This window comes from Simochromis diagramma, unplaced genomic scaffold (assembly GCF_900408965.1).
Source record: "Simochromis diagramma unplaced genomic scaffold, fSimDia1.1 OVJJ01000753.1, whole genome shotgun sequence".
Lineage (NCBI taxonomy): Eukaryota > Metazoa > Chordata > Actinopteri > Cichliformes > Cichlidae > Simochromis > Simochromis diagramma.
In genome coordinates this window covers 4474922-4619100 of record NW_024387523.1, presented here as the reverse complement: position 1 = coordinate 4619100, position 144179 = coordinate 4474922, and the positions used below count along the sequence as shown (strand labels likewise).

At 40.3% G+C, this 144179-nt stretch overlaps 6 protein-coding genes and 2 long non-coding RNA genes across 20 annotated transcripts in view; 3 read left to right on the top strand and 5 right to left on the bottom strand.

The window, feature by feature from the left end:
- sdc2 (syndecan 2) overlaps window positions 1-15384 on the bottom strand; it is a 43904-nt gene extending 28520 nt beyond the window's left edge. Inside the window, exon 1 of the mRNA XM_040020981.1 lies at window positions 14974-15384. Within this exon, the coding sequence (XP_039876915.1) occupies window positions 14974-15033 (60 nt within the window). The 5' untranslated portion in view covers window positions 15034-15384. The remainder of the gene's footprint in view (window positions 1-14973) is intronic.
- Window positions 15385-17840: 2456 nt separating this feature from the next.
- On the bottom strand, window positions 17841-27946 carry LOC120726927 (protein phosphatase 1 regulatory subunit 36). Of its 2 annotated transcripts, XM_040020969.1 has the most exons (11): window positions 27412-27946; window positions 27161-27225; window positions 26982-27062; window positions 26717-26853; window positions 25097-25166; window positions 24900-24998; window positions 24628-24753; window positions 23057-23099; window positions 22230-22447; window positions 20096-20296; window positions 17841-18452 (listed from the first exon to the last, which is right to left on the bottom strand). In XM_040020969.1, exons 1-11 carry the CDS (start codon window positions 27439-27441, stop codon window positions 18350-18352), a joined length of 1173 nt encoding a protein of 390 aa, XP_039876903.1. In that variant the 5' UTR covers window positions 27442-27946; the 3' UTR covers window positions 17841-18349. The 2 variants fall into 2 exon arrangements, with proteins under 2 accessions (XP_039876903.1, XP_039876902.1); XM_040020968.1 differs by having other exon boundaries at window positions 17842-18452; window positions 27161-27945.
- Window positions 20213-30466, top strand: LOC120726934. The gene is made up of 3 exons (XR_005694406.1): window positions 20213-20323; window positions 24660-24802; window positions 30282-30466. It is a non-coding gene; the product is annotated as an uncharacterized LOC120726934 (long non-coding RNA).
- Window positions 30339-42457, bottom strand: LOC120726933. Of its 2 annotated transcripts, XR_005694405.1 has the most exons (4): window positions 41818-42457; window positions 39864-39918; window positions 30623-30668; window positions 30339-30455 (listed from the first exon to the last, which is right to left on the bottom strand). It is a non-coding gene; the product is annotated as an uncharacterized LOC120726933 (long non-coding RNA). The 2 variants fall into 2 exon arrangements; XR_005694404.1 differs by lacking the exons at window positions 39864-39918; window positions 41818-42457 and adding an exon at window positions 37251-37639.
- On the top strand, window positions 35173-38226 carry LOC120726930 (probable thiopurine S-methyltransferase). Of its 4 annotated transcripts, XM_040020976.1 has the most exons (10): window positions 35173-35231; window positions 35470-35557; window positions 36140-36280; window positions 36551-36643; window positions 36736-36868; window positions 37144-37196; window positions 37282-37356; window positions 37516-37601; window positions 37765-37809; window positions 37975-38226. In XM_040020976.1, exons 1-10 carry the CDS (start codon window positions 35189-35191, stop codon window positions 38088-38090), a joined length of 873 nt encoding a protein of 290 aa, XP_039876910.1. In that variant the 5' UTR covers window positions 35173-35188; the 3' UTR covers window positions 38091-38226. The 4 variants fall into 4 exon arrangements, with proteins under 4 accessions (XP_039876910.1, XP_039876913.1, XP_039876914.1 ...); XM_040020979.1 differs by lacking the exons at window positions 35173-35231; window positions 35470-35557 and adding an exon at window positions 35624-35740; XM_040020980.1 differs by lacking the exons at window positions 35173-35231; window positions 35470-35557 and adding an exon at window positions 35772-35984.
- Window positions 42458-46180: 3723 nt separating the features above from the next.
- On the bottom strand, window positions 46181-50490 carry LOC120726928 (probable thiopurine S-methyltransferase). 6 transcript variants are annotated; one of them, XM_040020972.1, is made up of 10 exons: window positions 49485-49594; window positions 49159-49246; window positions 48440-48580; window positions 48078-48170; window positions 47853-47985; window positions 47538-47590; window positions 47378-47452; window positions 46823-46908; window positions 46634-46678; window positions 46181-46465 (listed from the first exon to the last, which is right to left on the bottom strand). In XM_040020972.1, exons 1-10 carry the CDS (start codon window positions 49564-49566, stop codon window positions 46347-46349), a joined length of 915 nt encoding a protein of 304 aa, XP_039876906.1. In that variant the 5' UTR covers window positions 49567-49594; the 3' UTR covers window positions 46181-46346. The 6 variants fall into 6 exon arrangements, with proteins under 6 accessions (XP_039876906.1, XP_039876904.1, XP_039876905.1 ...); XM_040020970.1 differs by lacking the exons at window positions 49159-49246; window positions 49485-49594 and adding exons at window positions 48693-48861; window positions 48974-49144; XM_040020971.1 differs by lacking the exons at window positions 49159-49246; window positions 49485-49594 and adding exons at window positions 48693-48842; window positions 48974-49144.
- A 134-nt stretch (window positions 50491-50624) lies between these two features.
- Window positions 50625-135838, top strand: LOC120726926 (exostosin-1c). Of its 3 annotated transcripts, none has more exons than XM_040020965.1 (12): window positions 50625-50818; window positions 61727-63118; window positions 120205-120298; window positions 124631-124738; window positions 126279-126398; window positions 128771-128903; window positions 129328-129446; window positions 131198-131293; window positions 131694-131780; window positions 131905-132065; window positions 134719-134890; window positions 134994-135724. In XM_040020965.1, the coding sequence occupies exons 2-12, from the start codon at window positions 62172-62174 to the stop codon at window positions 135177-135179; spliced, it is 2223 nt and encodes a 740-aa protein (XP_039876899.1). In that variant the 5' UTR covers window positions 50625-50818; window positions 61727-62171; the 3' UTR covers window positions 135180-135724. The 3 variants fall into 3 exon arrangements, with proteins under 3 accessions (XP_039876899.1, XP_039876900.1, XP_039876901.1); XM_040020966.1 differs by lacking the exon at window positions 50625-50818 and adding an exon at window positions 50848-51812 and having other exon boundaries at window positions 134994-135838; XM_040020967.1 differs by lacking the exon at window positions 50625-50818 and adding an exon at window positions 50848-51816 and having other exon boundaries at window positions 134994-135838.
- A 241-nt stretch (window positions 135839-136079) lies between these two features.
- On the bottom strand, window positions 136080-142787 carry zgc:114119 (uncharacterized protein LOC619273 homolog). The gene is made up of 5 exons (XM_040020982.1): window positions 142608-142787; window positions 142090-142341; window positions 139763-139921; window positions 139490-139579; window positions 136080-138445 (listed from the first exon to the last, which is right to left on the bottom strand). The coding sequence occupies exons 2-5, from the start codon at window positions 142327-142329 to the stop codon at window positions 138350-138352; spliced, it is 585 nt and encodes a 194-aa protein (XP_039876916.1). The 5' UTR covers window positions 142330-142341; window positions 142608-142787; the 3' UTR covers window positions 136080-138349.
- Between the last annotated feature and the right edge of the window lie 1392 nt (window positions 142788-144179).

Sequence of the window (144179 nt, the reverse complement as noted above, 5' to 3'; positions counted from 1 at the left end):
GTGAAAACTCTCTCGAGAACTACGGGGGTCAAAGTTTGACCCATTTCTTCCAGACCACACAAACTAAATCAGACTGACAGTTCAGACAACCAAAGTTTAGAATAAAATAACATATTTCCCATTCCTTTTGATACGTATGGCTATTTTTGCAGGCAGCGGAAAAAATCAGCCTCCACACTCCTGCCAGAAAGACAATCCTGTAACTGCTGTCAGCACCGACAAATAGGCCTTTATCACCTAAGATTATAGCCAGAGGAAGAAAAAAAAAAAAAAAAAAAAAGAGCGAGAGATGAGGCAGAGGCATGCAAGGAAGGGGAAGAGAAAGGAGAATGGTTTTGTCGCTTTGTTGGCTGATCTGGTTCAATCCTTGTGGTGCAGCAATTGAATTCCCATCCAAGCCTTTTCCTTAAGAGGATTTGGACTCAAGGGAGTCAGCAAGCCACAGGACTACAGGGCAAGGGGGAGGAAACCCCTGATCAAATGATTGGAGTGATAAAGGAGAGGCATGGGTGCATGGGTGCATGGGTGCGAGGAGAATAGATTGGAAAATTGCGTAGAGGTAAAAAAGAATTGATAACGATAAATCCTTCATACTATCACTTCTAGCAGGAATAATGTGGCAGCTATTTAAAGACTGGTAGGAAGCACAGATGGTTAGGAAGGTTAATGAAAGATGTCACCACATTAAAACCATCAGAAAGCAAATGTGAAAGAGAAAGGGGGCAGTAACGATTAAAGTGATGGATAAACAGTGGACGAGCAGAGGCAGGATGAAATGACGGGAGAGGAGTGGCAGGTGGTGATCTCTGATCCCATTATACAGGGCTAATCCTGAGCAGCAGTGAGTGTGTTTGGATGTGTAATGGTGTGTGCACACATTGTTACTGTTGGTATGCAGGAACACAAGTTTTGAGTCTGTCGGTCAAGTTGTAGACGGGTATTAAGAAAAAAAATAGAGCGAAATGTATGAAAATTTCACTGCAACGCTAGTGGAAAGGTTAATTAAGAAAATGTTATTAAAGGTGTGAAAAAGAAAAATTGTATATACTTGTAAACTTTCACTTAACACTTTAAATCTTTGCTAAAGTATACATTTCATGAGAAATAAGCTATTTTGTTCCACTACTATGGTGAATCTCGACTGAAGTCTGGTTCTCAATGTTGCACAGAATCACTTCTCTAAAGTTTTAACAAGACATTTCTCTGTCGCTTCCCAATTCATTTTCTCTTGTGTCTGCCTGCTCTCCATCTTGCCCTCGCTAAAAAAGCAACAAACATCTGACAGCTCGATGCCTGTCAGATCTCTGCCAGCTTCCGCAAAAATAATAAAACTCAGGTGTAAACTTTTCAGAGCCTGAGAAACAGCAGGTACGGCGTGATGACTGATGCTCGGTGCATGCAACCAGGCAGCTCTCATGTCTCAGTGTTCAAAGTGCCATCGCCTACAGTGCAGTCATTCGGCCAGTTTGTCTGGACGTGAGTCATCATCGATTAAATTGCATTTTATGTTTTCAGGATACTCAGGATTTAACCTACATACACAAACACACACATAATGCCAAAAGGGTTTTATCTTTTGGTCCTAATCAAGTCTGGGTCACCAGGTCATATGATGATGCAAATGTACTCAAGCAGGTTAATGTAAGCTTTATAAAACTGTTTGTTCAGAAACGGAAATCCTCCTCTTATGTTCCGGATAAAAGAAAAGTGTGATTCAGCAAATTAGCAGCACATATTATCAAAACCTTTATGGTTTCTTGAATTCATTTTTACAGTTTGTGTGTTTTCTCCATATGTTATTTGACGTGTTGAGCTTTCTTCTAGTCGAGCGATACGGTAACACTAAAGCCAAGTTGGGTTGTAATGTGTTGGCACGGGCTAGAATAAATGATAAATTATGGCCACAAAATTCTTCCCTTTAGTTCACTTGATGAAAAAAAAAAAAAAAAAAAAAAGAAAAAAAAAAAGGAGACACATCCAGATCTGAAGACACAGGCTTCAATTAATGTACTGGAAGGGATTCTGAGCCATGTCAGTTTGAAGAAATGTAGGCTCTGATAAGAGTTCTGAAGTCAAGAGTTGCGGGGGATATAATAGCACATTTAAGCCTTCATTAAAAGACACCCTGAAAGTAGGTCAACAGAAGAAGACATCTGAAAAGTGTTTTCTTGGCAGGACATCTCTCGACAAAGACGGGCAAGATGGCAATCACAGATGGAACCAAAAAAGAAGGTGGCACAAAGTGGGCTCCAGCACAACAGAGACGAGCTCCAGCGTGGACTACGCATGACTCATGTAATTGCACATTAATGACACTGTCTAATTATGGGTGGGTGAGCTGAACAGCTTTCCAGGCTCAGCTTATGGTCCGATACCACAATCTTCTTTTTCTACTCTCCATCAATATAAAACCTTTAAATATTTCCAAATATGCCATATTCAATATTTTTAGCAAACCTCGGTACAATTGTTTAGCAATACTATAGGTGACTTAATTAGGTGGTACATGTATTGCTACATATATCTATACTCAGGTGTCCCGTGTTGGTAAGAAACACTGTTTACTTCACCACCATCACACAGTTACCTGTATGGATAAGCAGTGTTAGAAAGTCACCCAAGGTTCAAGAAGCACAGGCTAAAGATTAGGGACCTTTTAACTGTGTTGAACACTTGCACTTGGCATGCAAGCACCACCACACTCACAACTACTTAGAGTCACATTAAACTGGCGTTAACACCAGTTTAATTTGCTCTCAAGTCAGAGTAAAGCCAAACAACTCTCATGTAAAGCTAAAACAATTAGTTTATATTTAATTAGTTCTTCGAAATGTTTAATTATCCTATCACTTTGAAAAATTGGTTTATTGGACTCACTAATAAGCAAAAAACCTTAAACTTTAAGTGGTTCCAACTTCCTCAGGATTTAGATTTCATGTTTTCTTTCCTCTATACATCTCATACTACATTATGATAGAAAAAATAAGAAGTCCTCAAAATTTCCCTTTTCTTTTTACTTTTGTGGACTAATCCATTCATTCAAAATGCTGTAAATAGATAACAAACAAATGCTAGTTGCTTAAAGCTTTACAGGAAGAGGTAAGCCTCCAGTTAAATATTATGGCATATGCTGTGTTACGAAAAAAACAAAATCATGCTAATCTCTCAAAGAGGAAGTCATTTATAATGTACGTCTGTGTGCATTCGAGTGAAGTTTGACAGAGACGGCACATTGCCATTCGCTCAGTTCCTGTGCAAGTTGAAACAAACTGATCCACAACAAAAGGAAAAATGCTTCCATGTTTTACATATGTCGGCCAGCTGCTGTATGTGTGATGCATTTTTCTCTTATCAGCCAAACAACAAAGAGAGAGCTTAGAAATATGAAAGAGTGACTCGAGTCATTCTGCATCCTGCGAGGTGGGTTACACTTCAGTTTTGATTAGCCTCTCACTGGAAAGTCTTTTAGGTGAGGACTGTGCGATTTTTATATTATGTTGAATAAAAAGAAGTTCCTACTCACGGGTGGGCTGTCTATATCAAATGCTGTTTTTCTTTGGTATATTTTTGTGACATATTTTTTAAAGTTTCTGGCCTTGCTTGTCATTGGAAATGAAATTCTTATTCATGTTCCTGTCCTATGTAAATAATTGAATTCTGGCACCCAAAATAGGCCCAGTTCTGCCGCCACCGCAGCTAAGCTGCATTTTTCAATATTTAATGAGTATGTGAAAGAATAAGCTGAGACTTTGAAAGAGTGCCAATTTATCAAGATGGGAAACACACTTTTGTCTGAAAGAACACACAATTACAAAGCCAAATAACAGAAGACAGAGATTTTTGTTCTCCTTCTTTTGGATGCAGGACAGAAATCACAACCAAAATTCCTGTAGCTAAAAATGGCTTTCGATGTGTCTGCCAAACCTTTGCTCTTGTGCTTTTCCCCCCAAATTCATTCTCCGTGCTGTAATTCTTCAAGAATGAGTGGTTTCTTAAAACTACGGCTCGGGAAATGATCCTGGAAGGTCCCGAGATGACTGGCCAACTGGCTCTCCACCCTGTGCTCCAGGTTCAACTTCCTTATTGATGGCTGGCTACTAGGGTCTCAAAAGAATCATTATGTGGTTAAGAAAAGTCAAAAGATGAGTTTAAAGACAGCTTTTCTCCCAAGTCTTAGGGGAGTCAGGAAAAACAATGCAATAAGATGAAGCCATAAGCTCGAATAAATCGTACGGCATGAGAAACTTTAAAGATTGATCAAATAAAAACAAAGATATGCCATGAAAGCTGGGAGAGGTTGTGGTGGCACACTAAAAAGCTTCCATTATCAAAAAACCCCACCACAAGGCAACAGATGTGTTGCACAGTTTTAGCACTGTAGCTCTAAAAAAGAAAAAAGTCATAAGGCGTTTTGTGGTTACCGAGTCACACATGAAGTGCAACCACACTAAACAAAAGCAGAAGCTGCTAATCATCTTCAAACGGCTATCTTCAATAGCTTCTTCAGAGCTGATGCAGTAAATGTGGAGGCAGCTCTGTCTGCCATATACACATGTGGCAAGACCACTCGAGTTAATCAAAAAAAGCATGATGCTCCACAGTTAATGCTATAAAAGATGAAGGAAAGAGCTGATGCAGCCACGATTAGTCACATAAAATTACAGCAACTTGTCATTTGCTCTTTTTATATGATAGAGGTGATAATTAATCCTTATTAAGCATTGGCCACAAGTGTAAAAGAGACTTTTCATCTCACTAACAATGAAACTGTTTTGAGGTAAGGTATTATTCTAGTAATACTAATAAGACACAGATTTTGCCTCAACTTAGAAAGTTTAAAGTCAACCCTACTGATGCTGAGCCTAGATAATCAGAGTTTTCTTCTCACGGTGCAATTCAACAGAGATGTTTTGTTAGATCTTCCTCTCCACTCCCGTAGCTTGTAACATAGGCTTGCCGAGCTCAAGCTGAGAGATTCTTAAACCCGAGAAAAATCCCTATGGAGCCAAAGCTGACATTATACTGTACTTATTTTCACAGCCTCTGTAATCATCTTCTTGACTAACAAGCTAATTTTCTCAATAGCATAAGTACTGGTCCAAAATCACACAAGCTAGCCAAAGAGTTATGAGTTTTGGAGCTGCATGGTTTGCCAGTAAAAAACTGTCTCCTCAGATCCACTATTTCATTTATTGTGGTGAATCTGAAACCCCCTACAGTGAAAGCACAGTAAAACTGGGAGGCTCCGGCATTTCCTGCGGAGAGTGGAGGGTAGCGGTCATGCAGCCATTCCACTCAGCCACCCAATCACTTGATTAAACAAATTATCATCATCAAAGTAATCAAGCTTTGCACCCTGCCGGCCTTCATTACACCATGAAAATGGGTTTAACCATAGCATGAAAATCATATGGATTACCTTGGCTGGTGTCACTGTCAAAAACGGTTTTAGTTTTTTGGGGGGTGGCGTTTGAAAATAGAAAGCCAAATAGGCAAAGAGGATGGGTGAAAGAAGAAGACAGAATGAGGACATTGAAAACAAGACAAAAAACAAACAGACATGATTTGTTTTGAGATTAATATTAATTTGCGGAGCATTCACTTTTGTTTTTCAAAAGTATGGCAATGTCTCCGATCTAAACGTAGTCAGCAGTGCACATGTAGATTTCCAGTAAACGGGTCAAAGAGTCAGCTGTGTACCCAACTGCCGACATGACACATTCTGACTGCCAGGCTCTGTTTATCTAGATACCTCTTCCTGAAAATTTCCACCCATCAAAAGGGTCACCCTGCAAAAAAACCTAACAAAAAAACCCCCACACGCCGGCAGTCAGTGATACTTGCATTTCAAAATCAAAAATGGTTTCCATATGACATGGCTTCCCAGGTCTGAAACCTCTCTGGCCTGAATAATGAACCCAATCCCTCAGCATAATGTAGGACTGACTGCCGGGGAGCTGAACGCTGCTGATAGGGTTTACAGTTGGTGCCGAGAACACAGATGGCTGTTAACAGAATGAATTAGAAAAGATTAACTCGCCTGGTAGATTTGCCACATTAGTTCCCTTTGATCATGTTAACAAACATGGCAGAGAGATGGTCTGTGGCGTGATAAGGCTCGGGCTGCACAGTTATTGTGTGGGCAAATCTTACTTTTATTTAAATAACACTGACAGTATCAAAATGCAAAACAATGTGGAAAATTCCAATGTGGAGTTCAAAACAGCAGGCAAGATGTTGATCAAGATGCCAACTGTGCAGGCAAGTCAATTTCTTCTATGCAACTGTAATAGTTTGCACATGTTTTGCCTCATTAAGTCATGCCTGCTATAAGTTATTCATTTTCCATTTCTGTTGAAAAACTAGAGACCATCTTGCGGGACTGGAATCACACCAGTCACAACGACAATGAGTTCTCACACATGCTTATACATCAGACAGAGATGCTTTTGTAAGGGAAGCTACAAACACATTAAAAGCTTAAGTGGCTCCTCCACTTCAATTACCATTTCACACCATTAAAGTTTTGTGACTGTCTCTTCATACACCACTTCTCATTTACACTCACATGTGATAAAACCACATCTATTCTTTCTTTCCCATTTCTGCAATTCTGACAACACATTTTAAAATCAGCTACCATCCTGTTATGGCCATTTGTAGTCCGAGGGTTGCAGAAAGGAAAAAGCAATCTTGCTTGGTATATATATCTAGCTGCTATTCATATTATGCTTCTGAAACTCAAGCATTGTCAGAGAAGCTAAATATTTAACTGTTTTACTGCAGGATTTTGCATGAGAAGTAGGACAGTGAGTTTAGAACTCATTGCAGAACTCCCCTGACTTTTAAATTTACCCTAATTCTTCTGAAACATTTTGCTTCTGAATTGGTGTAAATATACTTCTCAGTAACTACTATCCTAAGAGATGCTGCTTTTTATTGCAGTACACTAACAAAAAACCCCCAAAAAAACCCCAAAAGAAATTAAGAACAAAATTAAGTATGGTGTTCCTAATAAAGTGACTAGTAAGTGTACACTGTATACGTGTTTGTGTGTGACTGTGTCTAAAAACTACTATTTATATATTTTATTAGTAGATAGCAATGTCCCTTTACATATTTTCCCTCTTTTGAACCACTGTTAGCTCATGCAGTCTTACAATATGAGTCACTGTCTCAACTGGATGGCTAATGTGGTCAGAGTTTAGACTTTCATGGGATGTCTGCCACGGTTCCAAGAGCAACTCAGGATACAGATCTGGGGTGTTGACATCAGAATTCCTTCAAATCAAAATAATGAAACTTCAGCAAAATCATCAGTAACCATTACCTTTGAAATTAAGCTGGAATTATTTGAAAACCACTTCTGAAAACTAAAATGTTTTTCTATTGCCAAAAATATGAAATACTGGAGACATTTTTAAGCCATAGCCCTATGGAAAAAAGCCCTAACATTAAATTACAGGTTATGTGCTCATAAGGAAATTATTGAAAGCTGGAAGCATTCAGCAGTTTACTTAGACTACCCACACAGAGACAAGAAGGAAGATTTCCTTTTTTTTTGTTGACACGTTATAATGGCAAACTCATCTCAGTTATGAATATTCATGAGCACTTAATTGGAGCCTTTAAAGTCACTGCTTTTCACTAAATTGAGCTTGGATAACACACTGGCCTGCATTTAAAGGAAGGAAGTGTTGTGTGCTGTGTGGGGAGTTCACTAATGAATTCCCTTCCCCAGCTCATCAACTTCCCCAAATACTCTTTGGAATCTCACCGTTTTCGCATGAAAACAGCTCTAAATTAAGTGATTGCATGGTGTTTAATTTGTGGTGGGTAATACACCCTGCATAGAAAGCATAATTTACACGCTTTAGCTCATTCAGAGCTCTTTTGACTCAAGAGGAGGGAAATAATGGAAACACCAGACATTAAAGCAGAAATGTTTCTGTTTGGAAAAATGCCAGTGCAGATATCAATTTGGAGTCTTTTTGAAACGATAAAGCGCGCTCGTAAATATGAGTGAGCACAGATGTGTTAAATGTGCCGTGCTGTTTTCCATAGCAATCTTCGGAGTTAGATGGAAAAAATCTAGCTGACGTCATGGCTTCGTATATCCACCATATTTGGATAGTGTACACATGGAACACATTTGTCCATATACCAGAACAAAGTGAGGCAAGACAGCGTCACAAGCTGCATTTCATTTCATTTCATCATTTAACGAGCCAGCCACCAAAACCTGAACTGACCACAATCTAAACTAATGATATTTAATACAACTTAAAAGGCAAAGCCTTTATTTTAGTTAAAGTCAAAGGGTAGGCTGTCTAATGTCAGAATTCCCAAATTATAGTAACAGGAACAGCATAATGTATCAATCCTGTTCATTTTTCTATGCTTTGTCCTCTATGAACACTCTTGATTTCAACAGATACTTATGTTTAACAACCGCCTGAATATCATTGCAATCTCAAAATATCACCTAAGGCCTCAATTACACAAACACAGACACCCGTCTGCCACCATCTGGCAACCACCAGCTGTAGGGAAAAGACTAACCCCTAACCTAACCAGTTGGCAAGTGGTTGCTGGAGGTCAGTGACAGTTGCTAATATGAAACTGGTTGCAAAAAGCATATGGTACTGCAACAAAAACCTACTTACAATTGTCTTGCTCACTAGTAATTTCCTGCAGTCAATTGCAGTTTACATGGAAGACCCTGACTTTGCAAACTACTCACCAAATTTTCATTTCCCAGTTTATGTCACTATTTTTCATGCAGCACTACAGCTCAGACAGTAAATGATGAGTTTCTGCAGATAAGATGGCATCATCCATGCAAACTATGGGTAACTGGGGCAATCTGCTTACTATCAAAACAATTACTTTTGGTACAAAACTTCCTCTTGCAACCTATAAAAGCATGTATTCAATTCAGTTCTATTCTGTTTATATAGCGCCAAATCGCAATAACAGTCGCTTTATATAGCACAGTAGATCGTACAACAATAGATAGAGAGAAAAACCCAACAATCATATGACCCGCTATGAGCAAGCACTTTAAAATCATCTCTGATAGGTTAGTAGCTTGAACCTATTCGCTGGAACGTTGAAGACAATATAATTACACAGCAAGCAAGACACGAAGTAGGCAAAGTTCTTCATGTTTCTCGTGCACGGGAGAGAACCGGACAAACGCCGTTCCTTCGCTTGACCCCAGTTGCTCTCGTCCGCTCCCCCGTAACACTGCTCTTTTATTGAGGTTACATGAATATGCATAGGTTCATTAACATATGACGTCTACATACAAACAAAGAGTACCTTGCCTGTGCGTTGTGTAAGTGTGTGTGTGTGTGGGGTCAGAGTGTGGCCCCATAAACGACTTCCCTTAACCTGCTGGTCTGGAAAATCCAACAGTTCATCTATATGTAAAAAAGCATTTAGACTAAAACTGACATAGCTACGTTAATCCTACCGTAAAACAATAAAACAAGGTACGACCTCTTCCCACACTCCCAGGATGTAGGTGTGCAAGCCTTTGCAGCCTGCTAAAGATCACACATCCTATCACTACACAATTGATTATACACCTCTAAGCATATATGGTTAAATATTTCTAAGCATAAATGACAATCAACAATATAAAACCTAACAATCTCCTTATAGCAAAAGAAAAAATTACAAGCAGAAATTGTATTTTATGGAAGTAGGCAAAAAATAAACAGTATGGGCAAATTCCTAAAACAAGCCGTGCATTCACCAAACAAAACCTATCAAATTAGAAGCACACTGTTGCACCACATGGTTCAAGCCCCGCACAAGACACTTTTCACACCTCACATGGCTGGCTATCTTGGCGGAAAACGACAGAGAGAGATGGTTTAAACTCCTTTTCTTTGATCTCTCTTTGTTTTTCCTTCTACTGACTTAAACTGTAAAGCAACAGGCAGTTAAAAAAAAGAAAGGAAGAAAACAGACGTCCTGACAGGGTTTTCCCCCCCATTTCTCTTCGTCAGAGCCACAATCCCCTCAACCACGGTCCTGCCAAGGAAGTTTCCATTTGCTAAGCTAATTAAACTGAAGAAAAATGGGAAGAAAAAGGGTGGGAACACGGGTGGTGGTGAGGAGAGGGGGGTTATGTTCCTGATTTGCTGTGTCTAAATATTTTCAAAAAAGATCGCGACATGTGCGTGCAAAAGGTTTTGTTCAGTGCTGTGGCTCCAGATAGGCTGTGTCCCAACACAAACTAGCACTACTGTCACTGATTTCTGCAGTAGCCGTGTCACCTTAATGTGTTTTCCCCATGCTCTGGTGGCTGGGATGACTGTGTATTTTAAACGTGTGGTTATAAACTTGCATACACACGCACACACACAGGGATGTAAAAAGGCAAAAACAGGGTCATACAAACATGCCCATTAAACACAGTTTGACTATTTGTGAGTCTCTACTAGTATGCACAAGGCGCTGCCAAAGCAAAGGCCTCTTCCAACTCATCAACAAGGGAGAGGAGGGGAGGAGAGAGGAGGGAGGGAGGCAGCTTCCTTCAAACACATACGTTCTGCAGATGTTAGCAAATTCAATACAAGCTCTCACACCTTAAGGAAAGGGAAAGAAGGGGGGGAAAAATGAGTCCATCTTTGATGACAAAAAAAGAATATATATTATTTTCCTTCATTTCTCTCCATCTGCCTGAGAGGGAATATGCTGACAGTGTTCTCAGCCCACTCTGAGACACAGTGGTAATGACATACAGCATCTTGACCGCGCAGGCAGAGATGTGGCAAGAGGGGAGCAATGTGGAAGAGGGACCCAAAGAAACAACAAGGGGGAGGCAAGAGACCATGTGTGTTTATCTACTCGTGCTTGTGCGCCAGCATGGTGACAAAACAACAGTTCATGCATGGACACAGATGGATTCAGGGAAAAGGGTGGTGGGGGGTGGGGGTGGCGTTGTGCTTTCAGTGGTCTTGCAGCCCCTGCCTCCTGTGGAGTCCATTAGCGATTGCATAATGCTTGGCAGACAGGGACTGAGTGAATGCGCCCCCTGAAGGGTCAGACACTAGCGAGGACGTAGGATGTTCTGCAGCGCTCAGAAACTCTGCGCTCCCATGTGTGTCAATGGCAGATTAATGAGAAAAATAAGAAGTCCATGCCCCCCACCCCGCTTTTTAAAAAAAAACCTGCTGGACAAAACGCAAGCAGTTCCCTGTGAGCTGGTTATTATTTAAGACTGAGGAATTCTACACTGATGCAAAATAAAAGAGCATCATTAAATATACAGCAGGATAAGCTGCAGCAGCAGCACAGCATCTGGCTCCTGCTTGTACGTGTTCATTTTTATTCTCAATACTGGCTTTATCTACCTTTTAATGCCCTCCTTATTTGGACATTTCTGTTCTCGCATATATTTCCCTGCTGGTCCTCTCCTTTAATAGTATTCTCCTCTGGATTGAGTAGCGATTGAATAAGAGAAATATTTTGCCCATGCATTGCAGACAGGCATTTTACTTATTCATCATGAAGACTATTGGAAATGAAGTGCTTAAAAAAAAAGCTTGTTGCTGTTAACAATGGTGAATGGAGAGAAATTTCGAGTGTACACACCTCATTCAGGCCCTGAAAGCCTTGTGCTTTGCAAAAAAAGAAGAAGAAAAAAAGAAAAGCAACACATTCAGTTCAGTTGAATTGGATATAACTAAAAAAAAAAAGAAAACATTAAGAGCGAAGAGAATTAAATATGAAAGAAATGTGTTTTCAAGATTAACATAAGCTTCATATCAATCTAATCACAAGGTAATAACAGTGTCAGTTATTTGCTCTTGGTCGAGGAAAGAATAATGTGTGTGAGTGTATTTGTATCTTTCTGGTAGTTTGAGGTTGTCTGGAAAAAAAAAAGCTTAAGTTGAGAGGAAGGTCAGTTAACATTTGTGTTTTTGCTTTAATTACCACCAAAGCAGCAGATACAAAACAGTCATTTTAGTCATTTAATGAATCTTGAATACAGCTGCGGGACCTAGATGACATATCCTTTTCAGTACAGAGTCAGCACCTTCTCCCCTCCCTGAAAAAGCCATCAAAGGCTTCATCTTTAGTTTTGTATTTGTTGCATTGCCCTTCTCAACCTTGAAATATTCTTAAGGCTCAGGCTTGGTGTGTCTTTTTGTCTGTTTGAGGATAGGATCCAGCCTCACTTGCCCTTTTGAGACGATACAGCTTTCACCCCAGATCATCTTCATGAATGGGGCAAGTCTACAACAAATGTCCAGGAAAAAAATAAAAACTGTCAAATCTTCCATTCAATGGCTACAAAATACTGTGAATTTGAACCGGACCATTCACTGTAGCTCTGTCTCCTTAATCCTTCAATTTTCTTTCCCATCACACTCCAGTTTTTCCTCGACTGTCCTTGGAAGAGAGGCTCACACAATATCCAGCCCTCCTCTGAAGTCATTCCTTCTGAGAACGAGACAGTACTCAGAAGCCCCCCCACCCCACCACCCGTAAATCACAGATGTAAAGGGAGGTGAACAACACCCCCGCTTCCCACCAAAACATGACACAAATTACAGACCACAACATCTGGTGAGTGGTGTGCACCAAAACACAGCAGGGTGGGCTGAGGATATATAGCCTAGCTTCACTCAAACTCATCCTCCTTGTTCACAGAAGTACTTGGAAGCAGAGGCGTGACAAAGGGTAAGGTTGTAGTGGTCGTCAGCCGATAAAGACAATCCTGGCTGACTGAAATTGAGCTTTCTCTAGTTGTAAGGGAACCAAAAAACCTAAACAAAAAAACAATTGCATGTTAACTCTAGATGAGCTAAATCTAAAAGAGAGACAGAGGGTTTACATCCACCTTCTACTGGCATATGGTAGTGCCCTGAAGCTGTTGCAGGATGTGCCCGCTGTTACGAGACTATTTTTAGACCAAACTTATTGAAATACGCCAATTCTGGCATGCTCACACTCAAAGGTTACTCAAGCATGTAACACAGAACACCTGAAAGCAAACAAGTTAACATGCAAACTCGCCACTAATCAGCTCTGTTACGATCATGCCTCTTACACTTTGATTGACTTGAAGTAAATGTTTAGGTCATGTTAAAAGGTACAAACACCCTGTTTCCACAGGTAGCCTGCTCTAAAGATAATGGGTTAATCCTGGAAGGCTATTGATGTAGAGCTTTTCTCCTTATCAAAGTAACCCCAGGGATTGTCTGACCAATTTGTTCGGATGAGAGCGTATTGACCAACCGATCGACATGACAACTCAAAGATTTCAGACCTTGAAAAATGACAGGGGAAACAATCAGACCGCTGCAGCTCCACACTAAGTACATCATCTTTGAGAGATATGACGACCGCACGCAAGCACGGTTTAGCAAAACCCGTCTTTTCATTAGCATGTGCAAAGACCTCACATGTGAGATTGCTGTAAAAGAATTACTCAGCAAGCAAGCTGGTGAGCAGGAAAGCAAACCAAAACACGATAAGTAAAAGAGGCACTAGTGGCGCCTAGAACTGCAGGGTAACAAAGAGTCCTGTCTCTTGCTCTGTGGTGATATAATTCCTTCTCTGAAGCCAGGAGCAGTTAGTTTTATCATTAAAATTTCAAAAGCCTCTAAGTGTTACAACATACCTCTGTGATGTAGTGGGGTAATTAACACACAGACAGATGTGCCTGAAGCAGGTTATCAACCACTTGTCAACATCGGTGCCAATACTGAGAATCAATGTCACGTGTCAATTTCCATCAAGGCCTTTAGGGGACACTGATAAAGGGAGGCCAGTAATGATCAGGTTAAAGTCTGCGTGTGCCTGCGTGTATGAATAGTTGATGAAGATTTAAAAGCATGCAACTATGTGACAAGTTTTGCCAGATATTATATTTTATTCATATGAATCTAAAATGTAGCAAAAATTTCATTATAGGTCTATAATAGAAACCTCTGAGTATAATTGTCTCTTGTACTGAAATTTTGAGGACCTTTACAAAACTTAGCACCCTATAGTCAAAGTACAGTGAAGACTCAAACGGTTTCTTGCAGACACAGAGAAAACATTAAAATAAAAAAAAAATGTGAAAAAAAAGTACTCTGGGGGTGACATCATGTAAAACAATGAGTCATTAAAACAACAGTGACTGAATCAGCTAATTGGACAAGTGGTTCTAACAGTGGAGGAGGCACTGTGCCAGGCGACAAGTCACAACCCACAGAGAAACAACAGGAGGGGACAATAATGACAGAGGCTGCACATAAAAGTGCCAAAATCTGTCATTCCAACAACCCAGCCAATTTACAGGGCGATGCCCACTCAGTTAGGAGACTTACTCTAGCCTGAAACTGGGAAGAGATAAGGGAAACTTCAGATTTTAAGCATCATTAAGATGATTCTTGTCATCAAAATGAAGGGAGAGGGGGGGTAACAGAATTCTCCAGTCATGATGACATTTGCACTACTACTAATGTGGGCATGAATCTGCACAGTTGTCTCCATGGGGATTAAGAGATTCTCGTGAAATCACTGCAATACAGCTGCACAGAGCACCTCGTAGCCAGTTTAGTGACCCCTCGTTCCAGCCTAACTTTGCTCGTATAACGGCATTTAAAGTATGGAAGACTAAAGCCGAGCACCTCTGGGTAAATAAGAACGAAGGCAGGTTTAAATCTAAAAGAAGTGAATACTTGAGCACAGGGGCAGCAGTACCTTTATTGTAGCTGGGTAGATTAGCTGACAACGATTTATCATTCTAGACAACCCTTCTCGTTATTTGCCGTGAAATTAAAGACTTTTTTTTTTGCTTGGAAAAAAAAATAATGCTTTGACGGGATTTCTCTAACAGCTACAAACAGCAGCGAGTTGTCTCTACGTGGACCCAAGTCGCCTTCCTCGCCCCCCTTCACAGCCCAACTCAATGCTCAGTAGTTTAAGTTTGCTTTCCAAAAACCCCCCCAAAAAACTTACCGTTTCCCCGGCGAGGAAAACAACCAGCCCGAGGGTCAAAATTATCCAAACGTTCCTCATAATTCCTCTTTGAGAGTTAAAAACGCGTTGTGGCAAACGAAATGTCAAATGTTTCCCCACTCTTCTTCTTTCTCCCTCTCGTTTTCCTTGCACCCAACTCCTGCCGCTTCTCTCTCTCTCTCAGGAGTGGGATCCCACCGAATACGTGTTGCGTTTTGATTATTCCTCCTCCCCTCACCCCGGGCACTTCTTTTTTTTCTTTCTCTCTTTTTTCTGCTGTGTAAAATCTGACTAAATGTATGTAACCGTACAAATGCGCACGGTTTAACAGCGAGGTCCTCCGCGCTCCGGTGTGTGTCAATGGAATCTGCACGAGACACCTCGCTCGCTCTCGCTCTCCCTCCGCGCGAGCGCTCGCTCAGAATAAGAAAGGGGCAAAGTGTAGAAGCGCGAGCACGTCGCTACCGGCGCTCCGGTGAGTGCGTGCGCTCCTTTCGACCGAGTCACCGCGAGACGCAGAGAGAACTTGCGAGCGAGCGACCAAAAACAAGGCAGTAACGACACTCACAACAAATCGCTCGTGTAGTTTTATTGGTGTACAGTAAGTCTTTATTTTAATTAGTTTACTATTGTCTATTATTTGCAACTCGGGAGGTCGGATAACAATTCTGCACGAGGATAAAAGGCTCGGCTAAATGAGCCATTTATCTCCTTGTCTGCGTAACAATCCTTAATTGCACCGTAATGAGGATTACACAGTTTAATTCAGCAACTGCGCCAATTTACAATCAAGCCTCGAGTTTGTCGTGCAGCATTTCTACCAACGCATTGATTAGCTTCTGCAGCTGTATTTTTGTATCAGTAAACAGGCTTTATGTGAATAAAGCGCAAAGCACCCCGTTAGAAACACGCTCACAACATGGGTGGAAATAATGCTATGGGCAAAGTCTCCCCCTGTTGGTATAAGTTGACAACTTTCTCTAGAGGCTTAAATCTCCAATTCTGCAGTTTGTGATGAAAACCAAAGCTGAACATTTAATTTCTGATTCAGAAAAACTACGTTTGCTTTCACCTTCTTTGCACCTTTTTTTCTTCTTTGTTCGCAGATTTATTAAGTATGTCGAGTGGTTCCTGGTTCTGGTAAGTCTTTAAGTGTTAGGTAGCTCTTGGTAGAGTATTGCACCATCACTGGTTGTGTTATTTCTAGTGAATTCTTCATGTTTGCAAATCATCAGCTCAAGCCTCTGAGGCAACACACACACATCCTGACATCTTCAGATTCACAAGTGCTTTTTCCTCCCTCATCGAACCGTATTAAAACAAAATAAAATACTGAAATAAAATGCCATTTGACTCAGAAAGCATGGGCACAAAACTAAATTCCAAGGAAACCTTTTTTTGAAAGATTCCCTGAGCGTTATTGAAAGGCTATTAGACAAATGTGGTATGTTTTAATTACATTTCAATCAGTGGCAGACACTTTTGTACAAAGGGTGGTAAAAATCAGAGCCGGAGCGTATCAGAGAGAAGCCTTTGAGATGGAGAGCTTCAACACGCTGTTCCACTTTCCACCTGACACAAGTGGCACTCTGCTTGTTGGTGCATGAAAAAAAGTTGCAAGCAATCACCCCTCCTTTTTTTGAGGGGTTGGGAGAAGTTGCTGAAGGAAAATCAAGGTAAACAGCATTACTGAAAGAAGATGGTTTTGTACTTTTGCAGTAACATAAGCACCATATACTCCAAATTGCTCACTAACATAAATAATTCACCAGAATATTTTGTGGAAGGAAGTGTCATTTAAAACCAAACTATTTCCAGCTGTTTGCATGGAATTAAAATTAATTTCACTACCCTGTGCTGAGTTGAGAGTGTACAGTCAGTAGATTAATTATTCTTTTTTTCCTTGTGTTTTGTAAAATTGGCTTTAGGTTTCAGGGGCACAATTAAATTCTAGGAATGGTCATGTGATGGTTTACATGAACTAAATTAGGCTTTATTATGCTTTTCTAAAGAGAAAAGCATCATGAAGCATACTGGGATTTAATTCTTTATATCAGAAATGTTAATGAAAAACCTTTACTTGTTTTATCTCCAAATAGTTTGACTGTCATTAAACAGCAAATTTGACACACAAAGTAAGTAAAAATATTCCTCAGATTACATTTTGATGAACAGCCTTTTTAGTTTAACTTAAGTTGTTGTCAGTACTCCCGAGCCAGTTTAACACCTCTGATTATTAATCCAGGCCAGTGAGCGAGAAGCATTAACAGACAAGACAGGTTTCACTCTGTCAAGTATCTGTCAGTTTGCCTGTTATTAGCCACACCGATCTAGAGGAGGAGGAAGGCAAAAGGAACAAGGGAGGAGACAGAGAGGGAAAGTGATATTAATCATCAGGGGGGAAAGACGGTAGCCAAAGAAGAACAAGAGTAGCATGTGACCTTTACAGTTTTCCCTGTGCCTGTCTTTAGATCATTCATCCTCTGTGACCTGAATAAAAACAAGCAAGAAAACTGAATTGTGTCAAAGGCACTTGGGCAGAAATCAAATACACTTCAAAATTTTTGAAATTAAAACTATATCCTGCGACCCATCCCCCGTCCTAATGCTTCCCAGGCTCTCTTTCCTATCCTCACAGGGCTTAAGTCTACTCCTGGTGTCCCAGATTACACAGCCAATTAGGGCAAAGGCAAAGCCCCTTCTGCTTCCAAGCCTGGCTAGGGTGGTGTGTGAGTGTGTGTGTGGCACTAGTTCACATGATTGTGAGTCTTGTTTCCAACAGCACAAGGACCCATAAATGACAAAGTCAACTGAAGGAAAGCCTTCAAAGACCTAAAATAAATAAAAAAAATCTTGGTGTGGAGCATGCATAATTTTACATATCACCCAGTTTGAATTATGAACACGCTGAGGTCGACTTGCTTTATTTTTCTATGTGAACTGAATATATTTCATATTCTATAGAAAGGAGACCTTCAAAAGTGTTATGGATTTCATTATATTTTATTCAACAGCACCACCAGCTGGAAGCACTAAACAGATTTATATTCAGAGGCATATCCCAACAAATAGCATGTATGATAACAGTCCAGGAATATGATTTTTGAAAATGAGCCCCACATGAAAGACTGAAATCTCAGCTTCTACCTCATTCTTTGCCTATTCTTTACCTGTGTGATGTGCAAATAGATGTTAGGCCACTGAGAGTACACACATTCACATGCAAGTCATTCAATATGCAACGTTTACAGTGTGCAGTTTTTAATCTTTATGTGGATGGCGCTTCCATGTCTGAAAAGGCCGCCACTTGTGTCCTACGAAGGACAACTCGGTACCTTGAGCACAGATTCCAGAATGATCTGCACTGTTATTACCATCACTGTCTACTTGTCCTTATCCTCATGAAATGTTTCTGTTGTCCATAGGGTATCAGCGTACTGTGGCTGAATCGATCCAAAGACTTCCCAAGAATCCCAAACCTGATTAAATGAAAGAAAGATTTAAAATAAAAATAAAAACAATAGTGATATCTTGGAGGAAATATTATCTATAACCTATAACAAAAAAGGAACATCATTTGTATAATTAAAATCTATGAATTATTCCACATTTTAGATCAAATACAAAACATAATTAGATGGCCCTAAAGATTACAGGTTTCCTTTTCACATTTTTAAAAAATATTTCCATCCTGCATTTCAGTCAGTCAGTTACAGTCGAAAAAAGAAAGTCTTCACAGGACTGTAAGCAGCCCTATGAAAAACTAAGAACATCCTCACTGCTTACATTAGAATTACGAGGGTCAGAAGCAGCCAGGTGGTGCTAATCTAATAGACTTGATTAACTGATCAAGTGCGACCCTCTGTAAAAGCAGACGTTTTGTTAGTTTAAGACAATCCTTAGGAGGAAGGCATCAGCAATAATCTTAGATAAACCACTGTTTTTCTAAGCTCATTGTCCAAACAATCTGGAGTCCATCATTATACAGTGAGAAAGATTACTCACTACATCCCAGCAACTTTACGCCAAGGTCAGACTGTAATGCTCAGAGAAACAAGAGCTACATCTCAGACTCTACATACCTCTGTTGGCATGTTAAATGTTAAAGATCATAACTGTGCAATTGTTTGCTTGTTTGGAAAGGTTGCTAGGAAAAAAACAACTATTTTCTCTAAAAGGAACAGCAGCAAAGCTTAGGTTGTCCTGCTCAAACCATTGGAGTTCTGGAACAATATCCTTTGGACAGACAAGACCAAAGTGGAGATGTGTGGCCATAGTCAGTTGCACCACATTTGATGAAAGCATATCAGCACAAGCACTTCACACCAACTGTCAAGCACAGTGGTGGAGGGTTGTTGATCTGGACTTGTTTTGCACCCATCCTGGAGGGTGGCCAGGACCTGGACACCATCCAGTCATTGAGTCAACCGTGAACCCCTCTGTATGCCAAAGTATTCTGGAGTCAAATGTGAGGCCGACAGCTGTCTGACTGAAACTGGGTCATGCAACAGGACAATAATCTCAAGCAATAATCTACAACAAGACGGCTGAAAAAGACAATAATGAAGGCGTTGCAATGGCCTATTAAAAGTCAAGACCTGAACCTGCTGTGCCAGGGCCATTAGAGAGCAGTGCATAAACAAGAAAGAAGAAGAATGGGCCAGAATTCCTCAACAATGATGTGAAAGAATGGTAAAATTAAAATTATAAGTTATTGCTTGTTGTTACTGTTAAAGTTACTGAATCATGGAGTGTACTTAATTTTTAACTAAGTACACTTAATTTAACCAGATCAGACTCAAAATGCAGAACACAGTCATCATCTCCCTACTATTTATACAACCAAAGGCAGTTTTTTTTGCAGTAGGTAAGCTCCTGCTAATAGGTAAGGAGGAGAAGTAGGTATCAGATAAGCTGGATCAAAACAGAGCTTAAACTTAAGAAACACTGACAGAAGCACTCGTCTCTTTGTCTTCTGGGTGACTTTTAACAAGCTTGCCATAAGCCTCATTCATGTTCTGTCACACAGCCTTGACCATTGTTTGTGATACGCCTGTAGTCAAACCAACCCATCTTGCCCCTCATCATAGTAAAACACAAAGGACATGAAGTTCTACATCACCTGACAGAGGCCAGCTGCTGGTCGAGCTGCTCCATGAGGGCTTTGGTGTCACAGTACTCGGCCTTCAGAGGGATCTGATTCCTGGCTCGGCTGCCCAGGAACAGATGGGGTGACTGTTCTTTGGGCGAGGGCAGCAGAGACACCATCAGAGGGGATCGCTGATTTACTATGCTGCTGAGGAGTGGGTGCCTTTGGGATGTGCTGATAAAAAGCCAAATCACAGAACAGGTGAGCATTTTAAATAAATGAATAAATAAACATTCTATATTTAAACAACCAAGGGAAATATGCAAGTGTAAAAAGGGTATATTTAAGGAGAAGGATTGTGTGTGTCATACAGCAGTGTGGACACATTTCTCTCAAATACATTTTAATTACACAGCTTACAGCAGAAAGGCAAACTCTGGAGCTGTTTACATATTTTACAACACTAAAGCCATAATGAATATTTGTCTATATGAAAGCTCATCCAAGCAACATAATTTACACAACAGCTGTGTAAATTATGGAAAAGGACACATTTCGTACTAATTTGTCATACATATATATGCCTATGATCTTTATGGTGGAAACTTAAATACATATCCTGACGTGGTTAATCAGAAAAGCTGTTATGGTAGTAAGACTTTCCAGATCCAGATGCTGGTACTAAAGAAAAAAAAAATACAACAAATACATAGCCTAACACAGCGGTCTCCAGTCGTTTGGTACCGGGCCGCGAGAGTTGAGGCTCAGGTGTGAAATGTGTGGTTTTCAGGGTTTTTATCGGTTTTCAGCGTTATTTTGTTATCGTTTTTATCGTTTACTCGGTTTTCCTGGGTCTTTTCACGTGTGTTATGAATAAATCTTCTTTTTTTCGGTACCGGTACTAGTTTTATTTTGTTGTATTTATCCGCGACACCTTAAAGGCCGGTCCGTGAAAATATTGTCGGGCATAAACCGGTCCGTGGCGCAAAAAAGGTTGGAGACCGCTGGCCTAACAGATGTTTTAGAGCATTTTCTGTGGGTGATGAAGGCATTTCAAATTGTGTACATCCACCCTCAGGAGGAGAGCAAGCTTCAAGCCTGGCTTTTGATTGTTTGCTTTCAACCTGACAGCAGGAAAGAGCTCCAGGCCTCTGACAGCTTACAAAACTACCCATCTCATGTCCAACAGAACTGAGCTACACAAAGCAGGCTGTCAGATGGTCCCCTCCTATTGGACAAAGCCGTGAATCTGTCTACATCAATCATTTTTCAGTTAGACGTCACACATGGCATCCATCAAACTCAAATTTATTGTCCAAGCTATTAGCTTGTTTGCAGTGTAATGTGGTGATCCAGGTTAAGACTGGTTACACATACTAATGGTTAAACTAAAAATCAATAAGTGTTTAGGCGCTAATTTCCAAATAGCAAATCTGGAAACTGATTTCATGGGATGCACTATATTGCCAAAAGTATTCTCTCATCTGCTTCACACACATATGAACTTGAGTGACGCCTCATTCTTAACTCATAGGGTTTAATATGAGGTCGACCCTTTGCAGCTATAACAGCTTCAAATCTCTGGGAATGCTTTCCACAAGGTTCAGGAGTGTGTCTGGGAATTTTTGACCATCCTTCCATTTCTAATTCATCCCTGTTCACTCAGGTGGTCTGAGTGAATACACCAATTTCTTTTCTGCAATGTAGATGAACAGAAATGGTAACCTGGATGCTTGGTCTGTTTCTAAGCATCCACTGGAATAAACTTTAAAAGAGTGAATTTAGGAACAAGCTAAAGCAGAATAACGATCTCCTTTTACCTACAATTTCTTTCCGCCTTACCCTCTAGTCATGATTGCTTTTCACCAGTTGTAAATATTTAAAGAATTGCTTGTAAAAATGCCGGCACTCAATGGGAAAACCTCAGCAATGCTGTAATTATAAACCAAGGCCATTGCATGTGCTGCTTTATAACCTTTTCTGACTGGCATGTGGGTGAAAACAATAAATATGGAATGGTAACGTCACAGTAGTAGGACTGTGATCAGGAGCATAACTTTACCACACTTTTGTCTACTCAAAGGCATTTTAAATACCTGTTAAATAAAAATATGCAAAGGGGTCTGTAGTAACACCTCAAAACAACCTTTACTTCACATTTATATACCTTTGTTTTAGTGGACTATTATGTCTCATCTTGGAGTGAGCTGCTCCTGTCTCCACTGAACCATTACTGGTAGTTCCCGAGTCGCCATCAGTCATATTCTTCACTGCCATGTTGAACGAGTCAGAGTACAAAAGACGTCCAACCTCCTCTTGGATGTCCTTCAGGTCCCTCCTGCCAAACGTCACCCAGGCCACGTAGCAGAAGAAGCTGTACAAGCACTAGAAAAAGGGAGACCGAATCAGTCCTTTATCAAGCGGACATTCATACATTTTGTCCATGTATTCACAGATCAAACATTTAGTAACCCTACTCGCAGAGCAAAGCCCCAGGTGGCACCTTAGTCATCTGTGTTTTTGAAAAGGTCACAATAGCTATTTCTGTTCAAAAGGTCACACACTGAGCAGTCAATAGGCTGCTGCTGTTAGCGTGGCATTGCTCTCCTTGTCAAGCCACCTGGCTAAATACCAGTGAGGACCTGTCAAAGCAAAGCACCTGTGTTGAATCAACATCCCCTACCAGTAACTAATTCATTAAGGACACCAGCTAAAACACCACTCAGTGTGGTTCTGCTCTGCTCCCCGCTGCCTGCATTCACAGATGGTGAACTGGCCTCGACCCTGACCAGCTGAAGGACCCATTTTTGTCTACAGGTGTGACAATACAGTTCTGAATCTTTCAAGAACATCCAGCCAAATTCATCAGATTTCAACAAGTTAGACAACTGACATAGGGAACAGTTCCTAACACTCATTAAAAATATATCAATCTGGGTGATCCGTAAGCTTTGAATGAGAAACGTGCAGCACATTGTCATGATTGCACCTTACCGCATGAAGAAGCCACTCTGTTCTATTTGACGATATCTGCCTCCTAGAAATAAACACAGGATATTTGTATTAACAACACACTGGTATTGACTGACTATGAATGACATAATGATTTCAGCATAGAGCCTAACTTTTTGGTTTAGGATTTGTGAGCTGTCTGGCCACATTTAAAAAACTATTATTTGCTGTACTTAAACAGCAGGTAACATTTTGCTGATTAAACCCTTTTAAAGACATGACCACAAAGAACAGTATTCAACACCATGCCAATCTGTGATAAAATGTAAGCATAAAAACTGGAAAAGAAATCCAAAGAAACCTTTTTCAACTCCTTCCTCCCAAACCCAATTCCAAAAAGCGAGACGGTGTGTAAAATGTAAATAAAAATTTACGAGATTCATTACATTCTGATTTCATTTATGCTTTATAAAGTGTCTCACTTTTTCTGTATTGTGGTTGTAATGCTAACATGCATGTTTAAAGACTCTTTACTCCTGTGTCTTCCAAGCACAATATATGTACAATGGAAAATTCAAATGGCTAAATGACTTCCTCAACATGTCCTGAAGTTCTCCTGAGGCTTGGTAACGAACTAATCATGTGATTGACCTGTGTTGACCCAGGGTAACATCTAAAACCTGCAGGACAACAGCCCTCGAGCCCTGGAGTTGACCACCCCTGGTCTAATATGTAGCTCTTGGGTTTCTGACAGTTTCTCTGAGAATTGCACAGTCTGCGCTTGAGGTGAATTTTCTGAAACATCCAAAAATGGAAAGATTGGCAGCTGTGTTGGATGTTATCTCCTTGTGAATAATCTTTCTCATTGTAGAATGATGTACATTAAATGGTTTGGAAATGGCTTAACTCTTTTCCTCTAAGATCATGACTGATGTCTTTCATCACTGGCATTGTGTTACTTCAGATTAGCAAACTGCCAAAATGTGGGCTTTTAACAAGGTGGTCACACTTGCTGATGATCAAGTAATCAAGCGATTAGCAGCACTTGACTGCTACTTACCCTCTTAATTCCTTTGGAAGCACTAATGTTGTACTTCCTTTTTTACACATTGCTTCTGCATTTTGGGTTTAGTTTATGTAAAGTAAATAATGACACTGTGTAATATGACACATGTTGTTATAAACCTGAGATTGAATTTACCTAATTTTAAGGTCTGCAAAGGACCAGCTAACTTTAAAAAAAAGTATATAATCTGACATCTAAGCCCTTAGAATTAAAAGAGGCTACAATTTCTTTTTCATTACTGAGGCTTCAGCAATCTTGATCAGCCACACTGCTGATAACAAACGACAAGAAAAATGGAACAGCAAAAAATAAAAACATTTTTAAATGCTGCACTTAGTGATGCAAATATAATATAATATAAATAATATTCAGTGGCTTCCTTAGACCTCTTTAAGAAAGTCTCACTATTGCTACTCAGTAAGTATTTTTGTTCAAGTATCATAAGTAATACATCTGTATACATAACAAGTATACAACATCGGAGTGAAAATATTACAGAGAAAAGGGGACATTCTCTGCCTACCAGCTGTTCAGTGAGTTTGCTCACTTGTGATATGGGCAATGCTGTTCTCTTTTCAGATCCATCATCAGGCGGAAGTAGCAGACAGCAAACTTCTTTTGAGCCATCTCCTTTTTGGCCCAAGCCTCCACCATCATCTGGTGCTCTGACAGGCTATCACCATTAATGGCATTAAGGAGCCGAAGAGGAAAAAAAGACAGCGGTAAGAGACATGAAATGGAATTAAACACAGGTGCATGTAAGTAAAATACAACAGGATTCAAACAAAGGTAGAATTTACCAGCTTGTACTCTACTTACACTGCTGTAGGCACAGATTTATTCTTCAGGGTCTTATGTATGAAAAAGCAAGACAGGTAAAGAAGAAGTGTAATGAGGACTTCATCGAGCTCGTCACTCCTGCATCAAGACAAGGGCACAGAAATATGAGATCTTTTTTATATGATACCTAGAAAAAAAGTTATGAATGGATAAGGTCATATTATGTAATTCATTACTTCAATAACTCCAGAAAGCGGAGAGGAACGGGAAGCAAATAATTCTCCTGTAGCAAACCGACAGCCACCTCTACAACACAGAAAGTGTAATCACAAACAGCCATCTAATGTCAGTAGATGTAAAAATATCAACATCTAACTAAATGAATCATTGTTTGACATTTTATGTGAAGACTGGTCTGAGTTTTAAAAGCAATTGGTAGAAAAATGTGCACATACAGTTAGGCCAATAAATATTTGGACAGAGACAATTTTTTTTGGTTAACAATTCTGGTTAAATGAAACAACTCAGATTCAGTTGAAGTGCAGACTTTTAGATTGCATAGAATTGTGAGAAACTAGAGAAACTAAAGCATTTTAACGCAATCTCTTCATTTCAGGGTCTCAAAAGTAATTTGACAAATGAAATAACTCAAAATAAAATGTTCATTTCTAATACTTGGTTGAAAATCCGAACTCATGGACATCACCAGATGCTGGGTTTCCTCATTTTCGGGCCTTTACTGCAGCAGCTTTCAGTTGCTGTTTGTTTGTGGGCCTTTCAGTTCAAAGATTAGTCTTCAACAAGTGAAATGCATGCTCAGTCGGGTTAAGATCAGGTGACTGAACTGGCCATTCAAGAATATTCCACTTCTTTGCTTTAATAAACTCCTGGGTTGCTTTGGTTGTATGTTTTGGGCCATTGTCCATCTGTATTATGAAATGCCACCCTATCAATTTCTCAATTTATTTGGATTTGAGCAGACAATGTCTCTAAACACCTCAAAATTCATTCAGCTGCTTCTGTCCTGTGTCACATCATCAACAAACACTAGTGTCCCGGTGCCACGGGTAGCCATGCACGCCCAAGCCATCACACTGCCTTCGCCATGTTTTACAGATAATGTGATAGACTTTAGACCATGAGCTGTTTCGCGCCTGCTCCATACTTTTTTCTTGCCATCATTCTGGTAGAGGTTGATCTTGGTTTCATCTGTCTAAAGAATGTTTTTCCAGAACTTTGCTGGTGGTTTTAAATGGTTTTTTAGCAAAGTGCAATCTAGCCTTTCTATTCTTGAGGCTTATGAGTGGTTTGCACTTTGCAGTGAACCCTCTGTATCTACTTTCATGCAGTCTTCTCTTTATGGTAAACTTGGATATTGATACGCCTACCTCCTACAGAGTGTTGTTCACTTGGTTGGCTGTTGTGAAGGGGTTTCTCATCACCATGGAAATAATTCTGTGATCATCCACCACTGTTGTCTTCTGTGGACGTCCAGCTCTTTTTGCGTTGCACCAGTTCACCAGTGCTTTTGTTCTTTCTCATGATATACCAAACTGTAAATTTTGCCACTCCTAATATTGTAGCAATTTCTCTGATGGATTTTTTTCCTGCAGCTTAAAGGTTGTGTCAAGCATTAGCACACAGCAACTAAAATATCTCAGGAAAAGGGTAGCTCTGATTCCTTAGCTTCACAAACGGTTTATTATTTGTTTTTCTTAAAAACATAACACAAAAATATTTGTAAAAGTTTTTTTTTTTAATGTAAGTTTTGAACCCTTAATTGTCCTCCAATTGTATAATGACCCTCAAATCACACAATATAAGTGTTGTTAGTTCAGCATCATAGTGGGACTTGCGTTTAACATCCTCAATGGTGACCCGGTCCCCTTGTCTCTTCAGCACTGAGGACCTGTACGCATTGAAATGAGCAGGGCTCAGTCTGCTCCTAATCCTTTGGCGCCCTCTGTGGTTCATTGTAAATATGTCAGCCAACCTGAGGACACAGCAGAGATGAACATGTGCAGGTTAGTTCCCTAAACATCACGAATTACTTAAAAATAAATAAATAAATGAAGAGTATTTTTATTTTCAAGTTTAAGGTACTGTTTGACCCACACATACCACTCTGCTCGCTCCTGAAGCTCTTTAATGTTGTTATTGGTTTGACTCGCCGTCAAAACATTCTCTTCTCTTGGGTAAGAACTAGAAACGGAAGAGAAAAGCTTACCATTGTGATATTTAACAGTTTCTCCTGCTCGCAGGTGATGTATACTAGTGGCTTATTGCCTTGCTTTCCTCACCTGATAAACTCCAGCTTTTTAGATTTATCATTCCAAACCCAGCGGCCTAAAGGGGGAATGTTCACCTGAAAAGTACACACGGCGAGTTTCGAGTCTGGCATTTCAAGGTTAACGACGAAAAGGGAGCAGCCCAGACACCGCGCGGTAATATTTACTGGCAGAAAAATAAAATTTGATATCCCCCCCCCACTTTTTTGTTACAAAAATGTCCAAAAGTTTAAGAATTCTCCCATTTATTTGTCGTAACTTACATTTTTGGAATCCTTTAAATATTTTGTCATTTTTATAACACAAATTTCCCAGAAAGCGTTCACTCCGTTATGCTCCTTCCTGTTTGTTGTTTGCTAATGTTAGCCACGGTATCCAGGCAACAGCCAATGGCGAAAAAGCTGGTCAGAGGCAGTCAGAGCCTTCAGATGCGGATTTCAATTAGCTGACCGGAGTGCGGTAAAAGCACAAAAACAAACAAACTTGGATTAATACGCGCGCAGAAGCATTTTAATCGTACAACATAACCCCATAAGGCCATCAGTAGATTATATCCTTGTGCTAATGGTGTTCATAGTGTTTTACACATCACTTTTTCTCCCCGATGATGCTGTTAGGATTTATGTTACTACAACGTTATTTGGCCCCCAAAATAAACCGCATTACCCCCATTAAATCCCCGATAGTCCCAGTTTATTGCAATTAAAAAAGGGGTCAAAACATATTTAAAATGAACATACAAGTTGCTGTTGTGTTTAGATATACTGCAGGGGTCTAAAGAGTCAGTACATTTTTTGACATCTTTCAAAAGTCAAGCATTAATGTGTGTACTATAGTATATAGTGCAAAAAGTTAAAAAAAAAAGAGAGAGAGAGAGAGAAGGATATGTGGAGTGTTTTGTAATCATTCTGGAATATCCATTTTCTATTTTAATTCTTTTTTCTGGCTAAGCGCTTGTGTGTTTACCCAGTATCTGCTTTCCTGAGCACTCGAATCTCATAAGCTTGAATCACTCTTTGGAGTGTCCAAGAAGTCCAACCCCAGTCTTGCTTTTTGTTGGGTCATCCACTGATGTATGTATCACAGCTACTTGAATGTAAGATTAAAATCTCTCCTAATGTTTTGTTTCTGGTTGCTTTACAGAATTTAGCATTAAGTAAATTTTGCTTATGCATATTCTGATTGCACGTGTTTTGCTATTTCACCTCATATAGTATAGTATCAGGTTAAATAAGGGTTTACTGAGAAAAACCATTGTACTGAGAGCGGGTAAAAACCCAAAAAACAATTTTTGTATATGAATAAAAAAGGTCATTTCAGGTCTGAGAAAGTGTTTAATGCCTTTCAGCAAAGCACGAACAGCAGCGGTTATTACTTGTGGTTTTTTCTTTATGATATGACATGACTGGCGAGCATTTTCTCATATCTTTAGCTGATAATTCCTATCACTTTGTTAGGAAAGTTCATGCAAAGTTGTCTACTTCTCGTGTATGCTATCAAAATTCATCGGTAGTCCGTCTGATAAATGAGGCTCCAGGTGGGGCAAAGCATACCGACATGGCTACAGTCATTCCTATGACCCCTCTTTGCATACAAAAGGCAGTTTGAACTAAGACCAATGATATAATGAGAACTTTAGCGAGAAACTTTAACATTCATATCTGGAGACAGGGCTGAGAACACATGATGTTACAAAACCAGACCTAGCTGCAGCTATCTAAGGGTGAGTGATCACACACAAAAGAATCAGTAGTTAGTCAGAGCTGATTAGGTTAGATTACTGCAGATGCAGTAATCTGCATCTTCTATTGTGCAAATCCACTGCAAGAAAAGATAGTCAAAGCTTCTAGCTCACATGCCTTTGATAACTGGTCCAACTTCTTGAGACAAAGAATTTCTCTTTTGTCACGTGAGAAACCAAACTGTGATGTCTGAAACTTGCCAAATGACTTGCATAAAATGAGAAGCTTTTTAAGGTAAATAATCAGATTTGTCTTTTTTAGTGATGTAAATAAACTTGGAAATATATTGATATCATGGCTAGAAGCAATTTATTCACCCAAAAAATATGGAAAAGTTTCACAATGTAAGTTACCCTTTATTAGTCCCACATTCACATCCTTCTTTATGTTGTTGTGTACCAATGATTCATAAAACAAACCAGTGAGGCAAATAACACCAAAACAGTGACGCTGTGTAGCCAAAAACCAGCTGCGGTTTGAGGGTAAATATTTTCTTATCAGATGGGGACATTATTTCCAAGAACACCTTTGCTTACAAATCTGGAAGTATTAATCATACAGTGCATAACAAAAAGCAAATGTCTTTCTTCTTTTTTTATGGTTCCATAGAAGAAGGCCCCTCCTCTGTGGAACTAACTCCCAGTTTGGATTTGGGAGACACTCACCCTCTGTACTTTTAACATTCGAGTTAAAAACGTCCCTTTTGTTTTTTTCAGCTTGTAGAAGAGCTGGATCAGGTGAGCTTGAACCCTCTGTTCGTTTCACTGCAATAGACTGTTGGGGACCTCTCACAATGCACTGAGAGTTTCTTCTTCACTCACCTTTTCTTTTCAAATCAGTTATATTAAAAAGGATGAATCACAGTTGCACCAGGTTATTAGATTAATGCACATGGACAGAGCCAGGAAAGGGTCCAGTATCATTTATATTGTTGACTCCTGAAAACTGGCCATTGGCTCATAATTAAATTCGAAAGCGTCAGATGCTGTAGATGTGGACTGGTCGTAATTAGCACTACTTATAAATCCAACAGGACTCTTGGGATTTAAGCTTTTGACTTGTGGCAGTACACCAGATCTGTATCACTGTATTCTAAAACCACTTGATTGGTTGTCATAACATTAAAGGCCCCTAAATTCTATATATGGTTTTATTTTTAGTATGTCCTAAAAGAATGCGATTAATAAAAAAAATACAACAAAAACAGCTATCAAACTCGTAAAAAAAAAACCCTCACACATTTTGTAAATGTTTTATAAGTAATTTATTAACTATTTAAAGTGTATAATAACTGAGGTATTATAAACATTTTGTTCTATTTTAAAAGTATTATTTTTAAAAGCTTTCAGGAACTGAAAAAAACTCATTTAGCACTTTACTTTTCTCCCTAGGATTTCCTTCACCAAGATCGGCTTTCTTAAGCTCTTTAAACTGGGATCCTAGTCTTTAGCTGCTCTTCGGAGTGATGAGGTACGCATTTTGAGTACATTTATCCAGCCACCACTGTCGCTGTAGGTCTGTCATGACATCCACTGACTGCAGCAACTCTATGTCACAGCTGCTTCCTGAAATTAAATTTTTTTTTTATAAAAATCAAGAAATTTCTGGAAAAAAGACCCACAAATTTAACAAATTCTGCACATATCTATTTTGTATTTTGGTTAATTTCTAGGCAGTGGTTGTATGATTATGTGCAAAACTGCTCAGCCATAATTATTTTCATAGTACTCACCAAACAGACTGTGTAACTGCTCATCAGGTACAAAAAAGAGGAGGACCTAAGAGATGAACAGATTCAAAAATAACTTTAAACCTCCCTAATGGAACTTTCACACCAAATGCAAAGCAAAGCATAAGGTTTCACCTCACATTACTTGTTTAAACACAAATATTTGCAGCCAATGGGAAGACTGCAGATCGTTGGAATCAAGCTACAGTAACACATTTCCATAACCTGCCAGCAGGTCCTTCAATATTCACTCACTTTTCTCCAAGCCTGCTCCTTTATTCCTGCCTTTTTCCAAAAACCAAAATTGAACCAAATAGCTCCAGCTGACCTCAAACTGTATCAATAAGCTTGCCTTCCTTTTCTGATTGTTGGGAGCATCAGCATCAGTTTAAAATGAGGCCTTAATCTCTGCTGGGTTGGCGTCCAACTTGTTTGGACTAGTTTTCTGAAAGTATTTCAGGACACAGTTTTTACTTTCTTACGCCACTGAGGTAGATAAAAGTGGGGTCTTTACTTGTGCACTTGGGGCTGATGGAAACCAATTTCGTTCCGTTGCCAGTATTCTTCCCATTCACAGAGGGCCATGACCCGATCTGCCTGCTGGCCAAGCATGCTGGTTCTGTTTGCCTTACCCCCACCACAAGTGGATAAAGAAGAGCACTTAGACAAAGAGAAAAAGAATTGTTTGTGAAAAGCGTTCATGTAGCTGGATACGAGATGAGAATGGATGATCCGCACAGGATTACATATACACATGTGCCTTTAGAGAGTATTTACAATGCATGCAAGGTTAAAAAGCCCAACCAAAGACTATTTGATCCTACTGGTAAGTAATCAGCTAAAGCCAGAGCAGTCACAGTTAGCCAAAAAGCTGTATGTAGAGTACACAGTTTTGTGCCAAAAAGTGGTCATCTGCCAAAAACTAAGCAAATAAATAAAAAAATGATTGTACTATCAAAACTGTAAATGAGTTCTTAGTCCTAAATCTGTCGAACATGTCGCTCATGAATGATGAATAAATATAATAAATAATAATAAAATAAATATCAAGGCAGTTTTTGGTAAAATGAATTTTTATATATCCTTCATTTATCAAAAAAAAAAAATGCCACTAATAGTAAAACTGTCTTTTTCAAGAGACATCTGACCAAGAGGTCAAATATAAGATGACACAATAAATTATTTCAAAACAAAAAAAAGTACACCCTTAAACAAATTCAGAGCATTCAGACTTCTTTGGTAGAAGTCTATCAGCATGACGTATTGTGACTCTGCAATATTTGCCCACTCTTCCTTGCAAATGTGTTCCAATTTTGTCAGATTGTGAGGTCTGGGCTCTGCCTGGGGAACTGCAAAAGTTTAATTTCCTTCCAGTGAAGCAATTCTTTTGTTGATTTGGATGCATGCTTGAAGTTAATGTTGTGAAATTCCTCTTCATCTTCAACTTTCTAGCAGGCACCTTTGGGGCCAAAAGTGACCGGGATTTGGAACTGTTCATTACTCACTTTACCTTGACTAAAGCCTCACTTCCAGCTAAAGAAAAGCAACCCCTAAACATTATACTGAAAACCACCATGATTCACCATGGGTATGGTGTTTGTTTGGGGTTTTTTTTTTGGTGATGTAAAGTGTTATTTTTGTGCCAAATCTGCCTTTTGGAATCATGTCCACAAAGTTTAACCTCGATTTCATCAGACCATAACACATTTTCCTACATGCTTTTGGGAAACTACGGAGCCCCTCTGATGACATGGTCCAAAAAAATAAATAAATTGTGGCCACAAAATACTACTTCGTGGGCATGAAATGGGTATAACGTGCGAACGAAATGCTAATTTGTGGGCACGAAACACTTGACCAATAACTGTGATCCTTCCCAGGCCCTTGCAGTTGGTTGACAATAAAATCTATCCCGGCGTCCATGTTGTACTTACGTTACGCACACGTTATACCTATTTCGTATATACTGTAGACTCACCCCCTTGCTCACCCCCTCCCTCCTGTGCTGAATCATAGAGCAAACGAATCACTCAGGACTCACTAACCCCCTCCCTCCTGTGCTGAATCATAGAGCAAACGAATCACTCAGGACTCACTAACCCCCTCCCTCCTGTGCTGAATCATAGAGCAAACGAATCACTCAGGACTCACTAACCCCCTCCCTCCTGTGCTGAATCAGCAGCTGTGTCCCAAAACGTTGGCTGCATCCTCCGGAGGCCGCATTTGAAGGCCGATTACGTCACAGCCAGGCGACGAAGGCTATCCCAATTCGTCGACTCCTTCAAATGCGGCTGACAAATGTGTCCTTCATTTCCCCAAATTTGAAGGATGGGTCGGGTGTGTCCTTCGTGCCCCACCATACCCCAGAATTCATAGCACGGCCCAGCCGAATTGCAGTTGCCAACAATGGCGGCCGCTACTAAGTTTTCAAATTAGTCTTATTAATCTTTCTGGGTCGCAAAATAAACTTTTAACACATTTTCAGACGAGAAAGTAGCTGTGTAAATCTGCTTGGTTTATCAAGACATCGTATATTTGCAAAAATGTGCCTACGTTTTCGGAGACGTCTGTTACCCACCCGCTCGATAGCTAGCCGGGGGGTTCAATGGTCACTCCAGCCGGCGAGAGCAACGGACTCCCGGCTTCATCGTTTTCAGACCTCTGCTCTTTCGCTACTCAGGTTAAACATGATATATAAGTCACTCGGATACCATAAAAATGTAATTGTTTGCCTTTTTTCGGTGTTTTATTTGTTCCGGAGTAAATCAGTTTGGCTGAGATCAAAGTTATTAGATTATTAGATTAAATAAAACTTTATTAATCCATCGGGTTGGTTCCTCCGGGATTTTTACACAGCTGAATAAACGTTAAACAGAAAACTGATTAAACAGAAGTGTGAGACGGTCGAGAATTTACGCCAGTGTCCTGTTATATTTTAGATAGATATGTTTTAGACAAGGAAAAGCTTGAAAAGGGACCTTGAAAGTGCTTAAAAAGTGCTTGAATTTGACCCTGAAAAAGGCGTATGAACCCTGATTTATGTTTTTTTTTACACATACGAGGCGGGCAGCCTGTAGGTTACAAGCAGATAGAAAGTTCTTCTTTTCATTACAAGCGCTGGTGTAGCTTGCCTCCACCCACCACTATATAAATGCATTCCGTTACTGGTCGGATAATCTTAAAGGTTTTTATTTTATTGCGCCTGTAATATAACAAAGTAAAATAAAGCCGCTATTGGAAAAAGATTGTAGCTCTTTACTGAGAAAATAGTTATCAAGATCACATTGTCATAATATTTAAGACAGAATTCAAACTATGAGTTTGTCTGTGAAAAACTAACTGCCGCAATCATTCTGTCTCTCTATACAGCATGCGCTCCGATCTCCGCCGACTCATCAGAAATCTGCTGCGTCACCCCCCTAAACTCTCCATGCCCCTGGAACCCTCCCTCTCTGACCCCCCCAGGAACCACCCCTCCTTGCGATTAGTCACACATATGAAATCGATTAGACACTTCCCCCCTCCCATCACTGGATGCAATTCGTCGTGCTTATGGATCATATTACACACGTCAGGATTCGATTAGTCACTTCCGGAGTACTTCCGGTAGGGTCAAAAGCTCAAGGCTAGGGTCATCAATCAAATTTTGACACAAGCAGGGTACCTATTTTTTTGAAGTGTGTGTATTTTTTATTTATTTATTTTTTTAAATGAAGTAGAAACTACGGAAAAAAGACCTATACCAGAGCGCCTCAGTGTAAAACTGGGATTTCTTAAACACTTGCGCCGCTGTGCGTCCGGAAAACACCTTTCCCTTCCGTCCTTCCTTATGACAGGCAAACGTGGCTCATGGGGTTGGGAAGCGCATCTGTAACCGGAAGGTCACCGGTTCGATCTGGTTGTTGTGTCCTTGGGCAAGACACTTTACCCTACCGCCTACTGGTGTTGGCCAGAGGGGCCGATGGCGCGATATGGCAGCCTCGCTTCTGTCAGTCTACCCCAGGGCAGCTGTGGCTACAACTGTAGCTGCCTCCACAAGTGTGTGAATGCGAGAGTGAATAGAGCGCTTTGGGTGCCTTGAAAAGAGCTATATAAATCCAATCCATTATTATTATTATGAATTCTTATTGTCTTGCTGACAACATCGTATCACTGGAGCCGTACCAACCCAAGCGTGGAGAGAGGCAGGCTGGGCAAGCGAGACCAATCACTGTGCAACAGTCCAGAGACTTTCTGAGAATTAGTGACAGCTGCCACAGTTTGAATCGTGATTGCAGCAAGCGTTTACAGAAAGGAGAAAGAAACAGAGGGGTCCATGATGGAAATAGTGCATTATTTATATCGCAAAGGAATACATGGGCAATTTGAAAAGCAAATTCTGGTATGCATATAACTCATAACTCAAGATAGAGTTTATATAGCATTTTAACATAAGGTTATTTAATTAAAAACGAGAATAATAAAATTTCAAAATACAAGGAGGTAAAATGTATATTCTCATATGAAAAAAGAGTGTAATGTTTACTGCAGTCTGAAAATAAAATCTAATATTTTACGAGACGAGCCTTTATGAAAAAAAAACCCTGCGTACCCAGAGACATCTGCATAAAAGGTACCATCAAATTAGCCAAGAGTTCTAATCACACACACACAACATTCACATTATCTTTTATCTTTTGTTGTATTCCTTTGCTTAATCTTGAGCAATGATTTAAGAACTCGAGATACTGTTACTCAGAATGCTGAGTAACATTTTTCTGACGTACCATGAATGCATCATCAGGCTCCTCCAAAACCAGAAATAAAACCCGCTTGATCTTTATTTTCAAAACCTCGTTTCATTCTCCCAGGCAAAGCATTCCTTCTCGCACTTTTTACAGTGAGAGACAGCCGACCGAGAGCTCAACGGAACGCCTCGCCTTGCAGACAGAACTCGGGGTAAGAATTCAGCAGAGCCTCGCTGCGTTTATTGATCTGAGAGCTTGCCCGGTCAGCTGTGTTGCTGAACAAATATTAGCAGTCTTCATTCAGGAGAGACACGCTTTGAGTTTACGGGAAAACGTGCGGTTCTAATGTCTTTTCACGAGTACTGTGGTTGTTTTTATGCCGCGCTATTGCAAGGCAAGCGAGGATCTGACATTGTTATTGTTATTGTTATAAACTATTACATAATTATTCATTTCTGCTTAAGAATGACGCTTTAACGACGCTGTTATTCAAACCATTTGTTTGGTTATAGTTTCCCCTTTACGCCATAGTTTCGTTTATAACGGGACAACAAGCTCGTGCAGATCCACGATTAATGCAGATGATTTTCTACCAGAAGATTCAAATGACCCATCGGTTGGGTTTTGTAACCCTGCAGGTGACAGCTCATGGACCACACGTGCTTACATTTTGCGGTTGCTGTAGGTGTCTTTATGTGCAAGACCATAATCCTGTGCGGATTATGCATTCTCTTCCTGTCTCCAGCGACATGAAGTGGTTTTTTTCACAAACAATTCTTTTTCTCATGTCTAGCTGCTCTCCTTTAACCGCTGATCGTCAGGCAAACATAACCAGCATGCTGGAACAGCAGGCAGATCGGGTCATGGCCCTCGGTGAATGGGAGGAACGTTGGCAACAGAACAAAATCGGCTTCCATCAGCCTGAAGTGCACAAGTAATGACCCCACTTTTTTATGTAGTTCAGTGGAGTGAGGGTGCAAAAGTAGCCCAAATGCATGTAAGACTTGTGAAGATTACATCAACTATAAAGGTGCATCACCACCTAAAGCTGTGTCCTGTTAAAAGCTTTAGAAAGTGAGCTTAGATTATCTAGTTTTAAGAAAAGTACCATCAATATGGCTGATCCAGACATCACCAGACATCACCTCAACATGAGATTGCAGCAGGAATGTGTATTTTGCTGTTAATACTGTTTTTTTAACAGGATGCTGAAGAAAAACATTGATAAAGTTCTCAATGGACGAACAGGAGTTCGCTTCTTCTTCCCTCTGTGTGGGAAAGCAGTAGACATGAAGTGGTATGAAAACATCTTACTAAATTAAATTAAGTTGATCAATATTAGTGTCAGTTGTCATCTTTGCTAACCTTTTGTTTTTTCGTGATTCTCAGGCTAGCAGACATGGGCCATTCAGTGGTTGGAGTGGAGATTTGTGAAAAGGCTATTCGTCAGTTTTTTGAGGAGAACAATATGACGTACACCGAGGAGCCTGTGCCTGCTATACCTGGAGCAAAGGTTTACAAGGTTGGTGAACTTCATGTGTGCAAACACGACCACTAAATGATCTAAGCTGAGGTAGTCAGTGTTATTGCTTCTCAGCAATTCAGTGTCTTTACGCTGAATATAGTTTTTTATGGTGACGCCTGAGTTTATTATGTGCATGTGAGCAGCTCTTTCTTCTGAAAACCGTTTTGATCTCAGTGAGATTTTGGGCAGAATGGCTGCAAGCTACAAGAAAGTTATATTGCTTACTTTAAAACAGACACAAGTTGTTCATCCGTGCTGTCTTTTGTTTTTAGAACTCAGAGAAAAACATCTCCCTGTATCAGTGTAACCTGTACAACTTCTCCAAGTGAGTAAACTACATATTGTTTTATGCTTTTTAAAATTAAATAATTAAAATTACTGTTAAATTGAGTTCCTTTCTAACTTCACAGTTCCATCGAGGGTCGGTTTGGAGCAATTTGGGACAGGGGCTCTCTCGTGGCCATCAACCCAGGAGACAGAGAAAAGTAAGATGAGATCAAGACCCTCATTTTAAACCCTTAGAATGACATTTATTTCAAACTAAATAAACTCCAAAACATTATGTTCTACACAGTTTGATACTGTATTATATAATGTACCCATACACGGATGTCCCATGCCAATGCTATTCTTTTATTTTGTAGGTATGCAGCTCTCATTATTTCTTTGATGGCGAATGACTGCAGATACCTCCTGGACACTTTACTGTACAATCATGATTTATATCAAGGTATTCTATATATCATTTCTATATTGTGTGTGTGTGTGTGTGTGTGTGTGTGTGTGTGTGTGGTGTGTGTGTGTGTGTGTGTGTGTGTGTGTGTGTGTGTGTGTGAGTGAGTGAGAGAGAATAAACATAAAATACCATATTTTAAAATCTGTTGATCTCTTAGGGCCTCCCTTTTTCGTGCCTGATGAGCAGGTGCATAGCCTGTTTGGTGAGTACTATGAAAAATAATGATGGCTGAGCATTTTATATATTAACCAAAATACAAGTGATAACTGACAGATTTGTGTATAACTCTACAAAATATGGGGTCTTGAAGGATAATTAGAAACGTTTTTAATTGTGTATTATTTTGTTTTGCTTTCTTTAAATTCAGGGAGCAGCTGTGGTATAGAGTTGCTGCAGTCAGAGGATGCTCTCGTGGACAAACGAAATTGGGGACTAGATAAATTTCTTGAAAATGTGCACCTCATCACACCAAAGAGCAACTAAAGGCTCAGAGTTTAGAGAAAGAAGAAGAAAATCCTGGAAAGGAAAAATAAAGCGGAAAGTGAAAGTGCCTGAAATTCAAGAGAATTTATAATTCTCCTTTTTATTTGTTGTTGTTGTTGTTATGGATCAAATAACATGATAATAAAAAAACACAATGATAAGACAAGATGTCTGGTGTTTTTAATGAGTTTTGTAGCTGTTTAATTTTATTTATGACTTTTTCACTAAAAACAAAACAAAACATAGAATTCAGAAAATATTAATTCTATGATAAACAATCCACTGAATTTAGAATATGTCGAAAGGCTAAACTGTGGGAGTCACCCCTGCGTAAACCTTTTATTCAGTCGTGGCTTTGCGCATTAAGCATCCAAGTTCTCTAACACATTTCAAACAGAACTCCAGAATTCATAGAAGCGTATGTATTATTAAAGATAGAATTAGTAAGATGAACAAGATAAGATTAAACAAGATTGTATACCCTCATATACTGGTCATGTATTTGCACGCACACCTTCACAGATGCTATACACTCGAGTGTAAGCACAGAAATACACCAGCACAAGCCTGCTTAGAGGCAACCACCCTCATCCCCGCTTTCCTGCACTGGTTTATGATTGTTGGTGTCGTTAGTTATTGTGCTGTTTACTTGTAGTTAATGTGTATATGCATAAATACACTCACCTTGCACATTAGCAGTACCAGGTTGGACCCCCTTTTTGCATTCAGAAGTGCCTCAATCGTTCATAGCATAGATTCAATAAAGTGCTGGAAACATTCCTTAAAGACTTTGGCCCATATTGACATGACAGCGTCACACAGTTACTGCAGATTTGTCAGCCACTGTCATCTCACAGAATCTCACTGTCATGCTCATGAAAATAATTTGAGATGATTGGAGCTCTGTGGCATTAAGGTGTCCACCTGGAAGCAGCCATCAGAAGATGGGTACATGGTCGTCATTATGGTTTTGACATGGTCATCAACAATACGCAGGTAGCTGTGGCATTTAAACATTGCTCAGTTGATGCTAAGAGGCCCAGAGTATCAGAATCTTTGTTGTCCCCCACACCAGTACACCAGCAGCAGCAGCCTGAACCACTGATACAAGATTACTTTCTTACATTACTCAGTAGAGAGCACAGATTATTTATCTCCATGCAACTTTTAACCTTCTCTGTTCTAGCTGATTCTTCTGCGATTGCCTGTCCCTCAAGTCGGGTCAAGTTGTGCAACATCATGGATTTCCACTCCTCTCTCCACGCATAGATATTTAGTGTATTCACTCCAGTGTTATTGCTCTCTGTTATCCCCTACTAGTTAAAGGCAGGCAAGAAAACCAGCTTTCTGGTACCACAGGTGGATCAGATCAAGGCCCAGAGAGTGCAAGGAACACTGACAAACAGTCAAAACTGGCTTCTGTCGGTCTCAAGTGCATAAGTGAAGACTTCATTTTATCTATCGTCCTATTAGAAAACAAAAGTAATTTAAATATGTGTCTAATGTGTGTGACATGGCAAGAATACTTCAACTAGAAATTTACTTTAACCTCTCCACCAATCACCCAAAGAAGTGTCCCCCAGAAAAATGTATTTCCCACCTAAATTCCGCTAATCACTGCACCCCTCTCACAGTGGTACATCCCATCTGTAGTCATTCATTTAAAAGTCAATGATTTTTTTTACTTAAATCATGGCTTATGGTTGACCAGGGAATGACTCTTTGGCAGATGACATTAGTACTGCACCCCAGAGATCTCCTGTATTCACTTACTTTCTGTCATGTGTAGGCTGTGTGCAGGCAGGATAGCAGGACCCAAAGTCCAGACCTATGGAGGCAAATGTGAACAACATAGCCAAAAAAACTAAACTCAAAACTACAAAAACCAAACAGGCTGACAGGCAAAACACACAGCATGGGATAATGGAGATCACGACACAGACAAAGGAAAACACAGGGCTTAAACACACAGAGGGATAGTGATGGTAAATTTGATTCTTTTTACTGAATCGAGTTTTAATGAGTCACTCACCAAAGTGAATCGGTTTTTTTGAGTCATTTGATTCACTGAGTCAGTTGACCAGTGAGTGCAAAAAATGTACATTTTCACTCAAACTTAATTTGTTTCTCTTTTCATGTATATCCTACTGCTAAGATGAGTGATTCTAAAATAAAACAACTATTTTATAGAGCAAAAAAGAGCAAAAACATTTCTAAAATTAAGCAATTTCCTATCAAAATTGCTTCAAGTATGAAATATTCATATACAAATACACATAAATGTGTGTACTGTCTCAGTGTGAAACAAGTGGCTATTCTTTGTGACCATATGCATCAGTCCCTCATATTACCATTGAGGGACCAAGGCACCAAGCTAATACTTTAAAAAAGCTGCAGCAATACACACAAACATAAACAGTACTTGGTGACAACTTTGCTTTTAGCCTTTAACCCTCTGGGGTCCAGGGTATAATTGGCCGTTTTTGACTACTTTTGATTTGGCCTCTATAGTTCACCTTTAAAAACAGTTTATCTTGCCAATGTGTTATTTTCTTATTTTGACAAACTGTATCAGCACAATTTATCTAAATTCAGACAAAATTTTAAATACAGTAGAAAGTGATATTTTTGACTGTAAAAACCACAAGCATGTTTAACGAATCATTTTCATAACTTGAAATGCAAAAAGAAATTGTACATTTTTAAAAAATATGCACAAGTTTTTCAAACAAAGTTATATGGTACTATTTACCTAAAAATGCAGCCAAGGCTCAGACGTTTTTTAAATATCCATTTAAAACTATTTACAGGAAAATCAGGTGTTCTGCATCAAAGAAGAAAACACACAAATTATTTATGCAACTCCAAAAAAATAGTTTGTGTCCACTATAACACAAATGAGAACAGCACAGGGATAAACCTGCAGGTGTGTCACTCAGCGTTTACACTGCAATCTGCCTTTGGTGGCTTTTTTGCAGCAACTGTGACATTCAGAGCTGACACACAAAACAAAACAACGACTACACTACACACTAACTACAATAGACAACACACTAACCTGAGACTCCAAACACGGTAAACGTCACAAATCTCTCGTGTATCAAAACTCTCTCTCTCTTTAGCTCACTCGCTCTCTCTCACTCCTAAAACTTCCCCCTCTTCCCAAAAAAACAAATGCCACATGTTGCCATATCATTTTTTGATTGGTCGACATGGTACATTTTTCCACCAATAGAGAAGGAGTGTTTTTTCTTTCTCTTTTTTCACTCACAAGCAAAGCGTGTTTGCTAGCACTCTCCTTAGAAAACACCGTTTTTACCGTTTCTTTCCGGAGTAAACGCCACTGTTATATTCAGAAAAAAAAACCCATCGGTTTTACGTGGCCTATCAACACAATTTAAAAACTGGTATATAGTTTGAAGTCCGCATGTTCGACCCAAGTTGAAATGGAGACTGGGTCCGTCGACCCCAGAGGGTTAATCAGTAAAGCCTTAAGTTGGCTAGTTATGTATCGGGCTAATGTTTAAAGCTTTCACTTGAGCAAAGTAACTCATATTACTGCTAAGTAATGTTAGCTAAGTTCACAACATATTCCATAATAGCGCTGCCATACTGCATCACACTCAGTGCATTTCAATCATTGCTCCAGCGAGTTTGACAGCTAGCAAAATAATCATAATAGCATGTGTAACGTACACGTACTGGAAAATTATTTACTAGGACTCACCTATCATGCGACTGTCTTTTTCCATCAAACACTCATTAAAACGGCAACCTACGGGTATGTTAGCGCACTCATCCCCGACTGTCCGAAGGAGGGGCGGGGTCACACGTTGAAACAGAGGCGCAAGGAAGCCCAGGCCGGGAAATTTTGCTTTTACATTTTGCGACTCATTTTATTTTTATATCTGATAAGAAAACTATTCAATCAGATACTTATTTGTGGTGAATGAAATACAGTTACACTTTCAAGCACTTATAAGCACAACATCTGAAATTCAAGCACTTCTCAAACCTTGAAAAGACAACATTAAAATTCAAGCATTTAAGGATTTCAAGCACCCGTACGAACCCTGATAAATAACCCTTAGTGAAAAAAGCACCGCGCCCGTACTCAGAAAATAATTTTATTAAAACACCCTCGGATGTGGTATTGTGCGGGAAAGACTTTTCTTTTTTTCTCACTAGCAGAAAACTCTCGACAGACAGAAACTCTAAAAGAAAACGGTCTTGTTTTACGCACATCAAGGAGGAGTCAACAACCCCTCTAATCATTTCTTAATGCCTCCAGCCAAGCAAAGAATTTCATAAAGGCCCCAACTCCTTGTACGTGCAAAATTCCCCGAGTAAAAAAAAAAAAAAATTTAAAAAGCCATTCACCGAGTCCCCGTCAAGATGCCATTCATTTAAGAGACTAATAATTTTTTCAATTTAAATTGTGCTAACTTCAACGCAGTAACATTAAAAATAAAACATATTAGAACTCATTTTTGTCGGACACAAGAACAACTCGAGCATATTTTTCGGGAGCTGAACTAGGCTTACAAGTTTGCTAGGCCCCTGGGGACCAGTGCGAGGTTGTGCGGCAGATCCTGGCGTGGAGGGTCCAGACACTCCCACAGCGCAGACTTTACTATCCGCACAGAGCGTTTCTGGTGTGGCTTATGCAAAAGAGACAATACAGCTCCCGGTAAGCATGTCTGTTGTAGCCTGCCCTTTATAAATATCTCTTTGATTATTCAAACAGTGTTTAAAATGTGACTCGTTTGTTATCCAAAAACACTTCATCTATGTTACTGATTTAAATATATATATTTCAAGTTTTTAGCTCAAACAGACTCTTGAGCATATTCATATAGCAAATCCACATAACCAGTGTGCACCCTAATGTACATCTTTGAACTGTATGTTAATCAGTACATGAAGCGTACCTCTGAAAAGAGTCCATCATTTGTGAATTTACTGATTTGTTTTTTAACTGCAGTTTTCACAAACTGCGGATGATGAAATCCTCTGTATTGTAGAAAATGTCTTTAAACTACCGCTGTTCCTACTTACTGAGTTCCCGAGCTACTTCTTTACTATGTGAATAAACAATTTGAACAAGAAAGGATTTAAAGACACATTGAAGCAAAGGCAAAAAAAAAAATTGTAATGAAATTTATGTGACGGTTCTTCTGAAATCCGACAGAGTGAAAATCCAAGAGCTGCTGCAATCCTCTGCATTAATGATCTTACTGTTTCTCTCCTTCTGCGTGTGCGTGTGTGCGTGTGTGTGTGTGCTCACAGAGAGGAGGTCACGACAGGAGTTCCCTGAGTTGACACGTATGAACCATAAAGTCAGTTTGGACTGAGGAGCAGTTGGTAAACTACATTCAGTCTTGACAGAATTACTTTTTTATCCAAAGCACGCACAAGAAATCAAATCTCTGTATCACAATGATTTCAATAAAGCCTTATTATTTTATGGGGGCAATATCACAAATTACCGTAGATCATTAATAGGGAACAAAAAAGGAGGATCACATCAGCAATGCGAGACAGAAGTCTTGACACATGCTTAAAAAAAAAACCCAGTTACAGCTGGTAAGATTTCTGGTATAAACCAGACTTTCACAGACTGCATCTTTACAGGGTTTTTTGCTTCTTTTGTTCACTCCTAGTGTCATTAACAAACAACAACCACAAACACAGAGCCCACTAACTATTAGCTGCTTTTCCCCCTAAACAGTCAGTTGACTGAGAGAAATGCAATCCATTATTGTGAACGCCGAAGGAGATGTGCTCCATAGTCAGACTTATATTTCCTTAACTTACATCCTATGTTCTGTTTAATTCTGGCATCCCTTTGATGGAAAATTGGTTAAACTATTGCTCAACTTATGTCTGAATGACGGCAGATAATTCTGATGAAACTGACCCCGTAAGCACTTTGCAGCTGAGTCAAGGGCTGAGGGCGTGAGTGTGCGTGCGGCCTGACATTCAATTTGGGACATCTGACAGACACATTAGTGCAACTCAGAGTGTGAGCAGCAACTACTGTATACTAAACATAAGAAAAGTAATGTGTAGTGCTTCTTTTTTTTTTTTCTTTCTTTTTTTTTTTACAACCGAGATTCCAGGGCACATGCTTATATGGTTTTCTTTTATTCAAAAGCAGATTAGTTTAGCGATCGTGTAACTGTGTCCTTGACATTTGTTAGGGAGGAGTGTAAGTACAGAGAGGAGGAATTCCTACTTCCCATTCATGTACTCTGCAATGTGCATTGTGTCCTTGTAAGGTGTTTACTTTTTTTCTAAATAAATAGCTGTGAAAAAACCCATCAAAGTTGAGGTAAGTATTCACCACAGTATCGTGTTTTTTTTTATTAGGGTCAAATTTCTCTTTGGGTAAAAATGAAGCCAACATCCAAGTGTCAAAGGTCGGTTCTAAAAAACAAGTAGGTCCCTGAAGCTTATTTGTGCCACAGATGCTAATTCAGTGACTGCGGGGGTGTGTAAGGAATGTTTTGGGACCTGTCTGATCTTAAAAAACTAACTTTGTTGTTACATTACAGCAATATTGAGGAAAGATTTAACGGCTGATCATGGAGCAGGATGAAGGTCAAAGGGAAAGTCCCTGCCACGCTTCCGGTTACGCTTCCATCCGGCGTAGTCATCCGTGCTATATCGCCCCTCCTGACCCGGAGTGGTATAACGTTTTGTAGAAAAGCTTGATCGATTCTCTCTCTCTCTCTCTCTCTCTCTCTCTCTCTCTCTCTCTCACTCTTACCAAAATAATAAATTCTCTGGGGTTTTTTTTTTTTCTCATACGTTTATGGTATCCTACGGAGGAAGCATCCCGAGCTCTCGGAGGTAATTGACCAGGATGAACCGACGGTCATCTGACTCCTTCTTGATGTGCGTAAAACAAGGCCGTTTTCTTTTAGGGTTTCTGTTTTTCAGTCTATTGAGAAAAGCTGTTGTAAAAGTAGCTTAAAAAAATGAAGAAAAACTCTTTACTTTGATCTGAGAAGGAGTGGCTGCACAAACCCAAAATACCTCATCGAGGTGTTTTAATAAAAATATTTGGGATAGAGTAATGAATATGTGCTTTTTTTTCTTTCTTTTTTTTACTCTGGGTTATTTTGCACGTACAAGGAGTTGGGACCTTTATGAAATTCTTTGCTTGGCTGGAGGCATTAAGAAATACTAATAACGATTTTGATACTCTGGGCCTCTTAGCATCAACTGAGCAGTGTTTAAATGCCACAGCTACCTGCGTATTGTTGATGACCATGTCAAAACCATAATGACGACCATGTACCCATCTTCTGATGGCTGCTTCCAGGTGGACACCTTAATGCCACAGAGCTCCAATCATCTCAAATTATTTTCATGAGCATGACAGTGAGATTCTGTGAGATGACAGTGGCTGACAAATCTGCAGTAACTGTGTGACGCTGTCATGTCAATATGGGCCAAAGTCTTTAAGGAATGTTTCCAGCACTTTATTGAATCTATGCTATGAACGATTGAGGCACTTCTGAATGCAAAAAGGGGGTCCAACCTGGTACTGCTAATGTGCAAGGTGAGTGTATTTATGCATATACACATTAACTACAAGTAAACAGCACAATAACTAACGACACCAACAATCATAAACCAGTGCAGGAAAGCGGGGATGAGGGTGGTTGCCTCTAAGCAGGCTTGTGCTGGTGTATTTCTGTGCTTACACTCGAGTGTATAGCATCTGTGAAGGTGTGCGTGCAAATACATGACCAGTATATGAGGGTATACAATCTTATTAATCTTATCTTGTTCATCTTACTAATTCTATCTTTAATAATACATACGCTTCTATGAATTCTGGAGTTCTGTTTGAAATGTGTTAGAGAACTTGGATGCTTAATGCTCAAAGCCACGACTGAATAAAAGGTTTACGCAGGGGTGACTCCCACAGTTTAGCCTTTCGACATATTCTAAATTCAGTGGATTGTTTATCATAGAATTAATATTTTCTGAATTCTATGTTTTGTTTTGTTTTTAGTGAAAAAGTCATAAATAAAATTAAACAGCTACAAAACTCATTAAAAACACCAGACATCTTGTCTTATGATCGTGTTTTTTTATTATCATGTTATTTGATCCATAACAACAACAACAACAACAAATAAAAAGGAGAATTATAAATTCTCTTGAATTTCAGGCACTTTCACTTTCCACTTTATTTTTCCTTTCCAGGATTTTCTTCTTCTTTCTCTAAACTCTGAGCCTTTAGTTGCTCTTTGGCGTAATGAGGTGCACATTTTCAAGAAATTTATCTAGTCCCCAATTTCGTTGTTTGTCCGTGAGAGCATCCTCTGACTGCAGCAACTCTATACCACAGCTGCTCCCTGAATTTAAAGAAAGTAAAACAAAATAATACACAATTAAAAACGTTTCTAATTATCTGGAAAAAAGACCCCATATTTTGTAGAGTTATACACAAATCTGTCAGTTATCACTTGTATTTTGGTTAATATATAAAATGCTCAGCCATCATTATTTTTCATAGTACTCACCAAACAGGCTATGCACTTGCTCATCAGGCACGAAAAAGGGAGGCCCTAAGAGATCAACAGATTTTAAAATATGGTATTTTATGTTTATTCTCTCTCACTCTCTCACACACACAGACACACACACACACACACACACACACACACACACACACACACACACACACACTATAGAAATGATATATAGAATACCTTGATATAAATCAGGATTGTACAGTAAAGTGTCCAGGAGGTATCTGCAGTCATTCGCCATCAAAGAAATAATGAGAGCTGCATACCTACAAAATAAAAGAATAGCATTGGCATGGGACATCCGTGTATGGGTACATTATATCAGCAGTCTCCAACCTTTTTTGCGCCACGGACCGGTTTATGCCCGACAATATTTTCACGGACTGGCCTTTAAAGTGTCGCGGATAAATCCAACAAAATAAAACTAGTACCGGTACCGAAAAAGAAGAAGATTTATTCACAACACACGCGAAAAGACCTAGGAAAACAGAGTTAATGATAAAAACGATAACAAAATAACGCTAAAAACCCTGAAAACCATACATTTCACACCCGAGCCTCAACTCTCGCGGCCCGGTACCAAACGTTTCACGGACCGTGGCCCGGGGGTTGGGGACCGCTGCATTAATATTAATACAGTATCAAACTGTGTAGAACATAATGTTTTGGAGTTTATTTAGTTTGAAATAAATGTCATTCTAAGGGTTTAAAATGAGGGTCTTGATCTCATCTTACTTTTCTCTGTCTCCTGGGTTGATGGCCACGAGAGAGCCCCTGTCCCAAATTGCTCCAAACTGACCCTCGATGGAACTGTGAAGTTAGAAAGGAACTCAATTTAACAGTAATTTTAATTATTTTATTCTAAAAAGCATAAAACAATATGTAGTTTACTCACTTGGAGAAGTTGTACAGGTTACACTGATACAGGGAGATGTTTTTCTCTGAGTTCTAAAAACAAAAGACAGCACGGATGAACAACTTGTGTCTGTTTTAAAGTAAGCAATATAACTTTCTTGTAGCTTGCAGCCATTCTGCCCAAAATCTCACTGAGATCAAAACGGTTTTCAGAAGAAAGAGCTTAATAAACTCAGGCGTCACCATAAAAAACTATATTCAGCGTAAAGACACTTAATTGCTGAGAAGCAATAACACTGACTACCTCAGCTTAGATCATTTAGTGGTCGTGTTTGCACACATGAAGTTCACCAACCTTGTAAACCTTTGCTCCAGGTATAGCAGGCACAGGCTCCTCGGTGTACGTCATATTGTTCTCCTCAAAAAACTGACGAATAGCCTTTTCAGAAATCTCCACTCCAACCACTGAATGGCCCATGTCTGCTAGCCTGAGAATCACGAAAAAACAAAAGGTTAGCAAAGATGACAACTGACACTAATACTGATCAACTTAATTTAATTTAGTAAGATGTTTTCATACCACTTCATGTCTACTGCTTTCCCACACAGAGGGAAGAAGAAGCGAACTCCTGTTCGTCCATTGAGAACTTTATCAATGTTTTTCTTCAGCATTCTGTTCGAAAAACAGTATTAACAGCAAAATACACATTCCTGCTGCAATCTCATGTTGAGGTGATGTCTGGTGATGTCTGGATCAGCCGTATTGATGGCACTTGTCTTAAAAATAGATAATCTAAGCTCACTTTCTAAAGCTTTTAACAGGACACAGCTTTAGGTGGTGATGCACCTTTATAGTTGATGTAATCTTCACAAGTCTTACATGCATTTGGGCTACTTTTGCACCTCACTCCACTGAACTACATAAAAAAGTGGGGTCATTACTTGTGCACTTCAGGCTGATGGAAGCCGATTTTGTTCTGTTGCCAGCGTTCCTCCCATTCACCGAGGGCCATGACCCGATCTGCCTGCTGTCCCAGCATGCTGGTTATGTTTGCCTGCCGATCAGCGGTTAAAGGAGAGCAGCTAGACATGAGAAAAAGAATTGTTTGTGAAAAAAACCACTTCATGTCGCTGGAGACAGGAAGAGAATGCATAATCCGCACAGGATTATGGTCTTGCACATAAAGACACCTACAGCAACCGCAAAATGTAAGCACGTGTGGTCCATGAGCTGTCACCTGCAGGGTTACAAAACCCAACCGATGGGTCATTTGAATCTTCTGGTAGAAAATCATCTGCATTAATCGTGGATCTGCACGAGCTTGTTGTCCCGTTATAAACTAAACTATGGCGTAAAGGGGAAACTATAACCAAACAAACGGTTTGAATAACAGCGTCGTTAAAGCGTCATTCTTAAGCAGAAATGAATAATTATGTAATAGTTTATAACAATAACAATGTCAGATCCTCGCTTACCTTGCAATAGCGCAGCATAAAAACAACCACAGTACTCGTGAAAAGACATTAGAACCGCACATGTTTTCCCGTAAACTCAAAGCGTGTCTCTCCTGAATGAAGACTGCTAATATTTGTTCAGCAACACAGCTGACCGGGCAAGCTCTCAGATCAATAAACGCAGCGAGGCTCTGCTGAATTCTTACCCCAAGTTCTGTCTGCAAGGCGAGGCGTTCCGTTGAGCTCTCGGTCGGCTGTCTCTCAGAGTAAAAAGTGCGAGAAGGAATGCTTTGCCTGGGAGAATGAAACGAGGTTTTGAAAATAAAGATCAAGCGGGTTTTATTTCTGGTTTGGGAGGAGCCTGATGATGCATTCATGGTACGTCAGAAAAATGTTACTCAGCATTCTTAGTAACAGTATCTCGAGTTCTTAAATCATTGCTCAAGATTAAGCAAAGGAATACAACAAAAGATAAAATATAATGTGAATGTTGTGTGTGTGTGATTAGAACTCTTGGCTAATTTGATGGTACCTTTTATGCAGATGTCTCTGGGTACGCAGGGGTTTTTGGGTTTTTTTGCTATATAAACTCTATCTTGATTTGCAATATGCATACCAGAATTTGCTTTTTAAATTGCCCATGTATTCCTTTGCGATATAAATAATGCACTATTTCCATCATGGACCCCTCTGTTTCTTTCTCTTTTCTGTAAACGCTTGCTGCAATCACGATTCAAACTGTGGCAGCTGTCACTAATCCTCAGAAAGCCTCTGGACTGTTGCACAGTGATTGGTCTCGCTTGCCCAGCCTGCCTCTCTCCACGCTTGGGTTGGTACGGCTCCAGTGATACGATGTTGTCAGCAAGACAATAAGAATTCATAAGGAAGGACGGAAGGGAAATGTGTTTTCTGGACGCACAGCGGCGCAAGTGTTTAAGAAATCCCGGTTTTACACAGAGGCGCTCTGGCATAGGTCTTTTTTCCGTAGTTTCTACTTCATTAAAAAAATAAAAAAAATACACACACTTCCCTCATGAAAAATAAAATGTTGTAGCTCGTCAAACATGCAAAGATGTGTAAATTTAACCATGTAACATTGAACGACATTACTTCATACAAACATAGGCTACTAGAACACAGCGGCAGTCCATAGGAGAATTCAGATACTATTGGTGTTTGCAAGAAGGAAAAACGGATATTATAAATCTGTAGAATCTGCCCGTTATATGGATATAAGTCTTTGTTGCCAAAAATAAAAAAGAGGCATCTTGCTGCACTCTAATTTAATGTAGAGTAATAATGTGTTGTTGCCTATTCTCAACTTGGCCATCAACGAAAAGCTATTTTTAAACAGCTGATAGAACTGCTGAAGCAAGGTTATTCTTCTATACTGGTCTCCCTTATAAAGAACTGTTACCTGCTTATGCTCTGTTTACGCTGGTGTACTGGAAACAATGCTTCCCACCAAGATTGCTATCTTTAGCCAAAATAAACAACGTACTACATTCAACACTCATAGTGAACCACGAGAAAATATGACGTTTCTCTGTGTCGGTTCAATTCCTGTGCGTAATTCGGGGTTTCCGAAGCGCTCCAGCTGTGCAGGGTCGCGTCCAGATGTGTGTGTTTTTCTTTACGGGGCGACGAAGACGGCGAGGAGCTTCTGACCAATCACCGCCGCCCGGGGGCGGGTCGAGCGTGAACTGTTGTGGATATGGAAAAATGGACAATTTATCACGCATATTCATCATTCATATCCCAACGGGGAAAGCTTTGGTTGCACGCTGATTTGATTGGCAAATGCCTGGCCGTGGTGTGAAACGGAAAATCACCAGTTGGGAGGAGAAGAGCGTGGTTCGCTACCCGGTAAGGGCGAGCTCTCTGTTGGGGAGAAGTCGGGGCGCAGTGGGGATTGTACTGGGTAATTGCTGCTATGTTTAGAGGCTGTGATTACTGAGAATGCATTTGAGCAGTAAGATTAAAGCAGGTGGATCTGTTGAGATCTAAGAAATAATTTCTGTAGCAATATGTATTTCATATTTTTTCTTTCATCTTGCCCTCTGTCCTGAAGGCGTAAATCACCGCTGCAAGCTCACGCTCTTTAAAAATTCAAGCAAAACGCTTTCAGATTCGCTTTCCACCCGCTTATGATCACGGCACTTGCACTGATAGCCGGGATAATAGCCGGTAAAGTGCGTTTATCTGCTCGAAAGCGGCACCTGACTGCTATTAGCCACTGATGTATTGTTTGCATAGCGCTCAGCGCACCTTTGTTACTCGCTGCTCACTGACACGGGAATCTCAAGTGCTCGTAGCAGCCCTCACCATCCTACTGAACAGTAAATCTCAAAGACTTGTTAGACCGACTCTTGCATGCGATAAGGTCACTGATGCTTAAAGTCATTCTAAGAGCAACAGGGGCACTTCAGTCCACCCCTGGATTACACGAGACTACCAAGCTGCCTGTATTTGGCAGCATGTAAAACCAGGTTGCTGTCGGAGTAGCAGTGCGTGATGGGGAGGCTGTCCATGGTGCTCTGACGGAGAGAGGTGCATGCTGGATAATAATAAAGGAGAACACGCTGTGAGGGATTTGGGAAATTCGGAGGACACGGGGGGGCGGCGGGACATTCCGCTTTGGCATTGTGAATATTATGTTTTTTATTTTTGGAAGCGCCTGGACTGTGCGTACAGTGTGCGCTATGCCAGAAGGTGGGAACTTAATCATATTGTAAGGCTCCGGATTTGCAAGGCTCCAGAGGAGAAGTTGGTGTCTTGAGCCTCCAGAGCTCCTGTCATCCGAAAAAAGGGGCTACGGCAGAGCCGCAAGACAACACGATCAACAGTTCAAAGCGCAACTGTAGGTATGATTCTGGTTCGGGGGGCACAGAGCAGATTTTCTGTGGCATGTTTTGACAGTGAGATTTGCACACCTTGCTGTGTCACACTATGACAGGTGCCTTTATTGACTCCGGTGTAATTTGATACAATAGGATCGTATATAGCTGTGTTTTGTAATTATATCTACATCTCTGGGATATGGGGGGAAGTCAGCACAGGCTTCTCCCCCTGGACAGATGGGCTGCGGGTTGCTCTGCCACCATCCAAGAATATTAAGCTAAGTAATGTAGTTCAGCTGTCCTACTGTTTCCGCTTGCAAAGTCGTTGGCAGTAATATCAAAACAAGAATCTTTTTACTCCAGTATGAAGTCTTTCCAGACATCTTTTCTAATTTGATGGAGATTGTGAACAGACCACAGGCACACTGATTATACAAGGCATGTGTGCACCAGTGGAGTGTGCATATCACTGACTGTATTATGACTTCTTCCTGCTCATCTTCTGATGCAGTCTAAATGGCATTGTTTTGTTCTGATGCCCAGTTGTCTTAGCTAATGCCCATCTCGCATTAGCTAATAGCTCAGGAAAGACTGGAAAGATTGCCTGCTTTCACATCCCACTAAGTGCTCCACGTATTAATGAATCCCAAAGAAACAAACAAGGCTGGCAGAGTTCATTGCAGCATTTAATTACAAGTCTCTAGTTATTTTGTTCTTTCTTTATTTATTTTTGATGAAAAATGATGGTGCTTCCAAACAAAATGCTGTCATTATCACTGAGGTTCCACCCCAAAAGGCTCTCAGGGGAGGCTGTATCTTGACAATAAGCTGTACATGAATTTCATTTGATTTATGAAATGACATTTAATGGCAACCTCCTCATCGTAATGGGATTTCTCATTCATGATGGTTCTGTAATACCTTCCCTCGTGAATAAGACACAAATCTTGTCATGTCAAGCTAGACGGAATGCATATTCCACGGACAGCAGGAATTTCCAGTCACATGTTCCTTAAGTGAGCTGAGTTTGGAGTTTGCATTGTGCAACCTTTGGACTGTCTGTTGTAGTATTCTATTGTTGGTCATTCTCCTTGTGTAAGTGTGTGTAATGTCTTAAAGAATGGTTTTTGTTACTCTTGTGAAAGCTGCAGTCAGTTGAACAAAAAGACTGTTTAAAAAAAAAAGTATTTTGAGCACAAGATTTTAAGAAATTCGGAGACGCAGGGCTAATTGAACTCTGCCTGGAATGTTGTTCGTCTTTCTTATCCTAGGGTCAGATCGTATATCTAATCAGGTGTTGTCAAGGTCAGATTGTTTATTCCCATCTGATTAGAGTTCTGTGAGACTGCCTCTAGGCCGAAGCTGCAGAGATAAGATGCGCCGTCGGTAAGATGCGTTGTTAGCAGGACCGGTTAATAAGGCAGATGGATTCGGCTGCATGCTGTTTCTGCTGTGTGCGCTGTCAGGTGCACAGCCAGCCACTGTGCTGTATCAGTGTCCTCCGAAGGCTCTTTTACTCTACATGCTTGGACTGGTGTGCTATTGTTAGTCTCCGCCTGTGCGATATCCGCACATATTCTGTCCCCGTGTTTTAGGACTGTAAACAGCATTGCCAAATTCAGAGAGTGAGCTTGAACTTCCTAATAAGTGTTCCTGCCCATCTTGTTCATTTTGTTAATTAGCCCTTGTGGCGTTGGAGTGCAGCATATTGTTGAGACATAATTAATCAACCGAGCTTGTAATTACGCCGGGTTTGGAATGTGAGCGTGGTTTGGAGGCTGGTTCCGTTGCAGGGCGTTCAGCTTGAGGTAAACATCTTATTAACCGTGTCGGAGTACCTTGGCCAAGGCGGAGCAATGCGGTTTTATTTAGCTGGAGACGAATGTGCTGTTATCCATATTATGAAAATGGCCTCATAAAAGAACCGGTGCTTGATTAAGTTTATGGCCATTAAGGTTCTGAGGTGGTCGAGCTAATGGAAAAAGACTTCAGTAGCTGCGTGGAGACAGCAAGAGAGATGATTTTTTTATAAAGTAAAAAGCCATTTGTTCAGCAAAGACCAAAGTGTGTGTGTGTACCTGCTTATATATGCATACAGTGTGTGGGAGTGTAAAGAGCACCTCAATTTCAAAGGGCAACTAGTACGTAAGGACAGAAAATGGAACATGGATCACATCCCAAGCCTTTAATGCAGGTCTGTCAAAGGAGGAAGCCCTTCACAGACTGAGTGATGTGACTACAGACAGGCAAACCCCTCATACTCAGTGACTCCTAATCAGGTTTTACGTTTTGAAAAAGCTATAGAAATGCTTTTGTTTTCCAGGTACTCCGATTTATTATGCCACAGAAAAACACCAAGAACATAAAGTACAAAGAAACATACACAAAAGCCATTTTCACCAATGCTCCATAGCCCTTCTATACACATTTCCTGATAAAAGTGCAACTGAGAAGGCATTGTGTTTACTTTTATTGCACAAAAGGACGAGAGCACAATGGTAAACAGATAAACAGATTCATCCGCATTATACTCCTGACTCAACTTCAGGTCTTTACAAATGAGCACAGACAGCATGCTACTACAAAGTTAGTGAGGTACCCAGAGTCACGTTAAGGCCAAGTAGACCCCAACCCAACAGCCAGAGCGAAAATTGAACAACTAACAAAAGCTGTAATGAGCAGTCAAGCTTGTAACATTGTAGCCTCCATCTCTACTTGAGGAACCTTAAACTGTGCTCCCCTGTTCTTTATAGAGAGTACCCTTCCCCACAAGCCACTCTTGTTCACTCTCTTTCTAATTGTACTGTCAGGAACTTCTAACTGGGGCCTTTAGAGTGTGAGATGTTGCTCTGAGCGTTCCACAGTCTGACCTTGAAGTGAATATCCTGGGATAACCTCTGCTGGGAAGATTGTGCCATTTTGTTAATACACATTTGAATGCTGTAGACCAGCAAGATGCCCAAACTACTGCTTATATAGATGTTCTCACACTGACTGATCATTTAATATAGGTAATGATCAGCATTATCAGGCTGCTACTCACCTTCTTCAATACTATGAAAGCAGTACTTGGTGTTAAGGGTGTACTTAGTTTTTCACATAACTGTATAGAGTCCTCTAAAAACTCTTTTTTTTTATATGAAGTGAAAGCATCCTGACCAAAACAAACATTGTATAGATACACACTTACTCTACTGCTGCGTGTTACATTTAAAAACGGTCATCCTCAGAAAAAGCTCTAACCTGCTTCTGCTGACACTGTCAACTTAACTCAGCGCTTTCCAGCCTAGGGGGCTTTATAACCCTACACAGTCTACATGCAAAGCACCCTAAGGAGCTAATATGACTCATTCCTTGAATTGGCCTCCATAGTCTGTGAAATATGCAAGTATTAAGGGATCACAAGTAGAAACTAGTTTCATTTCAAGGATCACACACGAAAAACAGGCAGTAACCACTGTAATAACACAAACAACGCAGTGCAATGATCCTCTAGTCCTCGGTCACGCTGTCACATCTCTCGGGCCTGTAATAACAGGGTCCAGCGTTTAATTTTAGCTCGACTGAGCCTTTCACCTCACCACAAGATTTGTGTTTTCTTCAGAACACTTTATTTTGCTGAACTAATATATCGCCAGCAGCAGGCCAGCAACAACATGCGCGCCAGATGTGCATTTAAGTATAGTCTTGACATATGCTTACATACAACCACAAAAACTCGCTGAAATCACTTGTATTTGTGAAGGGCAATCCCCCAGGATGCGTCTCAGGCTGTGGTGAGCTTTCATCATTCAGGTGGACTGTCTAACTGTATCATCTGGGAAGGGATGGAGATCTCATTTTACCCAGAATTTTGCCCATCTAGTGTCAATTTTCAAGCTGCACTATGTCTGCCCAAATCATTTCAGACATAATAATGCTGCTTTTGCTTCTTTGACAGTGGCAATGACTCTGCCATACAGAGAATGACTGTAACGGTAGTGGATTTCATTTCGAGCATTTACAATGTCAGTTGTGCTCAGCACTGGTGATGTGGCCAGAAAACATCAAATTGAACAAATAAGGAAAAAGCCAATCTGTCACAGAATGACAGAAACCTCTTTTATAAAAATATCCCTTCTGGTGGGAGAGAAACGCAAATTGACAAATGCTGAATTTCTAGCAGAAGGCCATCATCGGCAACATCCATTTCAGAACAAGTCAGTTTTCATTTTCTATCAAAGCCCGTATAACCACAGTTGAATAAGCTGCTGTGCAAACACAATTCATAGGAGACATGGGATGACAAATTTCAATTCCATTTCCTGAATGACTTAATCGTGTTGTTCTCTGAAAAACTGCAGCAGGTAGAGGCAGTTTAGGGACACCCATAAGGCCATCAGGGAGAGAGATTGAGGGCAGGAAGAATAGGGACTGGGTCCAGCCATCGCCCATAGAATATCGATCTCAGAGCTGAACTCTCCATCTTGTTGTTTTCTCCTTCCTCTGTTATTATCTACTATTCATTTGCAGATTTCGACTAAATATTTCCACGTCCTCCAAATATTATTGCATTTATCAGGCAGGTTTGCTTCCAAATTAAATTACCGTCAATAGATTGTTAAATCGTTTGAAGCTTTAATCCTTAGGAGTACTTCACAGTGGCTGCTATTTCTAATTCCATTAATTCCCTTTAAAAACTGCCAAAAAACTGACACTTCTCTCATTTTGTACCAGCACTTTGATTACCTGAAATGGTCTTTTCTAACCTTTGTGATTATTATGTTTTGTTTTTATGGTGTAAAATGAAACAGCAGTAAACAGTGAAGCTAATATTAATGGGATGAAAATATATGGAGTAATCCTACATGGGAGTGTCATGGGTGCATTGTGCCGTAAATCTTTGGTGCTTATAAAGGAATGTTCAGGGCAGGGTTAGGAGTGGTGGACTCCCTCACTTACAATGTGATAATTATGTACAGGGTAATAAAACAGAAGGACTATTAATGGAAAATAATAAACTTTAACTGGTATCAAAATTGGGGGTTGGATTGTACAAACACGAGACACTTGATTAAATGCAGAATTGCTATTATTGGCCCCTGATTCTCTGTAGCATAAATTCAACAGGGTTCCAGAAACCTTGACATCACACAGTTGCAGATTTGTTAGCTGAACATTTATGATGCCACTGTCCTGATCCATCATATTCCAATGGTACTCTACTAGATTGCAATCAAGTGACTGTGGAAGCCATTTGAGTACAGTGAACTCTTCTTCAATGTTGAACCAGTTTGAGATTATTTGAGTTTTGTGACATTGGTGTGTTATCCTGCTGGAAACAGCCATCAGAGGATGGCCACACTAGCAGTTTGGCCAATCTTGTCTGGCATCAACAAGGCATTTTCACCATGAGAGCTGTTGCTCACTGGATATTTTCTCTGGATTTTTTGGACAATTCTTTGTAAACTGTGGAGATGGTTGTGTGGGGAAAATCCCAGTAGATCAGCTGTTTCTGAAATACTCGCACCTACCCATCTGACTCCAAAAGTCTCTATTCTGATGCTCAGTTTGAACTTCAGCAGGTCGTTTTGATCATATCTGCCTAAATGCATTGAGTTGGTGCCATGTGACTGGCTAATTAGATATTTGTGTTAATAACAGATGTACCCAAGAAAGCTGTCAGTGAGTGTTAGATTCAGTCAGAGTATGCTAGAAGCGTGTTTAGAAAGGCAAAGTAAGGCGAACTTACTTGGTATCAAACTGGTTTGCCTTGTTCTTCGTACATGAACCATAACCTTCATATTTCATTGTTCCAGTCCTGTTTTTTTCACCTCACTGTAACACAATTTCATTGTTTGCTCAGGACATTGTAATGAACCTGCCTAGAAATGTCTTTGCACTTAAGGCAAGCGGATGATCAAAGAACCGTTGGCCTTACTGAGTGTATTCCTCGTTTCTGTGATTCCGAGTTTTTCATGCCTGTCGTCATCCCTCTTTAGAGAATGAATAATTGCACATTTAAAAAGGAGCAAAAAACATGTATTGTTTAAGTGAAACCCTCCAGTGAATTTGGGTAAAGTGGGAAAAAGAGAGGACAGGGAAAGTAAAAAAGAAAAACAGACTTGATGAATAAACTGAGGTAAGGAGGTGTAGATGGAAAATAAATCACCAAGGGTTGAATTGTAGAGCTCAGAATTCTGCTTTCACCTTTTCTTGAACCCTATCTTTCCACGTTAAGGTCCCTCTATTCAATGAGCCTTGTGGCTTTTTTTTTTCCAGTGCTAGTCACCCAACCACAATGATCCATCACCAATCCATGACAGAGGGACTGTCACCACTTAAAGCCACTTACTTGTGTTTATGTGTGCAGCTTTATGTCTGCATCCTCCAGCTTATTTGCAGTAGAAAGCTGCTATGAGAGCTGGTCAGGCCCAGGCATGCATGCATTCATCATTATTGCTTATTGTTAATAGCCGCTCTTTGACATTGTACAGTTTGTCCTTGGATACAAAAGTGCACAGCAGAGCTCAAGAGGCTTCCACATACTTGGATATCTTGTAACAATAAATTCTTTGACTGTTCAATTCGCTTATTATCCTCCACCAGTCTGATACCTGAAACCTAACCGTCTCAGATATTCGCCTGATATTTCTCCTTGTATTGTAATTTTGAAATCAATTCAAATTCGAGATGGTGTCTTGGTGTCTTATTGTGAAATTTATTTTGTTCATCCAGCACAAATGCAGAGAGACTTGGTGCACTAAAATCAATATCCTTATGGGACTGTTATTTTTGTAAGACTCCTGCAGAGGTTGGGCAAAAGCAATGGCGTCCTTATGCGAAGTGGCTTGGCATTAGATTAGATAAGGCAACGGAATCAATTTTTCATGCCCATCATCATTACCATCATTATAACGATACCTTCCATCACTTTTCTATTACACCTTCCCGCCATCACTATCAATTATCCCTGCAACCACAAATCACCAGGACAGAGCTCATTTCTCACCAAAGTGTATCCTGAATAAAACTGAGGCCTAATTGCGCTCGTTGGTGGCAGGGGACATAAAGCGTGGAAAAAATAAAGAAAGGAAAATCAATGCCTTAACTAAAGAAGCCAGTGAATTATTGATGAGGAGCATGTAATGGGATCCCAAGTGTCTGTTTCTCCTTAGCTTGGACTGCTTGCATTTCAGTTGTGGCCAAAGTAGAAACACGGGAGGTGACATAAACCACCCACTAACATCTCCACAGGCAGATTAGCTGACCCGAATTACCTGGGAGTGCTGTGGCTCACACTCATGGCAGTGGTGCACACACACAAGTCCTATACGCAAGTCTTATGCGCACAGATGTAACAGTTAACCTGCATACACGCTTTCAAGCATTTAAAGTTACTTTAATCAAAGTCAGACTTTCAAGAATTTGTTGCCTCTGCTGTTTAATTTTGACAAGCACAACAATAAAGTCGTATTTTATGGTGGTACTAAACTGAAAATGTTTTCTCAGACCACTGCTTAGATGTTTTTAGTATTGCGCTGTTTAGCATTCCACACCATGTTGTAGCAAAGAGAACCACAGCTTAGTGTACTGATTGGGCAACTGACCATATAAAGAATCTTAGTTAACATTATTAATATACTGCACTGTGCAAAAGTCTTGAGTCACTCCCCATTTCTTAATTTTTTTGGACAAGTGGAGGACAATAGAAGGAGCCGCACCGCTAAAAACCAGAAACAACAACAAAATATTTACAGCAGATGAAAAACTGAAAGCATTGTCCTTAAGAAATAAGAAAAAAATCCACCAAATACCTGACACGTGACATCTGGTTGATTCATTTCACCGACGCCTCGTCTGAAAGGGTTTCAGGATGGAGGTACAGCCGTCTGTAAAACACGGTGGAGGCGATGTCATGGGTTGGGCATCTTGTCAAAATTGATGTTATTATGAACACAGAAAAGTACCATTAAATTTTAACCCACCATTCACTACCATCTGGAAAGCAACATGTTTTTCAGCAATAGAGTGATCCCAAATACACTGCCCAGTTAGTAATAATAATGCTGCTGTCCAGAGCCCAGACATGAATATTGCTGCTGCTTGCATTTAAATAAATGCTTTGAATGTCCTTCAAGGAGCCCGTAGTACTATTCCTAAAGACTACTTAAAGAAATTATAGGAGAATAAAGGTGGTCATAACAAATACTGACTGTTTCCTTGCAAATTATAAAGAAATGAAGCTTAAATTAAGACTTTTCCTCTCTAAATCTGAACATTTGGGGGATTTTTAATAGAAAGTGACACCGGAATCTAGTGCATGTTTATTTGACTGCAATGAGGGCTTTAACCTCGATTGTTTCGTAATAATTGGGAACAAAAGATGTCGATGATGAAAATTGCAGTGACATTTCAAATTGATGCTTTTGTTTGCCCAAAAGCTATTACATTAGCAAAAAATACACAAGCAGTAACATCGAGTGCTCGCTTTCGCAAAGTGAAAACAGCAAATGCTGAACATTTTTGCTTAATGAAAGACTCGAGCTATCAGTTGATTAATTTTCTGTCATCTGAACTTCTCATTCAGCAAAAACAATATACCAAATAACTTTAGTTGTGACATTCAAAGCTCTTCTTAACACAGAGGTCTGTGTGATCTGTCGCGCAGACACATATTTCTCTCACAGCAGAGCGCAAATTTCAGTTTATCGTTGAATAAACTGCAGAAGCCTTGAATTTATTGAAGCCTTGAGATATTTAGTAAAAGCTGGAACCAAAGGAACAATTACTGCCAAAATGTTTGATTTCTTTCACACTTTTCACCCAGTAACATACATACTAATTAGAATTTTAACTATGCGCAGCAATTCACATGCAAAACTCCATTCCCGCTGTATTTCAGTTTGAGGAATGAAAACCTGCATTGTTTACCCACACCGTCATTGTGCTGCTTGTTTTTGCTGCAAGAGGAGAAGGCAGGCTAGCTTCTCCTTAGCTGGAGAAGAGGCAGAAAGGAGGAATGTGAATGAGAGGTAGAGAGAGGGTGGCCAGGTGAGGCCTGAAAGCTGCCTTTGTGTGGCAGCTGGCAGAAAGAACACTGACCTTCACTGTGAGGTGTGTTCTCCACACAGACACACACTGTAGGTACTGTACAAGTTTGGAGGAGTTATGAGGGGATGTTTGGCAAAAAAAAAAAAAAAATACCGTTGCAAATTTACAAAAAGCCTTCGCTCAGTCCGTCCGCGGTGAATGGACGTCTCAGAGCCATAAAGCGGTTATGTTTTCCTGCTGTGTTTCCACATCTCAGTTTTAGATGCTAAACGCCGTCTTATTTTCTCCTTCACTGCACCTCAACTGTATCTGCTTCAGTTCAACTGGAGCTTGAAGAGCTCGATAGCATCAAGCCCAGTCAGCTGCTCCCAGTTTCTCATGCTATCACAGAAAGACTATTCCAGAAGTGAGTGCACATCATAGTACAAATGAGCCTGTAAATAGCCATCCCTTTTTATAGGAGTGTGGGAGCCGGAGAGGGATGAAGGTAGACTTGACGAAAAGATGATTTTGATGTGTGGCTGATCTCGGTTGGATGCCTTTTTGAAAGTGCGCTGAGTTAACTTTTCCCAATTTTCTCCTTATGAGCTCCAGCCGAAGAAGGATTTTGACAGCTTAAAACCCTCCGCTGCCCGTGAAACATTACCCAGCTGTGGTACTTGAGTGCTATTTGATTATATGTGTGTTTGTGTGTATTAAATGCGATCGGGGGGTTGCAGATTACATATGACTAACCGAAATGAAAAGCTATACCCACTGGGCTATGAAAAGTGTTAGTTACGGCATCTGCTGAGACAGCAGTTAAACAACTATAACCCAGTGTGTTTCTCAGTGCTGGTTGCAGAGCTGTGATGCTGCTCTGTGTACTGATGTGTATTCTTGTTTGTTTACTTCTCCCCAGGAGGGCCCCTGCAGACAGCAGTTGTGCCAGGCACTATGAGGCAGCAAGCTTGGCCTGCGAGAGCGGAGAAATCACCCTTCATCACTCTCGGCCAGGCTGGACAGCGGAAGAAATGTACAAAGCAGCAGCGCGTGCTACAGCAGAGGCGGGCTAATACACACATCTGAGCGTACAGTTGAAAGCAAATGGGAAGGCCAGAAAGAGACTGAAAGAGGGGAGTCAGTAACTTAGACTGTGTCCTTTCTAAATGGCAAAGTGGACTGGGCCACATTCAGAGGCAGCGATGTCCTTGTTAACACATTGTCCTCCATTAGAAGCTCCTTGTTAGAAGTTGCAAGTTAGTCCCAAACCCCTGTGAGGCTACAGAGCTGAGGGGACAAGGAAAGTAAAAACAGAGGACGAAAGCGAGACAGAGCAGGGAAAAAGGAGACTGTCACAGGCCCTCATGCAGGCGCGTAAGAAGTATGTTCTGCTGGGCTTGTGTGCGTGCTGCTGGCTGGTCCTCTTTTACTGGGGTGGAGGAGTCCAGCTGCGTCTACTCCGCCTGCTGACACGCCACCGGGGTGATGTGATGCGCCCCTGGCCCAACTGGACCGACAGAGCCTTTTTGCCCCGCTATGCCCACTTGGATGAACTTCAGACAGACCCTGGGATGGCAGAGTCACCCCGCCAGCGGCGCCAGGCATGGTCTGCCATTTATAAAGACAGCCGCTGTCGCATGGAGACCTGTTTTGACTTCTCTCGGTGTCGCCGTAGAGGAAGGGAAGGGTTCAGAGTGTACATATATCCATCGGAGAAAAACGACCGCGTGTCGGAAAGCTACAGGAAGATCCTAACATCTATAGCCGAGTCACGGTACTACACCTCAGACCCCCGTGAGGCATGTCTGTTCGTGCTTGGTATAGACACCTTAGACAGGGACCAGCTATCAGGACAGTTTGTGCCCAATGTGGATGAACGTATCCGTGGTTACCCATTGTGGAATGACGGGCGGAACCATCTGATTTTCAACCTGTACTCAGGCACATGGCCTAACTACACAGAGGACCTGGGCTTCAACATTGGCCAGGCCATCTTAGCCAAAGCCAGCCTCAACACAGAACATTTCAGGCCGGGCTTTGATGTCTCCATCCCTCTCTTCTCAAAGGATCACCCGCAGAAGGGCGGAGAGCGGGGCTGGCTGGTGAGGAACACAGTTCCACCACGAAGGAAGTACCTGCTGATGTTCAAAGGGAAGCGCTATCTAACGGGCATCGGCTCAGACACAAGAAATGCGCTTCATCACATTCACAATGGCAAGGACATTGTGTCGTTGACAACATGCCGCCACGGGAAGGACTGGGAGAAGCACAAAGACGCCCGCTGCGACCATGACAACCTGGAATACGAAAGGTAAGATGGGCCACAGTGAATGTATGAGTCAATGTGGCATTATATAAGGATTCATAAGAAATGGTGGAAAGGTTTATATTTTTTATTAAGAAATACACAATGGGGTTGTTCTGCTTGCCTTCCCGTTTGAACTTTACATGCTGTTTTATTGGTCTTTTAGATGTAGCTGATTTTCTACAAGCAGTGTCAGGGGTAGCTTTCGTGTCCCACTGGTTATTTTTGTCTCTCTTTTATTGCTGCACACTTTTTGACTGCCTGAGCTTATGATATTTGGCAGTTGCATCCTAGATCAAAGATTTTAGACACTAACTCACGTTTCAGGAAATTTAGATTCAGGTCACAACTTCCAGCGATCCTTTTTATTCTTAAAGTATATTAGTCCTATTAAAGGGTGATTGTAATGTGTCTAACTTGTGGTAACTGACCTTGAGCACCCTTACTATTTAGGGTTTCAAATATATTACAGTGTGATAGATGGGCAAATTAGGGAATTCAGCCAAAGTGCACATGCAGTTATTTCCACTTTGTGTTTTGTGTTTAATAATACAAGTCCAGGAAAAAGCATAGCTGCAGCTAATGAATTACAACTGGAACTGCTGTGTGAAACGAACCAAAGCAAAGGTCAGCGCAAAGAATGGCTTTCCCGAAATCTGTTAATAATAAACTGCTGTTGGGTTTAAGGGTGCTATTTTTCTTTTGTTCAGACCGTCCATGTTTTTCACGGCAAGATGTTCTTGCTCGTGTTGCACCGAGAATGCTTGTCACTGTTACTTAAGTCAAGACAAAGAGGTGGGGAGGATAAAACGCATTGAGAAATGAGCTTACAGCAACATCTAAAGGGCTTTATTGCTAAAACAATATTAATGTCGGGATGTGACATGTGAAAACAGGTTGAACAATGTCACAACTAACAAATTATATATTTCCACTGAGGTCCTGTGTGCTGTTTGAAGCTCTTCACCCAGTGGTTTTTCGCCCATTGTCGATTTAATAATGAAAAGCTTTTGGAGACACACCCATCGGCTTTGTACATTTCGCAGCAGCAGCTTGGTAAACATGTCTTTTCCTCCCTGTGCCTCCCCCCCTTGCTCATTTTTCCAGTCAATTAGAACCATGTGCGTCGGAGCTGATCACTACCTTTCATCGTGCGTTTCTTACAGTTGTGCACTGTGAAACATCAGCATAAGCTGTTCACACCTCAGTCACATGCAAACCTTTTTTTTTTTTCATTTTTGCTGGGTGTTCAGCTTTTGATTCAGTTATAAAAGAAAAACAAAAAAAAATCAAATGACTCAAAACAGGTTTATCTGCCAACGGTTGCCTTACAGCTGACACACAGGTCAACATCAACCAGACATTCAGGTTTTGGTTTACAGGAAGAATAATTAGTGCTCCTGAGCACAAAAAGCCTGAAATCCAGCATCAACACTTCTTTTTTCTGTTTACTGTAAAGAAAACGTTACACCCTGGTAATTGTTATGGACGTATTAAATGTGGAGTAGCTGTAGACCCCAGTGGCTGTTTCCATGCTTCTTAATTTGTTTTTTTTTTAATCAACTTTTAATAGCTTTTTTCATTAAGCAGGAGTAAATGTAATCATTTTGTATGGAGCAATCAAATATATGTTCAGTAATGCAATTCTATGACTATAGTCTACTTTTTTGTGCAATTTTTATTATCTTTTATTATTCTTTGCAGTAGCATTTACATAGAGATGAACAACACGGGCGTCTCTTTTTCGCTTCCCACTTGCTGAACTTACACTTTGTAATAAAAGTCTCTGCAGCTGAAGTGCTGACAGAGCTTCTCATTATAAAGTCAGTGCCTGTCCGTTCATAGAGACATACCATGGTATTCTGATGGTGCAGAAAATTTGGAGAAAGGAGATGATGGATTCCTGCAAAGAGCAGGAAAAGAATTAGAGGTAGAAGTTCGAGTCACACCAGACTGTCAAAGCATGGCTGTATTGGGGATAACAGAATAAAACTGCAAAGCAAATTTTGGAGGGCCTATTAACATGTCAGTATACTAATATAATGAATATGGAAAGTTGTGGTGGCACACTATACAATATAATATAATTTGCTTCAAATTCCATAGTCTGTTGGTTGATCTGATCCAGGAACATGCTATAGACTATACCGTAGGCTTGTTTACATTGGAGGCATGGGGATGGAGCTCTGTAAGACTTATGAATGAATTCATTTATTCCACTCAGCCCACTACTTAAACACCGGGTGGGGAGGTGGGAGGGTTATGAGGAGGTAGGGAGGATAGTGGGGGATGAGAGGCAGTTCCAATGTAAATCTGTGGTAGAGCAACGGCTCTGAGGGTGCAAGGGTGCGAACGGGGGAGGCAAATGGAGACAGCCGTCATTTGTACAAAAAAAGTTTTAAAAAAAGCTGATTTAAAAAGAAACCTTTTCTCCTTTTGTATGAATTCTCTCTCTGTGGTGAATTAGAGATGAGAGGGGATGGGAGCAGGGGGAAGGTGCTGGATCATCTCTCTTGTTGCATCCTTTGAATTTCCCTCTGGGGGAAAGAAAAAGGGGGATTTCTGCAGGGAGAACATGAGAACCGTGGTGGCCGTTGAATTAAGATGTGTCAAAGAAACAGGAGAAGGAGAGAAAAACTGCAGGAGCAAGATTTAGATCGCGTAGCAACACATCCTCGTTACTCCATCTGTCTGCAGTTACATAGTTTTCTTCTTTATTTTTGATCAAAAATGCAAGTGAAAAACGACTGCTCTACTCCTAATAGGCCGTGTCACTGGGAAAGCATGCTTCTTTGTTTGTGACTGTCACTGCTATACACGGCGTGCATGAGCTTGTGTTCGCGTTTGAGACCGCGTCTTGGTTAATGAGGCTCTTAGAAGGTAGCACCAGGTTAATGATCGCCTGCATCTGGTACACCAGCAGATTAGCCTTGAGAGACCTGGACAATCGGTGACATAAGCAACCCATGGGGGGGGGGAAAGGGAGGAGGAGGGGAAGGAGGAGGAACTAGGAAAAAGGGGGGGGGGGACTCAGATGGAGCGAACAGTCGAGCGTCATGACATAATTTTTCTGCCCCAATAAAAATCCCCCTCCCCCTTTTTTTAAATTAGAAAATGATAGGAATGCAAAAAGGTTTCCTTCTGGGTAAACACTGGCTCCTCGTTTTGTTTTAACAGTAAAAATATATGAAGTTTTATAAGGAAGAAATGCTATATGGGTGATGAGATTGCATTCACTAATGTATCTCTTGCCTTTAATTGCTAAACAGCTTTCAGTATAAAGTCATAGCTGGTGGATATAAAGGAAAAAATAAACTTTTTAGTCTATGAGTCTATAGAATACATATTTTTTACTGAAGAGTCTGAATGTTAGCAATTTGGTGCACAGCATGCGTAAATGGTAATAACATTGCAACTGAGGTAATAATATAAAAGCTGCGAATATCAAAAGTCCTACACTTTGAAGGTCCAAAACTGTGATACATTTGCACAGCTCATAGGCTCAGTTTCCAAATTGGAAAGCAATATTTTTACACGTAAACACGTTCATGCATACATTACATCTTTTTTTTAATTAACCCCTTAACACAAGTAGCTTAATTTGTGTTAAGGTAATTGTGTTCCTCACTGACTCACAGTAGTTTACACCAAGAGGATTAAGCCTACAGACAGTCTGTGAAATTTGTCTTGAACATAATATCACCAACTCAAAATTATTTTGACCCTCGGCTCGGCCCATAGATTTAGTAAAAAAATATAAAAAATATCTTGTTGCCATAGAGGATAGATTTAGTTTTGTTTGCTGAGGTTTAAAAGGTTAATAATTTCATTTCTGTTTACACTTTAAACCAAAAAAGAAAGAAGAAAAAAAAAATCAACATTATCGTCAAGGATGTTTTTTCAGCATCAGAAGTTGAAATTATACCTTTTCATACAAATGTCTGAAGTTTATCCTCAGTATACCTCGCCATATCCACTGTGTGTAACACCAATAGAAGTTTTACCTGTTTTACTCTGTCTTTATGCTCCTAAAATGTAAGTAAGTCAGTAAATTTTATTTATATAGCACATTTAAAATTAAACTGCTTTACAATAAAAAATAAATGAAACACACGAGGCTTTCGATACATTCATGCTAAATACTTTTGTACTTTATACATAATATAACAAAGCAACAACCTTTCCTTCAGCCACCGTACCAGACAGCAGCCGGTTCAAAAGCATTCTTAATAAAAGCTATGTGTCCAGCTTAGATTTAAAGACGGTTTGCTCTAAAATGTTAGGTTATATTGCGTTTTTGTTGAGTTTTGTATAAGTGTTGCACTTCTGGCTTAAGGGAAAATTGGTATCTCCGTGGAAGTCCTCAAAGTACTTTTTTTTCATTAAGGGTTTGTTAAATACCTTTGTCGCTGCCAATTCTATTAACACAAAGTCACTCGTTAAAAGTGCAGAACAATTGGTAAATTGGACCCAAAGAATCCCATTAAAATGTGCCATAGGGAAAAGGCAATCTGAATAGGAACAGAAGGTGCCTGGAAATATTTTTTGGTCCGATTTTACTGGTGTGGAACTTTGAGTGTGTGTGTGAGAGAGAGAGCATACATGGATTATGGATGATAGGGAGGGAATATAGAATGAAATAGAAAAGAGACAAGTTGGAGATAGGACACAGTGGTACCCAAGGCATAAGAGTAGCAAGATAGAAAGGAAGAAAAGAAAAATGCCATGTGATAAATATTATAAAAAGAAAAAGTTGGAGGGGGAGAGAGAGACTGGGTGATACCGCAGGCAAGTTGAGGAAAAAGCGAGTATCAAACAGGGCAGGAGGGAGGGTGGCAAAGTGGGAGAGAAAGACGGGGAAGAGGAAGAGGGAATTGGAATAGTGGCGATAGTTGAAGCAAGGGAGAAGCAGCGCTGCAGCCTAATGGCCTAGTTTCCCTCGCTTTATAGAATTCTCTAAGAAAGGGTTGGGAAACGTGCATTGTACAGTGAATGTAAATGAGCAAGAGTGCGAAAAATCGAGAGAGAGGGGAGAAAGAAAGGGAGAGAAACGTACAAAAGGTGCCGCCAAAAACACTGAGTTCTAAACTTCCAGCTAAGAAGTGTGTTTGTGACGTGGTGGCTTAACCAAAGATGGATAACACAGGAAGAGGATGAGATTTCAGTCGCTCAAATGCTGTGCATCACTGTTAGTTTTAACTGCGGTTGGTTTATATAAGTTCTTGAGTTGGAAACCGATGGTGATTATTGATGACCTCCCTTGAAGGAGGCTGAGGTTGTTGAAGGCGAAAGAGCTAGCAATCAGACTTTAGAACCTGGGTGAGAGTTCAGAATGAATGTAGCATACTAATCGGACAAAACAGAACTGAAGGAATTTTCAACCCTAAAGTTAGAAGGAAAAGCTGCAGCAATGCTCCCAAGCCTGTGTGATTCGAAACGGATAGGTGCAATCTGTTCAGCTGTCATGTGCTTGCAAATGGGTAAGAATTCCTAAACTACGAAGGGTTTCGGTGCAGTTGATGAAAAGTGAATCAAGGCTGGAAAGGAAGGTAGTGCTGTTGTTACCTGCTGGTAAACGTTGAAAAAAATATAGCAGCGTAGTTACTACTTCCGCACAAGCGCAATCTAAATTAATATGTGGGTGGGAACATGCATAATTATGTGTGTGTGTGCCTGGATCTGTAAATGCAATATGAGAAAGTGCAGTTTAAGATTTTGGCAAACTGAATAAGAAATGCTGCAGCCCACTGCAATTAGGGCCTGTGAAATTGTACCTCTGGAGATGCTGTGGTTTGTGTGTGCGTGTGTGGTTTGTGTGGCCCATATCTGCTGTCTCTGTTTAAAATACTTGGAAATGAGACGCAGCCTTGATTCTCTGGCACTTCTACACTCCATCCTCCGTTCTTTTCCTCCTCTCAGGCTCATGTCTTTCTAATCCCACACATCGGTCCTCTCCCCTCAGTGCTTTCAACAAGTCTTGTCATATATATATATTAAATTAGACAGTGCCTCAAAGGTTGTATCCAGGGCTTAAGATTAACCTGCTGGCTCACCCACAAACTTACTGGTTTTAAGTTTGCTTTAAATCCATTATAATCAGTACTTTCACAGTGGATCAGATGGCTGTGAAATGTGGAAAGGGGTCACTAATGACTGACCTGAAGAATTAAGTCAGAACAATCTATCCCAATATGTCAATACTGGGCAATAAGTGAATAATTAACATGGCCGATAGATTAAGACAGGCGAAACACCCTTCAACCATGTTATGAGTGTAGACGTTGCATACTTTGTCCACCGGCGAGCACTCTGCAACTTGTCAACATATGTTTGGAAATCTAAAACGAGATGCATAAACGAGCAATAAAACACAAATAAAACACATAATTCTTTAATACCATTGTCATAGTGTCTTAGTAAGGGATCATAAACACCAACATATTTGTTTATGTTTCATCTGTCTAAAAGAAAGGAAAACTATCTGCAAATATCACCAAATATCGGTACTGGTTTTAAAAATGTGCTTCCAGACAAGTTAGCATCTGTTAGCAAAGTTAGCAAAATGCTGGTTTTTCTTTAGCTATCAGAGATTGCCATAGGGTCACCAACCAGTCTCTAGCCCTGTGTGACTGAGACCGAACTAATGAAACTATGTAGTTCCTCTAAGCTCCACCAAGTTTTAATGTCTTTATTAATGTTATTTTCTTGGTTTGATTACAAGTTTCAGGTTTCAATTCAAGCTCATTGTGTCTGAGTGTTGTCTCATCTCATCATTATAAAAAGCCCCAAAAGCTCTGATTAATTATCTAGTTAACATAACCTGGCAGCTTAACAGACAGAATTGCGTAATTGCAGTTGGTGGAGACCAAAGTGGAACTAAAAGAAGTATGAAGGAGGCTGGTCTAGCCTCAATACTGGTTTTAAGTATGAGGATAATAACACCTTTTGGATTTTTTCTTTAACCTTGGTGTCTTTCAGGTTAAAAAAAAAGTGAATTTCTTTCAATTTTGTCATGCAGCACACAGTTTTCTGTTTTTTTCTGTAACATATATTGTGATCTCACTTCCAGGAATTATTGTGGACCGATAACACTTGGCCAAGGAGTAATTTGTAAGCTTGATTTGACTCTCAATTCTTAGTATTTAGATGGTTATTATTGGTTTTAGCCAAAAATGTAAGGGAGGGAGGCACATTTGTAAGGTCACAAACCAATCCAAGTTCACTGTATCTAGTGGAAATGATGTCTTTGGCTGTATTTCTTACTTGGAAAAAGATTTTTTTTGGCAGTGGTCTTTGAAAGTTTCCAATCGCTGCTCATCTGGACTGATAAACAACTTTTATTCCACATAGAATTGAATTACATTTTGTATTTCTGATAAAGGATAAGCCAGTTGCAACCTGCTTATCATTTGCCTTTAAATGTTTGCGTTCCAGTCTTTATGCAGCCATTGTTTTCTCAACCGCTGTACTCAAAGCCTCAAACCTCCCACTTCCTAAACGCTATTATTTCCATTTGAATTTTTACCAAACCTGCTTCTTCAGTTGTTTAGAATAGCTTGTAATTTATCCGTCCTGTCAGAGGGCATTCATTGTAGCTAAAGCTTGTTGTTTGCACTGTCACCCAAGCAAAACCATCGATGCTGGAGCCACAGCCCTACATGAGTCAGCTCAGGTCTCAGCAGCTTTGTGCTGCATCAGGTCTGGAAAACTCCAACAGCAAACCCCCCCCCCCCCCCCCCCCCAAAAAAAAGGTAGACACATCTGCTCCACACAGGCTTTACTTAACATTTAAGAGGTCTTAAGTTGAATCCCCACATTAAAAACAACAGCAAATCTAATTTCACACAGACAGCACATACACATGTGAGGATTTTACAGCTTACTGTAATCATTCTTTCTCCCCCTAACTCACACCTTTTTTTGCATGTATCCTCTACACGACCCCTTCACTTTTTTCCCTCATTATATTTCCTTCCTTTTCTCATTTTTTCAGACTGTACTGTATACAGTCCTGCAGTTGACTGCAGGCCTCCTTCCATCTTTCTGAGCTCCGGTATGCATAATTTATGAAAAGACCCAGCTTCTCCATGAAGGCAAACTTTTTTGACAGCACAGCTGTGTGTTTAGTGTTGCACACAATTGTCCTGCATGCAATTGTGCTAATCACATGCTGCATACAAGCCCGGACGAACAGTACCCGCTTTTGCTTCTGACTTGCTAATCTATGCATTCCAGTTTTGACACCATGCTCTCCCGAACCCCATGCACGTTTTGATAAACCCTTTTTTCACCCTGCAAAAAGTAACAAAGGGAAATGTATTTATTCAATCCACACTTCAAGAAGTTACAAAGTTTTGACCACTGTCTGCATATCTGTCTGTGCACCTTTTTCAGTCTCCTACATCCATCATGGATTGATTTTTGTATTTCAGCTAAGGTCCCTCGTGAATGGTTTATCAGTGGTATATAAATCATTTAGGTTTCCTTTTTCCAGTTTTCAAACCTACTGACTTAAAATGTAACATAACTGTTAGTGTGCATAAGGAAGATGATTATCAGAGTTTTTTTTATTGTTGCACAAAGGAGACTAACTTTCCCCCTGTTTGAATCCTTGTTCTTTGCAAGATAACATGCTGCACTTAATGGACAGGCACAGGAGAGGATTTCTCCTTCTCATCTAACTTTGTAACATCGGCAGAATATGCATGGTTTATAAACTGGAGAGCTTTACACCATAGCAGCATACATTTCTCCAATACTCATAAAGTATGTCAGTGCCCATAAAGCACTGATAAATGTTTTATTTACCATCAGTCAAACAAATTCTAGTGGTGTTGTAGTGGAGAGTAGTCTTTTATGGTAACATTGTTAGAATAAGGTCCAAGACATATGAGATACAACTAAATGCTTAGATAACATTAATAGTTTTGTAACACTCCAGCTCCTCTGTATCTAATTTTAAACTAAAACATTTCACCTGTCAGTAGAGGCACCTGATCATAAATCATAAAGTGTAGTCACATTGTCATATTTTGTAGCAAATATTATCCAGGTGCTTCGAACTGGATCACCTTACCTGTAAAATCCTCTGTCTGCGGTATGACCTCGCTGCGTTCACACGTGTGAAAACAGCGACGGTTTAAAAATAATTCCGTTTTCTTCTGATAGCCTTCAGCAGTTTGGAAGCAGTAGTATTTTTTTCTGAGGTCACGCGGTTACAAACTATGTCTAAACAAATCTTGACAGAGTTCATCTCAGTTTATTCCAAAGGAGCTCAGGATCTTTAATACACACTGTATAAGGAGGGGGCTTATCCAGAGCCCGTCTCAACGATGGCTCTGTTTCGCACTGATAATACGGGAGATTTGGCTTAAAGTTATAACTTTAGTTATGACTTGAGTAGTGAATCTAATTTTTCAGTAGAAATAATTCAGAGCAGAAGGCCAACCAAAGTCATATTTAATAAGATTCTTCTTTGGGGAACTGATTATAGCTTGGGGATGAAACATTTGCCCGATGGCATATTACATCTGAATTTATTGTGCAGTTTATGTTGGGAGTCAAATTGTATGCAGAAACACTTTTTTTTTTAAACCTTTTAAACATGACTTTAGGTTCCACAAAAACTAGAAAAAAAGCTTTGAGATGAATGTGTCGAGGTTTATAATGTCATTGGTCGTTTTTTTAATAGCAGATTTAGTGTATAAAGATTTGAGCTTGCTTTGGCCTTGAAAATGTTCTTTCCCGTCAACCTCTGCCAGTGAGTAAACTCATTCAGCTTTTCCGCTCTCAGCTCTTCGTTCTTCAGTCGTAGCAAAGCTATACGACTCCAGTAAGTGCGAGTGGGTGGTTCCACTCTGTCAGGTGCATATCAGGTTTCTCAAGAAAGACCGTTTGGCCCAGGGGCTCTCTCACTGGTGTGGATGTCCTCTTAATGGGTGCCCATTCAGTGCCCTAATCGAGCCCTTTATCAACCCCGGCTAACAACGTGGCGATCATAGCAGAAAAAGCCTGGAGCGACTGTGCTCGCTTTGTCCAGGCCAACTGGAGCGTAAAAGCTTTGACAATGACAATGCAGTTGGGAGAGAGAAAGAGAAGGAGAGAAATGTGCAGGGAGACATTTCTCATTCCTTATGCAGTTAAGGAGCCAGCCTACAGCTCAGAGGCCCGATTTTCACATGTTTACTCTTTCTTAATAGCATCTATTTGACCTTTGACCCCAAGCAGCACAATCTGTGAGCATTTGTAGCTTAGTCATTATCAAGAGAAGGGAGGTATGTGATTGCTGATACATCTCAGTCTTTCTTTCTTTTGGTCATCAAAATTGTGAGGCGTCAAGGGAAAAATTTTCACATTTCTGTATGGCTGACTCATTTAAACCACCTGACCTCAACAGAAACAAAGAATGCTGAAATTGTTCAGGTTTCAAAGTTCAAACCATTAATGTGAAAAGAAGCCAGCAGGCATATCATTACAAAAAAGACACGCAGCACTCAGACCAGATTTCGCTGCAATTAGGCTGTCCCAAACACATTTTGAAGAATTTTTTTTTCCCAAGCACTTTCTCAGAGGACGCCCAAATTGCCTGAGATATCTGCCGTAAAATTAGGTCAGAAAATATTGTGTAGTGTAAGTTTGCAATAAGATGAAAAAGCTTTTTAATAACCGCTTCTTTTTTGCCCTCTTTGATGTAGAATGAAGGGCTCCGATTGGCTGGTCTTCAGATGAATGACTGATACACAGTGATAATCCCGACCACTGGAGGGTTCAAAGGACTCGCTAATATATGCGGCACTATCAACATTAACATGATCTGTGTATCTCATTTTTTAATAACGCGGTGGTGGTATTGGGGTTAAACAGGGATTTGGATGGGGGGCTACCCAAGCACCCTCTAATATGTTTTTATGCAAACTATTTGATAACCTTCAGTGTAATTACTTGATATTTCACTTACGTGCCATTCTTTTATTTGAGTGTTTGTAGCACTGCCTAATTATTTTATATATATATATATATATAAAATAATTCTTTCCACTTAGTGGATGCCACATTTCTCGGAGCCATAATAATATTCTGACACTAATATCTTTCACATTAAAATAAGAGCTGCAGCCTACTGACTGTCATACACCTAGTTTTTTGCAAGCTATTTAATCATAATTACAAGGTCAGCTTTCAAGATTATTGTTTTATCTTAAATTATTGATATAATTTCAATTATTGTTTGACTCTATATATCCATACTCTACTGAGACAGAGGTGTCACTTTGAAAACCATGTCTTCTAGAGGGGAAAGCAATCAGTCCCACAATGTGTAACTTAACTGAGAGCTTACAGCTTGTTCATTACATGGGGTGTAATCTAGTGTTTCTATGTCAGATGGACATTGTAATTTAACTCTATCATTTGCTCACTGTGGACTACGTTCTGGGACAGTAGCATAGACAGTAGAAAACATGGAGGTGGCTACTGGGACATCACCCATTGGTTTGTCTGGTTTTGAAGCCTTGAGGCAAGCGTTTCCATGGAGGCCATCTTGGTTGCAAAAAATTGAATGCGATGAGTGGGGGCAGGTCTGACTGTGAAACTGCACAAATATTGGGTAACCTCTTGTCAGCCAATGAGCATGTGGTTTTAATAATCGTAGATAACGCTTCATTTTGAAAGATTTTTTGACCGAGGTTTACAAAATATAGAATTTCTTATCTTATCTTGACCCAGAACTCGACAGGAAAGTGTTTACAGAGGTTCAAACACAGCTATCACCATGTAGCTTTCGAACAGAATGCAGGTTTAAATGCAGGTTTAACGCATTTCTGGATTGGGTTGATTCATTATTTATTTATTTATTTATTTTACATCCTGGAAGCTACATCCACGTTTTATACTATTTTGGACAGTGGTAGCAAAGCATTAATATTTTTATTTTTTTTTTATTTTTTTGTGTGTTGCGTTTGCATGCAATGCTATTCTCTACATTTTTGCTAGCAGTGAGGAAAAGCTGAGTTTGTTGTTAGTGCAACTAATTAAACAACTGCACGGCATTTTGGCAACGCAGGAAAGTCTTGCTTTGCCCTCAAGGTCCAATAATGACGTGGTAGAAAGTGAAAACTATGAATAGGAAATTACACCCATTCCATAGCACCAGCAGGTGTAAAAAAACCCAAAACAAAGCAAGTACACAAGGGTGGTGCTGAAGATTTTGATATGCTATGCTTATTCGAATACTGATCCTTTATTTCACACAAGAATTGGCCACAGTGTTTGCAGGAGTATCACAACAAAGGCTGGATAGAATAGAGGCCGTACTTATCATAAGAATAAGGGAAACTTAACTAGCCGTCGCTTGTTATATTGAAAAAAGTTTTTTCCAATTAGTTTTTGTGCTACCTGTGCTGCATGCAAGTCAACACTGTGTGTGGGCAGTGCAGACAATAAAGCCCTTTCTTCCAGAAACAAATATTCCGACAGTTCTCTCAGAAGAAGCCTTGCTCTCCGCTTGCTGTAGCCTCTCAGTACAAGATGTGCTCTTTAATTGCCAGTTCTGCTCTTTGAAAAGGCATACATGGGTGGCACAGCTTGTCTGACCTGTGCTGCAAATCCTGCTTAAAACTGAGTCATTTTCAACTTTCTTTTTCTTCTATAAAGTGATATGCTTGTGTTTCTCTTCTGTTTGTGTTCCTACCGAACTGGCTCCCTCAGTTCCACTTCACTTCATCATTTTGGTGTTTGAACTTTCATTAGAAGTAGATAACAGAGAGTTCAGGGACTTTATTGGATCGTGACCTGTCTCGCGTGCCCTTATCTGAGGAGTGTATAGCGTACTGTTACCTCAGGTACTTGTATTAACAGAGTACACTGGGTACTTTTTGATCAATAAATAGCAGTTTGTAAAGGGCAGCCAGAACATCAGTGGAACACAGTCTCTCCCTTAAACTGTTACAATTTCAGAAAGGCTTTGAAATCAGACCTACAATACTTCTGCTCTTGGCCTGTTTAACCAACTCCTCTATAACCAGAGGAGAAAAGCCTGCATTTATTGCACAAAGTGGACATAACAAGTGACTAAAGATCTTTTTCCCATTTTATTTTTGTTATTTTTATGAAGATAGGGTAGAAAGAAGATATGCTTTTTTTAAAAAAAATAAAAAAAAGTCCCCTTTTTATTTGCTTCTTTTGCAATGCAATGCACTCTTTGCTGGATGGAAAGTGTGTGCATCAGTATCTGCGTGCTACTGTTGCCAAGCCCAACAGCAGACAATGCAGTATGTGTGCCCCAGATAAGGGCTTTTATTCTGCTACCTAGCAGATGAAGAATGTGTAGATGATCATGAATTTCTCATGAGTTATGCTGTTGAGCTCTTATTTAATGATAGCCATGCTGGGGTGGGTTCTGAACCTCTCACTCGTCTCCCTCCTCATCACCTCTGATGAATGGGAAAACAAGTAACGGGAGAAGCTTCCCCTTAGTCGCTCCAGAAATGTCTTTTGCGGTGCAGTCTCACAGAAACTGCAACATAGACACAAACTCTACAAGCCACAGTTTCACTTCCGAGTCCGTGATGTATGGCCTGCTGCTCTTCTTGTCAGATGGCCTACTACACTGAACACTCACCTACAGCACGCTACAAAACAGCTTTCCTCCAAATGGCACAGCACCGAATATACAAATACTGTCAGGTTTGCCTGCCGTGTGAAAAATGGGCTTTATGTTGCCTCCGCCTGCTTGGCCCAAAAGACTCCTCTCTAGATTAAAACCTCGGCACACCGAGCCCCCTTCACACTACAGCAGGCCCTGACTCATTCCAATCTGACGCTCATTTCAGTCCTCATTTCCTTTACATTATATACACCATTAAGTATATTAAGCCCAAAGCCAGCCAGTGCACTGTCCCATGAACTTAATGATAAAGCCATCTGTGTGCATCTTCATTTCTCAGCAAGCAGGTGCACGAAGGCAGGTTGGGGGGGGACTGCGTAGTCACAATATAGCGACATTTAATATCATTTAAAGTATTGCATAGTAAAGGAGACTTCAGTCAATGCCATGCTAGCAGCTCCAAGAAGCACAGTGGTTCTTTGACCCAAGCTCAAAGAAGAGAGAGACCCAGGATGGGGTTCTCTTTTGACCTCTTAAACTGATGGTGCACTGGTCAAAGATTTCTCTTCCATCTGTCACTCATTGCATAATGAAAATGGCTCAGACACATGTCCTGCCCCAGGGGGGCCTCCTCCCTTTTTGCCCTCTACACACTGTGAGTGAACTGCAAACAGAAATCATAAATCTTTCAGGACCCAAAACTCTTGTACCCTGCAGACTCTAAATAATCTTTAGCAGATAGCTGCTTGTAGAGATTAACTCAAAACGAACACACTAATGTTTATTGTGAAACATGTTTACCGTGTTCGCCATCTTAAGTTGTATTCCCAAAGGAGTAGTATTATGAGACAGCCTCATCCACACGGGATCGGCAGAGTCTGTGATTTGCTTTAACTGTCTGATATCTTTGGTCTGCATTATAAACCTAGCTCACCTGCCACATAATAACTTTTGAGCGTGATGAAAGATAGAAAAATGTATTACTGTATCTGAGATTTGAGTCGGCTACTCGTGTGAGTGGGTCTCTATGTTGCTTCCTCACATTTAAACACAGTAGAATTTGTACTTCATATATTACAAACTTATAAAAAATGTGCATGCAATTGTCTTGGGGTCATTCAGTTTTGTCCTGATCTATTTATTCACTGCTGTGTATGTGTGTACCATTACTATTATTAGCTTGCTGTTGGCATCTACTATAATGACCTCTAGCTGTCTAGTAGTGGCATTCGGTGTCTTTCCCGACCTTTCACCCAGTGCCAAGCAGCAGATTACACACATACGTGCACCTTGCGTGTCCTCACACACTCGTCCGCTCTTCCTTGTCTTTGCTGTGGCTTCTTTTTTTCTACTCGGTCGTTCTTTCAGCACAAGCACGAGTGGTCACACAGGCCGCTGCTCATGTTACTCGCCGTGTGCCCATCTGGCAGTGCCCTGCTCTCCTGGCCCTGCTTCTGTGTTTCCAGCTGTCCCCCGGTGATCACTGTCTCTGTCTCTCTGTCCACTGGCTGCCAGTAACCAGAGCGCCCTGCTTCTTTCTCCATCTAGCGACCTCGCTTATTATAGGATAAGTCTTCATCCTATAATAACACATCTCTCTTTCCCTTCTTTGTCATCTTGCTTTCTACTGTCTATTTCTGTTTCGTATCTTTTAGGAAAACCGTTTTTTTCCCTATTTCTGGCGCTTTTACTGCAGAATTTATTTTGCTGCACTGCTGTCTGTCACCCCGCTGCTCGTCCAGCTGTCTTGCTATCTCTCTATATGAGTATGTAACTTGATCAGGTTCAGTGTGTGAGCACTGCTCTGGTTATATTCACTTCAAAAAGATTACTCTTGTGTCCTCTTTGTAGCTCGTATGCCCCCTTTTTTTTAAATTTATTTTATACCGCTCACAGTGTTAACCTGCTGGTTGCACTTATTACCTCAGGGGATCAACCATTTTCTGGACACTATTAATCTATGTACAGGCTGAAATACTCTGAAATAAGTAGTGAATGGGCCAAAAAACAACAACAACAAAAAGAAAGCAACCAGCCGTTATGCTGATCCACCCTTCCCTAGATGGCTTAAAGCTGTCAGACAATTTAGATACACTTAAGTGTTTGCAGTAAGAGTGTTTGGTACATCCCCAATGCATTACACAACCTTACCTCTGCCCACTTACTATGCACATGAAGCACTTACACACTCTGTCACACTCCATCATGGCCTCTAATAGGGTCTGGCCTGATGGAGTGGACGGGCATGCTCAGCAGACAGTGGGAGAGTGAATCTATATTCAGTCTCTGCACTTCCTTCTCTTCTTCTGGAGCCTGATGAACTCAAGGGATTCTGTGGTGCCAATAAACACCCTCTGATCTATGGAAGCACTCTCCCTGGAATGCAATACTCCTTGGGGCATGGACTTTTTCTTTGTGAAGGTGGAGTGTGTATGAGTGGTTATTTTTTGTTTGTGTGTCTCATACAGAAAAAGGTCCAGTGGTTTGGTGCATGTGTAAATGCATTAGGAGTTTTCTGTGTGTGTGTGTGAGAGAGAGAGAGAGTGTGTGTGTGTGTGTGTGTGTGTGTGTGTGTGTGTGTGTGTGTGTGTGTGTGTGTGTGTGTGTGTGTGTGTGTGTAAGCCACTAAGTGAAAGCGACAGACTCAGAGAGAGAAAAAGAGAAAATGGATTAGATAATGAGTGTGTGCTTTCTGAGCGTTGCAGCGATCAGTTTTCTACAGGGCGACTGCAGCAAATGAGCCAGAAGGAGTAATAATGTTAGTGTCCCATAAAATGCAGTTTCCCATGAGAGTGCCCTCACTGCCAGAATGCCATCATAGGTTAATGCAATGATGATTAAACATGTGTGGCTTTATCGATCCCAGCAGCAAAATTCTCTTCGCTACGAGGTCAGAAGAAGCTGCAGAACAGGTGGTAAAAGGGACATAGTTGCAGGTGTCTTACTCAGTGGCACGCTGGCCCATTGACAGTATTGATTTCTGCACTAATCTGCACTTAAAAAAAACTTTTTTTTTTGGTTCATAATTAAGTGATGTGTTCAGCTTGAGGTTTTCTAAAACATCAAGGGAATTAAGTACAGTGCTGTGAAAAAGTATTTGCCCCTTCCTCATTTACTTTTTGAAGATGTTTCACATCATCAAACAAACTTTAATATTACACAAAGATTACCCAAGTAAATAAAAATGTTATTTTACAGTGTTAAACCATGAACTAAATGTGATAAACAACATTATTTTTAGAAAACTGAATTCAGTGTCAATATCTACATCGCGCCTGATTACTTCCTGTTGAATTAAGAAGAATAGAAGAATAGAGAACCTGTCTCACTGACATCTATCAGTCTGGAAAAGGTTACAAAGGTTTCTAAGTCTTTCGGATTCCAACCAAGGTGAGGGCCTTTATCACAAATGGAGAAAATTCGGAACAGTGGTCTATCAAAATTACACCAAGAGTGCATCAACTCATATAGGATGTCACAAAAAAAACCTGGAACAACATCTAAAGAACTCCAGGTCTCACTTGGCTCAGTTAACGTCACTGTTAACACATGAGAGATCCATAGGAGAGTTCCAAGGTTTAAACCATTGCTGACCAAAATAAACACAAAGGCTCCTCTCACGTGTGCCAAACAAAAACCTTGATGATCCCAAGAGTTTTGGAAAAATGTCTTCCGTGTACTGACGAAAGAAAAGTTGAACTTTGTTAAAGGTTTGAGTCCCATTACATCTGGCATAAAACTAACACAGAACAACATCCCAATAGCCAAACGTGGTGGGGGTATTGTGATGGTTTGGGGCTGCTTTGCTGCTTCAAGACCTGGATGACATGCAGTAATTGATGGAGCCATGGTTTCTGTTCTCTACCAAAAAAATCCTGATTGGAGAATGTCTGGCCATCAATTCATACCCTGAAGCTGAAGCTGAAGCCGAAGCACGAAAAACACCAGGAAGTCTACCTCTGAATGGCTCAGAGAATATTTCTATGTTGGAAAACTCTCCAATGTGGCTGCAAGAATACATTCAATAGACATACCTTAAGACAGGGGTCCAACATGGCTGATTCAAATTGCTAAATTACCTCCTCAACATGTCTTGAAGTTCTCCAGAGGCCTGCTAATGAACTAATCATTTGATTCAGTTGTGTCGACCCAAGGTGATATTTAAAACCTGCAGGACACCAGCCCTTGAGGCCTGGAGTCGGACACCCCTGCCTTAAGAGACCCTACTGAGTAAATTACACCGATCAAAACTCCTACTGGTTATATACATTTAGTGTAGTAGTAGTAGTAGTAGTAGTAGTAGTAGTAGTAATTTTAAGATTTTGGTCTTAATCACCAGGCTGCAGAACATTGTCAATGCATCTCTGAAGCTTACCTGGAGATAAGAGTTGTCTTAAGCAGTCATCAGCATTTTGACAATGAACAGCGTCTAACATGTTCATCCAAACGTTTCCACCCTCACGCCGTGTAAATCTGGACTGCTTCTCTTGTAGATTATCTTGTTCTCTTGATATCTTGATTATTAATCAAAGCACGCTAGACTTATTTATTCAGAGTTTTACTTCAATTTGTCACTACACCTCGGGTTATGAAGTCGTATGGTGACGTTTTTTTGAGGTATTGCTTCCCGAGTTTCATTTCCCCCGTAGCTCTACGGTAACTGACAGTGAGCAGAGAGTGTAATGTCATTTGCACATTTATATAAAAACTCAAACCCAGGTGCAATGAAATGATAAAAGTAGGAGCTTTAACAAGGCCGAGTTAAATCCTCCGAGTGGTTAATCTAGCTTGGGCAATTTTAATGTCGGATAGTCAGTAAAGGGCTTTTTATTCGGAAATGGTAAAAAAAAAAAAAGTTGTTTATATTTTGCTGGCTGTATGCATAAAATAAACAGAAAACAGAAAAAAAGACATGAATATGGGCACATGAATATAATGTGTCCAGTGTGTCTGAAGGCCATTTCTTCTTGCAGGGAATTATAGTGGTAGGCCAAAAGCAGTAAAAAAAAACACCCAGAGGCTTCTTGTCCAAGACCAAAATTTCAATGGAAATTAGCCTGAGATTATGGAAAATTACATTTGATTTTACGTGTGTGGGCTGCTTAACTGTGAGTGTACAATAGTGCTATTAGCCTCGTAACCTCCTAATTCATTAAACCCATAATCAGGCCTTCATTTGTATTCAGATAGTTTTTCCCATTGATTATTGGCTGGAAACTTGCCATCCTGAATGTGTGATCTTCCTGTTTGATTCGAGAGGAGAAAAGAAAGAGGGATACATAGAGAGAGAAAGCATGCTCAGGGCAGAGACCAATTTTTGGTTCGTTACTGTCTCTTTCTCACTGTCTTCCGCCCCCCCCCTGCCTCTGTTCAACCGTCCCTCCCTCTTTCCGTCGCCCCTTATTTCTTACGGTAATGCTCCATTGATCTATGCTGGGAAGAGATAGTGCTAATTCACTGAACCCTGCTCAGCCTCTGCTCTGCCTTGGGCTGATTGCACTAGTTCATCCCTAATGTTTCCTTTTCTCTCTGAGCTTTCCCTGCCTCTCTAAGTTCTAACTAGTGTCCCGGCCAGACGTGTTTAACCCTTCAGCCTTCTGATGCTGCAGGGCGGCTGCCAGCTAACAGTGAGGCAGACTCATCTCTGTGGCAAGTGGTGCTAATGATGACAGCGCCAGACTACAAGTGCCAAGTGAACTGAGATGGCAAAAGCGATGGTTGATGAGCAGTGCTTTCAGCAGTGTGTGCGCACGGGCTGTGAAAAGTTTGCAGAGAAAACTTCTGCAGCGGTTTAACTTTTGGAAATGATAAACTATAGACAAATTAAATTTAACAATGACTCCAAAATTCGGCTTTATTCCCTCCTCATCCGCAGGCGCTTTCATCTAAGGATTCATATAAGTGTATAAATATGAAATGAGGTCTGGGTTTCAGTCATGAAGCTGCTCATTAAGTCGTAGGTACCTCCTGATTAGAGTCCCCCAGCTGCTGCAAAGCTGTGATTGGTGCAGCAAATCATATATATGTACAAAAAAATCGAATGTGAAGCCTGTTATTACCAGCTTAGTTTGACACAACTGAAAAACAGCCAACTCCACAAAACCTAGGGGTGAGAGGAAGACACTAAATAATATACTATATAAATAAAAGAGGGGCTATAACAAATACCCAGGGGAGAAATGCCTTTATTTTGCAGTCAAATATTGGTTTTCTAGTTTGTATTTATTCTTAAATTCATGTGTTCTCTCTCTATCGCTCGCACACAAGCACACACACACTAAACGCCTAAGGCCACAATGCTGCCTCATCCTCTCAGATGTCTCCTGTCCCTTGTTCCCTCACTGCGATATAAGAGTGCTCATTCCTCCTCTCATTCATCATCCGCCTGCCAGGTGGGTCAGCCGCCAAAGCACAGCGGCTACAATTAAACTAAACCCATTAGAATTGTGTTTGTGGTAACTTCACCAAGGACACAGTACTGAAAGTGGAACTTACACCTGGGGTGGTTTTTAGACAGTTATAAAGACACAAATATAAAACTAAAATATAAAGGATGTTCCTCATTCTTTGGGTAGAGTCTGTTTGGCTTGCATTGATATTTGCTTTTAAAAAAAGATATGCAGGAGTACCGTGGTGCAAGTAAACCAAATGGAAATGATATGTTTTCTGCCAGAATTATTCAATGAAAGTCATGGGGGCTATTATTTGTGCATTTGAGTATAATAAATCATTGCCCGAACATGCATAATTTATTTTTCCACTGCTGCTGAAAGAGTGTAAATCATATTTCATAAAAACAACAACAACACAAACAAGTATGATAATATTAAACCAACACATTAGTTGAAAGGGCAATTGGTCATTAAGAGGTAAATGTTGATGGTTCGGTGGAGAGGCTGTTGAACAGTGACACCGCTGGCCTTTAGATTTGTCTGCATGCTGTTTGCTACTGGATATGAAAGCTGAAAGGGTAGACTCAGGAAGAGCTGTCGAAACTTTATGCTGCAAGAAACAAAACAAAACAAAAAGCCCTGCTGTTGGAGGTTGCAAAACAAAAGCGAAACAACAGTTTCGGGGCCCTTCTAACCCGAAAATGAGCTCGGGGAAAATGATCTTGGCTTTATTTCCATCAGATTATCAAGTAAGAAAAAAAATCTTGCTGGGTCAGAAAAACAAAAGTAATATCCAAAGTTCACTATCAAATATATATATCCTGGAAATACTTGTGCCTGCAGTTTCCGGGCTTTGTGTTCAGCTTCCTGGTTGCTTGGGAGACTCGTATTTCCTGTCTTCCATGCGTCTTGTCATCTATTCATGGTGAGAAAGCACATAAACCAACTTCAATAAGAATTTGAACTAAAAACAAAACGTGACGGTAACTGAGGATAACATAAGTAGTCCAAATTTGAAATAAATTAGATTACGATGACCTACTCCAGGTGAAAATTCAGCTCGCCCTTCCTTTTGATGTGATTTTCATGTTTGATGTAACTCAAGAGCTATTTCCATGTCTTTGAAAATCAGAAAGTTCTCTTTGATGGAGCTATCAAAGGCAATTGCTGTGGTGTTTATGTGTGGTGGTGGTGGTGTGTGTGTGTTCGCCCCCGGTGCTGAGGTCAGAGAATGGTGTTTATGTTCCTACTGAGGCGTGACATTTTGAAAATGCACCATGCAAATTTCTTTTCCCTTGTGTTTTTCTCTCCTTGTTGCTTTCGTTCTCAAGTGTCACATACTGTATTTTCCTCCCCTCTGATCCACTTTTTTTCTTCTTCGCATCTTTCTGCACCTGAAATTGGAAATTTGCAAAGCTTTAAATATGCACACAGCAAGCTAGGTGTCAATCACCATATTGTTTTCATTACATGCTCCTTATCTAGACTTTCCAGATGTGCGGGAGGGATGAGAAGCCATGGAGTCAGGAAGTATTCTCGCTGCTTTTGGCTGCAGTCTGATTTCTTCTACTGAGCTCTCCCTAGAGGCTGAGGTAGTTCTCCTCTTGTTCTCCAACCAAACGAAACTGATTGGCTCGAGGGCTGTTCCCTGCATGCCAGTCAACTAGTCTGACTTAATTAACCACTAATCTCTCAGCTGTCAGCTTCTGAGGCGGGAGCTGGAGTGACTTCAATCTCCCGCTCTTCTCTGTACTTCTTCCCAAGAGCTTTAGGGTCCCCAGTAGAAAAACCACAGCCTAGCCCGCCCCGCTTAAAACAGATAACAGTGACATCAAATATCCAGCATCATGCTGCTTTGACAGCCAGCAGACGTCAGCCACCCACAGGAAATTGAAAGCTGGGGTTGAGAAAGTGACAAGGCACTGGAAGTTTTTTGCTAATGTGTTAAAAAAAAATGAAATAAAAAAAGCAAGACAAGTCGCCTGAGTCTGGTGGGAGTGGTTGATGGACAGCTGGGGGAAAAAGATAATGAATTTCCCTCTGATTGAATGAAGGAGGGAGAGGAGGAATATTGATGTTTGTGGTTGTGTCTCTGTACTCTTTAATGCAGTCATTGCCAAGTCAGTCTTTACTGTTTCCCACAGGATACATAAGCAGGTATATAGATATTCATTGTCCCACAGTTCGAGTTTCTGAACTTTTTCTCGCTTTGGTAACCGGTGGGGTACTTATATAAACCTTTCCACTCAGTTGAGCACTCAAAGTGCTTTCTACTACAAATCTCATTCATCCCATCACACACATTCACCCAGCACTGTTATCTATAGCTAAGTGCTTTCTAACACACACACTCACACACACTCTCTGATGCATTGGGGGCAACTCTGGGTTAAGTATCTTGTCCAAGGCATGGAGAGTCAGAGACCTTCTGATTGGTGGACAATCTACTCACTCTACCACCTGACTCACATCCACCCTATCAAACAGCCGGCTTTCCTTTCTGTATCGCTGTCAGCATTCTTACAGAAAGCAAGCACAGCTGTTCTGTTTTTTTTGGATATTTTATTAACTTAAAGATGAATGAAGGCGCTGCTCTGTCTGAAAGTGCTGTCAGATGAGAAGAACAGTGGTCCATTCAGTTGCACTCCTCTGTTTGCTGTCAGCATGTCAACACAATAAATGTGCATTCATTCTTTTTGTATGATTTTCAGCTTTAACATTTTTGTCCACTACCTGACCCCAGTCACCATCATCGTCCAACAGCATCAACACCCATAATTCGATTGCTTGGGATTTGTACATGTCCACATCTAGTTGACCGGACGTGTAAATTTTGCTGCCCTTGCTAGTCAGCAACAGAATTGCTAGTCGGTTAAACCTGTTGTTCCCTTTTTTAATTATGTACAACAGCAGTTGCTGGCTGAAAGGGACCTTGAAGCCTTACAGATGGTTGCTGCTCTCTCTCTCTCTGTGATGGGAAGTTGTAGACGAGCATGATGATAAGTAAACAGATGACATTTGTGCTTACTGGTGCAGTTTTGTTGTTTGTTTTTTAATAGGGGATGTAATCTATGTTGGCAGTGTGAGACCGAACTGGATGACAGAGATATGTAAAGGAATGTGACTGACAATTCCATATAAGCTCCTGGAATACACAAAATATTTGTTTGGCTAATGTTTAACTCCGTCCATTAGATTGTTTTATAAATGTTTTCTGTCTTTTTAAAATTTGTTGATAGTAGTCGACTTGTTTTTCTCGCGTTTAAACGGCTAATGAATTGGGATCATCCTGAATGATTACCCACTAATTACAACTTCAGCCCACGGCATATTTTGGATGTTTTTTTCACACTTTTTTGGTATATTTTTGTTGCACTCTGCTTCACCAAATCCCTTCATTTCATTGATTTGGTTTAAACAAAATAAGGTGAATTAAAATGTACAAATTAATAGTAATTTGAAACTTTTTGCCTGGCTCATCCATATCCAGCTGCCTGCTGATGACACTAAATTATGCTCCCCAGATTTCTGCTTTAATGCCTCTTTGCAATTTAGCCCGAGTGGAGATTAAAACAACTGATGCTACAGTGTTTAAACTACTGCTGCTTTCAGTTAATGCCACAGACTGACGCTCATCACAAGTCAGAAAGCTCTGAGGTCACCTTGAAAGTGAATCTTTCCCACCACTTTTTATTTACTGTACACAGCAAAGCTGTGAGTGTTGGCCTGCTGTTTATCTGCAACAGACGGGTACGAGTAGGCTCATTTCGTGCGATTGCCTCCTTTTAAAAAAACTTTTTTTGTCCATTTCATCACCAACTTTGATCTTTGCATTCATATCAGCCCCTCTAGCTCTGGGCAATGTGATGAAACATATTAGCATATTTGTTGGATATGCCCTTTTATGTATGCTTGTGCATTACTTCAGCTTTTTTATGAGCCTACAAGGCAGGTTCAGTAGGAATGCTATGTCTAATATGTTTCTCTAATTAGATGCAATGTGTTGTTTTGAATGTTGCTCAGTGGGGAGCGGCATGAGGACTTCTGTAGTGCGGCCACACATTGCACACAAGTCTTGTTGTTTAATTACTGGATATCCACTTCCCCTGAGGTCCCGCTACTACTTTAATTCATCACTCTGCATCTTTCATTCCCTTTTCCCTCAGTTTTAGTCTTGATATTCTCTCACACTCTTTTACTTCCTCCTCTTGTATCTTTTTAACCCCTACCCCTTCATGTTCCTCATCTCTGCAGTACCTCTATGACATCTGTTGTTTCATACCCTCACGTACCTCTCCCTCATCTTCATACTGAATGTTATCCGACATGGCCACTGGCCCATCTGTGTCCCAATTAGGCATAAACAAACATTTGGACATCTCCCTCCTGAACCCCTCCCTTGTTTTGTTCTGTTCTGTTATTTTCCTTCAGTTATTCTCCTCACACAAGGACAGCACAAGTGTTTCATTATAATCTTTGTTCTCAGTGACCCTGACCATTTGAATGCAAAAGAACATTACAGGAATAAAGATAAAAAGGATTAACAAGGGAAAACATGCAGTTTTAGAAGCACGGATTTGGGAGAGAAGGAGTCAAATGGAAGACAGTGGGGTTAAAAGGTTACACAAATCCATCAGCAAAAACTGTTGATTGTGATTGGTGAATATTATTTTTCTAGAATAATTTACATGCTTTTAAATGTCCTTTTCCTACTTTCTTTCTGTCTAAAAGCTCATGTTTGCAAGTGATCCTAAGCTTTTCCTTCAAATGATTTATGTTGCTTTTTTGCCAGAATCATGTGAAATGTTGGGACTTGTCTGCAGAAACCCATGAAATGACCTAGGCTAACCAACCAGAGCCAGCCTTTTCAGTCTTGGCAGAACAATGGTCTTAAGAAGTAGATCATGAATAAATAAATAGTTCAGGATGGAATAATAGAGTCAGGGCACTGTGAGGACTGTTTTCAGAATTGATACGTCTTGCGGATCGCAAAGAGGTTTGCTAAAAAGATTGTTATGGGAACTTAGTAACCATAACATTGTGTCTCCAATAATATGTTTCTAAGTGTAAATGGGTGGGTGGAGGGGTTTAGTGGGTCATTTAGAATTGCGGTAGAGCGTGTTTAACGATGCGCTGCACGACAATCGACCAGCTGAGAGAGGCGCTGCTCATATTCCAAGTTGAAGCTGACCCGAAGGTGAACTAGCCAAAGGCAAAGTTGAAGACGGCTTCCATCCTTCACATATACATTTTGGACACATGCACATGGGTTTGCTGCTCTAAGAAACTGGAGATCTTAAACCAGAAGTTGCTAACCAAGTAGCCCAAGCTGCACAGTCATGCAGGCTCTGCAGAAGCTACTGTGGAAACGTCATTCAGTCTCCAGATAAAACAAGCTCTGCATCTATAGTCCCTCAGTTCTCTGCGTTTTCCTGTTCAAGTCGTAGATGTGTCCACTAAACAAGACCCTGTGAGTCCGATTGGATGGATTCGCCTCTCAAGTGCTCAGAACAGCTGAGTGCATTTCACAGCAGATCTCAAAATAAGAATACAGTAACCTCCTGCCTCTCTGTGGCAAGTGCGATGGTCTGGACATTTTCAGCAGCTACCCGCTGACAATTCTACTAAAGCAGTCCAACAATTCAACCTTGCTGCAGGGATGGGTGCTGTACACAACTGCTGTATCGTCATCATCACAGATGAGTTAAAGAAGCTTGGCAACCCAATCCAGTGGAAACACCCAGCATCTTGCATCAGTTCTATGCATACACTACATGAAACGTGATAATATGAACTTGTGTTTTTATAACACCAAGAACAATTTTATTTATTAATTTTGAATGAATATTACATAAAAAGCACATTTTTACCATTGAAAAGCAATATGCAGTCGTGTATTACATGTTGCATTCAGGCTGTTTCATTAAAAATTCCATCAGAGTTTGACAGAATGCGGTTGTTATTACATAACGATGTAAAATGTTATTACATCATATAGCAATATTGCATCATGCATTATTTCAAACTCGTTTTTTTCCTGTCAAACTCATACTGTGAGAGTATAGAGACACACACGCACTCAAAGAGTTTGGCAGGTGTGCGGACCTAAAAAGGCTTTTGTGAATTCAAAGCATGGGTGAGCTGCGGATGCATGTGGCAGGGTAAACAACAGGGCATCACAGGGTAATTCTTCTGAGGAACTGTTTGTCCATGCCTTACCATTACCAGGCAGGGACTGAAAGAAAATACAGCAGTCTGACTTTACTTTGATGCAAAGAAAGAAAGACATTAAAGGCTGGCGAGAAAGGGGCAGAGAATGTCAGGGGAGGTAGTCAATGAAATATCTTCACTGAACTGTTTATGTAGCATCTGAGAGAAGTTTATGATGCCTGATAATGATTGAACTCTGCGTGTTGCTGTAATTTAGGTAGTTTCACAGCAGTGAATTGAATCTGAGATGCTGTGTTAGTTCTGTATGTGTGTTTCTCTATCAGAGTGCATTCTGATTTATATTTTGCTTCTCTTGCATGCATTTATGTGTTTGTTTAGATGTATGTAAGCTTATGTGGGGGTGTGTTTGTGCGTATATTAATGCACAAGCACACACACACACACATATACTTCCAAGCCCTCTCTTCCCTAGAGGTGCAGTGTAGATTATTGTGTCACAGCAGGAAGACGCTCTTTCTCAGCTCCATGTCTAATTAACTTTACGCCTCATTTTGTGTGTGCTTGTGTAGCGCACGCGTGTGGGCTCGGCTGCGCATTGTGGCTTTTGCCAATGCTAAAAATGAGAGCGAATTATTTAAAATGAAAATGAAATATTTAAAAGGAGAATGAAATATCGGCCTGGCATTGGAGCAGAAGGTGGGAGGCGGAGAACTGAGGAGGAAAGGAGCAAGAGGGCTGTCATGAGTGTGTGATCCTCTCAGCGGGTGAGAGAGTTGTGGGGTTGTTATTTTTGGGGAATGTCTAAAAGTGAAGGTGAAGAATCACCTATGAATCACTTTTTCTTGGCTTTACTACACAGGATACTCCTGTACTATATCTGCTATCAGCATGCGATCAGCTACTGGCAAGGCCTCATTTAGTTACTGTTACTATTCCTGTCAAGCTTTCTGTGCTTGCACTTTGAGTCATCTCATTTGAACCTGACATCAGGGATTTTTGTTGACTGAATTGCTCAAATGGTCACTGGTAGATTTTTGCTGCTAACTAGCTTAAACTGCTCATAAAACTTGAACCTGATGATGTGTTTTAAGGACTATAGAAGTCTTAAAAGCACCTTGTTCAAAGTGGTACTTCAAGGTCTGGCTAACACCCACTAAATCAAATGGATATGTTTTTCTTTTTAGCTTCCGTTTCTTTTCTACTGGGTTGCTGCATTTCTTAGCGTGTTATGTTTAATGTGCTCCTGCTGGTAAACACTTGTCATCGCTATAGACATGGAAAAAAGGAGCAGCATCATTTGTGTATGCATAGTAATGCAGGTTAGGTCTCCATCGACTATGATGTTTGCAGACAACACTGTGTTCTGTGGTGAGAGTACAGAGCAGGTGGATAAGAGCCTGAATAGGTAGAAGTATGCTCTGGAGCTCTGGAACAGGGGTGGGGAACTTTAGGCCTCAAGAGCTGGTGTCCTGCAGGTGTCCTTCATCCAACACAACTGATTTAAATGGCTAAATTACTTCCTCAACATGTCTTGTCTCCAGAGACCTGGTAATGAACTAAACATTTGATTCAGGTGTGTTGACCCAGGGTGATATCTAAAACCTGCAGGACATCGGTTCTCGAGGCCTGGAGTTCCCTACCCCTGCTCTGGAGAGAAGAGGAATGAAAGTCAATAAAACCACGACAAAATGCATGTGTGTGAATGAAAAGGAGTGAAGTTGCAAGGTGGATGAGCGGTTTAGAAACAAGTTAGAGAGACAAGGCTGAGATGGTTTGGATGTGAGCAGATGAAGGACAATGGATATATTGGACAAGTTGTCCAGGACAACAAACCTGATGATGGGGTGAGATGGAGGCAGATGGTGATGTCTATGTGTTTGTTAGCCAGAACAATGACATCATGATATCTGATGTAGATGAGAACCTTTAGGGGTCTAATATGCACATGTGTGACCTGATTGACCTGATGGAGGAGTTCACAAACTAATAGATTACATATGTTATAATGCTGCTTTCTTCAGGTTTTACCCTGTGATTCAGGCCCGTTTAACTGGTTATTTTTTAAGGCAAATTAATCAATGGTTTGGTTACTTGATTGCCGAGTTTCACTTTGTAAAGTAAGATGTGACTTCCAGTCTAACGCTCAAGATGAGATTGAATTGCACTTTATTTTTAGAATATTTTCTGACAGTTCAAAGCTGTCATCTGTTAACATGCAGCACAAGCAGAAACCCAACAATGAAGACTCATTCTAGACATTTGCAGAATGCTTAGATCATTTGATTAAACTGTAAATTAGTTTTACAACCCATGTTATCATCTGTCTGCCTGGGTCTTTTTGTCCCGCCTGACATCTGTTAAAGATCGTAACAATAAACTTGCTCACTGCCATCATAATCAAAAGATGTGGTGGCCAAAATTGCACAAGCAGAATTCATGTTGCGGTAATAGTTGATTGTGTTCAGTCCACATGTGCAGATACCAACACTGCACTGAATACAACTTTAGGTTCACAGCTAAACTGTCGAGGATCAGGCACGGACAGATGCTTGAGGAGCGATGGCGATAATGAGAAGTGGATGTCTTAATTGTCGTGCATGTCTGCGAAGAAGGTCTGTTTGATAGAGATATCATGCAGAGTCGGATTATATCCTCAGCATTACTTACTAAAATGTGCACATATTAACAATAGCAGACTCAGTGGGGTTCAATCATTCCGTAGAACCTCCTGTTGTTACTTGTGTTTTTACTCATTAATCACAGGTCCATTATGAATTCTTAAAGAACCTAAACCTGCAGCACAACACCCACTTTGGGGAATACAAAGACATCTGCTCATCCTTATGAGACATAGACACTCATGGGCATACACACACAAGAAAACAACTGAAGTACACACAGACGGGCACAGAATCACATAATAGATAGACACTAGAATACCAATGCATTTATCTAGAGACACACAGAAGTAGACAGAATCACTTGCATACACATGAACCCAGAATAACATAGATGGAAACCACACATAGACAATGTGCTTGTGCTTTTAAAGTCGCAAATAAAGTACAGATCTAAAGATGCAAACAGATATAAATGCGTAATCATAACATATCCACGGAGTATTTTAGATCGTACAGTTGGTCAAACACTCACATCCAAAGACTCATTTGGTTATTTGCATGCATCACACAGCTTTTCCGCAGGGGTTGGGAAATCGATAAAAGCGCGATTCAATCACCTCTAACTTCTAGTCGATGCTTAATCTATCCGTGTTTTCTGCTTGAGATGTCTTTTGCTGTGGTGGCTGTCTAGCAGTGCTACAATCAATGTGCAACTCGTGTCACTGTTTCTCAAAAAAAAAAAAAAAACCAACCAAAAAATAACAAACTGCTCTGATATAGTCACTCACTAAGATATTTACAAAGATATTACAAGTCACATTATTTTGATTATATAGAAATTGCAACAGTATTTCTTATTTTTAAAGGTAAATGAGAATGTAAGAGTCATTTTTAACACTGAAAAATACTTCAGAATTTGGATGCTTTTATACTTTCCTTCTAAGAGTTAAATGTGTAACGTAGTGAACAGAACAGTTACCAGAAACAGATGGAAGCAGCTGCTCTGACTCAGTCTAAAACAACCCGCTGACACCTGGGAAGCTCACTAATTAAAAAATGTCATCTTTCAATTTTTATTCTAAATAAACGTCCAGTTATCCAGGTGTATAAAGTACACGTGCACAATTATGGTGTAAGGGACCAAGCAGTCAAAGGAAATGCATTTTCAATTAAAATCTTTTTTTTTTTAAATAAGTGGGCCCATGAACGAGATCAAATAGACAGACCTCTACTAAAAATTGCTTAATAACCAAGAGCCGTTTAGCTCAACATACTGTATATCCTAGCAGAGTAAACCATTTGCAAAGAGGGAAACCACAGGGTCAATATCTTCAATTAAGAAAACCTGTTCTCACCCATGTGGTCAAAGCATATGCTTCAGTCCATCTAGCTGACCTCTGCCTATAAACCAGCTCTAACCTCAGGTGTGTTGAACCAGCAGGCAGGTAACTCAAGAAAACCGAGTGCAAACAATTAATACAACATATAGAAATCAGTAAAAAACAACAACCCTGTAAACAACCAAATGTAAGTGCCATCATTTAGTCATAATCTATATTACAACCAAATAATCCAAACTAAGTGTTTGCTAAGCAACTTCAGTGATGGATTGTTGGTGTAGCGTAAAAGCTTAAATCTCTATCAGATTTCTATGAATATGTGGTGTGAATGGATATTACCAAATAATGTCAATTGTGTGTGACCATCAGCTACGGCTAAAATGACTATCATGATTATTTTGATCCATATTAAGATTCATTATCGCACTTATTCAATGATTTTCAGTAAGAAAATGTGTTTATTGCAGTCTTGTAAACATAACATCGCTTTCACATCCATGTTGTGCTACACTGATGCTATGTACAAATATTTGGAGCGAAATAAAACTGGTCCTCTTTATTTATTCAGCGCATTTCTTTGGAAAAAACCTGACAGGAAATTAAAAACTCAGGGCCCTACTTTCACCTGTACACTGTGCTGCTTTCCTGCTACTTAAACCTTCTATTGCTGACAGATATGGTGTTTATTGACCTGACCTATACGTGCACCTCCTACTACTTCCCTAAAAGTAAAATATAGTCTTTCGTTCCATTCATTGTACCTGATTGATGGATGTGAGTTCAACTTGTAGCAAGTACTTGACATCAGTGAGATCCTTCTCTTGTTCCCCAGCGTTTTGCGTACAGTGCAGGTTTTGCCACTTTGGAAAATAATTGCGCGAGGGAATAACATATCTTTTGTCCATTCAAGTTTTCCTGAAGCTTTCATTACTCACCATGTTTAGTGGGCATATATCTTTGGCCGAATGCGATTGCTTAGGGATTTCAATGAGAGTTTGTGAACTGCACAGGCTGCACGGGCTTGCTTTTATGGATGTTTGATGTTGAATGATTCACTCTAAGAGCCAGTGCGCTGTCTTTCTTGATGCATTCATTGTAGAGCAGTTCGTGTTGTGTTTTCAGGCAGTTGAATAAGTTAGTTGGGTTGCTTTGCAGTACAAGTGCAAGTTTACAAGACTCAAGTTTACAAGTTTACAAACAAGTTTACAAATTATATTTGCATATAATTTGTTGTTGGTTAACATCACTTACACTGGATTTGAAGTAACGGATGATGATCTGCTTTAAGGCTCTTCACTTTAAAATTTTGTTGTTTATCTTTTAACGTGGTGTTGGTCATCCGGATTACATCCAGGAAACTTAAAGCTGCAGGGAACAGCTGTGATTGGCGCAGGCAGGCATTTGATTTTGTTAAAAGCTCAGACAGAGGTTACTTTTATCTTTGCTCAGAGCCAAATTAGCATTTTCTGCAAGGCTATAGCTTCATATTTGTTTTCAACTTATTCAATTTTCATTTTCTTTCATGCTATATCAACACATGATTCTTAGAAATAATGTTCAGCTGTATATTTCTATGATGTGTTCCACATATATAGCAGCTACATTCAGTTTTCTGTTGTTGAAAGTGATTTATACTCTCCTAAACTGTGACTCAGCCCCATAGTTTTCTAAATTGAAATGACTGTTGGCTCTCTCCGCCCACTCTGTGCTACTACAGCACAAAATGCCATGTCTGATGTGTGTGAAACAGCAGCAATTAGTGGGAAGATTCAATAAGTTAGCTGCTGTCAATCATGTGGAGCTTGGCTAACTAGAAATGAATGCGAGAGCCTTTCCCTGTTAGGGTCAGCCGGTTTTGTTTTATGAGAGAATCTGCTGACCACACAGACCTTTAATGACTCAAGGTAAGTTCTTTTTTTCAAAGTAAATGAATTTGTTGTCTATGCTGTTGTGCTCATTAGGTTTCTTAATGCTGCCTGCATTAGTTACAAAAACTGCCACTACCGTCTCGGCTGCAAACTAGTGTGAACCCTGCAGTCAGAGCTCAATGTATTGCAAATCCTCATTTAACCCCTGCTGCTACATCATCAAGCTATCAAACAGATCTGCAATAACTGCTTACAAAAACTTACCATTAAAAAAGAAGCCAACTAGAAACAAATCATATGCTGTCTGGTCAACAGCTGGTGTTTGTGTTTGCTAATTTATTTTGTTGGTGGCAGCGCTTTACAGCTTTTTATGACAGGAATACAGCTGAAGGACAAGTGCTGCATTTTCAAGTACCGTGCCACTGAAGTGAATATCCACCCTGAGATAGGCGAGTTATAACATTAAAACAAGCATAACATTCATTACAAAACCGATGGTTCAGAACCGTAAAATGAGCACTTATCCCTGTAAAATTATCCCAAATACCGTAATAGAATCAGCAGAGCAGCTCTCCACTGATAGCATAATCAAGCCTTTGAAAGCAGACCTTTTCTTTTATTTGCAAATTGAGGCAGAATTGTCAGAGATCACAGGAACAGTATGACATGGGTTAATCCCCTTTTCACAATGGATTTTTTTTATCTCCGTAGGAATTATGTAGAGCCTGCGTTGTTGCTTGTTGTTTAGCTTGTTTACCAGCAACCATCCAGCCTGCCAGCCGACGGTCTCTCAATGGAATGTTCTGGAGAGTTTCTGGAGCGAGGCCAGTCCCCCCACACAGCACCCACTGTCTCCCATCTCACTGCTCCGAGAGCTGCACAAGCTGAGGATGGGACGGCCAATAAGGAAGCCAGAGACCGTGTGCATGAATGTGCGCGTTTGTGAGCGAGACTGAGTCGGACCCCTGTAGTGTCAGTGCGCTTTCAAAACCACTGGCCTGCTTTCCATCAATGCGTGTGTTCGCCAGGGGTGAAAGGGATATTTAGACCTCCAGGTTAAGTTTCAGTTCCACTACTGCAAGCTCTGCATTCGAGCTGCTGTTTGTATAAAAGTTATCAGCGTGATCCTTCGTATTTTATACCACAAATTAAATGACAGCATGAAAATGGCATGGATAATTAAAGGATTTTTGACATGGGTGTGCTCCTCCATAGAACACAAGAGAGATTGTGTTTGAATCACAATTATAATTGTTGTTGTATAAAATCAGCGAAAGAAACAAACCATGAATTTTAGTAGTCATTGCATTTGTAATGTCCGTTTAATTTAGGTATCAACTCAGACTTCACATTGACAGTAGAGTATATAGTTAATTCTAAGTGCCACAATATTTATCTAAGACTGGCTGACCCTTGCTGAGCTTGCGGCTGAAGAGCGCTGCTGGTGTTCTGTATCAAAAGAGGCTTTGAGTGTAGATGATAAAGATGACATGCTGTTTAGCATCCCAAATTACAGTGCTATCACAAGAAGAAAAAAAAAAAGTAAAATCCACCGTTTGTGTTAGAATTCCACTGAAAAATACCATCTGTTTTATAGCTTCGTTACTTTTCTATCATTTATCATGTCAAACCTCATTGGCAGGAAGGAGTTTTAGTTAAAAAAAAAAACATGTAACAAATTACTTTGATCCAGAAGCAGTGTCCTGTTTACACATAAATATCACTATCAGCCCAGGCTTAAAATGCCGAAGAGATAAAACTTCAAGGTTAGCTTGAGAGTGGAAAATGGGGCAAAAAATGTTCCCTGTAACAACCAGAATGTTTTGCAGTCTGCTCCTTCTGAGGCTGGGCCACACAATAACAATCTGTTATTGAACAGGTTCGAGTCTAGTTGGGGGCTAGCCTACAAAAATCAAAGACATATATGAAGAAGAAAAGTAAGATAAATGAATGTAGATACATTTTTATAGTGATAGAACTAGGTTTGTCTGTCCCAAAGTAATAGGAATCAACATTCTTATTACTTTGGCCATATGACATATGACACATGTTAACTTATACACAAGTTTGTGGTATAATATATTGAATGAAGACCATTGGATTTAAAAGCTGAAATAGAATGCATCATTTCTGCTTGATTAAAGACTTGTGTTTCTGAAATGCAAGCAATTAATCTAATAATCAGCTGGTAACTGGTGAGATCCAGTATATCTCAGTATATCTCAGAGAAAATAGTTCACAGCTAATTTAGAATGACCAGTTAGCCTATGCCATGTCTTATATCAAATCTCATGTCGAAATGGAACAATTCAGATTTATCAGCTTAAAGTTTTATGAAAAGGTAAACTAACTGTACTAAATTGTGAAGGATACAAATCACTTCTGAGTGTAGTAAATGGAACAGGAAACAATGTTGTCGCTATTCTCAAAAGTCTTTTGTTAGAAAAGAAAACCTATGGTTGCATTATCACCAGCCCGCTGTCTGGGGGAGCTGACCTTTCGCCGTCCTTGAAGAGACAACAACCTTATAGTGAACTTCAAAGGCCACCGCGGGGCTGCTACAAGCTGTAACCTTTGTCATTCCTTGTTGTACCAGCGATGCAGGCGGTTGAGAAAACTTGCATTACTTACATTGCTCCTGTTAACATAGTTCATCGTAGCTATTTTTACTGGAGAAATTGTTCTCTATAAAAAGGCAGTGTAGTAACACAGGAAGCAGTAGCTGAACCCTAGAGCCAAGGGTGACACTACCTTGAAAGTAATGAGACTAGAAAGAAAATATACAATCAAATAAATGTGCTATATTTTTAGACAGATGGGGAACTGTATGAATGCTGGGCAGAATTTAACAACTTTTATTATTTAGAACAAAGTAAAGATTAGACGATTATTATACGATTAAATATGAATTTGTATTGAAAATGCTTTTTTTTTCTCTTTTTCTATGATCCTACAGATTTATTTTGCGACCCGTGTCGGGCAGGAGCTCTAGGCTTAGTGACTCAGGAAGACAATTGCTTTTAAAGTCTGTCGTCATGCCTGTTATCTGAAGTCTGGTTCATGCTCTGCTTTTTTGACCATAGAAACAGGCTATAAAGGGGAGAGAACATTATATCAGTGGAGGAAACTTGGCATTGAAGGAATCATTTGATTCTGGGAAATTCACTTATAGGTTTTCAAGCATTAGATGAGAAGATCAATAACGCTCTCAACTTTGTCCATTCAGTGTAATACAGAAGCCAAGAGATGATCGGGTTTGTTAGCATAAAGAGGAGAAAATAGAGGAAATGGCTAGCCTGGCTGCTTAATGCTAAGTTGGGGTAATTGTATTTTGTGTCCAGCTTTAAGAACTGCATGTCCATTAACCTTTAACCAAACACAGTAGTATACATATTCATAATTGTTTCTAATAGCATCCAAATAGTTGTGTAAATCCTAAAGTAAAGGCAACTATCCATACTGACCTATTGTGCATTTAATATGGATCGAAATAAACAAATACAGCCACATACCCAACAACAATAACAATGCAGCTGACTCACACAAACTCACACACACAGAAAGATGTGATAGGAATTCCACTAAATTATCTACTGCTAAGAAAATTCCAGACATTCCATACGTCTCCCACAGAAGTGTGTGTGGTGGGGGGGGGGGTATGGTTGTGATGTGTTTGGGTCATTGTAAATCCTGAGGTCACTGTGTGTCTAGATCAATTGGGGTCACATGCTTTGCACTTTATTTTGTAATGTGTGTGTGCGTGTGTATTGTGTGCCTGGTCGAGCTGTATGTGTGTGAGTGTGTTTATGTGTGCTTGTTTGTTTTGTTGCGATCCAGAGAAGCGGGCGACCTCGTAAGAGTCTGTGGTTGATGGTGTTTCTGCCTGGAAGCAGTAAAACTGATCAAGTAGGGACGAATGCTTGCAGACACATGCACACACTGATCACTGTTGCCCTGCAGCACACACACAGCCAAACACACGCGCACACACAAACCAACATATTTAAAATATGACTGTTTCTATTGATATAAGCCCTTGTGTTTTGTCCTTTTATTGAGCAGTCTGTGTTACAGGAGCTTATATACTGATCTTATAATGTTACACAGGATCTCATATACTCCACACAGAGAAACAATCACATAGAGAAGCGTTAGATTTACTGGTCCAATGAGGCCTAAATTTTATAAACAAAGACACAATAAGATAAGCCATAACTTTTCAGATTTGCAGGATCGCTGTACATCAGTGATTCATGGCAATCACTGAAGTGCCCTGAATGGGAATCACAGGACAAATCAGAAGTAATGAAACATAAATCAGGATAAGAAAGGCAGAAAAAAGTAATGCAACAATAAATAGTTTCTTCTTTTTTTTTCATATCGCTTCCCTAATCTTTGCCAGATGGCTTCTGTACTCTACAAGCGACTCACACATACAAATGCGCAGGTTCAATGTAGTAATCTGAGTAACTGAAAAGCCTTCAGAACACCAAGCTGTTGTCTTCCTTTAACCACTGCACCACATGTAATCACCTCATGCCTGGTGTCTTGTTTGGAAAACACATGCAATCAGTCAGCATGCATTAGTGGAAGGACTCGTGAACACTGCATGCACAAATGTTTTAGCCTTTTTCCATTTGTGCTATGCTCTATGTTGGAAAAATATCAGGAATGGAGAATATGGTCAGAGCCAGAAAGACCCAAGGAGTACATTGAAATGATCTGTACAATGGGGATAAAAACAACAGGGCATATAAGAGTTATATATATGTTATGTGTGTGTGTGTGTATATATGTATATATATATATATATATATATATATATATATTAGAATTTTTTGCTTAGTTTCTTCTCAGAGCGCAGCTCAAACACAACAGGGATGCTCTATTTCAGATAAAGGTCACCATTCAACATAATCAAAACTAATTTTAACGATGACATTTCAATCTACACTTAGCTCTCAGTAGGTTAGCTCTGTGATAATAAAGTTGCAAATCTTATGATGTCACGAACCCTCACAATTCTTGAACATAACGAGCGCACAAGCACGTAACATTACAGAGACAGTCTGGCACCAGATCCATTCTGCAGAACCACAATCATCATCAAGAAAAGCAAGGACTCTGGGACGGATGCTGTCCCCTGCATCATTACAACAGTTTGGGGTTGAATGACAAAAGTAAAAGGGAGTAAGAGGGAGTTTTTCCTTCCCACTGTCACCAAGTTTTGCTCATAGGGGGTCGTCTGATTGGGTTTTCTCTGTGTTGTTGTCAGGACTTTACCTTACAATATAACTGTTGGAATCAACATTCTTATTACTTTGGCTATATGACATATAGGGCTGCCACCATTAGTCGACTAGTCACGATTACGTCGACTATCAAAATCGTCGACGACCAATTTAATAGTCGACGCGTCGTTTGAAGCATGATCCCTTAAAGACGCAGGAATAAGTAGTAGGATTTAAGAGTGTAATAACGGACTGAAACAGAAGATGGCAGCACTGCATGTACAAGGATGCCAGCTGCCGTTAAACCCCGAAGAAGAAGAAGCTGTGTCCCAGAATTCATAGCGCAGCCCAGCTCAATTTCCAACAATGGCGGTAGCTAGTTAGTTTTAATATTACTCTTATTATTCTTTCTAGGTCACAAAATAAACGTTTATCATATTTTCAGGCGAGAATGTAGCTGTGTAAACCTCAAATATCTGCTCAATTTATCAAGACCCCACTTATTTTCAAAAGTGCTCCGACGTTTTCGGCGACGTCTGTTACCCACCAGCTCGATAGCTAGCTGGGCTTCAAGGCTCACTACAGCCGGTGAGAACACCGGACTCCCGGCAAAACGTCTTCAAACCCACCGCCGTGTTTCGCTACTCAGGTTAAACATGATATATAAGTCATTTAGATAACTTAAAAATGTTATTGTTTGGCTTTTTTTCAGTATTTTATTTGTTCCTGAGTAAATCGGTTTGGCTGAGATTAAAGTTAAAGTTTTTACACAGACGCATGCTGGTGCAATAAGCTGTACGTTTTACGTCCAATGGATGCATGATCTGATTAGTCGACTAATCGCAAAAATAATCGGTGACTAGTCGAGTATCAAAATAATCGTTGTGGCAGCCCTAATGACATATGACACATGTTAGCTCATACACAAGTGTGTGGTATAATATACTGAATGAAGACCGTTGGATTTAAAAGCTGAAATAGAATGCATCGTTTCTGCTTGATTAAAGACTTGTGTTTCTGAAATGCAAGTAATTAATCTGCTCTCTAGATTAAAAAAAAATACATGAAAAGTTATTTTCATGCACCAGGAGTAATTACCCGTTTTGTTACACACAGCTACAGGAGAAAATGAAAGGCATTTTCTTTAAAGGTGTACCTCTGCAATTCTCTAAGTTCTGAACATGGTACTACCTATTGTATCTGTGGCCTAAATAAACACCCCAGGGAGTTTCTTTAGGAAATATTGCTGCCGTCCTTAGAGCATGAAGAATTAGTGCTTGAAATGCAAACTCCTCGGAGCTGCAAGGCCTGTGCCACAAAGAAAAACTATAATCCCCCACACTAGAAATGAAAAAATCCATGGCGGCCTCACACTGAGGTTCTTATATAGATTACTTGAGTATTTTAAGGATTTAATCAGGGGCCGACGGTGCTGCGGCTTCTTTCTTTCTTTCTTTTTTTTGTTCATCTGCCGTAGCGTCTAGCTCACCAATCTTTAGATCTCGGGAAACACTGCATCACTCATTACAACCAGGTAGGGACTAACAAGTGTGAGCTCGCACACAAACACAGACGTACATAAATATGCAGATGCGCTGAAATCCTTGCCCACGCGTATGCTTGTTTATGTGCGACTCCTTGGGCTGGTGTCAGGGCCCTGACTGATGAAAACACAGCAGCGGTGGTGGTGTCAACGCCATAAAACAAAGGCTGCAGAGTAGATGAGCTGCCATCCGTACCTTCAGTGATGGATTTCACCGAGCGCACATTTGCTGTTGAAAAGAGACCAGTTAGTCTGCCCACTGCTCCTTCTCCTTCTTTCCACCCTGCTCGCTTTAATTCTTGCACTTCTACCCTCTTCCTGCATCACAGCGCGTTTTGCCTTCTGCATTTTCTGTCCTCCTGTTGCAGTGCAGCCATTTTTCATCGTATCCTCTGTCTTCACACTTTTATTTACAGCCCTTCAGCCATCTTCAAAGTTGAATGGCTCACGTTTATGGCCCCTACAAAAGGAACACATCTGTTCTCTGCCTATCCCACACTGTCTGTTTCAGTGTAGTTGGTCCTCTCTCTTCTCCGCTCCACTTGTCTGCACACGTCTGCAGCAAGCCCACTTCAGACCGTCTTTTGTCCATTCAATATCCTTCACCGGTGAAAGGGTCACAGCAAGCTCCCATATCCTTTAAACCCTCTCGAAAATATAAGCCCTGTGTGTGTCTACCGAATATGTTCCATAGGTAAAAAACCGTCAAGCAGAACATTTTTAGATGTTAGCTTTATTTCCTTAAAAATATATATTTTTCCCATTTTATCTGAGGAATGTCGTTTAAATTTTCACCATCCAGGAACACCTGCAGATTTCGTTGTTATTTTCCTCTTACCTATCCAGACGTCATGCTTGTGCTCGAGTCTAACAGATTGCTTAATAATAACAGTCTACATGGACAGATCAGTGTTAAGCTGTGCTTGATCATGACTCACAGTTTTGCGATGGCATTGGGTGCAGAACACATCTGAATGAAATATGCAAAAACCCCTAAACCGTGTGACTATTAATAGAGGGTGAAATATCACAGAAGCAGATTATGTTCACACTAGGGAGTCTCAGCAGAGAATTTTCCTCAACGATCTTAAGTAGTCCCACTCAACAATGCATAACAATCCCCCTCTCATCAGAAAAAAAGTCTGTCTGGGTTAATATCGTGCAATTATAGTGCATGTTTCACTTTGGTGTTTTGCAAATCATGGAGGAATAAAATAACAAGTGATGTTTTCATTCATGCTAAATCTTTGTATACTGTTTTCCATTTTTTTAATGTTCTATATGTAATAGCAGTGCAGTTTAAGATTTGCAAGTCCTCCAACCAACTGGAAATACCCCTGAACATGAAACAAAGTTAGTGAGAAGAAGAATAGTGATCTGAAAATAGTTAAACTACGAGACCAAAAACCTTTTTCTTTCAGATGCTGACCACAGCATATAATCCGCCTGCATCTCACGCTACCTCTAGCTTCCTCCTCTGTCACACCAAACCTCTGCATATCTTCCAATATCCGTTATCCCTCCTCTGCACATATCCGAGTCATCTCAGCCTTGCCTCTCTAACTTTGTCCCCAAACCGCTCGACCTGAGCTGTTCCTCTGCATTTTTGTTATGCCACAATCTCCAAATCATCTGAAATATGTAACACTCCACTGAATGGAAATATGAAAAAAGTAGATTCCAATCTAATTTTCACAATGCAGTGAATGTAGAATTTGCTCAACAGTGGTGACAGTGGCCTCTGTGGCCACATGTGGTAACGACAGGATTCTGTAAAAAATAACATTCGATTAACAAACACAAATCCATCATCTCTATACACCCCTGCAATTTTAAAATTCATAACAGGCAATTTAGTGTTAGGTGTGCATCCTCTGAGTTACACTTGCTTCCCAAAAGTCATTTCACTTAGCACCACTCTCCTTCCCACCTTGCCTTTCGCATCCTGAGACGTGCAAACTTGGTGCAAACCAACTACAAGGAACTTCTTACTGCTGTGTTTCCAAACAAGGGTTTCTCCACCATGTACTAAGTTATGTTTTGCTTGGGAATCAAATGCATATTTGATCCAGTGACATGTAAGGTTTCTCTTTTCAGTTGGATGGTTGATGCTAATCAGAGAGTAGTCTATGAAAATGTATTTATGACGCGTCGATTTCCACTGGTTTTCTGTGTCCAGGAGTTTCGGCCCACCTGGAAATCGACTGTCACGCAGAGTCTGATTTACTACTTACTTATGTGTGTGAAAGTTTGCTGGAAAAGGTAAAGGAATAGTCACCCGACTGTGGTTATGCTAACCTTTAGCTCTGGTAACAGCCCAGCTGGCTTCCCCTTTCTGTTTACACCACTCTCTCTTGACTCCATGCTCATTGCACCAGCAGAGCCTTGTATCTATCTATGTACCTTGTGGTATCACACCCGTGCACGCACGTTAGATTACGTCAAAAGAAAGAAAGCAATGCCATTCACCTTATCACGAGTAAGTGTACCATCAAAATGGCTTTGGAGCCAAATATGAAACCGTTACATATTATTCCTCTGAAACAGTCATTAATCACAACTTTCCAAATCAGTGCAAAAAACTTCTTTGCAGAACACCCAACGGTCACAGACATTCAATCATAAGTTTAGCCAAGCCAGTTGGAAGAGTCAATCCCACTTATTTGACCGTGAAGGTTTACGATAAATGGGCAGACTTTATGAATAGAGGCTCTATTTAGAGATGGCTCCATAAAACATGCAGCCGTCCACTGTTTTATGTTTTGTCGTAAAGCATAAGGTCAGTGCCATTTGAAGTGCAAAATGGGATTCATTCTCTATTTTTGCAGGGTGGCAGTTAATCTCTTGTGATATAATGTTCATGTATATAGAAAATAAAGCAAGTGGGACCAGTGTTTAAACTGAATTTGGAAACTCTTGCGGTTGAGTTTCCACAATATGTTTGTACTTCAGCAGGGAGAATATACATGCCATGGCCTTTATGCTAACAGAAAAGCTATTTAGGCCTTTGTGAGTGCATGAAAGGAGGGTTTTATGTATATACACTAATGGTCCTATAGTCTCTGCAAGTTCAAACTTTCCCTGTTTAACTTCAAAAGGAGCTGCTACATGACAGCCATACCCATTGTGTCCCCACCTGTGCATGGGCGTTTCAACCACCGCTATTAGTACAGCTGCTTGTCTATATGCAGGAGTATTTGCTGAGAGCTAAAATAGCTTTAATGACAGTGTGTTTGACACTGTGCTCTCAAAAGCAGCTTTGCTCTCCCTGATGTAATGTCTGTTGTTTGTCGAGTTGAAAAGTCCATAGGCGGTCCAGCAATGACAGTGGTGCAGTGGATGGTTTTTGTGTGTGCGCGTGTTCCGCTGTTAATAGACAACGCAGCGAGGTGCCAGTTGGCTTGTCTCATCACAAGCTCCAAAATTTGGCTATTCGCAGGCAAGCAGGAGACAAACAAAGCATTTGTTGGCTCTTCCCTGTGGTTACAGTACACAATTAAAGGCAGAGGGTAACACGTGCGCACATTTTATCTGCCTGTCCTTCGTACATACACATGTACACGCTGACAAATGTACAATTTCCAGCCGTCCATATAAGTTCCTAACACATTTTATTTTCAGCATGCAGCAGAGGAATCATAAGGGGGAGAAAACTGTCATTGATGTGTAAATTCACTATAAATAATTCCTATCTCGTCTCACCCAAAAGACCGTCTTGACGAGTGTTGGCTGCTGCTGCTTCCAGCTTACGCCTATCTCTCTTCCTTCCCTCCTGTATCCATCTCTCCCAACATCATTACTTATGAAGCAAAGTAATGGAAAAAAAAACCTCTAATTTTTTAGTGTTTTCCGAGACCCACTGTCACCGTCCTCCTTTGCTCACTCTGGGATGGGCACGTGGCGTAAAGTATCCAGCCATAATGGAACATGAAAGTGGGGTTGTGGCCTACGCACTTGCATGGTGAGAAAAACAGCAGAAGTGGAAGTGTCCTCGCCTTGCTCTGCTCTATATTTATAGGCTGAAAACCTGATTTCAGATCAGTCACGCTAGACTTGCAGCAGACACCTACTGCACGCTGGGGGAGGCGGCCAAGCATAGAGACACTGACTTTTTCTCTTTCTTTTTTCCCTACCTTGAAAAGTGTTCAGGCTGCGTTTTATTTTCTGTTCCTGTCGGCCGTTGTTTTCTCTTAGTTTCATCTTGCTCGTCTAGTATTCCTCTTCACAAGCAGAGTAAAGCACTTCCTCGGTGCAAAAATATTATAGCTGTATGTGCTGAGTGCAGTTATATGAATGTAACCTTTCTTTTAAATGATGAAGCAACCTGTTTACTTTTTAAATTTGTGTCACCTTTCTTTCTCCAGTGAGCTAAAACTTACATCTGCAAAATTCTTCTTCTTATTCGAAATAGACCCGAATATTTCTACTGTCATGGTAGATTTTTCTTTCTTTCCTCTGTGAAGAATTTCTATGTCTTTTTCTTGCTCCTCTATGAGTTCAAGAACAGACGAAATGCTTTTTGAGTGACTGGAGTATCCTATTAAGAAACCCAGGGACAAAGGTTTCTTGGGAAATATGCTCACTTGCTTTTTTTGTTAGTAGTTACATCAATACCACTTTCATTTAAGCGCCTTTACCAGCAATCTGTTAGCATTTCAGCACATCTTAGCTTTAAGACTCAATATGCACGGGGTAAAAAGCAATACAAACTGGATGAAAGGTAACAAAATCTGCTTATCTACTAGTTTCAGCGGGTGTGTTGCATCTTATCTTATTTAATGCTAGAACAAAAGTCTATAAAAGTGTATACATTAGCTGTTAAATACAAAATAAACTGAATAGTGTGCATGGAGTTTGCATGTTCTCCCTGTGTCTGCATGAGCTGTCTCCGGGTGGAGTTAGGTTAATTGGTGATTCTAAATTGAGTGGCGACCTGTCCAGGCTGTACCCAGCTTCTTGCTCCATTAGTTGCCCGCTGCCATCAGGGAGCCCCCCCATGAGCCTAGACTGGATAGGAAGGAAATGGATGAATTGATGGATAGATACTGTATATATTCCTTACCAGCACTAGAAGCTTGTGGCAATGCACCTGGCATCTGTTTACTGCCATTAAACATCAAGAATCAAAGAACTTGCTACTAATGCCGATACCTTTCAATACTAAAATTTACTATTACAGTATTGCAGTACTGTTTTTACCATACGGTACTGTAATACTGTCATTCGCCCAGAATTCACAGGGGCAGCATAGCCTACAAGCATTCTTGTTTATTCCTATAAGCTGATAAACAGCAAGGAAACCCACAATCACAGGAAAAACTACACACAGAAGACAGAAACTAGTGCAGATATGTTGGGTATAGATTTACTTTCGACTGTTACCCTGAAATACATATTACAGTTTTTTGTGATGCAAGTGTCAATGTAATTGCAAAATCAACTAATTTTTATAGACTAAAATGTTTGCAATGTGTAAGATGTATATAAATGCTTAAGCTAATATATCGTAGCTACTGTCAAACCTTGCAGTAATATTAGTAAGCTATTTGGGAACCAGCCTAACATCCTGTCAATAAAGTCAGTTGTCTGCGTGTGACTTATTTAGCAAGTCTTGAATACGTAACGTTGGTCATACAGATGACAGGCTCTACAGCTTCACTACTGTTTTTGCTTGATGCCGCCATCTTGGATTGCAAAGTCAGCATTGGTGTGACTTCTGCAACTTTCCGAGGGGGAACTCCAACTAGAGGGGATATTCCAACTGGAAAGTCTGAGAGGTAACTCAAGATTTCCAACTTCTCACTTGAAATGGGTGATAAAATGTGTAACGATGATGCACGAATAAAGGGATCCTGTAAAGTCGAAGACAGCGACAGCTATGTAAAAATAAGGTCCAGTTCAGGTAAATCTGGTATAAGTCTACCACAGCAGTCATATCATAGCAGGTGCCAGAAAGCAAATAATGTATTCCTTAAAATGTCAAACTAGTCTATGTTTGATGCTCTATAAACACAGGGTGTGAGATTTAAATGATATTGCACTTTTGACCTTAAGTGATGACATAATTAACTGGTCCAAATTCTCCTCACTTCAACGATAATTTAGCCTTATCAGTAATATAAAAGACTTCTATTGTTTTAGTTTAATACAGACACCTGCAAGTCTTCAAATCAACCCAAACTGTGTTAGTTGTCCTGAGTTTCCTTTTTTTGTTCGTCCTTCCGCCCTTTTTTCAGTGTCACCACTTAGTCTCACAGATATGTGAATCCTTTTTTTCTGTCTTTTTCCTTTTTCTTTTTTTTTTACTCGTCCTCATCATTCAGAGAAAAAGCAGGCCAATGTCTTTATGGTCGTGTTCCTGTCCTGCTGTGCTTTTAGCCTAATGGACAGACAGCTGTGCTCCCATTTCTATATTTAACCAGAAACCCCACATGATGAAGTTTGTCACACCCTCGCTCTTCCTCATGTAACTGACCCCCAAGTTAATGCCCAGAGAAACACTGTAGCCTCACTGTAGCCTTTTATTTTGTGCACCTCTGAAATACAGAGATGGAATATTAAATGCTGGCCCTAACATGTCAGAATATCTTTGGGTATAGAAAATAGAAACAATTTTAAAAGCCAATGCAGAGCAAAATACCACCAGTTGCAGTTGGTCTTTCCCTCTGTGTATGTATGCCGAGCTTGTACAAATAAATCCGAATTTTAAGCTGCTGTCTTTTCTCATACTTTCAGGGGCTTTTTGCTTAAAAACTGGAATATTTTATGCTGCTCTTTTTATTTAATCATTTAAGCTAAACATGGAAAACATGGGTTTTGTAAAAATTAAGGGTACATTAAACAGATTTAGCGAAAAGCACGTTGATAAGCCTTGCTGGAACTACTTTAAATGCAGTATTTAATGTAGCTGTAATCTGCATAAAACCACAATTCTGTTATTAAATGGATGCAGGAGGTAAAAATAAAAATCCCTTTCCATTTCGGCTCTTTGGTTTCATCGGTTTGTCCACTTTTCAAGAGAACGGTTACATAGTTCTCTGCAACATTTATAAAATCCTTGGAACAACTTTTACGAGCCTTGAAAGTTAAACACACATTATGAATCATATAATGACAGATCCACTTTGTCTGCCTTTTATTTGATATAATACATGATTAAATATGCAAATCCCTTTTTCCTGTGGATCTGTTTGTGACTGTTGGTGTGTCAGTTATGCCTGTAGATGTGTTCGTGTGTGTGTGTAAGCTCTGTATTGAGGTATAAGTAAAAGCATTAAGGAAGGGATCAGCTAGAGCTGGGGTCGTGCCCATCAGATTAAAAAGCTTAGTCCTCCTGTCTTTGTGTAATTAATGAGAGACAGAGGACAAGGAAACGATAAAGACAAAGAGGCAATGAGGAGAATAGAGTGATATTAAAAGAAGCTAGTGCACATGCTCACCAGAGAAGGAATCGTGTGTAATGACAGGGTTCCTGGTGGTCAGTATATTTGTGTACATGATGGACGACTGTGCAGCAAAGTACCGAGTCCAGAACCAACAACAGAAAGGGCTGGACTGGATATGTGGCTCGTCTAGCAGAGTTCAGGACCTTTATAATGTAAACAGGGATAAAAACTAGAGAATGATGGGAATACAGCGGTGTGAGGGTTTAAACGAAGCAGACAAAAGTATGCAAGTAGGCGAACATGCGATAACGGTGCAAACACTTGTATCGGTGAATACATTTTAGGAATGTGCATATTTTTTTTCTGCAAACTTTTACTACATACAGATAATAACACATTCCTGGGTAACAAAGAAAAATAGCTTTAATTGGATTTTTTTTGTGTGTGTAATAATGAGAGATGTGACGTAAGGACAATTTCTCATTAAGCAGGTTAATCACCAAGGTAATCCAAGTTTATTTCTGTAGCATCATTCAGCAAACATTCGTGTGCTTTATATAAAAGGCAAAAGAAAAATCAAGCAACATAAAAAAAGCAAAGAAGATAAAAAATAATTTAAAAAAAAGAATGAGGTGGCCTACACAGAAGAATAAAAACTGCGGTCCCAATTTTAATTAAATAAAAAGCGGCGGTAACTAGAGAAGCTGTAATTATCCAGTATCCAGTAATGAGAGAAATATGCCACCCTAACATGAAAATATCTTATTATAGCATGAGAACGGTCTCGCAGAAACTGGAAATTGTTCACACTGGGTATATTACACTGGGTACAAGCTCGAATACATAAAACAGAATGATGCACAGCACATTTTTACATTTTCTTAATATTTCTTCAATAATAAATATTATTGTAAAAGTAGAGTTCAATGCTTCCATGCAAAAAAAAGGAAAGATTTACTAGACCAGCACCCCCCAGTGTAAGGTTTATGCCAGAGCTGCACTGAATTAACATCACTGGTTATTACCAAAAATAAATTTCCAATGTTTTTGTATATTTTAATTCACTAGTTTGGGCAGCTCTTTAATAAAAAATTAATTTTTGATGCTATGACATAATTATTGTTGTAGTCACATTTTCAGTGTTAATGCTTGATTACTTTCCGACATCTCAGAAAAATCCAGCGTGCCGGCTCAAATCTGGGTAAAAAAAACCCTTGAATTCAGTCATTTCCAGTTGAGTTAAGTTTTCACAAATATTTCGAAAGGATTTCTGTTTTCTTGTTTTTACGAAAAAATGATATAACAAGTTTGTTATGCTATTTATGAGTCAAACTTACAGCTCATCATCACAGGTTGTGCATTAGCAAATTGTGAGCAATGATAGGAGTGTATAATAACTTACCCCCCTGGTAGCAGGTGGTCCTAGTTTTGTTTATGCTGTGAAGGATGTTGACATACAGGTGAGGGTTTCTGACTTGATGTAATCCTATTTTTGTTAAAGACCACATGCAGTATGTGAATTACATGCTTTTTTTTAAATGAATAATGTGTGTTTTCTCTGTATTGCACATTAGAATGAGGAACTTTTAAGCTTAATGTGGTTGTAAAGGGAAATTATAAACAGTTCATTATACTAGCTGAAGAGTTTCATTGTTAGCCCAGAGGAAACGGTGACCAGTTTCATCCAAAGAAATCGCCCCTTGTCCCTTTTCAGAGGTCGGCCCTAATGACTCTCGGTAACTGAGGAAGACAAAGCTGCATGGCAGAAAATCCATTAGTGAGTCTGCAGCTAGATAGCAAAGAGACACAGAGGAATGGTGGCTTTTGATACAGTAAAAGGAACTGCCTTGTCTTTTTCTGCGAGCGTCTCGAGAAAGCTGGCAGTTAGCCTGCATGTCAGAGCCCTGGTGGATGACTAATACCTGAAGCACTCTGAGGTGTGTCTGTGTATTGGCAAAGGAGGCCAAGGAACTGTGGGAGAGGGGGAGGAGGATAGACCAAAAGGGAGAGAAATTTGGGGATTGCAGCAGCGCTGTCACAATAACAGACTTTTGACAAAAATGCCAATATGGTTCAGCCTGCATACAGATATTGCTTTTCTTGTGTCACCAATCGGATTATTTGACATCTGGGTCCGTGATTTGTCTGTTTTTAGATCTCACAGACAAAAAAGGAGACATTAGGAGGTTCAGAGTTTCTACTGGATGTCAAAATAATACGCCAGTGTTGTTTTTGCAGCTTGTAGCAAGAAATGAATTTGAGTTTAAAAACTAAATGCACTTCATCTCATGAAAAAAACGGGGCTTTTGGAAGTGAGGAGATATTTCATGTGAATAGTTGCAGTTAAATTATTCAGTCTGAATTTTGGCAGGAAAAAAAAGGTCAAATTCATCTTTTAGAATTCCAACTGTGGCAACTGTGCGAGCTCACAAAAGTGTCATAACCAATAAAAACACGTGCCAAAACTGATGAGCAAAATCTTGCCTACATTAATTTTTAAAAGCCAGTTTTTAATCAAATCAAGTTCCAGTGATTTTTTTATTAATATCCATTTTTTTTTCCCGTTTTGAAGTGTGGTAAAGACAAGGTTAGAGCTTTCTTGTAAATTGTGGCACTATTGATATGTAGCTTGTCAGTGAGATGCAGATATCAGTTCACATGGAGGATTCACTCAACACTAGACAAAAGTGTTCCAGTGGGATTGATAGGATTCAAAATCTGACACCGTTTCAATACCACTGTGTTGAGACGTCTTCCTGTAGTTACTTGTGTTACCGCTTGTGCATCTTGAGCATTCGAGTCTATGTTTCATTCTTAATATCAGTGTCATTCAGCAGATGATCCGCACTATGACTGACTTCTCAGTATTTTTTAAATTCGTGCTACGTTATTTTAATCCCAAATTGCACTGATCCCCCCACATTTAACTCTTTGCTGAACTGAGTTGCAGAGAAATACTGAAAATACAATCAAATCTGAATATTTTTGTACAAAGAAGCAGAGGGAATAGTAAGAAGAAGGCGTGGCTGAAGGACTGAAGCTTATCTGTCCATCTGCCGTTGGCAGGCAGTGAGCCTGTGTGTCTGTGAAAGATGGTTCCTTACTGCACCAGATGCAGGAGAGGACTTAATATCGGGATACACCTTCTCTGTCCCTGTCTCTTGTTGATTTGTCACACACACACACACACACACACACACACACACACACACACACACACACACACACACACACACACATCAGCCCAGTTTTGTGTTTTTTTCTTTTTGTTTTTCCTTGACACAGAGATTAGCGGAACGTAAAAAAAAAAAAGAGATTTAGACAGAAGATATGAGGAGGAGGAGGGGAAAGCGTTGAAAAAATGATAAGATTTCGGGCACTTTTGCTACTGTGAGACATCACAGAGACATCTTCCACACAAAGAACATGAACACTTGTCTCTGTCTCCCTCCTTTGGTTTCTGTTTATTGTAAGAGGATACTAGAAGACCTCATTCCTCCGCACACTGAAACCTGAACTCTGTTTAGCTTCCTGTCTTTGCGCCCTCTCTGTTTACTGTTTCCTCATCTTTTGGCTTTTTCACCCTCTAATCTTTACAATATGCTGTTCACATTTCTCACTTGTCTCTTTGTCTTATTTCAGTTTTGACTCCCAGTGTTTTACTGTCCAAATAATGCCTATTGTACAATAAAATACAAAGGCAATATGTCTGCCCCTGCTTCCATCTGATGGCAGGTTTATTGTAAGCTATAGTGTCGAGTGCCTGACCTATTGCCTGCAGACAGAGCTGTAGTTTTGAGGCTTACTCGCACCCGACCCTCCCTTCCTCTTCAGTCCCAGAGGCTGAAGCAGCTGGCTACATACATATTTCTGAATGACTAAGCAGGCAGGCAGCAGAGGTCTGGATATGCTGAATATTTTGGGAGAATAAACCATAATTATTGGATATTATTCCACTGGATTTTTCAGCAACAGAAACTCCCATTACTCCTAGCTCTCATTTGTCTTGATGTCTTGATCAATTGGTCCTTTGCAACATTTTACAAAAAACTAAATGAAACATGTAAATGACGGTTGCTTGGGCCTACAGTTTTGGCCGTAATTTGTAAGACGTGTGCTGAAATTACAGAGACAGTCCGACTCTGTCATGCAGGTCATACTGTGCTCGCTGAGCTGTACATGAGAGTGAAAAGCACAGACAGTGGCCTGTTAGCACCGTGGCAGCTAATCCATAACCTTTGTGAGCCTCGCGCTCGTGCTCACGCATGCAAACACACAAATACTGGAGCACGTTCACGCTCCATCGACACCTGACCTTTACAGGAAGCAGAGTGGAAATCAACTGACCAGAAGCTCCTGTCACTCAAGGAGCATCCACCCCACCTACCCCTCCTCTTTCCCTCCATCCCTCACCTCTCCGTTTACACTTAGTCAATATTCATTAGTCAGTGTTTAGTATAGAATGAGAGAGAGAATGTGTGGGTGAAAGAGACAGAAAGGAAAACCGAATATATATATATATATTAGGGGTGCAACGATACACAAAATTCACGGTTCGGTTCGGTTCGATACTTTGGTGTCACGGTTCGATATTTTTTCGATACAAAAAAATGTTCATGCATTTTTAATTTGTCATTTATTAAAATTATAAATATATATTTTAACTCAAAAGTACAGTTTTTAAATTTAACCCTAACCCTTGTGCGTGTTTTTTATTTTGACAGCGAATGCGCACCTGCAGACCACTTATGTGCAGCCCTGGTTATTTAGCTCATCATATTGCAGCCACAGAAATTCTTTTGTCCATGAAACCATAAAGCTGCACTTTCTTTTTGCCTTATAGTCTGATTTGTCATAACTTCTCCGTTTTGTGGTAAGCTTTTCTTTGGCTGTCACATCTTCACCCTGACCTGTCTTATTTGGCTCAGCAGAACTGAAATGCTTTTACACACGCACTCACATAAGCTCAGCGATTCTCTGCGCGATCAACCTCTCACATGTTTAAGCTTGCTGTGGGAGATTTCACTTGTCATGTTTGCATAGTAAGATAACGATTAATAAGACGATGTCAGAGGAATTGGTGCACAAATTATCATCACTCACAGATCAGTGCTGTCGCTCTCTATACACAGTTCGCACGATTGCAAAGTGAAAGCAAAAAAACAAGCGCAAATTCAAACGCGACTTCAATATGTCACATATTGACAGTGGCTCACCGATGCCAATGACATAATTACCCAGCTACATTTCTGAAAGAATGCAAAAGCATTGACATATATTTTTCCTTCCTACAATAGCCCGACGGGCAGGGAAGAGATAGATTTTGGTAGCCCGACTGAAAAAATCGCTAGCTCCGGGACGTCGGGCTAGCGATATTGCAAGCCCTGTATCTGATTGAGGAATCACTCATCTTTGGAAAAGAGAGTTTATTACAGAGAAATGTCTCTTTCCAAAATAAAAGCTATACTATCCGCTTCTTCTGGGCTATATTCTCAGCAGCATAAGGATAATCATGTGCTAACAGCTGTCTAAATGACTCGGCTAAAGTTAGTAGCATGCTTGTTGTTTTTGTCTTTGCACTAGGATGATGTCGGCGTAAATGTGCAGTCATATTCCTTGTGTTCCCACTAGTGCTTTCAGGTTAATCTCGTTGAAATGACCTTAACGCCACAACACGGCAAATCTCCGTTAACGAGCTACCGCCGATCGCTCCGTGCATGGGGCTAGACGGCAAACACGTTAACGAGCTAACTGCGCTAACACACTAGTTCACACCAATGTAATTGAGCATTGCGTGGCACATCCAACATACTGTTTTACTTTAGTCCATGACTCGCTTACCTTCAGGGTCATACGTCACATGAAAACCAAAATAATTCCAAACGCCAGATCTGAATGTTGCAAGTAGAGCTTAACTTCTGTCTTGCTAGCTTGCCCTGCGCTCTTCCTTCTGACTATGCTGTCTGTGTTGAGCGCTCAGTGGATCTGCGCTCGACAGTGCAGCCTAGGCGGAGTAGTCGAACACAGATTCACTGAGCGCTCAACACAGACAGCATCGTCAGAAGGAAAATTGATAAAATAAATTACAAATGTTGTATTGTTCGATACATATGCGTACCGAACCGAAAGCACTGTATCGAACGGTTCAATATCGATACGAATATCGTTGCACCCCTAATATATATATATATATATATATATATATATATATATGAAAGGAAGAGAATGTCAGGGAGGGTGAAGCTGATGTTTGAGCAAGGGAGAGAAAAGGAATCGGGAGATGACAGGGCAGAAGAGAAGCAGATTTGCTTATCAGACACCCCAAAAAAAACAGGCATGCACACACAGTCAGAAACTCAGAGTGGTGCCATCTTAGTAAACACAGCTTTGATGATATGGGTATCATACTGAGCCCAATGACTTGACTTAAAGAGAGAAAAACTGCTGTGCACTGTGCACTTTGTGTGTGCACATTAGTGAGCGAGAGAGCGAGAGAGACTATGACTGTATGAGACAAAAATACATATTAAAAAAAGATAGAAATATGAAGATATCAGGCATAAATCTGTGTGTGTTTTTGTACGAGAGGAAAAAGAGAGCGCGAGTGTGTGTCTTGACTACAAATCAACTTCTCTTATCCATCTACTTAGATTGCCCCCATATTGGATGTTTAATATTTAACTATAGCTCTTCTCTTGGGAGGCATGGAGATTAGAAAAAAAGTTGGGAGGCTGCAGTGTGTGTGTGTGTGTGTGTGTGTTTATACACATATATGCAAAAGCACGCACAAATGCAAACACAGAGCAGTGCTGACTTCTACAGATTATGTACACATAATCAGAACCCTTCATCACAAAACCACAAACACTCAATATGCAATCAGGGGCATACAAATGAGATGGAAATGTATTCAGACAACACCTAGTGTCAAAATGTTAAGTACAAGTTTCACAGGTGTACCAAAATAACTACCGTGATTCTGAAATAAATGAAAAGTGATAGTTTAAGTCATTTAATAAGCATCATTGCCCAAATCAATACTTGTTCCATCCGTCTCAGGTCAGCTGAAACAAGTAGCACATGCAACACAGGCATGTAATCATATTTTGATTTGGTGCAGTTAGCCGGCAGTAACAAAAAGTAAGAGAATATCGAAGCCAGTGGAACAAGTTTACACTATATAAAATCATTTAAAAACAGAGGATTCATGTGGAAGATGATCATGTTTAAAGAGGTGAATTTTGAGACAGGATATGAAAGTGGGGAAAGAGTCAGTGTTATGAATATCTGGGATGGAGTTCCAGAGGTGAGTTGAAGAGCAGCTAACGGCTCTAAACCCTGTGGTAGTCAAACGGGGGGAAGGGACTGCGAGATGGAGGAGGAGACCCGAGCATGCGATGTGCAGAAGTTTACCCCACTATACTGAAAATGCAGATCGTTGTGTGCACATTACATGCATCATGCATACTTTCCCACATTATCACGCAGGGGATCCAGCGCGGTGCACTCCTTTTTTGGCACAATATAGAATTACCTCTATGCAGTCACACACTCGTACATTAATACAAAGTGAGTCATTGTTATTTCACAGGGTTTACCTACTCTACTCACAGAAACACTGACTCAGTTATTCACTCATACACATGGTTATGTTCTCATTTAAAATGACGCTTCCTCGACTTATAAACCAACAAATTTTGCCGCTCGGCTGCTGTTTAATGTAGGCAGGCTGATGTGCAGTTGTGGAAATTTGTCATACGTTGCTAATGTAAAGTAGGGATACTAATCTGTGCTACGTGGCTACATTTTGAGTTGAATTTTAACTAACGTGATGGAGGCCTTAGGTACGTGACAAACTCACAGCTTGCACTTTTCTTCAGCATTCAGAGGGTTGTGCGCTATGAATACATCCCCAAGGGTTAGACTGTCAGCACCAAGTTGCATTGCAAAGTTCTGACGGGTGTGAGGGAGAACATTCAGTGCAAACAACTTGAACTGTGGTGCGTGTCACTGTGTCAGTGTCTGCCTGCTCACAGTGTGTCAAAGCACCCTGCTCACCAGATTTGACTCCCTGCGGCTTCTTCCTTTTCCTCAGTACAAAATATGAGGTGAAGGGTCATCGTTTTGACACCGTGGAAGTGATCGAGCACATGTTCCAGATGGTGGTTGAAGCACTTAGAGAATAGGACTTGCAGGGGGGCATTCTAAGTGTGGCACGAGGACAGCTAGTGCGTTGCTGTACATTGTGACTGCTTGGAAGCAGATAGTGCCCAGATTTAAATCATTTTAGAGAAAAATCTAGATTTCCAAACAAAAATTTAACAAACGGACTTGTACTGAAGAAATATGCAAAGAATGAAAGCATTTTTAACCTAAACCGGAGGGACACAGGGTGATGCAAAGAAAGGGACAGCACTGTTATTCTTTTAAATTCAAGCAATATCATAAGCAACATTCGATTCACACATATTGAATGAAATTCAAACGGTACGCTTTTGTTTATGTGGGATTAGGTTTTGTGTTTTTGTGATATCCCATATAAGAATCAGTAAGGAATTTATTTTTCCTTTCAGAATTATAAAATACTTCATTTTCCTGTTAACTTATGTGCATTTATTACTTAATCTACACCTGTGTGTATTGCACAAACACACCTACACTGCCCACTTTGCACATCTGCGTGTGGACTCTGTATGACGGAGGAGATCAATAAACACATGCGTGGTCAAAGGAAAGGCGCAGAAACAAAGGGGCAGATGAAAAGAAAATGAGAGCGATTGGAGGAGAGGCAGCTGGCTTTGTTGTTTGTCGTTGAAAACAAAGTGCTTTTAAATGATTTAGTTGTTCCCTGCATCAATGCATTCCCTCATTAAAGAACAGCAGACTGCGAGATTTGCAGACAGACCATGTTGCATGCAGACAAGCTGAGTCGCAGTTATGCATTATCAAACACACATTAAAACATATGCAGGGACGCAGAAGCAACAGAACCCGGAGACAGAAGTGGGTCAGGCTAACCAGCTCGGTCTTGCTACGTTTAAAAAATGCAACGGGGTCCCGCTGTTTCGCATTAGATACGATGGATGCAAAGGCACGTGCACACTCATATACACAGTTTAGGAGAATATCTGTGTATTCTCAGACCAGCAAGCCCAAAAACGTCAGTGTGTTTACTCCAGAAGAAAAGACATTTACTTTTGAACGCGGCACACACTCTCACTTACACATTTATTTATTCCCTTTGCTCAGACACACGAATACACCGAGGAGCTGTACGTTTTCACAGATGCAATCTACAAATTCATTTGCTCATGCATAACTAAACGCATATCTTTACCCAAATCTCAAGCTTGGAACAAGATTTGGACAGCAAATCCTCAGAAATACATTGTGCAAATCTCTTTAACAGTCATGACGGTTATTTTTGCTGGAAGATTAATTTCAAATGTACATCAGCGCTGCTCACTGGAGTTTGGTGCTGTTGTACATGCAAACAGATCCTCATCACACACCCACGCGTGTATGCATGTGCATAAAACAGTGGAGATATCTCTCTGTCAGCTCCATCAACAGGTGGAGGAATATCAGAGCGGAGCTGGAGCTAACGCCAGACAGGCCTGTCTTTCAGTAAACTGATGCCAGTGTTTGTGTAGGTCTGCGTGTGTCTGTTCGGTGTGTTTTGACACATTTATATTGGATACGCAGCCAACGCTGAGCTATAACAGTGACATCCTTTCAGATCTTGAACTCCAGAACTGCCAGTGTTAACCGTTGCCAACATGAGCAATGGAAGCCCAATTTTGTCATCTGGAGAGCAAAGGAAGACTGGATCTTGTCACTCATGAAGGGTTAGATGAATGAGGGTGCGAGAAGATTAATAGGAGGCATATTTTGCAGTGATGTTCCTGCTGCAAATAAACAAGCCGAGCGCCGGATGCCGAGACATGGGAGGGCTGAGGAAAAAGAGCGGGGTGAGAGCGGGGTGACTTAAACAGGGAGGTGGAGTGATGAGATGTGGAGGAGGAAGAAAGAAGGGGGAAAGTTGAACTTTCGCTTAAGAGGCCGTTTGTTTCCTCATCTGTTTACTCTTCCCCGCAGTTCTTTACCATGAAACCGTTACGCCACTCGACCGTTGCCGTTCCACTCAGGGTATGAAGGAGAGTATTGTTTCAGGGGTTTCCATTTGGCATCTTGTGCATCGTAGAAGTATGAAATACGAGTGTGAGGCAGTGGACCTCAGCCAGTGGGAGGGGTACACTCAAAATTTCTTACTTGGCATGAGTTCAAGTCATCTTGTCTACAACAGAGAAGAGAGATTAGGGCATATTTACTTATGAGCTCAGTGATAGATACTTTTCCAACATGCAGTAGCTATCTGTACTGGTGCCAACGTGTCTGCAGAGGGAAGATTTATGACGGCACATAATCTGAGCCGTTATGACTAAATATCAGAAATGAAAAGCCACAAAAATCCTGGTTTATTTAATGTGTGACAGATGTTAAATTTGATGTATTAGAGGGAGCATGTGCTGCCACATTGGCATTTATTCGATTTGTTCGCTATCATTTTAGTAGATTAGGCCTTCACACTGTGACGGCTTTTAATCATCACTGCTTTTACAAAACTATTCTGACTGTAGCAATATTAATTTTAATATACCAGTTAGCATATTAATATTGAGACTAATTCTAGATTTTAGTTTCTCCTGTAACTGGTTCCAGCCACAATAACATTTCTTCTTTTTCCACTTTTCTGCTGTCTTACAAAACTTTGCATAGCTTGGTTAGGTAGCCAGAATCATGACAAATGACTCGCTATGCCTGCTTTTAATAATTCCTGTGGATTAAAAGGTCAGTTGCTAATAAGGAATGAATGCTGCCTCTGCATATATGCATGTTGATAAAGACTAACAATGTGTTATAATTCCACTTTGCTAGGTTTGATTACCAGGAGCTCCTCCACAACTCCACGTTCTGTTTGGTGCCTCGAGGTCGGCGCTTGGGCTCCTTCCGCTTCCTGGAGTCACTGCAGGTAAATATATATTGTTGTGCACAATGCTGGCTATGACCGTTATTCACCTTAAAGTCTCATAGGTCATTTTTCATGATTTACACCTACATTTCTCAGGCCCAGTCATCTATGCGAAATAATGGCTTAAAGATTCAACAGTTTTATTGATTTCTCTGGAGATTAGATATATTTCTGTTCTTGCTCATGCATATTACACACTTTCATGTACCGATGAGCTTTAGTGTTATTTGAGTCAGGATCTAACAGTTGGTGGGCTCTTTGCTTAAGATACCAACAGCTGAATGAAGCAAATTAGATGATCTTATTATCATGCCAGATTTTTACTTATTTGATTATGAATGGTTAATGTTGCCAATTTAAACTTGGTTTCAAACAAGCTTACATTATTATGTTTTATGCAAAAGGCGTACAGTGTGATAATGAGAGGTTTCACAGGAGTCTCTACAGTCCTGTGAAAAAGTCCACCCCTACTGCTTTTATACCTATTAAGAGGTTAAAGCGTCCAGGGAATACTAATAAAATGCAGCTGATAAAAGGATCAAATGTGAGCACCTCTATAAAAGCAGAGGTTTTGGTTTGCCGGTCTGGAACATTTAAGTGTGCGTTAACATCAACAGTGACCTCAGAGCAGCATTTGTTGCTACCCATCAATCTGGGAAGGGTTCTAAGGACGTTTCTAAATAATTTGAAGTCCATCATTTTACTGCACGAAAGACTGTTCACAAGTGGAAAACATTCAGGACAGCTGCCAGTCTTCCTAGGAGTGAACGCCCTAGCAAATTCACAACAAGGTTCCTCCATGCAATGTTCGGATAAACTACAAACTACAAATCTCACACTCCCCAAGGCTCAGTTAGCATGTTAAATTTAAATCTCACGACAGTCCAATTAGAAGACGACTGAACAAGAATGGCTTGTTTGCAAAGGTTGCCAGGAGAAAACCTCTTGTCTCTAAAAACAACATGGAAGCTGACACTTGCAGAGTTGTATCTGAACAAACACTGCTCTTTGGACAGACAAGACCAAAGTGGAGATGTTTGGCCATGACACACAGCACCACATTTAATAAAAACCAAACACGGCACATACACCTCATAGCAAAAGTGTGCAAATTGGTAAAAGTGCAATGATTTGAGCTCGTGTTGCAGGCACAGCACCTGAGCATCTTGCAGTCATTGAGTTGACCGTGAGCTCTGACTATCTGACAGCTAAAGCAAGGCTAAAATTGGGTCATGCAACATTGCAATGATCCCAAGCACAGCAGTAAATCCGCACCTGAATGGCTGAAAAAAATAAAAAAAAGTCGAGGTGCTGCAATGGCGCAGTCACAGTCCAGACCACAACCTGATTGAAATGCAGTGGCGGGACTTTAAGAGAGCTGCGGATAAATGAGTTAGCACAAACGTCAATCAAGTGAAGCAATTCTATAAAGAAGAATGGGCAAAAATTCCTTCACAACAATGTGAGAGAAAGTTCTACAGAAAACAATTCGAGTTATTGCTACTTGTTCTAGAAGGTTACGTCTACTGAATCATGGGGTTTTTCACTGGACTGCACAGAGTCCTGAAAACCTTTTTCACATGACTCTGTGTGCTTACCAATCGTAATTATTTTCAAGCATATGTAGTAACATACTAATAAAAAGATGATTCAGAAGTTTTCTCTTTACAAAACGCTGTTGTTATTTTCAAGACTTTACTAAATCCTGCATAAACAATTAGATAAAATCCCACATGTACTATACTAACACAGTAACTATCAAAGCATTATCTGCTGATTTTCCCACAACGCTGTTAGAATAACTAAACCGCAGTGAAACCGTTCATGCCGAACAAGCTCCATCTCACATACTACCGTTCAATCAACAGGGAAGTGCAAAGAATGCAGAATGTTTATGTTCCAAAGCTGCGGTTTGTGTTGTGTTTTTGGTTGTTGACACCTTAATGGTCACATCTGCAAGTGTTTTGCCCCAGACCTTTGTGCTATGCTGAATGCAGATTGAGCCATAAAGTCTTTATTTGCTATTTGAAAGGCCTTTTAGCCTAAAATGGATCCATTAACACACACAGACACGAGCGAGCACTTATACAAACTCTAGGATCCTTCATTTAAGTCAATCAGTGAAATGTGCAAGCACACAAACAATAAAGAAACCACAGGCAGTGGAGTGAGAGAATAGTTTAAACGCTTTAACAGTGTGCTGTAGTTCTCACTCTGCCACCCAAGTTGATGGTCTCACACCAGTGCAGGAAGCAGCAGTGGCTGTTTTTAGCTTTGCCGAACACTGAACTCTCTGGCTGCTACAGTGTTCCCTGGCTGCACTGCTCTCTGGGGCTACGTGGTGTGTGTGAGTGTGTGTTTCTAACTGTGCGTGAATAGTCCGGAAGCATCTATGGGAGTGGCAGCCTGCCCCACCGCCGCTGATGTCTGCTGAATGGACAAATCCACACACAACCCACTCGGCTTGGCAGCAGGTAGCAGTCATGGTCCCTTTCTCCTCTTTGCCTTCCTTTTTTTTTTCTTGTTTTTTCCTCCCTATCGGCCTCTCTCTCTCTCTCTCTCTTCCTTTCAAGGCGCTTTTTAAGATTTTTCACTTGTGTACTCTTTATTTATCATTTTTCATTTTTTTGTATTATTTTTTTGGTGCTAGCCAAGCCCACAGAAGAACTGGCAATTACCACTGTGGTAGGAAACTTGCTGCCAGCTTTCCAGTATACACACAGACACACATTTGCACACTCCTCCACATACACCATCGCTCAGAGCCTCCCCTTGTTCGTCTCCCAATGCAAACAAACCAAAAACAACTACACAGCACAGAGGCCTTCATTTTCCTCTACCTCCAGGCAGAGGGGGCTTTAAAACGTTTGAAGTTCACCCTCACAGTGATTTATCTCTCAGGGAGAAGGCTCCGGTGAGCTGCTGCAAAATTAAAATTAAAGGCCTTGGATTATCACTCGAGGATCTTCATTTGACCTTGTTTTAACCAGGTGCTAATTCCCACACACGCATGCACGTGCAGGTCCTGCTCGAGTGTCCTTCAGCAGGTTGATTCTCCGATGGAACGCTGGAGCGTGGAAGTCTCGATGGGCCGGAGAGAGTGGTTGATTTCTACAATATCAGCTGCCGATGCTGTTCTCTCTGGTGGTTTAATTTAAAAAAAAAAAAAAAAAGGTGGAAACAAACCCAGATCTACCAACAGTCTAGACCACAGTGAGTAGAAAGAAAAACTGAGCAGGATGAGATGAAAGTGCTGCAAACAGAAATTGAAAAAACCAAGTAAACAAGGAGAAAATCTGATAGATTTACAGAGAGGGGAAGACCAAAGAGGGTGCAAGGGTAGCAAAAAAAAGGAGAACAACATCAAAAACCTGTCAGTAAATGAAGAAATAAGACAACATCAAAAATCCACTTCAATGAAGCATTATGCTGTAACGCATCAACTGCTTCTTAGTTTCTCTGCTCTCTTTCCCTCAGTGTTCCTCTTTCCTCACACACGTCCCCCTCAGTGGTTGTACCTAATTAGCGTGGAGTGAGTCAGCCCTGTCAGCCACATCTGTGTTTGCATCTATATGAATGACAGTGTTTAACAAACCTCCGGAGTATCCAGGGAAAGTAGAGATGAAGTTACTACTCATTCCAGCCACTCTGTGAGGGTCTCACACACACACAGAAGCATTGATCATATTATCTGCCCAGTTTGGGATATCACAGTGCCAAGCAGCTGGGGCTACACTCCTCCAGACTACATTGTATTCATGCAGCTATATATCAAGCTATAGCATTTATTGCCAAAGGGGAGCCCAAGCCAGCAGCTAAGGAGGGCTGAATCAGAAGGAACCTATTTTGACTCACTGGATGTCAACTGTGGATATAAGCCTGTTTTTGACTGTGAATTTCACATGGCATTCTCTGCACGTTACCAGTTTCAAAATCCGCTTTTCTTTGGGAAACAACAACAACCTATGACACTGCAACCTACGCGTTTAAAAAAGGAAGGCTCTGGCAAAGCAGGCCTGCTTGGTTCTTGGGTGGCTCTATGTATTCTCAAGAATTAGTCGTGCACAGCCAGATCTATGTATGTAACGCAGCGTGATTACAGCTTCGGCCTCACACGTGCAAATGTTCTCTCCCACAAAGCCAAATTTTGCAATCTCACTACATCCTGGGTTTAGTGCCATCAGGGGCTATAAGAAACTAGAAGGAACCCATTTCATCTGCAGCTTCTCAAATCTTATATTTTGTCCTACGTTACACAAGTTGGTTTCTTATTTTCACTGTTTCCTTTAAGATTCTTTAAATTCTTATTTCTGTTTGCATGTGTGTGTCCAGGCGGCGTGTATCCCAGTACTGCTGAGTAACGGCTGGGAGCTGCCGTTTTCTGACGTCATACAGTGGAACCAAGCGGTCATTGAGGGAGATGAAAGATTACTACTTCAGGTAACAGACATAAGCATTTACAAGTGTCCGCACACAGGTGAACACCTTAACACATGCAAGCAGACATTGTGTTGATGGCCAGATGTTCATTCGGGATGCTTTGGGTCTTAGCATAACATCTGCGTAAAATACATACTTGCGTTTTTTCATCATTTAAAGAAGAAAACATACAATTGTGTTAGTTCATGGGTGGCTCACAAGCCTTTGAGTTATACTCTGTCATCAAATAAGGCGTCTTCAGTTCTAGCAGATGAATATATGACTATAATTAAAGACATATCCAGAGATATGTATCCTTGGTTTAGGAGTCATGTTGGATTAGGCGAAGTTGAGAAATTTTACCACCTTCTTTTGGAATTATGCCACTATTTGGCAGCAACAGTAGCGAGGAAACATGTGAAGGGATGTGATATTCAACAAAGAAGCAAGCTTAAGGGATCTAGGGCGTATCGCAACCTTTCGATTTTTAAATCAGATGTTCTATTATTCGATTTTTAACAGAATAAACAGTTTTTAAGAAAAACACAAGCACTAAACCCTACTTTGTAAGGCTTACAAAGACTGATAGCCAGTATTATCTCTATCTGTGCAGAGGATTGGCTTAGTTTAAATGCAAACATGGACCTTGGAAAACATCCAGAACATCCAGGTAGGCATTACCTGTATCAAACATGGTGGTTACAGCTTCGAGCTCCTTTGAGATTAAACACCCCAAAAGGCCTTAATCCAGCTTTATTTCAAAAGCACTCGCTCTCTCGCCGTGTCGCCTTGTTACACGGACGTACAAATAAACAGCCAGTGAGAAATGCCGGTTCTCTCCCTGCTACAACCTTTATCTCTCTCCCTCACACACAAATTACATCATGTCTCCTCTGCATTGATCCGCTTTGATCCTGACCAATAGAGGACATGAATTGGCATTCAGCTAATGAGCAGGCACGAGCTCCCTGGAGCTCAGGGCGAGGGAGACATTTTCAAATTAGGGTAGAATTGGTTGAATGAGCTGACCTCATCAGTTGAATTTCTGCACACCTGCAAAAGTCTCACTTGGAAACGGGCGTATATTAGACACCGATGTTCACGTCGTCTATGATCTGAGCGCAACTAATGCAAGGCTGAGTGCAGGCAGACAGTAGATGAAATTAGTGAAGTCGTCTTTAACATGCACTGTAGTTAATAAGAAGGAGAATTTTTCAAAAAAAGAGGAGATTTTTGTGGCGTCCCACTGTTTAACACGCATTTCTTCCACTTTGAGTAAAAATCAATGAATGAATTTTGGTGGTTCATTGAAACCCCCAATTTATCCTCACTAATCAGGGTCTAATTATCTGATTGACAGCCGCTAAATCAGATCTGTGTTAAATGTTTTAGAGGGCCAAATTAAACAACCTCTCTTTTTATCCTGTTCTAGACTATTTTAAAAGGTACGCCTTAAATTGACAACCATCAAAGGAAAAATCTTAATCGTATTTGTTTTTTCTCTTTCTTTAATTGCTTTTTTAAAAATTTTACCATGTTATTTTTTCTCTTTTGTCTTTAGGTGCCATCTACAGTGAGAGCAGTAGGGAACGAGAGAGTGCTGGCTCTACGACAAAGGACACAGATGTTGTGGGAAGCTTACTTTTCCTCGGTGGACAAGATAGTTCTCACCACACTGGAGGTCAGGCCAAGAATGGACAAACTCTTGATAATAAGGTCCAGCCACAGAAAATCCAACCAGATGTTGTTGGTAAAATCCAGGATCAGATATTCAAAGGCAAAGCCCAAACTCACTATTTGAAACAGAGGATGGAGTGCTGCCTGGGTATAGCATGTAGGACACTTAAAAACCACTTGCTTGTTGTAGCATTTTCAAACATTTCCAATTTAACATGCTAACAAGCTAACATAGCTCTCTTAACAGGTAATGTGTGAGTTCAGGGCAAGATTTTTTCAGTTTGGCTCTAGTACTTCAGTGAGGTTTTGAATACTTACTGAACTATCTGATGAGACAGGTTACTACACATCCAGTTACTTTGGCACTTTAGTCTGAGGATTATAAAACAGAGAGGTTTGGTGAACAGATCTTATCTGCACAAACGCCTCATACCAACTGTCAAGCATGGAGGTGGAGGTCTGATGATTTGGGTTTATTTTGCACCCACAAGACATCAGGCCTATACTTACTAAATTGACCATGAACTCCTCTGTTTATTAAAAGAACTATGCAATTGGGTTGTGCAAGAGAGCCTTGATCCCAAACATAGCAGCAAATATAAAACAGAATGACAGAACTCAACCTAACTGAAATGCTGTGTTGGGACCTTAAGAGGGCTGTGCTGGGGGAAAAAAAAGCCAACAAACCTTGATGAACTGAAGGAACTTTGTGAAGAAGAGTCAGCCAAGATTCCTCTACAATCATGTGAGAGAGTAATAAAGTCTGAAAAGAATTACTAAAAGTCATTGAATCATGGGGTATACCTAGCCTTTCACTGGACTGCATAAGCTCTTGTAAAAACTTTATTTTTCACATGACTGTAGCCACGGTGACATCAGTTATTGGTTAGTAAAGTCCCGTTCTGAAGCTTCAGTCTGAACATTTTTGGCCTTTGCCATTTTGATATTTTGAAACTGCACAGGAGAAGCAAGGGGTGAATCTAACAGAGAACCAACTTCACAGTTACAAGGATATTCACGGTAAAGCATGCCCTGCTCTGTACTCAAATGCTCTTTGACTGAAGTGGGAGTGGAATTTACAAATCCGCTTTGCTTGTATCACATTAAGCTTTGACCCCCTAGTGTCAACACAAGATCCGTGTCCCACAAATATGCGTGTGGGTAATACTGCAAACCTAGTTTTTCTCTGCTGCTATACAGATCTATTCAGAAATGTGCAGAACTCGAACGTTTCAAGTGAAAACAGCCGGTGCTATAAACACAGGCGGAGTTACTACTCCTGTGCCTTTTTCCTGCCTGCATCCTGTATCATCAGTCCTCTTTCAGAAGACTGGTTTGCAGCAGAGTTGTCATATTTGAATCAAACACCCTTGTATCATTATGATTACAGGGTTGGCCCATGGTCTGTATTTCCACTCTTTCACTATCTCAGTTTTGTGTTGAATTAGGTCTGTGAAACATTTCAAAGCAGAGCACATCTGATCCGTCTTAGAGAAATCCCCCAAATGTATAGAAATTATATATCATTACTTAAATATCAGTCTCAACCTGCCAGTTTCTGCTTTACTGGTGACTATTATGACTTTTGATATGCTGCACATCAGGTGTAGAAGAAAAAACTTAAACCGGAATTACAAAGAGTTTGGAGTTTTCTTCACTTTTTTGTCTTTGAACAAGCTGCAAAGAAATGCATTGCAAAGATAGCTACTCTGGCTCAGAGAATGTCATTTGAAGGTTGGCCCAGCAGTTAGATGATGCATAAAAAGAAATGCCAAACCTCCTTATATAAGAAGTTTTTGAACATTCTGATAAAGTCAGTGTGAGTAAACAACAGATTTAATGCTGCTGAAATCTGAAGAAATCACAGAACGAGTGGTAAACTTTATAATCAGATGTTTACGAACTGGAGTCTGGGAGCTCCTAGTTAATTTGGTGTGTGGAATTTGTGCAAATGATAATAAGAGAAAGGTTCTGGAGGTTAGTGATAAGCTGGTTATATACAATGCATACAGCATGTAGAGGGGACCTCCGCACGAGAGACAGCTGTGCAGTCAGCTTGAGGTCAGTGAGGCAGAGGACTTCAGGTGCCAGTGTTGCTGCTGCATGGACACCTCCTATTGGTGTACAATGGGAAGTACACAGATCCTGTCATTACGGACTCCTAAAATATGCAGAGACAAGTGTGTCAGGACTTGAACTGCAGTGCAGTTTATATTAAGCTCTAAAATTCTCATGCACTGGCTTAGAAGGGGAAAAATGAGTGTGATGCAGGCTCATACTCGATGAGTACAACAGCCACTTTAATGCATAAAGCCAACATGTATTTCTCACATTGCAACCCACATCGAACCTCATCCAATTTTTTTCCTTTCTTAGATCATTAAGGACCGTGTATTTTCTCACATATCGAGGAACAAGTACATGTGGAACTACCTCCCAGGAGGTCTGCTGGTCCTGCCAGAGTACTCCACTCATCTTGCACATTTCCCTTTCTACTACCTTGGATTAGGTAAATGCAGAGTTTATTTAAACAAATCAGCACAGCTTGCGAATCTTGATTGCATGCTAAGGATGTTGGAAAGGAGATGAAAAATTAAGACGCCACACTCAACATTACACAAATTGTTCTCAAATATTTGCTTAAGTTCTTGTCTGTATTGATTTTAATTTTGCATTCCTGCCAAATATTTGTTCTTTTATCCAGTTTAAATACATTATTTTATAAATTACGGCAGCATTAAACTGCAGCATTGCTCTCTACAGCACAGTGTTTTAAATGTTCAGATTCTTCATGGTGGCTTGAAATTATTTTGATGATGTTCAGTACAAATAAATATTAGTATTATTAGGCTTAGATTAGCAGCACCTTGCGCATGTTCAGACAGATAAGACATTTCATCATGTGCACATCTTTGTTTCATGACTTTGCTCAGGAGTCACTCCAGGACAGGAGTTCACTGCTGTCATCCATGCTGTCTCTCCATTGGTCTCCCAGTCTCAACCAATCATGAAGCTACTTCAGGTGGTCTCTAAGTCAAAGTACTGCTCACAGGTACATACTGAGATATTCTCTATGTAACTTTGTTATAATAATAAGCAAAAGTTGGACTGTGTGTACAGTTGTTTCAGAAAGTAGTCACTTTTGCACATATTATAATCGTAAGTTTAACTTGAAATGCATAATTGTGAATGTTTCTATAAAGCTACACTCAGTAACCCCTGAAGGCAAAGCAAACACATTTTAAGAAATGTTGAGAACGTACTACAGTGCCTTTCAGGTATTTATTTTCTTAACTGTTTATCACGGGGCCTATCATACCTTTATTGCAAATCTCTCATTTGAAAAGCATCCATGTCTACTCCTGCTGCAGTGCTCTCCACTGTTTTTCAAATTCCTCTTTAATAACTTCTGTCGTAAAGTGAATGGATTGTGCATAATTTAGTTTATGCATATATAAGATTCAGTGATGTCAGGGCAAAATTATAGTGAAGTATAGATCTCACCAGGTTATAAAATTGAGCAGCTGGGGAAAAAAAGATGAGTCTCCACACTTCATAGAGTTGTGCATCTGGACAGACTGTGCAACCAAGCAAGAAATGCCATGGTCGCAAAAGTGACCTGGAACCCAACAGTCACTCTAACAAGTCAGTAGATGTTCTCTGCAGGAATTAGATGATCTGCCAATAAAAGGGCAGCCATCCCCAGGAGCACATCATCAATCAGGTCTTTAAGCTAAAAGTTGCATGAGAAGCTGCTCTGAGTAAAACAGAGATGTCCTTGAAGAAAACCAGCTGAAGAGCACAAGCAACTTGAGACCAAAGGGGTGAACTACAAAGTAAGATTAGTGGTTTAGCAAGCTACGTCAAGCTTAAAATCGGCGTTTTATATTTCTCAAAGGAGTTTCTCTTTTTACTTGGATAAATCACTGATGCTGAACACAATGCAGTCATGAGCAGGTTATGTTCAAAGCACCATATTTTAAGTGTAATGCAGATTCTCTGCTGCGGGAATACTTTTTTTTTTGACATAAACATTGTTAAACCATATCTTACCTTAAAAACAAGCATCGAGAGTGCACTCAGCCATTAAAATAATTAACTTGAATTAAAATGCTTATTTTTTAGCTCTGTGTGTGCGCTAACGTACCAGAATAACAGTTTTTTGCAGCCTTAATCTCTTGCTGTTTTTGCAACAGTATTGCATTTTACTGTTACAATTTTTATGTAGATATTTAGTCGTGTACGTGGCACTAATAGGGATCATTTTGTGTTGAAGAAGAGTTATATGACCTTTTTAGATGAACGTTGCACAGAGCCTGAACTAGAAAGCCCGACTTAATAAGAGAAAGTTGTTAACTACTGTTGTGATACTGGTTATCTCCAAATGAGTTTTAGGTTTTGTCAAATCAGCCGGGAAAGCCTGGCTGTGTTGACTTTCATTTGTATTAAACCCCTCAGGAATCCTGCTCAGCATTACATTAAACCAAAGCATACATACTTGGTTTTAGAACAAGTTTCTAGTAGTTCTTGAGTTAAAGGCCAAAATTAAACCCCATAGAGCACCAAAAATTTAACTTCACCAATATGAAGTGAATGAGAGTACAAAAATTAAAGTGGTCTGGATACTTGAGTACCTAAGGCAACTGTAGACTATGAAAATTTATCATTGAGCAAACTATCATATTATACTGAGGGATCATACCTCTGAAATCCCTGACTGATTGATGACAGCTACTTTTCTAACCAATCTAATGCATCTATATGTCGACATTTTACATGAGCTCCACTTCTCTTCTGTTTTAGATCATTATTCTGTGGAACAGCGAGAAACCGCCACCCAGTCGGAGCAAATGGCCTCCTATGCCTGTCCCCCTCACTGTGACAGATGGCAGGAGGAAGGTGAGGGCCAGTGCCACTCACAACTCAAGCTGTAGCCTGCTGTGACGTCTGAGTGACAGAATGACAAACTGTCGCTTGCTCAGTCTGTTTATGCGTCTCTCACTCGCTGTCTATATCTGCTAATCTATTTTTCGCCTTGATGTCTCTTTTTTTGGTCTTTCTTACCATCCGTGTTTATCTGACGTGTCCACCGATCCGTGCAGCATTTACTTTCTCAACCCTTCTTCCATGTGTGTCTTTTCAGACGTTTTTCTTCCTCCCAAGGCAAAACCTATAGTGATTCACCCATCTCAGTCACTCAACATGATTTACTGTATTTCATAATCTCTCAGAGCACAAGCCAGCCATCCCACGGGCTACAGCACCAGAGCTAAAACTAGTGACTTTGTTTTTCTTGCAGACCACCAGTCGGTTTCTACCTCATGTTGCCATAGAGACGGAAGCAGTGCTGAGTCTGGATGAGGATACGGTCCTACTGACAAGTGAGGTGTGTGGACATGTACAACACACAATACATACAGCAGAAGCGCCCACATACTGTACATGAATAAATTAATATTTCTAAACAAAAAAAACACAAAAAACTGAGTCTTCCTTTTCTGTACTTGCAGGTAAATTTTGCCTTCTTGGTGTGGCGGAGCTTCCCTGAGCGGATTGTAGGCTATCCTCCCAGAAGCCACTTCTGGGATCCCCTGAAGCGGGCTTGGGGCTACACCTCCAAATGGACCAACGACTACTCTATTGTCCTAACTGGAGCCGCCTTCTACCACAGGTGCATGAACGCAGGAGGAAAAAAATAATGAATAATAATTTGTTTCATATTTTTTATAACTGAAAACTTTCTTTGTGGTTACTAGTCTTTTAATTACAGGTTCAAAGGAAGAAAAAATACACTTTAGTTGAATCACCCAGCAAAATCTTGGTTTGTCTCACATATCCGGTGGTAGAAAAAATAATTTGAATTTGCTATTACATAACAGCAGGAAAACGTTTTATTGGAGTTGTAAGTTCTACATTAATAGGTCTGATCTTCAGTCGCCTTTATATACATGTCACTTTCATGTATACAGATGTGAGTAATCTTTCCAATCCATGCTGGAAAAAGTATGTGAAACTTTGTGCCGACAGTTTCTCCTACTTGGAGTCAAGTGCTTCAATTAAGGAGATGAGATTGGGTTGTGGGTTGGCGTGTCCTCTATAAATAAGGCATATCAATGTTGCAAGGGAGGTTTGCCTACAAAGGTTCCTAACTGAGTTAAATGACTTAGAAACAATTAGGTGGCAGCCATAGTTAGAGCTAATCAAATTACCTAAATGATAAGAGAAGGCGCTTCAGTGCTTCTTTTCCTATTCCCTTTAGTATTAGCTCCACTGCAGCATCTTTTATAACAACCCATAATGCTGTTCATCGATTCTCTTAGCACTGCAGTTGTCTTTGAAAAGATCACACCAGGATGCAATCCTGAGAGGTCGGAGAAAAACTCAAGGGTACCAGCAAAACCATCATAGAAATCTTTGCAACATAACGAAATCTTTGTTCATATTTCCACTATATGAAAATAGATATTCAATAGAATGGCCTTAATTTAAGGACACGATGCTTTTCGAGAACAAAATAATACAGCAGATCCCAAGTTTACCAAACCTGAAGGTTGTGTGAGTAGATGAGACAAAACTTAAAGCATTTTGACAACAACATATGTTTAAAGGAAGGAAAACAACAAAATCTCATGGGAGCATGGTTTGGGGCTGTTTTGCTCCCTCTGGGATTGAGTGCCGTGCAATTGCTGAATTCAAACAATGAATTTAAGAATGTATCAGTATTTTTCTTTTGTAAATGAGACTGTCAGGGCAGGAGTCCATGACCTTAAAATGCAAGCTCATAGTATAGTCAGCAAAAGAATGGTTGAAAAGGTAGAAGATCCTTGTTATGGAATTGCTGAGTTCTCAACTGAGAGGTTATAGCAAGACCTGAAGAGGGCTGTTCAGTCCATACATCCCAGAAATGTTAACAAACTGAGTCAGCTTTGTAGGAGGCAATGGTTAAAAATGAAGTTCTTACTGTTGTGTAAGCTCCATAAGCAGCTACAGGAAAACAGGAGCTCCTACAAATGGCTAAATTTAAAAGTTCGTTCATTTTTCCAGGGTGTACTGAGACTTTTTAATGTGTTTGATATATTCGTCTATAATAACTGCAACATTTGACAAACTAATACAGAACAGACATTAAATTCTCAAAACAGACTGCTTCAAAGATTAAAAACTGAGAGCAAGGGAGAACTTGAACTCTAGCAGCTCCGAACATAATGGCACAAATATCAACATGATGAGCAATAAGGGACAATCAAACAGAAAGAAAAGGCATCAAGAATAATTATGTATTTGTGTGAGCGGGAGGGGAAAAAAAGAAGGCAAGAGTGAATTACTCAGGGATTACTTCAAGCAGTTTGATTAATTCGAAAAGCACGAAGTCGATTATGTGCTATGGGAGAGGGATGGGAGTTCTTATACAATGAGAATGTAATTACACCACAGACAGGGTACTTTAAAAGGTGTTGAAACCTTGTGACATTTTGAGACAATGTGGTCATTATTGTCAGCAGACTTAATAAAAACACGTTTTTGTCGTGCTAATTTGAATCTCTAAAGCCTATAGACACATCAGCGCCAACTTTAATAACCCGTTTTACTGCTTAAACAGAAAAATACCAATGAATAGTGAGCCTATAAAACACGACTCGCTCAGTAGGGTAATGGATAATTTAGTCTTCATCTAATTTTTACTGCATATCATATTAGTAAACTGATCTGACGGCGCGCCGAGACTCCACGCCAGCAACTTACAAAGAGATAAATGTGGCCAATTTTGGTTGTGAAGCACAATTAAACCTTCTTTAAAAAAATAGAGTGACAGTTGCTTAGTCTGAAAATATAATGATAAGTAAATTGAAAGCGCTATACACCTAAAACTGATATTGAAGAACATATGCATTGCATCAGTGGAGTTTAGTCGGCTGGGCACCTTAAAGCTTAAATCTCACTCGGTGGAGAAATCAACTTGTCCTAGATACATATTATCAGCATACATCACACCATCTACTCTGTAGAGGTCACCGAGCCTGCTAACAGATGGTTGCTTGACCTCCAGTTAATCATGTTATGTTACATTTTTATTTTAGGTTAGATGAGGCCCTTGTCTAAAGAAATTTACAGTATGATGAGTGTAGGTATGAGAGGCTAAAACTATCATTAGAGCTACTGAAAGTGAGACAGGTAGAGCACATTGGCGGAAGAAGTGGCAGCATATCTTTGTCAGATGTTTTTTTTTTTAAACATATCTCTTTTATATAAAGCACCATTGCCTGCTGGCTTTAAGAATACAATGAATATTGTATGTTTATGTGACACTCTCAACTTCCCCACAGGTACTACCACTACCTGTTCACTCACTACCTGCCTCAGTCTCTGCGGACTCTGGTGGATCGCACCTCCAACTGTGAGGACATCCTTATGAACTTCCTGGTCTCTGCTGTGACTCACCAGCCGCCGATCAAAGTGGCTCAAAGGAAGCAGTACAAGGAGCTCCCCAGTCCACAGGTAGGTACCGAATTGTCTTCAAAGTAATACTCTCTGGAGTCTCTTGACTTGGTTGTTAGAACAAGATTGGATGCTAAATAGCATGTGCCTGTTCTACTCCCAGGGTACGAAGAGCGTCCCTTGGGCCAACCCTGAACACTTCAACCAGAGGCAAGAGTGCGTCAACACCTTTGCCAACTGGTTTGGCTACATGCCCCTGGTGCATTCTCAGTTTCGCCTGGACCCCGTTCTCTTCAAAGATCAAGTGTCCGTCCTACGCAAGAAGTACAAAGACCTGGAGAGGGCTTAACATTTCTGGACAAAAAGACTAGACAGCTTTGAAGTCATGTTTCAAGCCATTTTGGACAGACAAATATGGCTACTAAGTAACAGAAAGTTCAAGACATGTCTTTCATGCATGGGAAGTGGACAAAAAGGCACCGAGGTCCATTTGTGACATGGACAATCATCAAGAAAGACCCAAGGAGATCTGAACTATATAAAGATCTTAAGAGAAAGGAGTCTATAAAAAGTACTTCAAATGCTTCTCCAACCTCCATGAATCTTGAGAAATTTGGGGCCTTAAAATAGTCCTTGCGATTGGCCCTGTCGCTGAGAAAGGACGATTAAAATAATCAAAAAAGGAACATTTGTGAACACTTCAAATGTCAGTGCTACTGCAGTGGCAACAAGGAGAGAATGACTATCTCATGCCAGGAGCACCCAAGGGACTGGTATCAGTGCCATGCACTCCAGCTGGCAACATCTGTCTCCATGTTACTGTTGCCAAGGAAACAGATCATTTCACATTAAAATGCTAACTGTAAGACCAATAAAGTGATTTATAAATGCAAACTCTGGACTCGTGCTGCAGAATGTTCACATATTTTGTCCCATAATTGCCAAACACATAGTGTGTGGCCACGTTTCCAGCAGAGGCAAAGTTCATCTTGTAATTTAAGGTACAAGCAACAAAGATAAGCAATCAGGGAGGCTGCTGTGGCATGTCTGTCTTTCATCCAGTTATGCTACAAACGTATAAAAAGAATCATGTAGTTCTGGTTACACTGCTGAAGATCACACTGTCAAGCAGTTTCTTGAAAAACACACAAAAAATAGAAATCAACTAATCATTATGAATACTACCTTTAAATGAATAAGCGGAATCTGTAGGAAAACAGCCAAAATCTTTGTTCCAGTGGATTTATCATTTGTAGTCCAAGTTGGCGTTTGTTTTGAATATATGCAGATATATGTTTGTCATGCAGAGCAAAAGACAGACTCTAATTGCTGGATGGTGATGCCAAACCTAGTAAAACTCGGTGAACTTAGGCAAGTAAATGTGTTTGAGGCAACCTGAAAATCAGAGTTGGGGAAAAAAGGTGAGTTAAGTAACTCTGAACGTGGGATGGTTGTTGGTGCCAGACGGGTTGGTCTGAGAACTCCAGAAACTGAAGGTTTACTGGGATTTTCCCATACAACCATCTTTAGAAGAACGGAGAGCGGCAGGTCAGTGTGTGAAAATACCCTGTTGATGTCAGAGGAGTATGTACAGACTGCTTTGAGCTGCTAGAAAGCCAACTCAGCCGCTCTCTACAACCAAGATATCGAGAAGAGCTTCTCTGAATGCACAACACATCAAACCTTGAATCAGATTGGCTACAGCAGCCAAAGACAACACGTGGCGCTACTCTTGTCAACTAAGAACTAAGTTTATGAAGGTCTCAAAAAGCGATATATAAATGCAATCCATTATTATTATTATTATTATTATAGTTCACATGAGCTTACCAGACTGAAAAAAAAGCATGATCCATCCTGCCTTGCATCAACAGTTCAGGCCGATGCTGCTGGTAAAACTCCAACTGAGCATCAATTAAACATGGCAGTCCATCTGGATATTGCTGCTGTCCATGTCCATCCACAAAGCTCAAATAATCTCAAAAGGCTTATTTTACATGACAGTGACCTCACTGTACTCAAATAGCCTCTACAGTCACCAGAGCATCTTTGTGATGAGGTGGAACGGGGGATTCAGATCATGAATGGGCCAAAATCTGAGGAATGTTTCCAGCCCATTATTAAATCTATGCCATGAAGAACAAGGGCAGTTTTGAAGGCCAAATGGGGTCGAGCAAAATTTGCTGTGTGATGGATACACTGAAAATGTGTATTGTGGCAGGTACAATTCCACTACAAAGGTAAAGTAAAATTAAATATAGAAAACAATTTGGGACAGGATGAGTTTCCTTAAAAAATAAATTACTAAAGAGTATTATACTAAGCACAATCACAGGAATCGAAAGTGTGGTTCGATAGCATCCGACATGACTGGGAGGACTTAGGCTCTTTGTTGTAATGTAGGCAAACTACACAAAAGAGCTGCTGCTGTGTAAAGAAAGATGAATACAGAAGGTTAAGGTCAGAGTGTGCATCATCACAAGTAGGTGGATGTACTTTGATGTACTTATATATCATCTCAATTGTGAGGGAGATCATGCATTCCTACATCCACCCTCAGGGTTGAGACTGACACTATGGAGCTAATACTTCAGTCTGAGTGGGCCCGTCCTGGATTTAGAAGCAGGACTTTAAAATATATATTCAGACCGTTTGTTTCAAAAAAAGAAGTTTATTAAAAAAACAAATACCCAGTACACCAACCATCTGTAGTACAGTTTACAAAAATAAATTCACAGGTAAGCAAGTCTCAACACCCTCAGGGCAAACAGGTGTGATGTGTAGCACTCAGGAAGCTAATCTCATTAAGCACATGCACACACTTATGTACAAAGCACCTGAGATACATAGCTGCCAAAGGGCCAATTGGAATTCTGAACCCACAGTGTTTTACAACTGACAGAGCACAAATATGGGCAATTGTTCCTATTGTAAACAAACATATCAGATCAGCTTCTGTGCTTTGTGGAAGAATTACCTGCAATGAATTCAAGTCTGTCTGGTGTCAAGTCAGCACCTGGAGGCAGAACACCATGAATAGGCAGTTTAGGCTTCTTTCTCTTCTCTGCTTTTTGTTACCTGAGGCCATCCAGGTTCCAACTTATTATTTCATCAGTTTGAACAAAAGTCTATAACTTATTTAAGTAGTTACAAAACAGTTGCAGAGCACTTTCCAAATGAAAACTGGGTTATCAGCTGCCTCATACAAAAGAAGAGGATGACTGTTAGAATGTGTGTCAGCTTATCCTGTTTTTGGCTTTGACTCGATACCTTATTCCTGCCTTGTTTATGATTTCCCTCTTATCGGCTCCAATACAACAAACAACACGGGCTCTTAGATGAAAAGGTGCAAGTAAATTATGAGTTTCAGTGATGAAGTGCCAGCTCAGAGTAGGCGGAAGGTCCCATAAATCCTACAGAAGTTCCCTTATTTCACCTGGTCTTTGCCGTCTTAAAGTTCGTTCACCCGCAGAGGAGTGCAGAGCTAAGAAACAAGTGCGCAAGTCTCATTCAGAGCCATCATTTCCTAAGTGTCAGCATAGCATTGACGTCCCACAGAAGGTTCCTCATCTGGTCCATCAGAACCTTCATCTCCTGGTTCTTCTGACGCACTTTCTGTATAACAACAAGACATTTGGCCATTAGTTAACCTCTGCAGAACACGTGGACTTTAACCATTGCCTGTTACATCCTTATACATATAAGCAATCCAGGAAGGAAATAGCTAATCACATATTAACAAGTGATGCTCACACTGCCTCACACCTGGAGGAAAAATACTTTTCTACTGGTGCTGATGCTAAAGCCAACAGTCCTCTCAGCCTCAGGCAGAATTTTCCAGTGTTTTGCCACTGGCTCCCTGAAGGCATTTTTGTAACCCAACTGAAATATTAGCTCTAACAAAAAACAACACCCTAATTCAGAATGAGTAAATAATGCAGAGTTTTTTCAGTTAAAATCCAGAAGCTACTTTAGCCTTTGTCAGCACTGCCACCTAGAGGAATTTGAAAGGGACTTTATTCTGCTCATTTCAGCATAGCTGAGTAACACTGTCCCCAATTATTAAAATATATAATAAACTGTGGAACACCAAACAATATATGAGAAATTAATTGATTCATATGTTGAATCCATTTCAAGAAAAGCTGCAGCAATAAGTCAATTAATGAACTAGCTTACTAGCATAACGTTTGTTGCCAACCCTTTTTCTTTCTTAGTAGCTAATGATGTTTTCTGCACGTTTAGGATTTCCTGTTTTGTGTCATAAAGTGACGGTAATAGATTTCCTGGCTGTTGGTCAGAGAAAACAAGGCACTAAAAGATGTCCCTTTTAGCAGTGGGAAGTTATCAATTTCAAGACCAATTATTATTAATTATTACAGAATTATTTGCAAATCTCACGAACCCATAACAATTCACAATAGTGCAGAAAAAACCTATCAAATGTTTAAACTGGGATAATGCACCATTTAAAAACAAAAGGTAACACTGACTTTGCTGGCACCAACACGTACGTTTTCAACAAGTCTCTAAATCCTGGACTTGAAATTCTGTGTGTACTGCTTTTTTATTTATTTTATTTTAACTTAACCCCCCCAAAAAAAGGCCCCGTCACTGCTGATGGTTTCCCGAGGCGACAAGAACATTACAGAAACCCACCTCTAGGACCTCGTTTCTTTCCTGGATGACAGCAGGACTGCAGGGCTCCACTCTGACAGAAACCAGCTCCTCTCCAGCATACGGCACAAGCTGAACACACAGCCGAGGTAAATCAGGATTAAAATTGCTTTTTTTTTTTCATTATCAAATCAGACATAAAGAAAGAACATAGTTCTACAGTAGTTATATAGTAGTAATTGAAAAAATGTTTGTTTGTTTGTTTGGGGTGTTTTTTTTGGGGGGGGGGGGGGGTCAGCAAAGGTCTTCTCTAACCTCAGCTGGTCCCTCCTTCAGGTCAGAGGTCATTTCCACACAGCGTTCATACAGCAGTCGGAGTTTTTTGAAGAGCAGAGTGAGCTGCCGAAGGTGTTCCTGGAGCTTCCCAAAGCGGTCCTGATACGTTGCCTGGCTCTGAGTCACCCCATTAGGAAGCTGAATCAAAAACACACAATAGATAACATGAATTCATTTGGAATAATTACACTTCTATTTCTAAATACAGCAGTGTAATGCTGGTTTCCTGTTTTCTGCAAATAAAAATGCTGACAGTGTCAGGCAATGTAAATGACTGCATGTACATTGGACATGTAGACAATCATTTTTCAAAACCAAGTAATAGCAACGGCAACACAAAACCATAGTGTTCCTCTTCTCTGAGCTGCACAGGTTAAAAAAGAAAAAAGAAAAAGGGGGGGTCGCCTTAATAGGCAAGAACAAGCTTTAGAAGTCAGCACTACACTGAAAAACACAGAGGCGCATTTGGTAACACGGATCAAATGGAGATGGGAGGATGGGTACGAGGGATGCTGACAGGCAAGCCGAGCAGATATGCCAGAAAAGAAGACGGGCCAAATTGAGACTGACAGGGAACAGTGGAACCACTTTAGCCACATAAATACCACCCACTCAGTTAACAGCCACACATACACCAGAGCTGCTGGTGCAATTTGCTGCACTTAAGCTAAAGAAATAATGCTAACATAACAATAACTGCAATTTTTGGTAGCAGTAAAATATGAGTAACCGTCCGTGCTGCCCATCTAAAACTGCAGACTGGTGACTCAGCAGGTAATTATTGAACTAATCAGTCAGTAAACCTGCAGTCATTTAAATCTTCTGTTAAAATGCCAAATGTACAAAGGTTCCAAGGAAGGGCTCAAGCACCCAAATGTGAGAGGCGCTGTTGTCTGAGAAGGGTGGATTTTAATTGGCTGATGCCCGGATTACACACTTACGGACGAGGGCACGGACACCTCTGGAGATTATGGCCAAAAGCGTGATCTTATAATAGTTTTACATAGTGTACATCAAGTCCACCAGGGGGAGGTCAAATTGGTGCCCTGATAGTGTCAGTGAGGTCACCAAATTGGCATTCACAGAGCCTTGTGTTCACACTCCAATGACCCACTTTTTATTTTAATTGTTGCCAATAGCTAGTTAGTTGGAGCAGTTGTTGTTTTTCTTTTTTCTTTTTTAAATCTAAGACATTGTTTTTTCTCTTCTATTAGACAATAAATAAACTTAAATAAACGTAATCCTTAATTTAAAAAAACAAAATGAATGTTATTTATAAATGGTATGAGGAACCTGAAGCTGCACTTGATTTGAGTTTTCAAAAGTCGTTCAGATTAAATAAATATTAAAAACTATCGTTACAGTTGTAGTTTTGGACTTTAAGTCAATATGAGAACTTAACAGGCAGGAGTGCAGAGGTGAGAGCTGGAACAAAGGCTGGTAAAAGGAGACAGCTGGCTGGTATGATAGAGAGAATGAGACCAGGTGGGAAGAAAGCCATGCCTGAGAAATTATAGATATACTCAAATGTGGAAGTGAAGAGTGTGTCATACAGGATTGAAACTGGAAATCAAATAGGTGATGTTGAATTTGTAATTTGGATAAGACCGTAAGCACAGTCAGAGTGTAAGAGACTGGCGATTGGAGCAGGCAATAGACATATGGGTGATGGAAATAGATTTGATAAGGACGTATCATATTTCAAGAAGACAGAAGAACACAGGGTGACATATAAGAAATGAGGAAGATGCATATAGGCGGACTACATTTAACCAGAAGGTGCAACCTGAAAGAGACACGAGACTGCAAGGTTAAGATTAAGAGTTTCATTGGGAATGTAATCAGACGGATGGCTCAGATTGAGTGCTAGAGAGGGAAGACTAACATGGCTGGAACATGTGCAGATAGGAATAATGGATATACTCGACAAAGATTGCTGAAAATGGAGCTGCTAGGCCAGAGGAAATGAGGAAAAAAGGAGAAGATTCATGAATGTAGTGAAGGGGACATGAAGATGGTTAGTGTGACAGAAGAGGATGTCAGAGAGAGATGGAGGCTGTAGTGACCCCTCACAAGAGCAGCTGAACTGAGAGGATGAATGAGAAACTAACAGTAAGAAATATTAGTCTGCTAATGATACACCCATACACAAAGCTGAATATGTGAATGGGCAAGAATATAGGTAAGTGTGTTATACTCATATTACATATAGATATGCGACAATATCGTTATTTTGATATCAAGTCCCAGACACTAACAACAAGAAAACAGTTCCTGCTGCTAAGCATGAGCCTCGTGTCCCTTACCTGTGTGGCTCGTGTAATCTGGAAGATCTCCATAGTGCGTGTGACAATATCTTGTACAGTCTCCTGTCCGATCCTGCAGAGGAACACCGGGGAGATCTCCCTAAGGGCTCCCTGAGGAGGCATGGGCTGCTGACCTGCACCTGGGGCAGCACCGGGGGGCAGATGAGGAGGCTGCTGCTGCTGCTGCTGCTGTGAGGGCATCCCTGCCATCCCTGGCTTCTGAGGTAAAGAAGCTGCCATATCCACACAAATCTGCGGGGTACGATGGTACAAGACAAAGGTGATGTTCTATTAGCGTAAATATACGTTTTCTCAACACAGCAAGGTTGTATGCTCAAATTTAAGCTTATTAGAGAAACTACAGACGTTTCGAGATCATATTTAAGAAAGCAGGAAACTCCTTAAAAATGTACTCTCAATGGAGACGAGGGAGGGAAACTTAACTTACTGGCTAAACATGCTAGCTCAAGAAAATTAAGCTAACTAGTTAGCCACGGGCTGTGCAAAAAGCTACTTACCCAAGTTCAAACCGTCTTTTGGCTGAATGTTGTACAGATGTTTCCCAGATGATGCAGCCTTTGCGAAAAAGGGCCTAGTTATTTATTATTTTAAATAAAGCATGATCACTGGCACCCTTCTATTGATTTCTTTCAGAAAGCGCAGCACGTTAATGCGTCACTTCCGGGCAAAAAAAATGGGATGAATTTTCCCACCGCTAGATGGCGACAGTAGACGCGGATATACCTGAAGGTACTGTAAACATCAGCTGTAAAAGAACAAAACAATTTTAGCTATATACTCTATATATACTATAGTGTAAAAATATACATTTGTTTTTCATTCGCACTATTAAATATAAAACTGTAAAAAACATAGAGAGAAAAACACATTAAAAGTCATCACTTTTCATCAAATGCCACTAATTTCATCATAGAAAATGTTAGTGTTGGATTGACATTACTCAAGCATGATATTAAAATTAATTCAATTTAATTCTTAAGCACACATTACACGCATATTTTGCATGTAAAATGTAACAAGACCTTACACTGGATGTATGTAAAAGGGAGAATTTAAGTATGCAGTAAATACAATTGCTCATTCAAAAACAGCAATAATGTAATTTCAATATTATATGATAGCCATCTAGTTATTTATTAGAAAGACAGCTATAAAATGATCATCTATTTATGACAGGGTATATGCAAAGCCTTATTGAACGTGTGGTCATATTGATTTAAATGTCCTATGTATATTACTGTTTTATAGCCGCAAAGAGTCAGCGTGTTAGTAAAGAAGTTTAAACTTCATCCTACTCCTTTTCAAGCATGTAAATTATGTGGTATATACAGATAGTCATTAATATTTTTCCCCTATTAGTTTTTTTCTTCTGTTTGCAATGTTTGTTTGTTTTTTAAAGTATATTTACAGTAAAAAAAAACAACAATCAATTAATGTCTTAATCAAAATAGTCTTTTTTTTTTTAATTTAATGGAAACTGAAGTCAGTAAATCAAATTGGTGGTTTACAAATTTTCACTCACACTTAAGGTGTGTCAATGATGGTTTCAAGTATTTATTTATTTTTGAATAGTTATATCTACAAGGATTTTATAACTTAAGGAAATAGATAAGTCTTGGTGGCTGGGGATCAGTCTTCCATGGCCCCCACTCTGGCTGCCGCCCGGCACACAATGCTCCCAACCCCTACAGCGCCTCCTGTGGGTGGTGGGACTGCAGAGGGATGGGCCCATTTCCCTTTTTTGAGCTGTCCCCAGCTGGGCACCATGGACTGAGGCCCGGCCACCAGACGCTCGCCCTCGGGTACCCTCCTTGAGCCTGCCTCTAAGGCAGGGTCCCGGTAACCCTATCCCGGGCAGGGTGAACTGTTCCCTTGATGTTCTACTCATAGGCGTCTTCTGTATCTTTCTTTGTCTGGTCCTTCACCCAGGACCCAGCTCTCAATTTACCAGTCGATCTGCATCCCCACCCTCACCTATGGTCATGAGCTGTCGGCAGTTCCTACGAAGGGTGGCTGGCCTCTCCCCTAGAGATAGGGTGAGAAGTTCCTGCACATCGAAAGGACCCAGT

Coding starts and splice junctions, on each gene's coding strand:
- LOC120726927 (XM_040020968.1), bottom strand. CDS start 27,261: ATGCCAGACTCGAAACTCGCCGTGTGTACTTTTCAGGTGAACATTCCC. Junction 27,063..27,160: donor AAAAAGCTGGAGTTTATCAG/GTGAGGAAAGCA, acceptor TTCCGTTTCTAG/TTCTTACCCAAGAGAAGAGA. Junction 20,297..22,229: donor AATAGTCCACTAAAACAAAG/GTATATAAATGT, acceptor GCTTTTTATCAG/CACATCCCAAAGGCACCCAC.
- LOC120726930 (XM_040020976.1), top strand. CDS start 35,189: ATGAAAAAAAAACCCTGCGTACCCAGAGACATCTGCATAAAAG. Junction 36,644..36,735: donor AAAGCAGTAGACATGAAGTG/GTATGAAAACAT, acceptor CGTGATTCTCAG/GCTAGCAGACATGGGCCATT. Junction 37,602..37,764: donor CAATCATGATTTATATCAAG/GTATTCTATATA, acceptor TTGATCTCTTAG/GGCCTCCCTTTTTCGTGCCT.
- LOC120726928 (XM_040020970.1), bottom strand. CDS start 49,022: ATGTCTTTTCACGAGTACTGTGGTTGTTTTTATGCTGCGCTATTGCAA. Junction 48,581..48,692: donor GCTTACATTTTGCGGTTGCT/GTAGGTGTCTTT, acceptor TCTCATGTCTAG/CTGCTCTCCTTTAACCGCTG. Junction 47,591..47,852: donor CTGGAGCAAAGGTTTACAAG/GTTGGTGAACTT, acceptor TTTTGTTTTTAG/AACTCAGAGAAAAACATCTC.
- LOC120726926 (XM_040020966.1), top strand. CDS start 62,172: ATGCAGGCGCGTAAGAAGTATGTTCTGCTGGGCTTGTGTGCGTGCTGC. Junction 128,904..129,327: donor TTTCTACTACCTTGGATTAG/GTAAATGCAGAG, acceptor GACTTTGCTCAG/GAGTCACTCCAGGACAGGAG. Junction 131,294..131,693: donor TGACAGATGGCAGGAGGAAG/GTGAGGGCCAGT, acceptor TTTTTCTTGCAG/ACCACCAGTCGGTTTCTACC.
- zgc:114119 (XM_040020982.1), bottom strand. CDS start 142,329: ATGGCAGCTTCTTTACCTCAGAAGCCAGGGATGGCAGGGATGCCCTCA. Junction 139,922..142,089: donor AGATTACACGAGCCACACAG/GTAAGGGACACG, acceptor TTTTTGATTCAG/CTTCCTAATGGGGTGACTCA. Junction 139,580..139,762: donor TGAAGGAGGGACCAGCTGAG/GTTAGAGAAGAC, acceptor CTGTGTGTTCAG/CTTGTGCCGTATGCTGGAGA.